The sequence below is a fragment of the Mobula hypostoma genome, chromosome 25 (assembly GCF_963921235.1).
Source record: "Mobula hypostoma chromosome 25, sMobHyp1.1, whole genome shotgun sequence".
NCBI classification, from domain to species: domain Eukaryota; kingdom Metazoa; phylum Chordata; class Chondrichthyes; order Myliobatiformes; family Myliobatidae; genus Mobula; species Mobula hypostoma.
In genome coordinates, this window is record NC_086121.1 from 5,445,373 (window position 1) to 5,589,551 (window position 144,179).

Genomic DNA, 144,179 nt, shown 5'->3' on the forward strand with positions numbered 1-144,179 from the left:
AAAATGTATGTAGGAGGAAGCATTGGAAAGGAAGAAAGTATAGTACTTAGGAAATTTCTAACTTGTAGATATCTAAAAAAATGTATTCTTGATAAGTTATATTTATTAGATAATTGTTCAAAAGACATAAGGGAACCATCTAAAAATAAATCCAAAAACCGTGAAATACCCTTAGTCTTCCAAATTTGAAAAGCACGATCCGTAAAAGAGGGAGGAAAAAATATGTTACCTAAAATAGGAATCGCTAACCCAAATTGATTAAGATCAAAAAATTTTCTGAATTGAAACCAAATACGTAAGGTATATTTAACTATCGGGTTAGACACCTGTTTAAGGCGTTTCAAATCAAAAGGAAGAGAGGAACCTAAAATAGAGCCAAGTGTAAAACCCTGAACAGATTGTAATTCCAATGCTACCCATTTAGGAATGGATAGTATATCCTGGTCAAGTAACCAGAATTTCATATGTCGAATATTAATTGCCCAATAATAAAATCTAAAGTTAGGTAATGCTAAGCCTCCATCTCTCTTAGCTTTCTGTAAATGTATTTTACCCAGTCACGGGTTTTTATTCTGCCAAATAAATGAAGAAATTTTAGAGTCAACTTTGTCAAAAAAAGATTTTGGAACAAAGATTGGTAATGCCTGAAATATATATAAAAATTTTGGCAAAAAAAACATCTTAACTGCATTAATACAACCAATCAAAGTTAAATATAAAGGAAACCATTTAGATGAAAGTTGAATAATATAGTCTGTTAATGGTAAAAAGTTAGTCTTAAATAAATCTTTGTATTTACAAGTAATTTTAATCCCAAGATATGAAAAATAATTATTAATCAATTTAAATGGAAATTTATAATATAAGGGAAGTTGTTTATTAATCGGAAAGAGTTCACTCTCACTAAGATTTAATTTATAACCTGAAAAAAGACCAAATTGTGCTAATAGCTCTAAAACAGCCGGGATGGATTTTTGAGGATTAGAAATATATAAAAGTAAATCATCAGCATAGAGTGATAATTTATGGGACTTTAAGCCCCGAGTTATCCCAGTAATATTTGGAGATTCTCAAATGGCAATTGCAAGAGGTTCTAATACAATATCAAATAATAAGGGACTAAGAGGACAACCTTGTCGAGTACCTCGAAAAAGAGGGAAAAAAGGTGAACTTAAAGAGTTAGTACGGACCGAGGCCACAGGAGAATGATATAACAGTTTAATCCAGGATATAAATTTCGAGCTAAAATTAAACATTTCAAGCACCTTAAATAAATAAGGCCATTCTACTCTATCGAAAGCTTTCTCAGCATCTAAAGAGATAACACACTCAGGAACATTTTGTGAGGGAGTATAAACGATATTTAACAGTGTGCGAATATTATAAAAAGAGTAACGACCTTTAATAAAACCCGTTTGGTCTTCCGAAATAATAGAAGGAAGTACTTTTTCTAATCTATTTGCTAATAACTTAGAAAAAACTTTAGAATCAACATTTAATAAAGATATTGGTCTATAAGATGCACATTGAGCAGGATCTTTATCCTTCTTTAATATTAGAGAAATTGACGCTCTATTGAAAGATTCAGGAAGTTTACCAAGTTTCAATGAAGCCTCAAAAACCCTACAGAGCCAAGGGATTAATGAAGGAGCAAAACATTTATAAAATTCTACGGTAAACCCATCAGGGCCAAGTTTCATTATTACCAAACATTCAATTGCTTTTAGGTAATTTAATGCTTTAATTATTGTTTTTTAAATATGTTAATAATTTGGAAATAGCTCGATGGTGTGATTAATTTTATTTATTTATTTTTAATTATTTAGACATACAGCATGGAAACAGGCCCCCCCCCCCCCGCCGACCCAACGAGCTCATGGCTCCCAGTCATACTTACTTGTGACCAATTAATCTCCTGATCTGTACAACTTTGGAATATGGGAGGAAATGAGAGCGCCCACGGTCATGGGGAGAACGTGCAAACTCCTTATAGACAGCAGCGGGAATTGAGCCTGGGTCGCTGGCACTGAACCAGCAACCTTCAGGTCTCCCGACCATTTATTTTTAATGACACTGTGCCAGGTGAGTGATTCTAGATGACATACAACACACCAGTGGCATAGGGAAAAAGCATTTTGCTGATGGAGTACCAATGAAACGGGCTGCTTTATACAGGAAAAAAGACTTTGGTTTACATTCCATCCCGACAGATGGTGGTGTATTGGGCAGAGTCCACTATTCTCAAAAATGCAAGTTATTCTGCAGATGCTGAAAATCCAAAGATTTGGAGAGGAATAAGCAGTCGCCGTATCGGGCCGAGACCCTTCATCAGATCGTGAAACATCGAATGTACATTCACTTACATAGCTGTTACTAACCTACTGGGCTCCTCTGGCATTTCGTGTGTAGGTCCAGTGCCCTCTGCAGCTTCTTATTTCCCTGCACGTCCAGGTTGCCTTACCAGGCCGTGATGCAACCAGCCAGGACACTTCCAACACATATAAACTGTTTGTGGAACTCAGCAGGTCAGGCAGCGTCTATGGAGGGGAATAAGCAGTCAGTGTTTCATGCCCAGACTCTTCCAATTAGCGGTGCTGTAGAGGGTTACACTAACCGCTAAGCTGCCATTCCACCCGGTACGGAGGAGGCCTTTCCGCCCACTGAGCCTATCCAACCACTCGCTAAGATCACAGGACAGAGAAGCAGAATTAGTCCATTTTGGCTCTGCCATTCTGCTCTCAACCCCCAATCTCCTGCCTTCTCTCCATCTTCATGCCCTGACGAATTGAGAATCTGTCAGCTTCTTCCTCAAATATGCCCAGTGACTTGCCCTCCAGAGAGCAGCCTGTGGCAAAAAAAAATACACAAATTCACCATCCGCTGGCTAAAGGAATTCTTCCTCATCTCCATTCTAAATGGACACCCCTCTATGTCCTCTGGTTCGAGGGTGATCTGAACCTTTCTACCACATAGTACCACCCCTCCAACCCTTTAAAATCAAAACGACACTAATCCAAGTGCTTTATACACTGTATTGTAATCATTACCACTGTAATGAAACTACACCCTTGGTATATCCTCCCTAGAACGTAGAAGACTGGGAGGAGATTGGATAGAGATATACAAAAATCATGATAAGTATAAGCAGGCTTTTTCCACTGAGGTTACATGGGACTACAACTATAGGTCGTGGGCTAAGGGTGAAAGGTGAAAAGTTTAAGGGGAATGAGGGGAAACTTCTTCACTCAAAGGGTGGGCAAAGTGTGGAACGAGCTGCTAGCACAAGTCATGCATGCGAACTTGATTTCAATGTTTCAGAAAAGTTTGGATAGGTGCGTGGATGGTAGGGGTATGGAGGGCGATGGTTCCGGTGCAGGCTGATGGGAGTAGCTATTTTAACAGGTTTCAGCATAGATTTGATGCGCAGAAGGGCCTGTTTCTGTGCTGTACTTCTATATGACTCTATGATTCTAGTATCCATACAGTATGTAATCTGAAAAAAACATGTTTTAGCAGGTTCTGAAGTTGTAAAGATGCATTAAATGCCAATCACTTTTTCTACTTCTTTGTCTGAGAAATAAAAATTCCATCCACCCAAAATCCGAAAGCTGCAAATTCTGGCCATATAACAAGATACGAAATGAAGCTCGTCACGGCGTCTTTAGGTGAGTTAAACGTAACAAATTCTGTCAGGTTCAGTTTTGCTTTTCTAGAAGTTCACTTCAATTCTTTTCAAAATAAGTGCTGATGATTTTCTTTGGAACCTGCTGAAACTTGCTCGGAGTTGCACAAGGACAAAGACTCTGGAAAAGTTGCGTCAACCACGATAATTCTACCGTGTTGTAACCATTGATGAGTTGGGACTGTCCATAATAAAGTGACGACTGAGTGTATATTCATGCTCTTCCGCTGCTGGAGCCCATCCACTTCAAATTTCGATGTGTTGTGTGTTCAGAGATGCTCTTCTGCACACCACTGTTGTAACGTGTGGTTATTAGAGTTACTGTCACCTTCCTGTCAGCTTGAACCAGTCTGGCCATTCTCCTCTGACCTCTCTCATTAAGAAGGCTTTTTCAGCAATAGAACTGCTGCTCACTGGATGTTTTTTTTTCGTTTTCACACCATTCTCTGTAAACACTAGAGACTATAATGCGAGAAAATCCCTGAAAGTCAGCAGTTTCTGAGATACTCAAATCACCCCTTCTGGCACCAACAAACAGTTCATGGTCAAAGTCTCTCAGATCACATTTCAGTCCCATTCTAATGTTTGGTCTGAACAACAACTGAACCTCTTGACCATGTCTGCATGCTTTTATGCATTGAGTTGCTGCCACATTATCGACTAATTGCATATTTGCATTAACAAGCAGGTGTATAGATGTACCTAATATACTGACTGCCTTTGTAAGACCTCATGCGATAAAGATATTACCAACCAATCTATGACTCTCATAATCTTATAAACTTCTATCAGGTCAGACTGACTGCACTGGGAGTATTATGTGCAGTTTTGGCCCAATATCTCACAGCAGATAGGCTGGAATTGCACAGGGTCCAGAGGATATTCACAAGAATGATCCCGGGAATGAAAATGTTAATGTATGAAGAGCGTTTGATGGTTCTGGGCCTGTACTCACTGGACTTTAGAAAAATGATGGGGGATCTCACTGAAACCTATTAAGTATATTTAAAGTCCTCAATGGAGTGGTTGTGGAGTGGATGTTTTCTATCGTGGGAGAGTCTAGGACCAGAGGGCACAGCCTCAGAATACAAGGATGTCCCTTTAGGACAGAGATGATGAGCAATTTCTTTAGCCAGAGGTTGGAGAATCTGTGGAAATTTTGATACATACGACCGTGGAGCGCAAGTCATTGGATATATTTTAAGCGGAGCTTGGTAGCTTCTTGATTAGTCAGGGTATCAAGGAAGACAGGAAAATTGGGTTGAGAGGGGTAATAAGTCAGGCATGATGGAATGGTGGAGCAGGCTCAATGGGTGAATGGCCTGATTCTGCTCCGATGTCTTATAGGCTTAGGGTCTTATGTACTCCATCAGCCTCCTCCACTCCAGAGAGAACAACCCTTGCTTGTCCTACCTCTCCTTATACTCGTACACACTAATGCAGGTTGCATCCTAGTGAACCTCTTATGCACCCCCTCCGAAGCTTCATCACCATTCCTTATAGCTCGTGCACTCTAAAATCCCGTCAGCATCCTGGTGACCTCTTCTGCACTCCATTCCGAAGATTTAGCAGTTGGACCAAGAACTTAATTCATACTAACCTGTTTTGGAGGGTCTCCCCATTATAGGAAGTATGTAGAAACTTTGCAGAGGATGCAAACTTTGGCGAGGAAGTTCACCAGGATGCTGTATGTTGAAGAAAGGATAATTTTCCCAGGGTCAAAATGTCTAATACTAGAGAGGCTGGAAAACAAGTTGGCATGGCCTGGAGGGACTAAAAGGCATAATTCTGTACTGCAGTGCTCTATAACTATATGTTGTTGTTTGTTTTTTTAGAGAGATACAGCACGGCAACAGGCTCTTCCAGCCCATGATGGTGGGCATCTTTAGAGATGAATGTTAGTTTCCTGAGGCAGGGCTTCCTGTCAGTACTACTGATGGTGGAGAGGAATGTGTCTATGATATATAGAGCTGGTTGGGGGATATTTAGAAATATCATTATAGTTTTCTTTTAGTTTTTTTCTATTTAGAGATACAACACAATACCAGGCCTTTCTAGCCCAACGAGCCCGTGCCACCCAGTTCACCCATGTGACCAATTAACCGACTGACCTGTACATTTTTGGACTGCGGGAGGAAGCCAGAGCACCCAGAGGAAACTCATGGGGAGAACATACAAGCTCCTTACAGACAGTGATGGGATTGATCCCAGATTGCTGGCACGTTTATCTATCTATTTACCTATCTACCTATTTATTTATTAGGATTCAGCCCAGAACTGGCCCTTTGAGACAAGCTGCCCAGCAATCCTCCAATTTAATGCGAGCCTAATCACAGGATAATTTACAGGGACCAATTAGCCCACCGACTGGTAAGTCTTTTACCTGAACCATTAGACCTTGCCGCTCCTAACACTTTGTTAAACACTTTACCAAAGTTAGGTGATCCCGTTTAATGGAGGTTTCTAGAATTCAAACTAATATAGAAATCGGTGAGAGCATAAAATCTTTCTGAAAAGTAATAGATTTCCTTTTCCCACAGCCAGGTTTGCTTGTGAAAGCAGACAGGCCTGATCTGTGAAGCAGGATGTTGTAAATGTCACTGAGTCATCTCTGCGAGTTTAAGGTTTGCTTCAAAGAACAGGTGATGGACTAGGTGTGACTCAGCCCTCCGTTCCATCATTGGCAAGGCATGGATCAGGAGAATGGTGGGAACATTCTCCGACCAACCTGAAGAGTGCAGCTGCCAAGATCAAAGTCCAAAGTAAAAAACTCGGAAGTTCAAAGTTGAAAGTAAATTCATTACCTAAGTACAGTATGTATATGCCGCCAAATACCACCCTGACATTCACTTTCTCACGGGCATTCACAGTAGATGAAAAAAGTGTAACAGAATCACTGAAACAAGGACTGGCAAGCAATAATAAATCCTTTTATCTCCCAACCTACCTTGTCTGGGGCCCTCACACTTGTCTATCTGAACTGCATTTTGTGGCTGAAAAACTACCCTCTGCATGAGAGTCATACAGCACCACAGCACAGATACAGGCCCTTCAGCCCATGTAGTCCTTGCTGACATCTGAGCCTGTACTCACTGCAGTTTAGAAGAATGAGAGGGGATCTCATTGAAACCTACCAAATACTGAAGGGCCTAGAAAGAGCCCATGTGCAATACCGTGTATCTGTGAAAGCCGATTCAGATTGGGGGACCACTTTGTCGAGCACCTTCAGGATCTCCCTGTGGCCACACATTTCAATTTGACTTTCCATTCCCCTTGCAACATGTTGGTCCCTGGCCACCTCTACTGTCACAATGAAGCCACTCTCAGGCTGAAGCAGCAACACATATTCCATTTGGGAACCTCCAACCTGATGGCATAAACATCGATTTCTCCAAGTTCCGGTAATTTCTCTCCCTTCCCCTCCTGCTCTCTTTCTCCTCTCCCCATTCTGGCTCCCTTCTCATCCCTTCTCTCCCCCTCACCTGCTCATCACCTCCCTCTGCTGCCCCTCCTCGTTCCCCTTCTCCCATGCTCCACTCTCCTCTCCTATCAGATTCTTTCTTCTTCAGCCTTTTACCTCTTCCACCAATCACCTCCCACCTTCTTAATTACTGAGTTCTTCCAACATGCCAGATGCCTTTTTTTACCACCAGGTCTGCCCCGGAACGGGTTGTAGTCAGAGAAATCTGGACGCCCTTATACAGGAAGGACCGGAAGTTAGGATGCAGCTACGGGATGTAATGAGCAAGGCCTGAAGCAAGGTGACACTTTATATTATTTATTTATTTGGAGATACAATGTGGAACAAGCCCTTCTGGCCCAGAGAACCACACTGCCCACCTACTTAACCCTAGCCTAATCACAGGACCATTTACAATGACCGCTTAGACCACTAACGGGTACGTCTTAGAACTGTGGGCGAAAACCCACGTGCTCACGGGAAAGATGGACAAGCTTTCGTACAGAGGACACCGGAATTAAACTCCAAACTCTGACGCCCCGAGCTGTAATAGCGTCACGCTAACCACCACGTTACCATGGTGCCTGGAATCCAAGTGTTTGTGGGCTCTCTCCAGCACTTCCTGGTACTGTTTTGGTTGCTGATGCAAACCAAGCATCTCACTGTGTGTTTTCATGTACATGTGACAAATATAAGATCATCTTTATTCATTCTCCAGTCTCATGAATTTCCTTGTTTACAAATATGAACTTGCTGCGAACATCCGATTAGTTGGTTGACGGGAATGTATTATGTAATGATCTGGTCCTGACGGAATTAAAATGACTCTTCAATGAACCTCGTGGGGAATTAAGATGTTGCACAATCCCAGAAAGGTGGCACATGACATGTTTCCTGATCCTGGCTGTGCAATGCCAGTGGTGATGACATCCAAACCCTTGCCCTGGTATTATTGGCCTCTAAACCTCTGCCTCTATCCAAATACAGTTTTCCATTTATCTCATACCAAGGTTCAAAGTTCTCTTTTTAATCGAAGTATCTAAACCATGCACAAAGTTGAGATTAATTTTCTTGCAGGCATCCACAGCAAAATAAAATAATACACTAGAATCCATGAAAAACCACATATGGCAAAGACTGACGAACATTCAATGTGCAAATGAGGACGAACTGTGCAAATAATTAAAAGAATAAATGAATAACACTGCGAATATAAGCTGCAGAATCCCTCAAAGTGAGTCCACCAGCCCTTCAACGTTGCTTTCTCGCACAGGAACCCATCCATTTCCCTTTCGATCGTCCTGTGGTGACCACTCCCACATTCATACTGAATCCTGAGTACAGGAATTTCTTCCTGTTCTCCAGTTGGATTTAGTTAGTAACTATTTGTAATAAACTATTCACAAAAGGTCAGGCAGCATCTATGGAGAGGATGGGAGGGAGGAAAGGGGTCTGATTTTGATGTTGTTCTGCCAAGCGTTGAGGGCGTGCTATGTTGGCACTGGAATGTGTGGCTTCTTCTCCCTTCCTTTACTGTCCCGAAGAAGGGTCTTGGCCCGAAATGTCGACTGTTTATTCATTTCCAGCGATGCTGCCTGACCTGCATAGCTCCCCCAGCATTTTGTTTGCGGCTTTGGTTTTCCAGCATCTGCAGGATCTCGTGTGCACAGAATGCAGAATATCGTGTTATGGTGGCAGTTACAGTGCAGGTAGACAGTTAAGCTGCAGGGCCATGGTGAGGTAGACTGGGGGATCAAGAGTTCATCTTTAATGTCCAAGCATTCTGATCGGTAGTTTTGTACCAGCAGAGTAGAAACCGTCTTCGAGCCTGGCGCTGTGTGCTGGTGCACTCTATCCGGCCCTGACATTTCGTCACACTGACTCAGTTTGGGCCATTTGTTACCGAAGTCAGATTGGACCCGTCCGGCAGACAGTACCAACGGTAGCCCGACCTCAAGCCTGTGCCTTCATCACCCTTGATGGTACTGCTGCTCACCGCACAAACGGTGACTGATGAACCAAGAGCCCTTAGCGCTTGTTTCCATTGCTTATGCTTATATGATGTGATGCGCCTGTGATGCTGCTTGCAAGTAAGTTATTCATCGCACCTGTGGATACATGGACTTCTGCAGATGACAATAAGCTCAACTTTGACCATATCTCTCTAACTCTTTCTTATCCATGTTTCCATCCAAATGTCTGCTAAACTTTGCAATTGTACTTACTGCCCGTTATACCGCTGGCGTTTAGGGCAGCAATCAAGGTCCTCAAACTCTGGCGGTGGTCAGGGCTTCCTTCATCCTCTCAGTTTTCACTACCGTCAGTCATGCAAATCCTGGGCAGAGGCTCAGGAATACCTTCACACTCAGGTGTAGAAGGATTCTTCATTGCTGTTTGACCAGTTAGGGTTGTTAGCCCTGAGCTGAACTCCCAAACCTGGAGAACCGGTGGACCACTCTTAGTCTGGCCTCTTCCCTTTAACCTGTTTGACACTGGTGACCCGACCAAGAACCAAAGCATAAAGTCCTGACTCCAGCCAGCATAGCTCTCTAGGTCACTGAGGAATGCGAGCTTCCAAACCACAACACGGTTATGGTCCTCTTGGAGGTTTGCGATTGTACCCGCCTCCATCACTTCCTCTGGCAGTTCGTCCCATATGCCAACCACCCTCTGTGGAAAAAGCTGCTCATCACGTCTCCTTTAAATCTTTCCCATCTTAAATCTGTGCCCTACAACTCCCCTAGGCTGGGAAAAAGACTAATTATCGACACTATTTACACCACTCATAATTTTATAATTAAGTCACACCTCAGGCACCTACATTGTGACAGAAACAGTCCAAGCCTATTCAATCTTTCCTTAAGTTCTCCAAATGTGTGAATATTTCAGCACCCTCTCCAGTTTAATCATACCATTACAACAGAACTGCACACAACCCTCCAATTGCAGCCTAACCAACTATTTGGGCAGCTGCAACAATTTCCTGGCCAATGACGGCAAGCAAGCCACATGCCTTCTTCACCATGCTGTTTACCTGTGCTAACACTTCCAGAGAATTACGTAAACATATACGTGTAGTGATTTCTCATCCAAGAATCCTCAGTTTTTCAGGGACAGTGTGAACAGTGGAATGAGTGTTTTATACAGAACAGTCCTGGATGGTTCTAGTCGTCACCTTACGTTCAGAAAATTACTGATGTTAACAGTGGTGGTTTATGTAAGTGGTGTCAGTATACTTAGTGGGAGATTGATTGAGGAAAAGGGAACTAATAGATTTAGATGGAGAAAGATAGCAGGGGGCTCAGTTGGAACTGAACAGTTGGCATTACCTGATTGGGTTGAATGTCCTGGTCTAACGAGGGAGAATCTTTGGCATGTTGACCTTCATAAATCACAGCACTGAGTACGGGAAGTGGGATCACACACAAGATGCTGGAGGAACACAGCAGGTCAGGTAGCATCCGTGAAGGAGAATAAGCAGTTGACACTTCAGGTCGAGACCCTTCATCAGGACCAGAAAGGAAGGGGGGGGGGGTGAAGATGAAGAATTTGGAAGGGGATGGGTAAAGCGGTAAAGGGCTGAAGAAAGAGAAATCTGACAAGAGAGGACAGTGCTCCATGGGAGAAAGGGAAGGAGGAAGGCCACCAGAGGGAGGTGATGGTCAGGTGAGAAGAGAAGGGGTAAGGGGGAGCCAGAATGAGGAACGGAACACACACAAAATGCTGGAGGAACTCAGTGGCTCAGACAGGATTTATGGAAACGAATAAGCAAGTAGCATTTCAGGCCGAGATCCCTCTTTGGGACTGGAAAGGAAGGGGGAAGAAGCCCGATGAAGGAGGTGTGGGAGGGGAGGGCATAGATGTTATGAGGTGATAGGGGAAAGTTGGAATCCAATAGGAGAGGTCAGTGGAGCATGGACAAAAGGAGAGGAGGGGGACTGGGGGGGGTGAGACCGTGATGGGTAGGTGAGAAGAGAAGGGGGAGGGGAGAGAAATCACTGGAAGCTGGTGAAATCGATGTTCATGCCATTGGGTTGGAAGCTACCCAGGTGGACTGAGGTGTTGCTTCTCCACCTTGAGTGTGGCCTCATTGTGGCAGTAGCATGGATAGACATGTCAGAATGCGAATCGGAAGCAGAATTGAAATGGGCCGTCATCGGGAGGTTCTGCCTTTTGTGACGGAAGGAGTTGGGATGTTATGTTGAAGTCCTATAAAACGTTGGTGAGGCCAAATTTGGAGTATTGCGTGCAGTTCTGGTCACCTATCTACTGGAAAGATATCAATATGCTTGAAAGAGTACAAAGAAAATTTGCAAGGATTTGCCGGGACTGAAGCACCTGGAGTTACAGATAAAGGTCGAATAGGTTCGGACTTCATTCCCTGGAGTGTCGGAGATTGAGGGGAGATTTGATAGAGGTGTACAAAATTATGAGGGTTTAAAATAGGAGGAATGCTAGAGGTCATAAGTTAAGGGTGAAAGGTGAGATGTTTAATGGGAAATCACTCAGTGATAAGAGCGTGGAACAAGCTGCCCGCAGAATTGGTAGATGAGAGTTTGGTTATAACATTGAAGATAAGTTTGGATACGTAGGTGCAAGAGAGAAGTATGGAGGGCTATGATCCGTGTGTAGGTAGATGGCACCAGACAAGAGACCAGGCTGGCATGGACTAGATGGGCCAAAGGGCCTGTTTCTGTGCTGTAGTGCTCTATGACTATGTCAGAAGTGAAGGAACATTCAAAGGTTCCCCAAGTTGAATAATCACATCCACTTCTGTGTTCACCTCCTGGGTCAAGGAGAAGAGTGGCCTGTATTTAGATGGGCAATCTCAAACTGTGGTGTTGAACCTAACCATCTATCAAAGAGCAGTTAGATTTTTCCTTGCTGATTTCCACCAATACACAGCACAGTGGTGCAGTTAGTAAATCCACTCCCTCAAAGGCCCAATGACAAGAGTTCGGTCCCGACCTCTGGTGCTGTCTGTGTGAAGCCCGACCTCCAGTGCTGCCCAATTGGTGATTGTTGGCGCTGTATAGCATCACGGTAACCACAACGCTACCATACCACCAACAGGAGTGAATGTGAGCACCTCCTTTGGCAGGGACCTCGCAAGGACGCTGCATCCTTGCCGACTACATTGTTGGTGCAGCGCCATCCGTTGATACACAAGCCAGGCCAGCACGATATGCAGAGCAAGCTGTTGCCCGTGTCGCAGGCTCCCCCCTCTCCACACGGCTGATGACCCCAGAGGACCAGCAAAGACCAAGACTGTTTGGCAGCCGAACAGTTGCCAGTCAGCGTTGAACTCAACATAGGACTGCCTTAGGGACTCCAGCTCCGAATTTTCCCTCGGGGTTTACACCCGAATCCTTCCCCACAAGTGGGTACAAGGCAGCAGAGGTCTGAGAGCAGTTTTCCTTCTCCGAGATGAGCTGCCAACCAAGGCCGACAAGTCCCACCTCCCACCGCGACTGGTTTTAAGGTGCCAGCGACCCACCTTTACTCCTTCTCCTGTCAGCAGAAACAGTTCCACCGGGCTTTGTGGCTGAGGCACACGTGAGGTCAGGACCTGGACTTGTCGTCAGAGGCTGTTTGAACTCATGGCTTTAGGAGGACTTAATAGGCAGTGGGAGCATATCCCTACTATCCCCACCTCTCTCCTGTCTATGACAACCTTAAGGAACCACAAAAATAAACAAAAATGGGATTAATATCAGATTGGTGTGAGTTTTAATGGTCGGCAGAGAGGCCTAAGGCACCTCTGTCTATCTCTATCTCCTCATGACTCTAATGCATTTTCATTTCAGTGGACGTCTGGAATCTTTTCATAGACAAATGAACCAACTCCAACGGTCATAGAAAAGGACATTTATTTCACTTGACAGCTTGTATTGCTATTTCTTTTAGTGCAAAGGTAATGAAAACATTTCACATAACATAAATTACCCATAAATAAGCAACAATTTCACATGTGTTAACAGTAAATTAAAATAGACCCGTGGTATTTCACCAGCCTGTTCAAACATCTCATTTTCTTTGTAGCTGCACACGTGGAAGCTAAGTCATTGCACCGAGGTTAAGGAGGAGCAAAATCTAACAGAGAAAGAAAACGACAACAGAGGTGATCAGCTGCACGAGGAGTAAACTTACAAAAGGTTTGTAGGGTGGGGAGCCCATTCTGACAACTGACCATCTTTCTGAGATGGTTTGAGGTGGATCAGACCAACCTAGAAGAGGCTTACAAGAATTATCCCGGAATGAAAGGGTTAACGTATGAGAAACGCACTCACTGTAGAATGGGGGTGGGGGGGGGGGTTGGTCGGAATCTCATTGCAACCTATCAAATATTGAAAGACCCGGATAGAGTGGACGTAGAGAGGATATCTCCTATAGTGGGGGAGTCTAGGATTAGAGGGCACAGCCTCAGAATAGAGGGATGTCCATCTAGAATAGAGGTGAGGAGGAATTTCTTTAGCCAGAGGCTAGTGAATCTGTGAAATTCATTGCCACGGACAGCCGTGGAGGCCAAGTCATTGGGTATATTTAATGAGGAAGTTGATAGGTTCCTGATTCGTAAGGGTGTCAAAGGTTACAGGGAGAAAGCAGGATATTGAGGTGAAAAGAGAAAATAAGTCAACTATGATGGAATAGTGGAGCATATTTGATGGGCTGAATGGTCTGTGCTCCGATGTCTTGTGGTCTTGTTTCTTCCCTCTGACCTCACACAGAATTACTCTCTCTCTAGGTCACCAACTCAATTCTGACAAATGGTTTTTGATCCAAACTCTTTTTCTCTTTCCACAGATGCTGCCTTACCTAATGAGTCTTTCCAGCATTTTGTTTTTATTTTGGGTTTCTGGCAGCTAGTTATTTTCATTTGCACTCGAGTCACAATTAATCGGATTCCTTCTTTATGTAAATGGTTGTTCTTGGTAACGGGATGAAAATGGATCTGCTGTGTCAGAGAGTGAAAGGAAGAGTTGGATATAGCACCATCACATATAGCTTAGCCTAAATATTCTGCCCTTTAGCAGAATTCTACTGATGTACTGTGGACAGCATTCTAACTGGTTTCATCTCCGGCTAGTATGGAGGGGACACTGCACAAGATCGGAAAAAGCTGTAGAAAGTTGTAAACTGCCAGCTCCAATATGGAAACTAGCCTCCCCAGCATCGAGGACATCTTCAAAAGGCGATACCTCAAAATGGTGACATCCATCATTAAAGGCCCCCATCATGCAGATATGCCCTCTTCTCATTGCTAGCATCAAGGAGGTGTTATAGGAGCCTGAAGACAGAGACAGAGACACACACACACACGCACACACATACACACACACACCCCCACACACACACACACCCACACCCACACACACGCACACACACACACACACACACACACACTTTAGGAACAGCTTCTTCCCCTCCACCATTAGATTTCTGATTGGACAATGAACTCATGTACACTACGTCAATTTTTTTTCTAGTTCTCTCTTTCTTTTGCTCTCTTTTTGCACTACTTGTTTAATTTATATATATTACTTATTATAATTTACAGTTTTTATGATTGTGCAATGGAAAGTACAGCTGCTGCAAAACAACAAATTCCACGACATGTGCCAGTGATATGAAACTGATTCTGATTCCCACACTTGCATCATCAGATCTTATCACCTCCACACATTCACTGACAAAAACGTGCAGATTGAAACGTTGGACCAGGATGAAGCCATTTCGCTCCTTTGGACGTCTGCCATCAATAGATCATGACTAATATGACTCCTTGTATGTTTGACATTTTCCTCTACTGATCGATACTTTACATTGCTTTTGGTTAACTTACCCCACATTTAAAATTAAAACGACCGGAAAGTGATGACTCTTTGCTCCAAGGGGAATCATCAGATATTCCGTCTGGACTACGATAGCTGAAACTTCTCTTTTTGCACTGCTAAATTGAATTTTTTAAAAATGCAGAGCATTCCATGCACCCACCATTTTGTGTTTAAAAAACCTGCCTCTGACACCACCCCCAGTAGTTTCCTCCAAACACTTTGAAATTATACCCTCTCATATTGGCCATTTCTGCCCAGGGAAATGCCCACACAGTAACTGAAACTTTGGATGAGCAGAACCACACAAGGTAAGGGAAGGTTAAACACCAGAGATTCTACAGATGCTGGAAATCCAGAACATCACACACAACATGCTGGAGGAACTCAGCGGGTCAGGCAGCATTTATGTAAATGCATTAACAGTAGACTTTTCATGTCAAAACTCATCAGGACTGAAAAGCAAAGGTGGAAGATGCCAAGATAAGAAGGTGAGAGGAGGGGAAGGAGGGCAAACTATAAGGAGATAGGTGAAGCCAGCTGGGTTGGGGAGGGGGAATGAAGTAAGAAGCTGAGAGGTGATAGGTGGAAAAGGTAAAAGGGCTGGAGGAGGAATCTGATAGGAGGAGGAGTGGACCATAGGTAAGGAGGAGGAGATCCAGAGAGGGGTGATAGGCAGGTCAGGAAAAGAGGGAAGAGGCCAGAGAGAGGAATTGAAGAAGAGGGAAGGGTCTGGGAGGAAAGAAATTACCAAATGTTGGAGAAATAGATGCTGCCTGACCCTCTGTGTATCTTCCACATTCACAATTTTGTTTAGTTTAGATTGCAGCATCACTGTATACCTTTACCACAAGAGATTCTGCAGATGCTGGAAATCCAGAGCAATACACACAACATGCTGGAGGGACTCAGCAGGTCAGGCAGCATCTCTGGAGGGAAATAAACAGTTGACACTTTAGGCTGAGACACGACGAAGTGTCTCGTCCTGAAAAGTCAACAGTAAAACTTCAGACTGAAACGTCGACTGTACCTCTTCCTAGAGATACTGCCTGGCCTGCTGCGTTCACCAGCAACTTTGATGTCTTTTGGTTGAGTAAAACTTCAGATTCAGTTTAGCTCAGATCGCCGCATCACAGTATACCTTTGTGAAAAACATGGTTTTGCTGTTAAGGGCTTTAGTTGTGATTTTTAAAAGATTATTTTATTTAGAGCAGAGGTTCCCACCCTGGGGTTCACAGACCCCTCGGTTAATGAGAAAGGGTCTATGACATGAAAAAGGTGGGGAACCCCTAATTCAGAGATACAGCGCCTTTTGAGTCCCACTGCCCAGCAACCTACCTATTTAACACTAGACAATTTACAATGACCAATTAACCTACTAACCAGTACGTCTTTGGAATGTGGGAGGAAACCCACGCACCCACAGAAAGGACGTACAAATTTCTCACAGCATGCGTTAGAGAGGAACTCCAAACTCCGACGCCCCAAAGCTGCAATAGTGTCGCACTAACGGCTGCTCCACTGTGGCACCCTATAAAATGGAAATACAGGTCTGGTTAAGCACACACTATCCAGGACAGGGGTTCCCAGCCTGGGGTCCATGGTGCCCGTGCTTAATGGTATTGGTCCACGGCATAAAAAGGGTTCAGAACCCCCGATCCAGGAGCTGTAAGAGCGGGTGACAATGACCTACAGAGAGGGGCAGCATTGCAACCATGTTGGAGAACCCTATTACAATTCACCTTGTGGGGAGGTGGATTAGAGGAGGATCAACTTTAAGCAAAACTGTTACCATAACACCGGTTAATCTTCCACATCTTTTCTGCATCTCCCGGGAGAAATGAAGATAAAATGTTCAGTAGATGATGCCCAATCCTTGCTTTCTCAATAAGGTTCACAATCAACTATTTCCTCTGCTTTTCTATTTCTTTGCACTGTACCGCTGCCACAAAACTAACCACGTCATATAAGACTAATAATAAACTTGACTCTGATTTGTCTGTTACTAATGACGTGGAGACCAGAGGACGACAGTAAGTTAAAATAAACTTAAGTTTGCAAAAGGTGAAGGCAAATGAACAGAAGCCTACGTACCTCCCATTTAAAAAGATTCAGTACTGTGCAGAAGTCTTATGCAGATACGTATAGCTAGGGTGCTGAAGACTTTTGCACGGTACTGTAGTAATTTTATGTATTGCACTGTACAACTACCACAAAAAAAACATGACATATGTGAGTGATGATAAACCTGATTCTGATATGGGTCTCTGTTGTGGACCGAGAGTGGGAAAGGGGAATCATGGATGGGAAAAGGGGAAGGGAGAGGGGAGGGAGTGGGAAGCACCAGAGAGACATTCTGTAATGATCAATAAACTAATTGTTTGGAATCAAATGACCTCACCTGGGGTCTCAGGACTGGGTGTGTCTGTACCCGCGCTGCACCTCCCCACCCCTGCCACTCCCCCACACCTCTGCCATGGCGCGCCTTCCTCACCATTCCCAACATCCTTTGCTCCCACCAGACTTTCAAACTCGCTCTCCACTCCACGTTGACAAACACAGCACTGTGCAAAACCCTTTGGCATCCGAGAGAGAGATATATACCTAAGACTTTTGCACAGTACTGAATACATTAAGTAGACTTCTTGCCCCTAGCAAGCATTAACTTAGTGAGTCATGAGGGAACCCACTGGTGGTGGTCAGTACCAAATATACAGCTTATTTCTGCATTCTGTTAGATGCCTGAACCCAGAGGATGTGGAATATTACTGTCCATTCACCTGCATCTTTTTGTGTCCAATGTTCTGTATTCTGGTTATGGTCATTACCAAGGAGCTGATATGTGAAGTAATATGCTACATAGTTTTGAAAATAACTTAGCAACTTTGAGGAAGTCGTTGTAAAGGAGGTGTTTGGTGATCACCACTGCGCTCAGTAACCACATTTCTTGTCACTCGTGTGGGCTATCGGTGATTTTTCTTTGACATTAAATAAACGTGCAACATGCCAAGAAGAAACCAACCTCAGATGGAATAGGGCTCAGAAAACAACAGAGCCTGTGTTTGCTTAGTACTGTGGGTTTCTCAAATAGAGCCACTTGGGCGTTGGCCTAACTTCCAGAGACATTGTCGGCAATCGTGTCGGTTCTCAACCTCTTCAGCTGATGTCAGGGTTGGATTAATTCCAAACCCCAATTAAAGTCTGGAGGTTCCAGAACTGACCCCAGTCGCCTGGAGTAAAGCCAGTTCACAATGTACAATCGGATCGTGGCTGTAGTGTCTTCACTCCATCTTATGCTACAACAGTGGCGAGGTGGGGGCCTCCCTTCTGATGCTCGGGATGTCGTCTTGTTGATGCTGATGGTACCCCAAAAAAAAAAATTCTGCAGCAGAGCCAGCCCCTAGGGAAAGTCACGTGGCGGCGGCTGGCTCCTTCGAGGAGAACTGTGTGTTCGTACTGAGGTAATGCCCGGCCTCTGGCTCGAGCGTTAGAGGCTGGTGGAAGAAACTGAGAGGGTGGGCGAAGACGGAGGGGGGAAGTTGAGCAGTTCGAGCACGGCAACACCCACGCTGCTCCGCCGGGTGAACATGCAGGAGGCCGCCACCCACTTGTTGGTGCGAGGGTTGTACTTCTCAATGGAGTTAAGGCTTGAGCTGCCATCATTCCCTCCAACTGCATAAAGCCACCCGTCCATCGCCACGAGGTCGTGCGTGCTCCTGGAAAGGGCAAAGGTTAAAGTGTGACATCATTACAGACACATGCACTTCTGTCAGCACGGTAGACTAGACTGGAATCACCTTAGAATATAGAACGCTACAGCACAGTACAGACCCATCAAGTACCATCAGCATTTGTGCCACTCTTTTTACCCACTGGGACGGAACACAGTGGACTGCACCCCGATTCCTGTGATCACGCATCTGACTTTCTATTCTGCCAGGATACAGAGGCTTCACTGAATGTACAGCAACTTCTTTAAAGTTACACAAACCACAACAGCCTGATTACCTTGCTCAGAGGTTGCCAATGTTTGGGATCTTCCTACATTCCCATCAACTCTTCCCCCACACATCCCAATACCAGCACCGATTTCAACTTCACGGTTTATTTTATTTAGAGATACAGGCCCTTCCGGCCCAACAAGGCCACACTGCCCCATTACACCCACGAGACCAATTAACCTATCAGACCGTACGTCTTTGGACTGTGGGAGGAAACTGGAGAATGTACAAACTCCTTACAGGCAGCGGTGGAGTTGACCCTGGGTTGCCGTCATTACGCTAACCGCTACACTGCTGCACAAAAGGGGGACCGCCAACCCTCTACTGTCAGGCTCCTGACCCAGAGGGGATCAATTCACTCATTCCAACACTGAAATGTTCACACAACCTATGGACTCTTTGTCTCGTGTTCTCGATATCTATTGCTTGTTTTTTTTTATTATTAGTATTCTTTTGTTTGTTTTCTTTTTCTATTTGTACAATTTATTATCTTTTGCGTGGGCACGTGGCCAAGTGGTTAAGGCATTGGACTAGCTACCTGAAGGTCGTGACTTCGAGTCCCAGCCGAGGGAACGTGTTGTGTCCTTCAGCAAGGCACTTAATCACACATTGCTCTGCGACGACACTGGTGCCAAGCTGTATGGGTCCTAATGCCCTTCCCTTGGACAACATCAATGTCGTGGAGAGGGGAGACTTGCAGCATGGGCAACTGCTGGTCTTCTATACAAACTTGCCCAGGCCTGCACCCTGGAGAGTGAAGACTTTCCAGGCGCAGATCCATGGTCTTGCAAGACTAACGGATGCCCACAGGAAAATGAATCTCAGGGGTTGCATACAGAGACATATTTGTACTTTGGTGATAAATTTACTTTGAAGTTTACAGCGGCCAATTAATCTCCCGACCCAGAAGTTTAGAGGTGTGGATTCAAAGAATCCAGGGAAAACCCAAGGCATGAGGCGGGGTGATGTTTAACTCCACACAGAGAGCACCAGAGGTCAGGGTTACTGGAACTATGAGAGAGCAGCTCTGTTATCTGTGCCACTGGAATGCCCGGGAACTCACTCTGTGGCAGCTGTGGGAATGGATCTGCATTCCTGCCCCGCCCATCGCCACCATCTTGCTCAACCACTCGTCTGGCTCACAGCCCAGCAGCATTCCTCCACTGCTGGCCTGGTGCTCTGAACCACACTCACATTCCTCACACAAACGAGTGGGCTGGAATGAGCTGGCACTGCAACAGCTCTACATACCAGCGCGCGGGCTGGGGATCTGTCGACTCTTTCCCTCCAGAAGACCAAAAGACATAGGGGCAGGATGAGGCCATTCAGCCCATCGAGTCTGCCTGGCCTGATTCTGAGCTGTGGCATTACAGCCGATAACTAGTCTCTCTCAACTGAGCGACACAAGGGTGCTTTACGTGAAGCGTCAGTGACCGCAGTGGAGCAGAAAGTTCATGGCCAGAATTTCACCTGGGGGAGAGGGAATGGAAAACACTGAACAGGGTCTGGTCTCCGTTGACATGCCATACGAGAGAGAGGGAGAGGGAGGGAGAGAGGGAGCATGCCTTTGGTAGCTTTGGGCCTGTACTCAGTTGAATCCAGAAGAACGAGGGGGAATTTCATTGTAACCTATCAAATACTGAAAGGCCTAAATAGAGTGGATGTGGAGTGGCTGCTTCCAGTAGTGGGAGAGTCTAGGACCAGAGGACACAGCCTCAGAATAGAGGGACATCTACTTAGAACAGAGATAAGGAGGAATTTCTTTAGCCGGAGAGTGGTGAATCTATGGAATTCATTGCCACAGATGGCTGTGGAGGCCAAGTCATTGGGTACATTTAGAGTGGAGGTCGACAGGTTCTTGATTAGTTAAGGGCATCAGAGGTTACAGGGAGAAGGCAGGAGAATGGGTTTGAGAAGGATAATAAATCAGACGTGGTGGAATGGTAAAGCAGACTCGATGGGCCGAATGGTATAATTCTCCCCCCATGCCTTATGATTGTAGAAAATGACAAGTTTAGTTGAGTACTAGGGATGAATTTTGCACATTGGTTTTTTGCCAGTCTTTATCTATTGTTTTTCATAAATTCTATTGAATTTCTTTATTTTCCTATAAATGCCTGAAAAGAAAATGAATCTCAAACTAATAAAGGGTGACATATATGTACTTTGATAGTATTCGACAATAACGAAACTTGTCATTTTCCACAATCATAAGACCATAAGGTGTAGGAGTAGAATCAGGCCAATCAGCCCATTAGGAAGTCTCCACCATTTGATCACGGCTGTTTTATTATCCCTCTCACCCCCATTCTCCTGCCTTCTCCCAATACCTTTGATGCCCTGACTAATCAAGAACATATTTGATAATAAGCTTTGAAGCAGCAGAGATCATTTCTGGGCAGGAAAAGGTTAATGTAAAACAGTCAGCCACTAGTGTGCCATTATTCACCCTGTGTCATTAAAAGACCGTGAGATTTATTGATTTCTCTCAACACTTGAGACAGGGAAGAGTCTGGTGTTTCTTTCTACTTTTTGTGATCACGTGATCTATTCTGCCCCAGGACATTTCTAGCTTGACAACACTGTTCTATTTTTGCCAGGCCTGTTTCCATTTCACAGGCCAGGAGCTGAGGGGAAGGATTGCTCATGCTGTCTGCACAGAGGCCCCAGATCAGGAGAGCGAGAGCTGCGAGTGTCAGGCCTGGGCTGTGGACAAAGTGCACACGCCTAACGCAAGTCACCGAGACAAAGGTCAGCTTGAACAGTGCTGGCTATGACACCACCTCTTTGGTCAAGAAAACACAACAACGTCTTCACCTCCTGAAGAGATTGAGGCTGCCCCCCTCCCCATTCTAACCAACTTTTACAGGAGCACTGTCGAGGGTGTCCCAACCAGCTGCAGCAACATCTGGTACGGGAATTGTGAGGCATCTGACTGTAAATCCCTACAAAGCATTGCGAGGACTGCTGAGAGGATAATCGGAGTCTCTCGTCCACCCATCAGGAGATATTTATCAGGAGTGCTGTGTACACAGAGCCCTTAGCATTGTCAATGATCCCTCCCATCCATCCAACAATCTCTTTGATCCCCTACCACTTGGCAGGAGATAACATAGCATTAGGACAAGAACTGTTTGGATGGGAAACAGCTTCTTCCCCCAGGCTGTGAGACTATCGAACTCCCTGTCACCACCCAGGACTCATCACACATGAATCGCCGGTAGCGTTATACTGCTTACTTTGTACCCTGTGCTGCAAATGCAGCCTATTATTCATGAATTTATGAGTGGTAATATTACTTTGTGTTATGAGTGACATACGTACTGTGTTGAGCACCTTGATCCAGCCAAATGTCATTTCATTTGGCGTTGTGCATGTGTACCGTTGAATGACAATAAACTGAACTTGAACCTGAACCCGGTAGTTTGGAGCTTTCCGCCTTTCACAACGGAGGATGTTGTGGATTTCGAAGAATGTGCAGTCAAACAGAGGTCAAAGGCATCCTGAAGGTCAACTATCATTGTATCTGCCTGTCTGCTCCACCGCTGTGTAGCGGTGGCCCTCCAAAGAGAGGGTGTGGAGGTACGATATTTTTGACCGCACAGCTGTATCCCTGAGACAGCAACTGCGGTGTTACCAACCCCCAGAAACTTCACCTGTTTTAATATTTTCCATTACAGTCCAACTCAAATAATCTGGCATTAATTGGGACATTAGTGGTGCTGGCCTAGCAATTTTTCTCAATTACTGGAAATGACTCCCACACATTTTTACTCAGACCAGATGCAAGGGTCTCAACCCGAAACTCGAATGCTTATTCCCCTCCGAAGATGCACCCTGACCCATTGAGTTCCTCCAGCACTGTGCGAGCTGCTTATGTACTAATTTCACCTTCTCAACATTACAAAGCAGTGCAGTAAATATTCCAGCAAACCAGCTGAGTTAAAGGGGAAAGGGAAATATGCCCAAGATCTAAACCCCTGCTCCAGCCACACACCTCCCGCATTAGAAAATAGAACATAGAACAGTACAGCACGGGAAGAGGCTCTTCAGACCACAATGTGTGTGGAAAACAATGTCCAAATTAAACCAGACTTCATCTGCCTGCACACAATCCATCGCCCTCCATTCCCTGCACATTCATGTGTCTAACAAACAGCCTCTTACACATTGCTCACACATCAGCTTCCAGCACCATCTCCGGCAGGACGTTCCAGGCACCTACCGCTTCCTCTGCAAAAAAAAAATCTGCCCCGCACACCACTCCTCATACAAAGATAGGTGGAGGGGGAGGTAGTGTTGAGGAAGCAGGGAGTCTGCAGAAGGACTTGGACAGACTGGGCAACTGGGGAAAGAAGTGATAGATGGAATATAGGGCAGGGAAGCGTATGGTCATGCACTTTTGTAGAAGGATTAAAGGGGTTGACTATTTTCTAAGCAGGGAGAAAATACAAAAATCAAAGGTGCAAAGGGGCTTGGGGGTCCACGTGAAGGATTCCCGAAAGGTAACCTGCAAGTTGAGTCGCTGGTAAAAAGATGGCGAATGCAGTGTTGGCATTCATTTTGAGAGAACTAGAATATATGAGCAAAGATGGGATGCTGAGGCTTTATAAGGCATTGGTCAGACCGCACTTGGAGTATTGTGAGCACTTTTGAGCCCCTTATCCAAGAAAAGATGAGTAGGCATTGGGGAGAGTTCGGGGGAGGTTCATGAGAACGATCCTGAGAAGGAAAGGATTAACGTACGAGGAGCATTTGATGGCTCTGGGCCCGTACTCGCCGGAGTTTAGAAGATTGATGTGGCGGCCTCATGGAAACCTATTGGATATTGGAAGGGCAAGAGTGAATGTGAAGAGGATGTTTCTTAATGTGGGTGAGTCTAGGACCAGAAATGAGAAGAAATTTCTTTAGCCGGGGGGGGGGGGGTGAATCTTGGCCTCTACAGTGGTCTGTGGGAATTATGTGCCACGGATTACTGTGGAGGCCAAGTCATTGAGTGTATTTAAAGCAGAGGTTACACACATAAAAGTTGCTGGTGAACGCAGCAGGCCAGGCAGCATCTCTAGGAAGAGGAACAGTCGACGTTTTGGGCCGAGACCCTTCATCAGGACTAAAAGCAGAGGTTGATAGGTTCTTGGTTAGTCAGGGTATCCAACGTTATGGGGAGAGGGCAGGAGAGTGGGATTGAGAGGGATAATAAATCAGCCATGATCGAATGGTGGAGCAGATTTGATGGGCCAAGAGGCCTAATTCTGCTCCTACGTATTATGGTCTTAAACCTTCTCCCTCTCACTTTGAATGCATGCCTCCTCCTACTTGAAGCTTCTACCCCTGGATAAAAAATAAGCCGGACTGTCTGTCCCATCTATGCCGCCTATCATTTTAGAAACTTCCGTCAGGTCTCCCTCAGCCTCTGATACGCCAGAGAAAACAACCCTAGTTTGTCCAACCCCTCCTCTAATCCAGGCAGCTTCCTGGTGAACCTCTTCTGGACTGCAGTGTTGGGAAACACCTGGGGTCACGTTTCTGACACATGGTCACCCCACTGTCCATGGCCAGATGGAGAATTCCCAAACAATCAGATATTAGAGACACACTCATTTGAGAATGTTCTAATTCATCTTTAGTTATATTTATTTACTTCTCCGTGGATTGTCACCTTGTCGTGGTGGAGAAGCTTGTGTGGTCCTGTGATCCCGAGAGCAATGCCGTCTGGAGCTATGCTCCTGGTAGGGTCACCCATGGCGGTAAAGTCAAGGGTGAGGTCCCTGACAAAGAACAACCCAACCAAGACCTCAACGGTGGAACAGGCGGATGAAGTTACTTAGAACCCAACGGCTGTGAAGGCCGATGAAGGCTGCAACAACTCCATCAGCTCCAATCGTCGTGGTTTCCATGCCATTGGAATCAGTTGGTCGATTTGTGAAGTATCGTGTGCTTCTTGGAGTGCAACATCAAGTACACGTTAAACAAATACACACACAGGTGTCTTCACTCCGTGGGCCACTTCCTCAGAATGAAGACCATCATCCTCGACCTCGAGGGACAGCCACGACGACCATATTTATTCACTAAAAGATTTTAATGAACTGATTAGATAGGCATAAAGGTCGACGTGGGTGAGGTGGGCCTTAGCATTCATTTCAAGAGGACAAGACACAGAAGCCATGATGGGATGCTGTGGCTTTGTAAGGCATCGGTCAGGCCACCTTTGGAATATTGTAAGCATATTTGGGCCCCATATCTAAGGAAGGAGAGGGTCCAGAGGACATTCGCACGAATGATCCTGGAATGAAAGTTTTATTGTATTAGAAATGTTGGATGTTTCTAGGCCTGTACTTGATGGGGTTCAGAAGGGTGAGGAGAGATCGCATTGAAACCTAACAAATACTGAGAGGGCTGGATAGAATGGATAAAGTGAGTATGTTTCTGTTAGTAAGAGAGTCTAGAATATCAACCCACACTCAACCTATCCAGGCAAATCGCCTCTACACCTTCACTAAAACTTCCACATCAATTGGCCCAAAGTATTGCACTGACCTTTCAACCTACTTCACAATCAATCTAACCCTTGCCTCCTATACATCCCATACTCCACCATTTTTCTTACATCATGTGCCTATCTGGGAGTTATCTTAAATGTTCCTCAATGCGTCAACTCTAGCATCACCCCCCAAAATTATTGCAATGTCGATAAACACAAGCGGTTCTGGAGATGCTGGAAATCCAGAGTAACACATGCAAAATGCTGGAGGAATTCAGCAGGTCAGGTAGCACTTGATGATTTGGGCCAAAATCCTTCATTAGGACTGGAGAGGAAGGGGGCCATATCCAAAAAAAGAAGATGGATGGAGGGGGAGGAGAGGAGTAGGTGATAGGTGAGACCAGGTGAGAGGGAAGGAGGGTTGAAAGTTTGGGGGGGGGAGAGAAGAAATGAGAAGCTGGGCGGAGATAGGTGGAAGAGATACAGGGGAGAAGAAGGAATCTGATAGGAGAGGATGTGGACAATGGGAGAAAGGGAAGGAGGAGGGGCACCAGAGGGAGGTGATGGGCAGGTGAGGAGATGAGGTGGGAGGAGAGCCAGAATTGGGAATGTGCAGAGAGAGAAGAGAGCGGAGTGTGAAGTTACTGGAAGTTAGAGAAACTGATGTTTATGCCACCAGGTTGGAGTCTACCCAGGCAGAATATGAGCTGTTGCTCCTCCAACCTAAGCTATTCTCATCTTGGTAGTACAGGAGGTCATGGAATACCAATAAATACACTTTGTTAAGCTTGCACCTACCGTCTGATGTTCATAGGCGCCACGCTCTCCCACGTGTTGGTTTTTGGGTTGTATCTCTCCACAGAGTTAAGGCAGCTGGTCCCATCATTGCCACCGGCGACGTACAGCATCCCCTCCAGCACCGCCACACCGGCACTGCTCCGGCGGCTCAGCATGTTGGCGATGGTGGTCCAGGTGTTGGTCTACACAGAGAAACAGTGAACGGTTGATGCCAGTGATGAACCTTGGAGGACAACAGGTCAAAGTTCGAAGTATTTATTATCAAAGTATGCATACCACGTACAACCTCCAGATTCATCTTCTTGCAGGCGTCCACAAAACAAAGAAACGCAATAGAATCGATAAGAGCTGAATTAGGCCATTCAGCCCATCAAGTCTGCACTGCCATTTCATCATGGCTGATTATTATCCCTGTCAAAACCATTCTTCTGCCTTCTCCCTGTAACCTTTGTTGCCCTGACTAACCAAGGATCTATCAACCTCTGCTTTAAACATACTCAATAAATTGGCCTCCATAGACAATGCTGGAAATCCTGAGCAACGCACACAAAATGCTGGAGGAGATCAGCAGGTCAGGTAGGATGTTTCAGGCTGTGACCTTCCCTCAGGAGTGGAAAGGAAGGGGGAAGAAGGTGGGGAGTGGGGAAGGTGTACAAGAACCCCATGAAAACCCCACACAACAAAGATTGACACATGTCAAATGTGCAAAGAACAAATCATGCAAAGAATAAAAAAGTGAATGAACAATACACAGAACATGAACTGCAGAGTCCCTGGACCAGGTCCCGGCTGCAGTCAGACAGCATCCGTGGGGAGAGAACCAGCATTAACGTTTCAGGTGAGGGGCCCTTCAGCGCAATGGGAAACAACATTCCGCACTCAGTTTCCTGTGTTCTACCTCGACATAGCCGTGCACAGAATGAACTTTCATGCAAAACGAACGCTTTGCGCCGTATCCACCTATCACCACCCAGCTTCTCACTTCAGATTAGATTGGCTTTATTTGTCACATCTACATCGAAATATACAGTCAAATGTGTCGTTTGCATCGCAGGATGCAACACAGGAGGGAGGAGAGAGAGCAGAGCGCCACGCGTGCGCAGCCCTCCGGTGAAAAATGATATTGTATCCGTTAAATAGGGGCCGTGGACAATTCTGATTTGATGGAGACGGACGTGAAAGCACAGAGGAACATCTGGAGAAATTTCTGAAATGCTCGTTCGCTGCTGTCGTTACTGCGTGGTCGGGAATCTTCCGGAGGGAAGGCCTCAAAATCCCCGGCTTTGCCTGCTGTTGGCGACCGAGATTGAGGTCGAATCACTCGGACAGAAAAGGCGCTCAGTACTTGGTGTCGGAGAGCTGATTCGGAGGCTCAAAGTTTTTGGATGACTCAAGAGTCGGACTGTGGGTTGGGCATGGCAGGGAGAGTTTTTCTTCCTTCTCCCATCTGCGTGAGATGTGGGACACTTGAGAGACTGAACTTTTTACTGTGCTCAGGGACTTCTTCATCAAGTTATGGTATTGTTGCACTGTTGTAACTATATGTTATAATTGTGTGGTTTTTGTTAGTTTTTTAGTCTTGGTCTGTCCTGTGTTTCTGTCATATCACACAGGAGGAAATAATGTATCATTTCTTAATGCATGCATTACTAAATGACATTAAAAGAGGACTGTGTGTCTTCATCAGCTAAAAATTGGATTCTTGGCCTCACAATCTACCTCATTATGATCTTGCACCTTGATATCAACCTGCACCACACTTTCTCGGTAACTGTTACGCTTTATTCTGCATTCTGTTATTACTTTCCCTTGTTCTACCTTAAGGCACTGTGTGATGATCTGATCTGTATGAACAGTATGCAAGACAAGTTTTTCTCTGTATCTCAATACATATGACAAAAAAAACCAATTCCAATCCAGTTCCAGGTAACACCACAACTGTGGAATGGGGAAAAAGAGGGTGATCACCAGAAACTATTAAATTTAATATTATGTCCCAAGGTCTAAAACATGCTCAGACAGGATCGGAAAAAGTAGTAAACTCAGCCAGCTCCATCATGGGCACCAGCCTCCCAGCACTCAATACACCTTCAAAAGGCGGCATCCATCATTAAGGACCCCCATCACCCAGGACATGTCCTCTTCTTGTTACTAGCATCAGGGAGGAGGTACAGGAGCCTGAAGACACACACTCAACTTTTCTGGAATAGTTTCTCCCTCCCCACCCTTCAGACTTCCAAATGGACAGTGAACCCATGAACCCCACCTCCAGTTATCCCCCCTCTTTTTGCACTACTTGTTTAATTTAATTTTTGAAAAATAAGTACTTCTTATTGTAATTTTGGATGGTGGGGAGGGGATATGTCTCTACCAATGGAGGTGTAAGGTGTTTCTTCCCTCCACTAGCCTGCAGGTCACCCTTGGGCAAGGTGCAGCACCTGCTTAGCCCCCCGATCGGGGTCAAGTGAAGCCATGGAGGCAAGTGGTGGATGGTCGTATGAGCAGCCAGTGCGTATCACAAGTCCTGGTTACGCGACCACTGACGCCAGGCAGACAATCTCTGAAGAGTATTGATAATGGCTGGGGTCACCCGTCTTGTAAAGACACTGCCCGGAAGAAGGCAATGGTAAACAGCTTCTGTAGAAAGATTTGCCAAGAACAATCATGGTCATGGAAAGACAGAGATCACCCACATCATATGACACATCACATAACGAACTAATGAACAAACTTACTGTAATTTATAGTTCTTATTACTGTGTATTGCAACGTACTGCTGCCACAAGACAACAGACCTTACGACATATGCCAGTGATATTAAACCTAATTCTGATTAAGAAATGAGGTGCTAGACTGCTGGGTAGTCTTCCTTTACCTTTCCCCTCCACCCCCTCCAACAGATGTGGCTGAATCAGTTTGTATTTCTGGACTTCTTTGTCCATTTGTGGGTTTTCAATGTAGATCCTCGTTCTCGTTCATTTTCCGCTCTTGTAACACTTAATAAAACAATCCTAAGAAATAAGTTTTATGCCTCATTCTTGACTCCTGAAAAACGTTTGGCTCTCTCATACATCAGGATCCAACACCATTCTCCCCCTCTTCCTGTCTTGGTCAAGAGGTCAACAAAAGGGGAGAACAGATGCACAAACCAAAGCAACTCACAGATGTTGTCACTATAGAGGTACTTAGCTTGAAATCACTTCTCTTCCCATCCCCATGGATGCTGCCCGGCTTGCTGAATAACCCAGATCAGATAATGGAATTTAATGCAGACAAGTGTTAAGTTTTGCATTTTGGGAGGACAGACGGGGGTAGGACTTTCACAGTAAACAGGAGGGCATTGAGAAGTGCAGTAGAACAGAGGGATCTGGAAACACAGGTCCATAAATCCTTGAAAGTAGCGTCACAGGCAGATAGGGTCATAAAGAGAGCTATTGGCAGATTGTCCTCCATACATCAAAGCATTAGACTTGAGTTGGGATGTTATGTTGAAGGTGCATGAAACATTGATGAGGCCTCATATGGCTCATTGTGTGTACTTCTGGTCACCTACCTACAGGAAAAAGATCAATAAGATTGAAAGCGTGTAATGAAAATTTGCCAGGAACATGAGGATCGGAGTCATAGGGATCGGTTAAATGGCTTAGGACTTTATTCCTGAGAGCATAGGACAATGAGACAATATTTGATAAAGGGATACAAAATTATGAGGAGTATAGATAAGGTAAATGCCAGCAGGCTTTTTTCACCGAGGTTACGTGAAGCTACAACTATAGGTCATAGAGGGTGAAAGTTGAGATATTTAAAAGGAACCAGAGAGGGAACTTCTTCATTTAGTGGGTGGTGAGAGCGTGGAATGAGCTGGATGAGGGTTCAATTGCAACATTTAATAGAAGTTTGGATGGGTACATAGATGAGAAGGGTATGAAGGACTAGGTTATGGTCCAGGTTCAACTCAGTGGGACTAGTCAGAATAAAAGCTTGGCGTGGACCTGCTGTGGTGCTCTCTGGTCCTCTGACAAAGGCATGTATTTTTGGATGCCTTGCGGGTTTTATTGATTTTCTTTATTCAGAGATACGGCACGGAAACAGGCCCTTCTGGCCCGATGAGCTACGCACCTATTTAACCATAGACTAATTGCAGGACAATGTACAATGACCAATTAACCAGTACTAAGCAGACTGTGGGAAGAAACCTGTGCAATTCATGGCGAGAAAGTACAAGTTCCTTACAGACAGTGCCAGAATTGAACTCTGAAACACCCCAAGCTGTAACAGCATCACGCTAACTGCTTCGTGACCGTGCCTGCCTGTTGTTCACTGCTGGGCACAGCACAGGAACAGGCCCTTCAGCCCACAGTGTGAATGCTGACCGCCTGCCCGTGGTCTCTCCCTCCCTCTCTCACCATAAATGCTACTTACCTGTGGATCATACTTTTCCACCGTTGCCAAGTGTGAGGAGCTGTCGTAACCACCCACGGCGTAGAGGTTCCCATCTGGAAGGACAGCACAATCAATATGATGAGACAAGAGATTCTGCAGATGTTGGAAATTCAGAGCAGAACAGAAAAAATAAGATGCTCAAGGTTGGGCGGCGTCTATGGAAACGTCTTCAGCCGAGACCCTTCACTAGGATGTAGGATTGCTTTAAATTTAGTCACCCTGAAAACTGACACATTCCATACCGAGGAGTAACCGGGGGAGACAAGAGATCGCAGATGCTGGGATCTGGAATGAAACACAAGATGCCAGTGGAACACAGTCGGACCAGACGCCCAGCATCGGCAGGATCTCTGAGTCCTCAAACAATAGTTCAAGCCTAACAGGGGGAGTGGAGGAGGGGGGAGGAGAGGAGGGAGGAGGAGGGAGAGTGGAGGGGGAAGGGGAAGAGGAAGAGAGGAACAGGGAGGAGGGGGAAGGGGAGGAGGGGAGGAGAAGGAGAGGGGGAGGGGGAGGGGTGGAAGGGAAGGGGAGAGGTAGGGAAGGAGCGGGATGAGGGGGAGGAGCCAGGTGAGGGGGGAGTAGAGGAAGATCCCACCTAATGTTGCAATTCTGACGTATCGTCTCCTGGTGTTCATTGCGGCCACAGACGACCAGGATCCTGTGAGTGGGTCAAACCTCTCTGCGCTGTTGATACAAGAACAGGAGGAGGCATGTGTTATTACCAGCTATCAACATTACTCTGCTATGCTCCTGAAGACGTACACGCACTTTCTTAGGTACATCTGTACTCCTGCTTGTTAATACAAATATCTAAACAGCCAATCATGTGGCAGCAACTTAATGCAGTAAAGCATGCAGACATGGTCAAGAGGTTCAGTTGTTGTTCAGACCAAACATCAGAATGGGGAAGAAATGTGGCCTAAGTGACTTTGATTGTGGAATGATTGTTGGTGCCCTGATGGGGTGGTTTGAGTAGCTCAGAAACTGATGACCTCCTGGGATTTTCCTGCATGTTAGAGTTTACAGAAGACTGTGTGAAAAGCAAAAAAGGCCCAGTGAATGGCAGTTCTGTGGGTGAAAATGCCTTCTTAATGAGAGAGGTCAGAGGAGAATGGCCAGACTAGTTCCAGCTGACGGAGGCGACAGTAACATAAATAACCACACGTTACAACGGCAGTGTGCAGAAGAGCATCTCTGAATCCACATCGAACCTTGAAGTGGATAGACTACAGCAGCAGAAAACCACATACACACACTCACTGCTCACTTTATTAGGTACAGGAGGTGGCCCATAAAGTGGCCACAGAGTGTGTGTTTCAGGGAGTGAAGGTGGAAACACAGGAGTCTGACATTAAACACCATCGGGAGGCAGGGATTCCCAACCTCTTTTATGTTGTAGGCCCTAAGCATTAACCAAGGGGTCTGTCGACCCAGGTTGGGAACCCTGAACAGGTTCCTAAATTGCCTGAGGAGTTCCTTCTCCCTAAGAGCGTGGTGTAGACGGTTGAGCCCCTGCCTCACAATGTCAGAGGCCCATCTTCAGTCCTGACCTCCAATGCTGCCTGTGTGGCGTTTGCATGCTCCCCTTGTTAGCGTATGGGTGTGCTGCTTTCCTCCCACATCTCAACAACATGTTTTGGCAGGGTAATTGCCCACTGTAAATTGAGTATACGGTCTGGGAAGAGGTGATGGGAATGCGGGCAGAATAAAACAGGACTGGCGTCAATGGATGTTTGATAATTCCTGTGCATTCACAGTGCTGGAGGACCTGCGTCCTAGTGGTATCTCTAACCATTCCACACAGAATCTGCCACAGGGGTGTTGTCGCAGGACAGCAGCATCCGTCATCAAGGACCCACATCATCTAAACCATGTTCTCTTCTCACTGCTGCCATTGGGAAGGAGGTACAGGAACCTCAGAATTCACACTACCAGGTTCAGGAACTGTTATTACCTCTCAGCCCTCAGGCTCTTGATCCGAAGGGGATAACTTCACTCAACTTAACTAACTGTTCTGACAACCTATGGAGCATTTACAAGGACTCTTCATTTCACTGTCTTAATATTTATTGCTTTATTTCTTATTTTTTCTTTTTGTACTTGCACAGATTATTGTACTTCGTACATTGGTTGCTTGTCCGCCTTGTGTATGTTTTTTCATTGATTCAATTCTGTTTCTTGGATTTACTGTGAATGCCTACAAGAAAATGAACCTCGGAGTTGTATATGGTGACATAAATGTACTTGGTGATGATAAATTTACTTTGAGTTTTGGTAGTTAGCGCCTACAGACGTACTGCGGAGACCATACTGACTGGTTGCATCACCGTCTGGCATGGAGGGGCCATCGCTGCAGAAATTTGTAAACGCTACCAGCTCCATCACGGGCACTGGCCTCCGCAGCAACAAGGGCATCTTCAAAAGGCGATGCCTCAGAAAGGCTACATCCATCCTTAAGAACCCCCATCAACCACCCCACTTCTCTGTGTGTCTGTATTTTTTTTTAGATTATGAAGACACGCAGTCCTCTTTTATTGTCATTTAGTAATGCATGCATTAAGAAATTATACATTATTTCCTCCGGTGTGATATCACAGGAACACAGGACAAACCAAGACTGAAAAAACTAACAAAACCACATAATTATAACATATAATTACAACAGTGCAACAATACCATAACTTGAGGAAAAAGTCCATGAGCACAGTAAAAAGTTCAAAGTCTCTCAAATGTCCCACATCTCACGCAGACGGGAGAAGGAAGAAAAACTCTCCCAGCCATGCCCGACCACAGTCCGAATCTGAGTCATCCGAAAACTTCGAGCCTCCGATCAGCTCTCCGACACGGAGTATCGAGCACCATCTCTGTCCGAACGATTCGACCTCAATCTCGGTCACCAACAGCAGGCAAAGCCGGGGATTTTGAGGCCTTTCCTCCGGAAGATTCCCGACCACGCAGTAACGACAGCAGCGAACTGGCGTTTCAGAAATTTCTCCAGATGTTCCTCTGTGCTTTCATGTCCATCTCCATCAAATCAGAATTGTCCACGGCCCCTATTTAACGGATACGATATCATTTTTCACCGGACGGGCTGCGCACGCGTGGCGTGCTGCTCTCTCTCTCCTCCTTATTTATTTATATATCAATTAAATAAATTTATTAGAGACGCTTGCTTGTTACTGCAATTCTCTAATCAGCCAATAATGTGGCAGCAAAGCACTGTACAAAATATGCAGACATTACACACAATGTGCTGGAGGAACTCAGCAGGTTAGGCAACGGGCAAAGGCATCTACGGATGGGAATAAACAAGCAATGTTTCGGGCCAAGACCCCTCATCAGGAGCAGTCAAAGGTCAGTTGTATATACATATTATCATTTATGGTATATTTTACAACATATCAGTGATAATAAACCTAATTCTAATTCTGGATGTAAAAAAAAAATCAGAAAATGTACAACTCTTACGTAAAAATTACAACAAGGCTCTTGCAAATACCTGTTTAAACACGACGCACCATCGTAGCCGCCCACAGCATAGAGCAAGCCGTGCAGTACCGCCACACCAAGACAGCTCCGCCTGGTCCCCATGGCTACCTCTGGCTGCCAGGAATTGGTGACGGGATCATAGGATTCAACAGTCGACAGGTCGGAAGTGCCGTCGTACCTGGGTGAAGAGAGGTCAGCGAAGGGAATCTGTCAAAACTGCACGGGAGTTAGAGCCCTTTACGCTGGCACCCTGCTCATCAGGCAGAATGCAGCCTGTTCACGATGGTTTCCCTGTGCCTTTACAAGGCACTGGCCAGACCACACTTGGCAGTATTGAGAGCAGATTTAGGCCTCCTATCTAAGAAAGCATGTATTGGCATTGGAGGAGGTTCACGAGAATGAACCCAGAAATGAAAGGGTTAACATATGAGGAGTGTTTAAAGGCTGTGGGCCAGTACTCACTGGAGTTTTGAAGAATGGCGGGGGGGATCTCATTGAGACCTATCAAATAATGAAAGGCCTCGATAAAGTGGACATGGAGATGATATTTCCAATAGTGGGGGACTCTTGGACAAGAGGACACAGGCTCAGTATAGACGGACGTCACTTCTGAAGAAAGGTGAGGAAGACTTTCTTTAGCCAGAGGGCGGAATTCATTGCAACAGACAGCTGTGGAGGACAAGTCATTGGTTATATTTAAAGCGGAGTTGATAGGTTCTTGATTACTAAGAACGTCAAAGATTAGATAGATAGATAGATAGATATACTTTATTGATCCCGAGAGAAATTGGGTTTCGTTACAGCTGCACCAACCAAGAATAGAGCATAAATATAGCAATACAAAAACCACAAACAATCAAACAACATTATGAAAACTATGCCAGATGGAAATAAGTCCAGGACCAGCCTATTGGCTCAGGGTGTCTGACCCTCCACGGGGGGAGAAGGCAGGAAATTGGAGTCAAAAGGGATAACAAACCAGCCATGATGGAATGATGGAGCAGACCTCATGGGCCAAATGGCCTTATTCTGCTCTAGTGTCTAATGGTCTTACGATCTTATGGGTAATGGAAGAGGGTTGATAATTTGCCCTGGGAGTCATTCCTCCCTGCAGAGCATGGTGGCAGAGAGGTGCAGCTGGTAGGACCAGAGACCTGGGTTTGATCCTCACCTCTGGCGCTATTTGTGTGGAGTTTTTAAGTCCTGCTTTACAGTTTACACATACGATAACAAATTGAATTAAACAGTAACAAGTTCTGTATATTTCTTCACCAATGAATTTTGTAGTGAGAGTACCAGACTCTACCCAATACATCACGGCATATCCCTTCCCACCATCGCTGGTATCTGCAGGAAGCTATGCCTCAGGAAGGCAACATCCCTGTCAACTAGGCCATGACAGTAGTAGTATTCTAAAGACAGGATGACACAACCGTGGCTGACAAGGGAAGTCAAAGATAGCATAAAAGCTCAAGAGAGGGCATATACTGTAATACGGCAAGAATTAGTGGGAAGGTAGAGGATTGGGAAGCTTTTAAAAACCAACAGACGACAACTTTAAAAAAACATAAAGCGAGAAAAGATGACATACGAAGGTAAGATAGCCAATAATATACAAGAAGATACAAAAAGTTTTTTTCAAATACATAAAGAGTAAAAGAGAGACAAGAGTGGACCACTGGAAAATTACATTGCAGAGACAGTAAAAGGGGACAAAGAAATGGCTGAGAAACTGAATAAGCATTTTGCTTCACTTTTCACTGTGGAAAACACTAAAGAAATGCTAGAAATGTGAGTATCGGGGGACAGAAGGTAGATAAGTCACCTGGACCAGATGGACTACACCCCAGATTCTGAAAAAGGTAGCTGAAGAGGTTGTGGAGGCATTAGTAATGATTTTTCAAGAATCACTCGATTATGGTATGGTTTCTGAGGACTGGGAAATTGCAAACATCACTCCACTTTTTATGAAGGGAAGAAAGCAGAAGAAAGTAAATTATAGCCCAGTTAGCCTATTATTAAGGATTAGCTGGTCAGTGGTGTAGTGGCATCCGCACCAGACTTCGAGGCGAGTGGTCCTGGGTTCAAATCCGGCCGGCTCCTTGTACGTTTTCCATCCGTGCTGGGTTGAGTGTCAAGCTAGCAACTCAGTCGCATTTAAAAAAAACACAATTGCTCAAGAAACAGCAATTGCTGCCCAATATGCCACGTGGTGTGGAAAGGAACAACATTATTAAGGTTGTGTTTCAGGATACTTGGAGGCACGTGATAAAATAGGCCAAAGGGGAAATCTTACCTGACAAATATGTTGGAACTCTTTGAGAATATAACAGGCAGGATAGACAAAGGAGAGTCAGTGGATGTTGTTTATTTGGATTTTCAGAGGACCTTTGACAAGGAGCCACACAAGAGGCTGTTTAACAGGATAAGAGCCCATGGTATTACCTGAAAGGTATTAGCATAGAGAGAAGATTGGCTGACTGGCAGGAGGTAAACAGTGGGAATAAAAGGAGCATTGTCTGGTTGGCTGCCAGTGGCTGGTGGTGTTCCACGGGAGTCAGTGTTGGGACTGATTCTTTACATGTTATAAAGTATGTCAATTATTTGGATGATGGAATTGATAGTTTTGTACCCACGTTTGTGGACAATATGAAGGCAGGTGAAGAAGCAGCTAGCACTGAGGAAGCAGGGTGTCTGCAGAAGGACTTGACAGATTGGGGGAATGGGCACGAAAGCAGCAGATGGAATATAATGTAGGGAAGGGCATGGTCATGCACTTTGGTAGAAGGAATAAGGTGTAGACTATTATGCAAATGAGGAGAAAATTCAAAATTCAGAGGTGAAGATGGGACTTGGGAGCCCTCATGCAGGATTTCCTAAAGGTTAACTTGCAGGCTGAGTCAGTGATAAGGATGGCAAATGCAATGTTATCATTTATTTCAAGAAGACTAGAATACAAAATCAAGGATGTTATGCTGAGGCTTTACAAGTCATTGGTCATACTTCATTTAGAATACTGTAAGCAGATTTGGGTGCTTTATCAAAGAAAAGACATGCAGTAATTGGAGAGGGTCCAGAGGAGATTCACGACAATAATCCTGGGAGTGAAAGGATTAAAATACGAGGATCATTTAATGGCTCTGGGCCTGTATTCTCTGGAGTTTAGAAGAATAAAGGAGGATCTCAATGAAACCTATTGAATATTGGAAGGCCTAGATAGAGTGGAAGTGAAGACGATGTTTCCTATAGTGGGGAACAGAGGGCACAGCCTCAGAATTGAGGGACATCCATTTAGAACAGAGATGAGGAAAAATTCCTTTACCAAGAGGTTGGTGAATCTGCGGAATTCATTACCACAGGTGGTTGTGCAGGCCAAGTCATTGGGTGTTTTTAAGGTGGAGATTGATAGATTCTTGATTAATCAGGGCATCAAAGATTAAGGGGAGAAGGCAGGAGAATGGGTTTGAGAAGGATTATGCATCAGCCATAATGGAATGGTTGAGCAGATTCAATGCGCCAACTGGCCTAATTCTGCTCCTATATCTTAATGTCTAAGCTGACAGGAAAGTGGCAGTAACTCCAATAACCACTTGTTACAAAAGCAGTGTGCAGAAGAGCATCTCTGAACGCACAACACATTGAATCTTGAAGTGGATGAGCTATGGCAGCAGAAGACCACAGCAGGTTCCACTCCTGTACCTAATAAGGTGGCAACTGAGTATGTTTTAAATGTATTCACAGGCTCTGTCCTCATCACCCACTGAGGAAGAGTTATAATGACTCATCACCCTGAAAGAGAAAAAAACTTACTTATCTCTGTCTTGAATGGGCAACCACTTAAAACAGTGACCACTGTTCTGGATTCTCACACAAGAGGGAACCAGCCTGTCCAGGAACCCAGGCCCTGGGCTGCGTCCACACCCTGCAAGCTGTTTCTGTGATTCCTTACCCCCCTACTGCGTACAGTCCGTTGCCGATCGCAGCCACACCAACCCGTGCTCGTCGCGTTGACATCGAGGCCACCATGTGCCACCGGTCTGTCCTGGTGTCGTACGCTTCACAGTCTCCATGGATGGCAAACAGGCTGCCGCCACCTGCAAACAGAGACAACGCTCCTATAGTTAACAAGATCCCCACTTGCCCCCAGTGTCCAACACCGCTCCAGTGACAAGAGGTGTGGTGCCAATAGGTGTCAGTCAGTTGTGCAGCAGAGAAACAGGTCCTCCAACCCATCCAATCTGGCCAAGGCACCTTCCTGGGGTAGTCCCATTTTGGTGCCACTGTAGTGTAGCCGTTAGCATGACATTACTACATCTCGGGGCATCAGAGTTCGGAATTCAATTCCGACAACTCCTGTAAGCAAGTTTGTATTTTCCTTCCTGAAGATTTCCTCTGAGTGCTCTGGTTTCCTCCCACTGTCCAATGATGTACCGGTTAGTAGGTTGATTGGTCATTGTAAATTGCCCCATGATTAGGCTAAGTTGCTGGCGGGTCAGGTTGCTGGTTGGTGTGGCTTGAAGGGACGGAGGGACTGTTCCGTGCTTTATCTCTAAATAAAATAATAAATAAACATCTCTCCATTTATATATCGTCCAAATCCCTTTTAAATGTAACTGTGCCTGCCTCCTTAGGTTGTTAATGCAATGGTGCATTTCACAGTATTTTTTGATGGAAGTATTCGCCACCATCATGGTTTCCCGGACCCTAACACTCACCCGATATACATGTCAAATATAAATCTGAAACTGGATCAGCCTCAGCATCTGGTAGCTCATTCCAAACTCCCACCACTTCCCACTGTTTGAGAAACCTTTCCCTCGGGCCCCCTTTAAATTTTTCTCTTCTCACTTTCAGCATTTGCCTTCTAATTTTAGATTCCCTATACTTGGAAAAAAGGTTGTGTTTATTCACCATGTCTAACACCCCTCATGGTTTTATAAAACTCTCTATGGTGTCAATGTCCTTTGCTCCGGGGAAGACAGTCCCATCCTATCCAGCCTCTCCTTCTAACAGAAGCCCTCCAGTCCCAGCAGCATCCTTGTGAATCTTTTCTACACCCTCCAGCTTAATTCATACAGAGTTATGCAGTAATGCAGTAGGGAAAGAGGCCCTTTGGCCCATCTGGTCAATGCTGATCAGGATGCCCATCTAAGCTGGTCCCATTTGCCCACATTTGGCCCAAACCTTTCCTATCCATGTACCTGTCCAAGTACCTTTTAAATGTTTTTGTAGCTGCCTCAATTATTTTCTCTGGCAGCTTATTCCATACACACACCACCCTCCATGTGCAGAAGTTACCTCTAGATCCCTTTTAAATTTTTCCCCTTTCACCTTCAACCTATGACCTCTAGTTGCTGATTCCCCAAAAGACCCGGTGGGGGTCGGGGTGGTGACACGGTAATGTAGTGTTTAGTGCATCGCTTTACAACACCAGCCAGCGATCAACGATCGGGGTTCAATTCCCACCCGGATTTCCTCCAGGTGCTCTGGTTTCCTCCCACTTTTTAAAGGCATACAGCATAAAGCAAGAGGAAGACAAAGACAAATGATGATGGAGACAGCAGCCGGAGAACTGGAAATGAATACCAATGAATTGATCCACTTGACCCGAAACAGGAGTGTGTGGGCCATGGCAGTCAAAGCTCAAACTGGGCATGGCACCTGATGATGATGATGATGATGATGATGGGTAGGGGTTAGAGAGTTGTGGGCATGCTATGTTGGTGCCAGAAGCATGTTGACTCTTGCGGGCTGCCCCCAGCACAATCCTTGCTGATTTGATTTGATTTGACTTAATGGGAAACAACACATTCCGCTGTATGTTTCAGTGTACATGTGACGCTAATCTTTTAGGACTGTGCATTTTCACTCACTTCCTGAAGAAGGGTCTCAGCCTGAAATGTCATCTGTTTATTCAGTTCCGTAGATGCTGCCTGACCATCTGGGTTTCTCCAGCATTTTGTCTGTGTTGCTTTGCATTTCCAGCACCTGCAGAATTTCTCATGTTGATCATTATTTCATACATCTCTATAAGACACGCCCTCATTCCCCTACACTCCACTACCCAACATCTCCTGATAACTCAGGACCTTGAATCCTGACAACATTCTTATAAATGGTCTTTACCTCCTCTGGAACGGTACACAGTACTCCAAAGCTGGCAAGTAGGCCAGTAACACACACAAAATGCTGGAGGAACTCAGCAGGTCAGGCAGCATCTATGGAGAGGAATAAACAGTCGAAGTTTCAGGCCGAGACCTTTCATCAGGACAAGTAGACCTGTAGGTGGATTGGCCAAGGAGCAACCAATTACGGTGATTTGAAAGATATTGGGGGGTGGGGCTTAAGGTCCCACGGACACTGTGGATAGGCTTTTTCCATTGAGAGTGGGGGAGATTCAAACAAGAGGACATGAGATGAGAGTTAAAGGGCAAAAGTTTAAGGGTAACATGAAGGGGAACTTTACTCAGAGAGTGGTAGCTGTGTGGAACAAACTTCCAGCAGAAGTGGTTGAGGCAGGTTCGATGTCATCGTTTAAAGTTAAATTGGATAGATATATGGACAGGAGAGGAATGGAGGGTTATGGGCTGAGTGCAGGTCGGTGGGACTAGGTGAGAGTAAGAATTCGTCATGGACTAGAAGGGCCGAGATGGCCTGTTTCCGTGCTGTAATTGTTATATGGTTATTATTGCTGAAACAGTGTGTGTGGGTTATTGCAAGATTGTCGTAGTCTCATTCTATCCAGCAGTACTGATAGGCAGAAAGAAGAAAGTAATTTGTTTTTAAAATATATTATTTTTCAGGGTCAAATACTACTGACCAGTGCAACATCTATTAATACTTTAAACTTTATTGTCGCCAAACAATTGATACTAGAACGTGTCATCTCATTGTCCTCTTTTATTCTTTATTTTTTTTATATTAACTTGTTAGTTTTTTTTCTTTTTGTATTTGCACAATTTGTTGTCTTTTGCACATTGGTTGTTTGTCCATCCTGTTGTGTGCAGGTATCCCATTATTTCTATTGTGTGTCATTGTATTTTCTGTGACTGCCCACAAGAAAATGAGTCTCAGGATGGTATGTGGTGACATACATGCATTTTGATGATAAATTTACTTTGAACTGTCTCTCACTGCCCTCGAGGTTTTGGTTAGGACTCCTGCGCTTGAACCACCATGGCCCTTACCTCAGCTGCTACAGTCCAACTGAGCGGACTTGGAGTTTACAGAAATCTCATTGATGTGTCTGGAGTCACGTATAAGTCGTGGCCAAGTAAGGACTGCAGATCTCTTCCACTGAACTTTGACAAAGTCCCACGTGACTTCCCTCCGTAGGGAGGTGAGTAACTGGGGGCGGCGGGGGGGGGGGGACTGAAGATAACAGATAGAAGAATCTGAGGGAGAATGAGAAAGAAAAATGATATTTCACTTGTTGAGTGGTGGGAGAGGGTGAGACTCTGAAAGAGTGGATGAAAGGTAAACTCTTTAAAAAGTCCTCAAGGAGCTCTTAAAGAACCCTGACTCTTTGGGCTGTGGAACTGGGCAGAAGAAACAACTAAAACCCCTTTGTAGCCAGCATAGATGGGCAGAATGGCATTCTTCTGCACCACAACTTTCCTGGCTAGTTACCACTAGAAGGGCTGCACACAGAAATGGGAGGCCTTTTCCTTACTGGGACGCATAGACTGCATTATATTCCCCGGCATCTCCACACACGGCACCTTGAACTTTAAGGGCTGCACCGGCAGCCTCGTGGTTAGGCAAAGAGATACCCAGTCTGGGGTCCGCAGACCCCTCGGTTATGGTTAGGGGTCCATGGCATAAAAAAGGGCTGGAGCCCCTGGGTTGATGGAATGCTTTACAGTGCCAGCAGTTGGGGTTCAATTCCTGCCACTGTTTGGACATTCCCCTTGTTTCCGGGTGCTTTGGTGTCCTCCCGCATTCCAAAGATGTACAGGCTAGTAGGTTAATTGGTCCAGATTCCAAACACCTATGGGTCGGGGTTAGTGAGTTGTAGTCATTCTATGTTGGCACTGGAAGCGCGGCAATATTTACGGGCTGCCCCCAGCACATCCTCGGGCCGCGTTGGTCATTGATGCAACTGACGCCTTTCACCTTATGTTGCAACGTACATGTGACAAATAAAGCTGAAATGTATCCTGAAATCTTTAAATATTTGAATCCTGGGATATTCAGATGTGTTGCCAAGAAGATTCTGGAACAACAGTTTCTCCACTAGCCAATGACAACAGAACCTGCGGATGAAACATTGGTGAAACAACAGCCTTTCCTCCAATTGCTACGTCATTTAAATTATTTCTGGGATAAGTAGAGGTGGGGATGACTAAGGTGAGATGAAATGTTCTTCACACAAAGTCTGTGAGTCTTTGCATTTCACTGTATGTTTCAACGTGCACTCAGAGGCCACTTTATTAGGTACATCTGCACACCTGCTCATTAATGCAGATATCTAAACAGTCAATCGTGTGGCAACAACTCAATGCATAAAAGCATACAGACATCGTCAAGAGGTTCAGTTGTTGTTCAGACCAAACATCAGAATGGGGGTGAAATGTGATCTAAGCAACTTTGACCATGTAACAATTGTTGGTGCCAGACGGGTGGTTTGAGCATCTCAAAACCTGCCGATCTCCTGGGATTTTCATGTACAACAGTCTCTGGAGTTTACAGAGAATGGTGCGAAAACCAAAAAAAACAGCCAGTTCTGTGGGTGAAAATACTTTATGAGACAGGTCAGAGGAGAATGGCCAAACTGGATCAAGCTGAGAGGAAGGTGACAGTAACTCAAATAACCACATATTACAAAAGTGGTGTGCATTACAACTGTGTTGGTGCGTGGCCAAGTGATTAAGGCGTTCGTCTAGTGATCTGAAGGTCGTTAGTTCGAGCCTTGGCTGAGGTAGCATGTGCATCCTTGAGCAAGGCACTTAACCACACATTGCTCTGTGACTATGGGTCCTAATGCCCTTCCCTTGGACAACATCGGTGGCATGGAGAGGGGAGACTAGCAGCATGGGCAACTGCTGGTCTTCCATACAACCTTGCCCAGGCCTGCACCCTGGAAACCTTCCAAGGTAAAAATCCATGGTCTCACGAGACTAACGGTGCCTATAAGTGCAGAAGAGTATCTCTGACTGCACAACACGTTGAATCTTGAAGTGGATGGGCTACAGCAGCAGAAGACCATGAACATGCATTTTATTAGATACAGGAGGTAGCTGATAAAGTGGCTCCTGATATGTGTATATGTGACAAATAAAACTTCTCTCTTTCTTTCTTTGTCTCAGGCATGGTAGGCCGAAGGGCTTGTTCCTGCACTGTACTGTTTCATGTTCTGCTCAGGGGAATTGGCACAAGGTTCTGTGGTTTAGAAGCAGAAAGGCAGCTCGACGAACATCATTTAGACACAAATCTAAATCTGGGTACATGAGGTCATTCAACACACATAAAAATTCCTGGTGAACTCAGCAGGCCAGGCAGCATCTATAGGAAGAGGTACAGTCGACATTTCGAGCTGAGGGTAAGACTTACTATCTCTTCTTTCAGTTAGTCCTGACGAGGAGTCTCGGCCCGAAACGTCGACTGTACCTCTTCCTAGAGATGCTGACTGGCCTGCTGCGTTCACCAGCAACTTTTATGTGTGTTGCTTGAATTTCCAGCATCTGCAGAATTCCTCGTGTTTACATGAGGTCATTCAATCAGCAGATCATAAACACAAGCGATTCTGCAGATGCTGGAAATCTGGGGCAACGCACACAAAATGCTGGAGGAACTCAGCAGGTCAGACAGCATCTATGCAGAGGTATACACAGTCGGCGTTTCAGGCTGAGACCCTTCATCAGGACTGGAAAGGACGGAAGTAGCCAGAATAAAAAGATGGGGGGGAGGGGAAGGAGGACCAGCTAGAAGGTGATAGGAGAAGGTGCGTGGGTGGGGGGAGGAGGATGAAGTAAGAAGCTGGGAGGTGACGTGTGGAAAAGAAGAAGGAATCTGACAGGAGAGGAGATGGGATCACAGTAGAAAGGGAAGGAGATGAGCAGGTGAGGTAAGAGGCCAGAGTTGTGAAATGAAGAAGATGGAAGTGGGGGGGATGGGGGGCAGGTGCGGAAGTGACCAGAAGTTGGAGAAATCGATGTTCATGCCATCAGGTTGGAGGCTACCTAGATGGAATAGGAGGTGTTGCTCCTCCAATGTGAGAGTGGCCTCATCACAACAGAAGAGGAGGCCACTCTCAGGTTTAATCAGCAGCTCTGTTTTTTAAAAAGCTGCTGGGAACCAGTCCCATAAAAGAGGGTTGTTACACCTCCTATTTCTGCCGCTCTGCAGACTGACAGCTAATTAATCTCTCCATTTCATCTCTTCCTCCCGTTGGCCGATTCACGTGAGTCACAATTATCCTTGCTTGCACGCTGCAGTAACTGTGAGCAGGCAGAGTGTTCACTTGCCCATGACATGTTCCCAACAGATACTGTGGCATCTGCAGGTACTTGTCTGAAGAGTAACCAGTTCCTCCATCTGGGAGCACCCATCACACTGTGTGCAGACAACAATAATGCACAAAGAGGAGAGGAAGCTGTTATAGCACGCTGTTTGCTCCTGTAGGGTTCTCAGTTATATTAGCCGGACTGTTAACTGTTAATCATTTATTACCAAAATAGCTTCTCACACTGTTAACTGCTGAGCAAGGGGTTCTCTGTAACAGCAATGTTTGGGTTATACTATGTGATAATGGAAATTGTATTCATTTGCTAGCTAATGGAAGTCATGTTATGTTATCTTGTATATGTGTGCTGAGTTGAGGAGCGTGGGCTTTTTCGGGAAGCGAGCAGAGAGGACGGATGTGCGGGAAATGTACAGCGGTTCCAGGGTGGCGGATACCGGACCTCGGGGGTTCGGATGGTGGTCGGAGTCTCGGAAGGACGTCGTGGATGGAATCGGAGGTGTGAGCTCCAACGTATTAAAATCTTATGTGCACAAGACTGATAAGATATTTATGTGGCGCCTTTTCTTTTAGTTGTTGTTACTAACCCATCACCAAAATTTGCTATAAAGTATAATTCTTCACTCGCACTTGGTATATTGTTTGATATTTGTGTCGTGGCTGATCATTGGGTGCCTCACACCATATCCGCACCAAAGCTTTTGCACTGTTTGGCAGGGTCGATGGCCATTCACCCTAGGCAAAGGGAGTCAGTTGGGGCAAAGGCCGTTACATTGTGGGGGCTCGTCCGGGATTTGAATTCTGTCCGATATGGGATAAGTCGCCCGGTTTAAATTAGAAGGGATGGACGCGGATAAGATTGAACTTTGGTGTGAGATCAAGGATCCCTGGTTACTCATGCCTGCGTGTTAAGTGGGGTGGATATATGTACCCCGGACGATGTGTTAATTCAATGTTTGAGTACGGTCAGAGCTATCAGTAAGGTTGAGGTTGCAAGCAGAAAGATTGGTAAAACAGGGGACTCAGCCTTTGTGCTGATACAGACTGGTGCTGACGTCAAGGAATTGGGACTGCCCCAGTCTATCGGTGACGTAGGTGAGGCGGGGCCATGGGGCGTACACGCTGTCACGGAGGAAGGGTCTGAAGATACACCACAGGAGCTGCCCGAAGCTGGGGGTGGGGATTTTAGAGAGCGGGTCCAATCGTTTTTGAGGGATGAAGGAAGGGAATGGTCAGATTTGGAGAATGTAATTAGTTCTCATTCCCTATGGAAGGGGGAGGGCTCTGAGTTGGCCTCAGCCATTAACTCTTTGGTGAACAGGGCGCTGGGTCCGCGACAGAAGTTAAGAATTTTTTGGGGAGGACCCCCATCCCCGATGGGGAAGAAGATTATGAGTCCTGGGTAGAACATACCTCTCAGTTGCTAGGTGAGTGGCAGTGTTCTGAGGAGGAGAAGGGGCAAAGATTGGGGGACAGTTTGAGAGGGGCGGCAGCTGAGGTGGTAAAAGGGGTGAGAGTTAACCAGCCCTTGGCTTCTTGGAAGGAGTGTCTAGTCGCCCTAGAGGAGGCGTCTGGGCTGATGGGAAGCACGGTGGAGCTTTTTGGGGGGGGGGTTCAGAATCTGCGTCAGGAGGAAGGGGAAAAGCTTTCTGAGTATCTTCTCCGACTAGAGCGTAGGCTAAATTGCTTGAGGCGCCGGGGGTCATTTCAGGGAATGAGGTACATTGGATAAGGATAGACCAGGTAGTCAGGGGCGCTCAGAGACACGATGCGATCGCTACGAGCCTCCGGCAGTCCATAGAATGTGACCCCCCCCCGTCTTCTTTCAGTTGCTCAGAGAGGTCAGGGAGGAGGAAGATGAATTGGAAGTGGAAGAAGGCTCCGTTAACAAGGTACAGTCCTCGGTAGTAGCTCCTTGTGGTGAAATGACCGGGATCAGCTCCACGCGGGAGACACAAAAGGGGGTCGCGGCAAGTGGGACCCCTCCGCAGGAGGGGACTAGCGGAGAAGGCCGCTCTCTGAAGGGACGGACGGCACTAAGGCCAGGCAGAGGCCGGGGTCCCGCAAGGTGAGGTGTGTGCTATAACTGCGGAGAAGAGGGGCACTTCAGGCGGAAATGTGAACAGCAGAGAGCCCCTCGGAGGGAGAGACCCCGGGTGTCCCAGCGGTGGGGGGGGGGGGTCAGGAAACTTAGAAGAGACTCAGTAAGGGAACGGACTGGAGTCTCTGGGAAAATACATTCCCAACAATGTCCCATGGGTCTATCGAAGGGAAGAGATCCTATCCCAGAAGGATTGGTGGGGCCCCGATCCAGCGTGTTGATACAGATAGAGGGGATAGATGTAAAAGCCATACTCGACATGGGGTCGCAGGTCACATTACTGTACCGGTCGTTCTACAATCAGTATCTGGCGCATCTACCCGACACCTTTCAGTGCACTGGAGATTTGGGGCATCAGTGATGGTGATTACCCGTACGATGGCTATTTGTCTGTGAAACTGGAGTTTCTGGAAGCTGAGGTGGGGGTGTCTGAGGCTCATGAGGCCCTGGTACTGGTGTGCCCCGACCCCGGTGAGACTGGGGGTGTGTCCATTGTGGTGGGGACCAACACCCCTGTTGTGCGGGGACTCCTGGGAGCCTGTAAGGAGAAGGCGGGTGAAGACTTTCTGGAGACCCTGTCAGTGCACCCAGTGTTCCGAGCTGCTTTTGAGGAAGAATGGGGTCGCCCTGGGCTGGACGCGGCGTGTGAACGAGGCACTGTGTGGTGTGCCCAGTCGAAACCCAGGGTGGTACGGCCGGGTGAGGTAGCAAGAGTGATGGGGATCCCTAGATTCCCGGAGTGCTTGAGGGTGAATCCCTTCTAATGGACACCCCGGAAGATCTCGAGGGGGAGTCGAGATTCCCTGCTGGGGTGCTGGTGAGGCCCGAGTTGCAGAAGCCCTCAGGCTAGTGGTGATCGTCAGGAACACTACTGCACGGGAGGTCACCTGTAAGTGAGGAATGTCTCTGGCTCATTTGTTCCCAGTGACGGTGATGCACAGCGCCCCCATGAGGCCAGTTGGGGGAGAGCTGTCGGGAAAAAAGGCCTAAGTTGACCGCTGAAGCTTTTAAATTTGGGGCATCACCTGTGCTGGAGGGTTGGAAGCGGAGGCTGCTGGAGAAGATGCTGACGATGACAGATGTTTCTTCCCCTGACAAGATTGATGCGGGTTGTTCCAGGAGCACTCGCCACACCATATGGGTGACTGAGGATACTCCATTTAGGGAATGATCACGGCGCCTGGCCCCTGCAGGTGTGGAAGACGTGCAGCAGCATTTGTGTAAGTTGAAGGAGGCTGGGATCATCACGGAGTCCCAAAGCCCTTATGCATCTCCTATCGTAGTGGCCCGGAAGCAAAATGGGAAGGTTCGTATGTGTGTGGACTATAGAACACTGAACAGGCGCACGGTCCCTCGGGTTGAAGACGCGCTGGCCTGTCTGAGTGGGGCAAAGCGATTTAGGGTATTAGATTTGAGGTGTGGGTATTACCAGATCCCAATGAGTGAGGCCGATAAGGAGAAGACAGCCTTCATTTGCCCTTTGGGATTTTACCAGTTCGAACGGATGCCCCAGGGCATATCGGGGGCCCCTGCCACCTTCCAGAGGGTCATGGAGAAGACAGTGGGGGATAGGAACCTGCTTTAAGTGCTAGTATATTTGGATGACCTCATAGTATTTGGATCCACCTTGGAAGAACACGAAACAAAGCTAATGACGGTGCTCAACTGACTGAAGCAGGAAGGGTTAAAACGTTCCCTGGACAAGTGCCAGTTCTGCCAGACGTCTGTTAGCTCTGTTGGACACATTGTCTCGCGGAATGGTGTGGTGACCAACCCAGCTAAGATCGAAGCAGTGACCACCTGGCCGAGGCCCCAGACCGTGAGTGCTCTGCACTCATTCCTGGGGTTCTGTGGATACTATCGGAGATTCGTGAAAGGCTACGCCAAGGTGAGTCATCCCCTGAACCAGCTTCTTTGTGGCTACCCTCCCCGGGACAGAGGGAGAAAGGGAGGAAAAGACAGGAGGTGGGAGAATATTTGAACCCATCAGAGCCCTTCGGACAGAGATGGGATGACAAATGTGAAGCAGCTTTCCAGTCACTGAAGGAGATGCTGACTCAGGGGCCGGTGCTGGCTTTTGCAGACCCCCGATTGCCCTATGTGCTGACACCAGTCATGAGGGGTTAGGGGCCGTTTTATATCAGGATCAGGACGCTGGGCTGAGGTCTGCAGTGTTTGTCAGCCGGAGTTTGTCGCCTTCAGAGAGAAACTATCCCACTCTCAAGTTGGGGTTCCTGGTGTTAAAATGGGCGGTGGTGGATAAGCTGACTATCTCTACGGTGCTAAGTTTGAGGTGCGGACAGACAACAACCTGCTCACTTACGTCCTGACCTCGGCGAAACGGGATGCCACAGGCCATTGGTGGCTGACAGCTTTGTCTGTATATGATTTCAGCCTGAAGTGCCGGCCGGGGAGCCGGAATGTCGATGCAGATGCTCTGTCCCGATGGGGAAATGAGGAGCTGGGGAAGGACGAGGAGTGGGAGAGTGTTCCTGCATCCGGGGTGAAGGCGATGTGCCAGTTTGCTATCACTGTGCAGGCTGAGGAGAAGGAGAGGCCCGATCGAGCAGTGGACTCATTGGGGGCATCCAATGACGCTCTGCCCCTAGTGTACTGGGACATGACTGCTCTGAAGACCACACAGCTGTCGGGGTTAAGCCCTGGGGAAGTGGCCGCTGCTCAGCGAGATGACCCGGACATAGGCCCGGTCTGGCACGCCGTGGAAGAGGGGGATGTGACACGGACGGAGACGGCTAAGCACGGTTCAGTGTCCCTGTCACTGAGAGAATGGCGTCGGTTAAGGTTGAAGAACCAAATGTTGTACCGGGTAACGTTACGCCCGAACCAACCTCGGTGTTGGCAGCTGGTCCTGCCGGAGAAGTATCGGAAGCTTGTGTTGAAGTCCCTCCATGATGACTCTGGACATTTGGGGGTGGAAAAGACCTATGGGTTGCTCAAGGATCGGTTTTACTGGCCCCGCATGAGGACGGAGGTTGAAGAGTACTGCAAGTCCTGCATTCGTTGCATACGGCGAAAGACGTTGCCCGGGCAGGCTGCCCCTTTGTCCCACTTGCAGAGTGCCGGGCCTTGGGACCTGGTGTGTATGAATTTCCTGGCCATAGAACCTGATGCCAGGAACAAGGCGAATGTCTTGGTCATTACCCACCACTACACCAGGTATGCTCAAGCTTTTCCTACCAAGGATCAGAGGGCGACTACAGTGGTGAAAGTGCTATGGGAGAAGTATTTTGTGCACTATGGCCTTCCTCAGTGGATACATAGTGACCAGGGACGGGACTTTGAGAGTAAGCTCATGTATGAGTTGCTGGGCATGCTGGGGGTTGAGAAATTGAGGACCACACCCTATCATCCACAAGGCGATCCCCAGCCGGAAAGGTTCTATCAGACACTGCTAGACATGCTGGGGACTCTGGAAATCAGCAAAAAGAATCGTTGGAGTCGACATATTGGGCATCTGGTTCACTGTTACAACTGTACACGCAACAAAGCTACTGGTTACTCGCCCTATTATCTTATGTTTGGGCATGAGGCAAGGTTGCCCATTGACCTCTGTTTCGGGACTGATGCAGGTGAGGTGTCACCGAAGCCTTACTTGAAGTATGTGTCTGATATGAGGAAAGAACTGAAAAGAGCTTACAAGTTGGCCGGGGAGGCAGCCGCCCGGCAGAATCGGGGAAATAAGAGGAGGTATGACCAGAAAGTAAAGTTCCCTCAACTCCTACCGGGAGACTGAGTCCTCATCAGGAATCTGGGATTACCGGGAAAACACGAACTGGCTGATCGCTGGGCAGCCACGCCCTATGTGGTGGAGAGTCAGATGCCAAACCTACCGGTTTTCCAGGTGTGGCTCGAGGATAGAAAAGGGCCTGTCAGGATTCTTCATCGGAATCACCTGTTGCCCCTGGGGCAAGATGTACAGGTAGAGCGGGAGCCTGAGCAGGCGACTGCACTCAGTACCAGGACTCTGCATCCCCACAGGGTGGAAGACGTGCCTAACCCGGGAGAGACGGGCCCGAGCCGAGCCCCTGTAAGGGACACTGATTCAGAGGATGATGACTGGGATGGTTGGTACATTCTGCCATTCGCTGATGCTCCTGTGACGAAAGGAGAGACTCCTGGCCTTTCCCCCACTGGGTTAGACGGGGTAAGAGGGGCTAGTGAGGGGCAGTCCATGGTACCGCAGGGCACTGAAGGAGAGGATGTAGGGCCTGAACCAGAGATAGAGGGTTCCGAGGTGCAGAGAGGCTTGGGTGACCGCTCAGGGGAGGGTTCGCCTCGTAGTTTCAAAGGGTCCCCTGTAGTGTCCGAAGCGGAAGAGTTAGACGAGGGGGTACGTGCGGAGAGGACGGACCTGCGGGGAACGGACAGCGGTTCCAGGGCGGCAGATACCGAACCTCGGGGGTTCGGATGGTGGCCGGAGTCTCGGAAGGATGTTGTGGATGGAATCAGAGGCGTGAGCTCCAACGTATTAAAATCTTAAGACCGATAAGTTACTTAAGTGGCGCCTTTTCTTTTAGTTGTTGCTACTAACCCATCACCAAAATTTGCTATAAAGTATAATTCTTTACTCGCACTTGGTATATTGTTTGGTATTTGTGTCGTGGCTGATCATTAGGCGCCTCACACCGTATCCGCACCAAAGCATTTGCACTGTCGACGGCCATTCACCCTAGGCGACAGGAGTCAGTTGGGGCAAAGGCCGTTACACTTCTGACCAGCAGAGAGCACCTAGTACATGACAACCAATCTGGAAACCTGCCTCACCTAGTGCCATTAACCTCTCCCTGACCTCAGGCAACCTTACTTTGCAGCAGTTAGAACTTGGCAGGTTCACCTTAATTAATTCCACTTCACCTTGGCCTTGAGAGGCCTCTGTTGGTCAGGGTTGATGATGGATGTTGTGTCCTAGCTTTTTACGTATACGCAAGCTGGGGCAGTATGACATTGAGAGCAAGCTGTTGCCCATGCAGCAGGTTTCCCCTCTCCACACACCTCACGAATCCAAAGGAACGGCAGAGAACAAGAGTTTGGCACCGGCAGCAGCACAGGGATGTCCGTCAGCATTGAACTCAACGTAGAACTCGACTGCCTCAGGGACTCAGCTCCAGATTTTTCCTCTCGGGGTTTACTCCCAAAGCCTTCCTCATGAGTGGGTATAGTCACAAGGCAGTGGAGGTTTGAGATCAGAGCTTTCCTTCTCCTAGATGAGCCGCCGACCACAGTTGACAAGCCCTCTCTGTCCGAATCACCTTGACTACTATTTGGTATAGAGTTCCTGATTTACAATTTACAAGATTCAGATTCATTTATTTATCACGTGTACATGATCGCATGGTGAAGTGCGTCGTTTCCTTTAAAAACCAACACGACCCAAGGTTGTGCTGGGGGCAGCCTGCAAGTGGCATCACACATTCTAGCCCCAACATGGAACACAATAAGCAACAGGACAACAGCAAAACAAACTCTTTTAAACACACACACACTCTCCTCCTACTCCAAGGACATGCCCCCACTCTCCATTCTCCAGGCTTCTGTCATTGGGCTTTGACTTCCAGACTTCAGATTCATTTATTTATCATATGTACAGTATCTGCAAATCTCAGCGTGCCTAAGACTTTTGCACAGTACTGTAGTAATTTTATGTATTGCACTGTACTACTGCCAAATATAAAAAGCAAATTTCATGACGTGTGTGAGTGATGAAAAACATGATTCTGATATGGGTCTGTATTGTGGACTGAGAGCAGGAAGGGGACAGGGAGAGGAGAATCATGGTTGGGAAAAGGGGATGGGAGAGGGGAAGGAGTGGGAAGCACCAGAGAGACATTCAGTAATGATCAATAAACCAGTTGTTTGGACTAGAATGACCTCGCATGTTGTCTCAGGTCTGGGTGTGTCTGCAATCTGCCATTGGCACTCCTCCTCTGGCACCTGTCCCACAACCCTCCCACGATGCCCTACCCTCACCATTCTCAGCAGCATTTGCTCCTGCCAGATTCACAAACTCTCTCTCCTCTCTACAACTCATAGTTATATATCTGTGCCTGAGAACAGACAGTGAAGTGTGTCAGTTGTGTTAACAAGCATCACAACCCAAGGATGAGCTGGGGGCGGCCCACGAGTGTCGCCACACATTCTGGCACCAACATAGCATGCCCACAATGCTTTGGAGAACAACACTGTTAAGGACAGTCTCCGCCGAGGTGCGCATTCAAATGACACTGCTACTATCCAGTGCGTCCTTATTAGGGCGACATGATAGCACAGTGGGCAGCATTGACTATATGTAATAGCATTATGCTAACTGCTACGTTCCCCTGCTGCCCCTGTCTAGATACCACTATTGGCAAGAAGCAGTTACTGAATTCACATAGAACCCAGAGCCAAACAGGATATCAGTAGAAGTAAATTAGATAAATCTGTGGGTGGCAACGCGAGCATCGTGATTAGCACCAGGCGTTACAGGGTTCGATTCCTGGGGCTGTCTTTAAGGAGTTTGTATGTTCTTTCCCTGACCACGAGGGCTCCCCCCACAATCTAAAGACATGCAGATTCGGGTTGGTGTGTTGTGGGCACGTTACGTTGGTGCTGGAAGGGTGGCTACACTTGTGGGATGCTCAGCACAATCCTCGCCGATTTGATGCATGTTACTGTATGTTTCAACGTAAATGTGACAAGTGAAGCTGTAAAGTTACAAATAAACTTGATTAAAGAGTTAGAACTTCGGAGAGGTGTACCTACCGACTGCAAAAAGGACAGGGCTAGCACCTTCACAGTGTCGAGGTCTGGTTCTGGCGTTGCTGAGGACTCCACGTTGCTCGGGCATGAGGTGATACTTCAGAGCCTCGATGAGGAGGTCTTTGCACTCGGAGTGGTGCCTGACCAACAGTTCCGTGTCGACGTTACTCATCAGGAAGTCCCGCGTCAACAGAGGCAGGCGCACGCACTTCATCAGCTGTGGGCGTTCACAGAGGCTTAGTCAGTTTCGTAAGACCGTAAGATGAAGGAGTAGAATTCAGCCATTTGACCCATCAGGTCTTCTCCACTCTTCCATCATGGCTCACTCATTATCTCTCCCAAACCTATTCTACTTTCTCCCCATGATCTTTGATGTCCTGCCTAACCAAGGACCTATCAATCACAGCTTTAAATATACCCAATGACGTGGCCTCCGGAGCCATCTATGGCAAAGAATCCCACAGATTCATCACCCTCTGGCTAAAGAAATTGCTCCTCATCGCTTTTCAAAATGGACGCCCCTCTATTCTGAGGCTGTGCCCTCTGGTCACTAATGGAACCATTCTCTCCATGTCCACTCTATCTAGCCCTTTGAATATTCAGTAAGTGAGACAACAGATGACACACTTGTTGGCAGGGACAATCATTTGATTTGGTTCCTTACTCGAGGGACATGCTGGCGTCTGCTATCCACATCATGTTTGACCCAGCTCAGCACGGCCCTATAGACCTCTTCTTCTGAAGGGACATTCAGGTTGTCACTGGAGATAAGATCAAGCACCTGCAAAACAAGGAAAAATTATTCCGTTACAGCACAGAAAGATCCCTTATATGACATTGCAACTGTGTGGCTTAAACCTTCTCGTCTGTCCTCCCCGTCTCAAAACTCAAAGTAAATTTATAATCAAAACTACTAATATGTCACTATACACAACCCTGAGATTCATTTTCTTGAATCAATGAAAAACCACACCAACTCAGGAGGTCCACCAGACTGCAGAAGACAAGAAACTGTGCAAATACAAAACGAAAGAAACAATAATAAAAATAAATAAATAAGTAATATCCCATCCAAAACTGAGAAGTTGCTTTGAGACTGGAAAAATTGTAAGCAAATACGGATAATTTTTTTGCTTCCAACTATGTTAACTTATGAGATGTGGACTTTACGGGCAATGCCATCATTTACCGCCCATCCTATCATCACCGATAACCGGGCTCAGAACATCTACTGCTCAAACATACTTTATTTTACTTGTGCACAAGAAAAGCAGCCCTGTCACCACTCTCTTCTGAAATCTATACAGAAGTTGATTTTTATATAGAATTTACTAGCAATTATGGATGTTGAGCATTTGGTAAGCTATGTTTGAATTCCTTACTTGCAAGAACATTCACCATTCACAATACCAGTGTTAAAAGTCAATAGAAGCTACAGTGCCTAGAAAAAGTATTCACCCCTCACCCAGAAGTTTTCATGTTTTACTGTTTTACATTGAATCACAGTGGATTTAATTTGGCTTTTATTTTGACACTGATCAACAGAAAAGACTCTTTCTTGTCAAAGTGAAAACAGATCCCTACAAAGTGTTTGTAGAGTGTTCAGTATTTGGTCGAGTGAAATTATCCTCTCTGATTGAGGGGTCATAACTGTTCCTGAACCTCGTGGTGTGGGTCAGGAGTCATATGGGCCCAGTGAGGTTGGTTTTACAGACTTTCTTTCTTGAGAGACATATGAGGGTTTTTACAACAATCCAACTTCATGTCACCATGGGGTAAAACACTGGGGACAATCTAAAAAAAAATTACATTAAAAGATAACTTCAAACCACAGAGAGAATGCAGGTACACTTTCCAAACTTTGGTTCCAACCCTGTGTTCACAAGCTTGTCTGGTCACTTGAACTCTTGTGTCTGGTCCCTGTGTCAATGAGTCACAAAACCCCAACCCTACCTTTTGTCGTGTAACCCCAATCCTTCTGTGCAAGTCCTTGTATTTAGGAATATTCAAAGATTTAAAGTACATTTACAGAATAGAACTCTGAGATTCATCCTCCCACAGGCAGCCATGAAACAAAGAAATACCATGGAACCTGTTCAAGTAAACATCAGACCCTCAACGTGCGAAAAAAAGAACAAATTGTGCAAACAGCAAATAGTGAGCGAGCATTGCATAGAATGTCAAACATCAAACCAGTGATATTCAGTTTAGTTCAGTTCAGTGCCGTGCCGTGCTGCTAGCCAGTGCAGGCTGCAGGGTCATTCCTCGCCGAGGCATCCCAGTCGCAATTGATCATCCCAAACAATCGACTCAAAAACAGCAAAAACAATTTGTCCCCTATCCCTAACCTCTGTGTCTGAGTTCTTCCAGCCTCACTCTAAATCTTCTATTCAAAATTCAAAGTACATTTATTATCAAAGTATGTATACATTATACAACCCTGAGATTTTCTTCTTGCAGACAGCCACAAAACCAAGAAACACCTTTGATGTCATTTAAATAAAACCCCCACACAAGTCCATCAAACGTGTAAAAAAAAGAACAAATCATGTAAACAGCAAAAAAGCAAACAAATAGCACACAGAACATTAACCATCAAACTGCAGAATCCCCAAAAGTGACTCCACAGCCATGAGCTGCCGAGGTGAGTGAAGACGGTCCAGGAGCCAATGATTTGGTGGCCGTAGCCGCCATCAGTCAGTTCAGCGCTGTGTCAATGGCTGCAGGCTACAGCTGCAGATCCAGTTCCATGCTGTAGTGCCTGAAAATAGTAAAGCACACTCTGCACTGAGGACGTTAAACGTCAAACTGCAGCCCAAAGTAAGTCCACAGCCGTGAGCCGCCGAGACAATTAAACCTTGTAGTGTGGGACCCAAGACTCCTGCATCTTCCTCTGGCAACCGCAAGAGGGAGACTGGTCAACCACAGGCAGACAGCACTGAACAACTCTTCGTTTTCCCCTCTCGTCCTCGTCGATCTTAATCTTGCTCACCACATTAATCAGCGTGGAGTAATGGAACCGACCACGGGTTCGTATTCTACCACTCTCCCAGGAGATCGCTGAAGTGCCAGGTCGTTCAGTTGGCCCAAAAATACATTCATAAAAGGGGAATTACAGCCTGCATCGATCGCAGTGCAGAATAAGTATATTTAGAAGAAGAAGAATATCCAGTTTGTTTGTAAACTGTCTGCAGGATGTCACCACCGGTCCTTGGCACCATCTTGCTGGAACCCTGTTGGTCAGCATTAGACCCATTTGATCAGCTGACCCATATGCATAAATTCTTCTGTCCTAATGTTAGTGCTTCACCTTTATGTTAGTGCTCGTGTCCTATCCTAACAGTCCTAATCCTAACCTTTGTGCCTGAGATCTTGTCCTTTAGTGCTAACATATTCTGGACGCAGTGTGAAGTCGAGATGGTGCTAAAGGTGATCTCTTTGCTTGCATCTTCGGAAAGAGCTCGATTTCTATCTTTGATCTCTCTTTCTTTCCCTTTTCGAGATTATTTTGAAGACCCTGACCTGGAGTTACACTCTGACTTCAGCTCTTTGCGGGAATGGGACCCGTTCTCAGGGCTTCACGGCCAGCCGCTTTTTGATATCCCAAGGACACAGACTGGAAGGTGAGCACGCCCTCAGGGTTCTGGGTTTGCATGACCCTGGAGACGTGCTGATTCTAGACCGTTGCCCCTGACTGAAGCATCGCGGGAGAACACGGAACATTGGGAGGAGCGGCTTAGCTGCCATGGTTGTGTGTCTGGAGACCTGCGCCTTTCTAGTGCCGACTTTCTGGGCGCAGAGCTCGGAAAACACGAAGCAACAGGTTTTGTTGCACGCTCGGTGGAAGGTACTGATGCTTTTTTTGCTAGTGGGAGTGGGGGGGGTCAATACCTTACTGCTGCTTGTGCGTGGGGGGGGGAACACTTCCTTTTCCCTTATTAGGGAGAGACAGGGCCTGTGGCATGTCAAATTACCGGGTGAACGAGTAGTTTTTGGAGCACTGCAAGTCTGTGACTTTATTGATGCTTGCTGCAAGCTTGAGTGCTCGGAGGATACTGATGCTTTTTGTTGGTGGAGGGTGGGGGTTATCTTGGCTGCCGTTTGTGCGTGGGAGGAGGGATCTGCGGACACCTTTGGGGTTTTTATGTTTTAACCCCACCAGCACTTCTACTTTTGTGGATGTTTGTGAAGAAAAATATACATTTCTCTTGACATTAAATGTACCTATTGAACCTATTGAAACCTTACTGTGTCACATCCTTCTGTTGTCTGCTCTCACGTTTTGACCTTCAGTTTTTCCTCCTAATCCCTGTCCCTTTGTCCTCGCGTTAACCCTTGTGTGTGTCCTATGCTCATATTGCTTACCCAGACACTTGTTTCTGTGTCTCACAGACACATCCTTACCCTGAGCTCAATCCTTGTTTGTGTCCCATCCCCATATCCTCACCCTGACCGATCCGAGCATGTGTGTGTGTGTGTGTGTACATGTGCGCACGCACGTACAATCCTCCTAAGCTCACCCTGACCCTAACCTTTGTTCCTGTGTCTTACCTCAATCCTTGTGTGCGTCCTATCCTTGTGTCATTACTGTAACCCTAACTGACAGTCACAGCCTTACCCTGACCCTAACCCTGAGAGAAGCCAAGATACTTGAGAATTGAATATAGATCGCAAGAAATGCAAGTGCGGTTGGGCCAGGTTAATGAAGGTGTGGGCCAAATCAAAGTCACACTAATTCTCAAGATCAATAAACACAAGAGGGATAGTATTCCCACTGCCTATATATTAACACCCAAACCCTCATTCCTGAGTGTTTATGCAAAGTACACTTACATCAAAGTAAGCATGCGGTTTACAACCTTGAGCTCCGTCTTCCTACAGACAGCCTCAAAACAAAGAAACCCCGTGGAATCTGCTCAAAGAAAACATCAAACACCCAATGGGGAAAAAAAGACCAAATCACGCAAACAGCAAAAACCAAACAAAGAACACATATAATACAAAACATCAAACCATGGAGTCCTTGAAACAGTCCAGGACTGTTCAGTTCAGTTCAATCCATTGCTGAGTCGGTCATTGACTGCAGGACGCAGAGCCAGCCAGCCCCAATCAAAATTGCACAAAACAGCGATTAATAAAAGGGAGTAACTGGAAACACAAACCTGTTTCAGTGGTAACAGCATAAATTCCTCAGTCTTGGAAACCTCCACAAAGTGCTGGAGCACGTACTTGTGTGCAGATTTCAGCAGGTCACTGCAGGAGTGAGTGTCCGCGAATCCCCGGATCCCTAAGCAATTGGACGGATCGAGCTGGCTCAGCAGGAATTTGCAGCAGGCGTCCCGGACTCCGTTCAGCTGCAGCAGGCTTGCCGCAGGGAGCAGGGTCTAGAGGGGCGGTGAATCACATCATCTGAGGTTTACAAATACAACCCGATCTTACACTTCTAAAGCATCTTATGTCAGAATGCTGTTCATTGACTTTAGTTCGGCATTCAATACTGTGATCCCCTCTAAGCTGATCGCCAAACTTCGCCAGCTTGGTATCAGCTCATCCCTCTGCAATTGGACCTTGGACTTTCTGACTAACACATCCCAATCAGTTAAGTTAGACAACCTCTCCTCCTCCACTCTCACCCTGAACACCAGTGTGCCTCAAGGCTGTGTGCTGAGCCCTCTTCTGTACTCCCTTTTCACCTATGACTGCGTTCTTGTACATGGTTTTAACTCCATAATCAAGTTCGCAGATGACACCACGGTGGTTGGCCTGATCAGAGGGGATGACGAGACAGCCTACAGGGACGAGGTCCAGCACCTGGCTGTGTGGTGTGCCGATAACAACCTGGTCATTAACACCCAGAAGACCAAGGAGATCATTGTGGACTTCAGGCATGCTAGGAGCCACACTCATGTCCCCATCTACATCAACGGAGCTGTAGTGGAAGGTGTATCATGCTTTAAGTTCCTTGGTGTCCATATTTCCGAGGATCTCACCTGGTCCCTGAACTCCTCCATCCTGATCAAAAAGGTGCAATAGCGCCTTTATTTCCTGCGGAGCATCAAGAAAGCTCACCTCTGTCCCAGGATACTGACGGACTTTTACCACTGTACCATTGAGAGCATACTCACCAACTACATCTCAGTGTGGTATGGCAATTGTCCCATATCAGACTGTAAAGAACTCCAGCGTGTGGTGAAAACTGCCCAGCGAATTATCGGCACCCAATTGCCCACCATTGAGAACATCTACCATAAACGCTGCCTGGGCAGGGCGAAAAGCATTATCAAGGATGCATCTCACCCTAACCATGGACTTTTTACTCTCCTCCCATCCGGTAGGCGCTACAGGAGCCTCCGCTCCCGCACCAGCAGGCACAGGAAGAGCTTCTTCCCTGAGGCTGTGACCCTGCTGAACCTCACATCACAGCGCTAAGCAGTATTGCATCTGTATTGTACTGTCTCAGTACTTTTATATTTGTGTGCTGTAGCACTTACTTTTTATTCACAGTTATTTTGTCAATAACACTATTCTTTGCATTTCTGGTCGGATGCTAACTGCATTTCATTGGCTTTGTATCTGTACTCGGCACAATGACAATAAAGTTGAATCTAATCTAATCTAATAAGTTGTTCGGCACAACTTTGTGGGCCGAAGGGCCTCTATTGTGCTGAAGGTTTTCTATGTTCTATATTTCTAATCTAATCTAATCTTTTAAAGCAATTGTTAGATTCAGGTTTATTTATCATATGTACATCAAAACTTACAGTGAAATGTGTCATTTCCATTAACAACCAGCACACCAGAGAAGGCTCTGGGGGCAGCCCGCAAGTGTTGCCACCCATTCCCGTATCAATAATGCTCAGCAGAATATCATAGAACACACCAAGCAACAAAAGAACAATGGTGAAACAAGTCCTGATCCTCGTTCCCACCATACTTACTGCCTGTTCCGACGCTACCATTTAGGGCAGCAACCCCCATCTCTGGTGATGTTCAGAGCTTCCTTCATCATGTCAGTAGCTTCTTCCTAGTTTTCACTACTGTCAGTCACGCAAGTTCTGGGTGGAGACTCAGGAATACCGTCACACTCAGATTCTTCATTGCTGTTTCCATAACAGTTTTGTTTGACAAGTCGGGTTGTTAGTCCTGAACTGAACCCCTAAACCTGGAGGACCGGTGGACCACTCTTAGTCTGGCCTCTTCCCTTTGACCTGTTTGGTATGCGTGACCCTACCAAGAACTAAAGCACAAGGCCCTGACTCCAGCCAACATGGCTCTCCGAACCACAAGGTTGTGGTCCTCTTGGAGGGTCCCACACAGTACTCCACCCCAGGAGAGACGTTTTACAATGTCAGTGATAAGGGATCAATTCCCGTAATTGTCTAATGGGTCTGTGCGTTCTCCCTCCCCATGACCATATGGGATTCCTCTGGGTGCTCCAGTTCCCTCCCACATTCCAAAGACATTTGGGTTGGCAGACCAGACGTGATGGGCTGAATGGCCTAATTCTGCTCCTATGTCTTGTCGTCTTATTGGTTATAAGTTGTGGGTTTGCTATGCTGGCACCAGAACCATGTCAACACTTGTGGGCTGCCCCCAGCACATCTCAGACTGTGTTGGTTGTTGACGCGATGGCACATTGTCGCTGTACGTTTCGATGTTTCAATGTACATGTGCTATAAAAAAAACTTAACAACAAGTGAAACATACAACTTTTGAAGGGATTTAAAGGCGGCACAGGAAACGCAAAAAACTCATGGGAGAAGCCAAGTGACCTACCTGCACGTTACCCTCTCCCACCACAATCTCGGCAGTGTAGGCGTACTGTATGAGCTGCTCTAAGGCTTGAGGGTCAATGTCATGTAACGTCACGTGCGTTTGGCGACTTTCACTCATCTCGTCTGCAAACAGACCCAACAGAAAGCAGGAGACAGCGGATGACATCAGAGGTAGACCATGAGATATAGGGCAGAACAGTAGCGTAGTGGGCAGCGTAATGCTTTACAGTACTAGCGGCCCGGGTTCAATTCCTGCCGCTGTCTGTAAGAAGTTTGCACGCTCTCCCCGTAACCACATGGGTTTCCTCCACGTGCTCCGGTTTCCTCCCACGTTCCAAAGACGTACCAGTTTGTCGGTTACTTGGCCACTTCCAGCTTAATGATGTGATGCTGAGGCTTTATAAGGCATCGGTCAGACTACACTTGGAGTATCGTGAGAGTTTTAGGCCCTTTATTTAAGTAAGGATGCTCTGGCATTGGAGAAGGTCCAGAGGTGGTACATTGGAATTATTCCAGGAACAAAAAGGTTTTGATGTCTCTGGGCCTGTACTCACTGGAATTGAGAAGAATGAGGGGGAGATCTCATTGAAACCCATCGAATAACAAAAGGCCTAGATAGAGTGGACTTGGAGAGGTTGTTCCTTCAGTGGGTGAGTCTAGGACCACAGGGCACAGATTCAGGATAGAAGGATGTCCCTTTAGAACAGAGATTAGGAGGAATTTCTTTAGCCAGAAGGTGGTGAATCTGTGGAATTCATTACTACAGCTGGCTGTGAGGCCAAGTCTTTGAGTATATTAAAGCAGAGGTTGATAGATTCTTGATTATGAAGGGCATCAGAGGTGATGGGGAGAAGGAAGGAGAATGGGGTTGAGAAGAACAATAAATCAATGAATGGCAGGGTAGAATCAATGGGACGAATGGACTAATTCTGCTCCTATGTCTTATAGTCTTCATTACATCCTTGCTATCCCATATGACCAGAGCTGCACACAACACTGTGTGCATACACTATATTGTACACAGTATTTCTAAGTGCAGCCTCACCAACATCATTTATAGCTGTACCACAATTTCCAACTCTTGTACTCAGTGGCATGACCAATGAAGGCAAATGTCTTCTTCACCATCCTGTCTTCCTGTCTCTTCACTTTCAGTAACCACAGCACCGTGCAAAAGTCTTGCGCACATACCATATATACAGCTAGGGAGCCTGAGGCTCTAGTGTAGTATCTTACACATTGCACTGTACTACTGCTGCAAAAAAAAGATCATGACATATGTGAGTGACGATAAACCTGATTCTGATATGGGTCTCTATTGTGGACTGAAAATGGGAAGTGGGCAGGGAGAGGGGGAATCATGGTTGGGAAAAGGGGAAGGGAGAGGGAAACACCAGAGAGACATTCTGTAATGATCAAAAGACCAATTGTTTAGAATCAAATGACCTTGCCTGGTGTCTCAGGGCTGGGTGTGTCTGAACCCGCACCACCTCTCTCCCCTTTCATCCTTCTCCACTACCTGTCCCACACCCCTCCCACGGTGCTCCGCCCTCGCCATTCCCAACATCCTTTGCTCCCGCCAGATTTATAAACTTGCTCGCCGCTCCACACTAACAAATACAGTGTGCAAAAGTCAGGTACCCTAACTATATATACACATGCCTAAGACCTTTGGTTGGCACGTGGCCAAGTGGTTAAGGCGTCGGTCTAGTGATCTGAAGGTCGCTAGTTCGAGCCTCAGCTGAGGCAGCGTGTTGTGTCCTTGAGCAAGGCACTTAACCCCACATTGCTCTGCGATGACACCAGTGCCAAGCTGTATCGGCCCTAGTGCCCTTCCCTTGGACAACATCGGTGGCATGGAGAGGGGAGACTTGCAGCATGGGAATTGCCGGTCTTCCATACAACATTGCCCAGGCCTGCGCCCTGGAAACCTTTCAAGGCACAAATCCACGGTCTCACGAGACTAACGGTTGCCTGTAAGATCTTTGCACTGTACTGTATATACCTGTACTCCCAGGTGCTTGTGTTTTGCATCACCTTCCAGAGCCCCACCATTCCCTGTACTAGTCTTGACCTGGTTTAACTCAAAGTGTAAAACCTTCACTTGTCTTTATAAATTCCATTTGTCACTCTCTGGCCTATTGACTGTTGGATTAGACTGTTTAATTGTCATTTTCTTTGCAGCTTAACAATTAATTACCTGCTTGTATTTTATAGTACTACTTATATACACATAACTGTTTAGTATGTTTCCTAGTTGTCACAGTTTGTAAACAGTGTGTCCTCAAGTGGTTATATTTGTATGATATTAGAAGCATCTCTTGGTATTGCATTATTTAAATAGGGGTTATCTGATTGGTTGACACTTATCTGCAAATTTGAATGGAATGTTTATCTGTAGGGATATAAAAAGAGCTGATCGTACGACCACACCTCATTTTGCTTCTTCTATCCCTTCTGATGCTGTCCATTTTCAATTTTCTTTGTTGTATTAACGCTTAACAAAACGATCGTGAAGCCTCTCTTCTGACTTCAGAAAAAAACCTGGATTTAAAAACATCAGAATCCAACATTCCCAAGCTGGCCCAGATCCTCTTGTAAACTCTGATAAGTCTCTAATAGATGGGCTGATTGGCCTGTTTTCATGCTGTGTGACTCTTCAATAACCAGCAAGCACAGAGACACCAATACATGCTAAGGCTTGGAACTATATAGGACACAGTAACCCACTCAATGGGCAGATCACCTACAACAGTATATTTTGTATTGTTTACTTCCTTTGCACATTGGTTGTTTGTCAATCTTTGTTATGTATAGTTTTTCATTGATTCTATTATGTTTCTTTGTTTTCACAAAATCACAAGACAAAGGAGCAGAAGTAGGCCATTCGGCCCATCGAGTCTGCTCCGCAGCTCCCCCATGAGCTAAACTATTCACCCATCTAGTTCCAATTTCCGGCTTTTTCCCCATATCCCTTGATACCCTGACTAATTAGGTACCTATCAATCTCCTCCTTAAACACCCTCCATGATCGGGCCTCCACAGCTGTATGTGGCAACGAATTCCACAAATCCACGACCCTCTGGCTAAAAAAATTCTCCTCATCTCTGTTTTAAGTGGGTACCCTCTAATTCTAAGACTGTGGCCTCTTGTCCTGGACTCACCCACCAAGGGAAAAAACCTTTCCACATCTACTCTGTCCAACCCTTTCAACATTCGAAATGTTTCTATGAGATCCCCTCTCATTCTTCTATACTCTAATGAATACAGTTCAACAGCCGACAAATGCTCCTCATATGTTAGCCCCTGCATTCCAGGAATCATCCTCGTAAATCTTCTCTGAACTCTCTCCAACACCAGAACATCCCTTCTAAGATAGGGGGCCTAAAACTGCACACAGTATTCCAAATGAGGTCTCACCAGTGCCCCATAGAGCCTCATCAACACCTCCTTACTCTTGTACACTATTCCTCTTGAAATGAATGCTAACATAGCATTCGCTTTCCTTACTGCCAATCCAACCTGGTGGTTAACCTTTAGGGTATCCTGCATGAGGACCCCCAAATCCCCTTGCACTTCCAATTTTTGAATTTTATCCCCATCTAAATAATAATCTGTCCCATTATTTCTTCTTCCAAAATGTACAACTGTACATTTCTCAACATTGTATTTCATCTGCCATTTCTTTGCCCACTCTCCTAAACTGACCAAGTCTCTCTGCAACCTTTCCGTTTCTTCAACACTTCCTGCTCCTCCACCTATCTTGGTGTCATCCGCAAACTTAGCCACAGAACCATTTAATCCATAATCTAAATCATCGATATGCATTGTAAAAAGAAGCGGCCCCAACACCGACCCCTGCGGAACACCACCAGTAACCAGCAACCAATCAGAATAGGATCCCTTTATTCCCATTTGTACATTCTCCTCATGACTGGGTGGGTTTCCGCCAGGTGCTCAGATTTCCCCCGTGTATAAGAACGTGTGGGTTAGTAGGTTAGTTAATCACGTGGCTGTGATTGGTTGGTGTGGGCTCATTGGGCCGGAAAGACCGGTTACTGTGCTGTATCGCTAAATAAAAATAAATAAATGAAATAGAACCATTCTCTGCCACATTCTCAGGGGAATTAAGGATGAGCAATTAAATAGTAATCCACAAAAAATGCTAGAGGAACTCAACAGTCAGGCAGTAACTATGGAAATGAATAAACAGTTGTTTCAGGCCGAGACCTTTCATCAGTACTGTGGATTCAGCCAGTCCTGATGAAGGGTTATGGCTCGAAACATCGACTGTTTATCCATTTCCACAGATGCCACCTGACTGCTGAGTTCCTCCAGCACTCTGTGTGTGTTGCTCTGGATTTCCAGCATCTGTAGAATCTCTGATGTTTATTCAAGATTCAAATTCATTTAATGACATTTCCGGTACACAAGTGTAAAGGAGAACAAAATAATTGTCACTCTGGATACAAAGCAGCACAAAAATAATAAGATAAAGAACACAATATTAAAAAATACAATAAATATAATTACATAAATACACAAATATTTGTATATCTGTGCACTTGTAATGCCACTGTGACACTCTAATTTCTTTTGGGATCAATAAAGTATCTATCTATCATACACTGTACACAGATCGTATGTCCATAAAGTGACGCTTGGCACAGGAGTGTCTGTAGGTAAGGTGACTTTGACAGGAAATGATAAAGTAGTGGTGGTTGGGGGTGTGGAGGGCTGAGTTAACCGGTGGAGGTGTTGCTTGGGGTAAGTAACTGTTATGGGCTCTCCTGGTCCTGGTAATAGATGCTACGTAGCATGAGAAGTTGTGTTAGATGTGCACTTCAATGCTTAATTGAAGTCAATTAAATGCCTTGCGACACCCACGATCACCCCCCCCACCCCAAATGAAGGGACTTACTTGTAAACATGGCATGGAAGTACGGGCTGCAGGAGGCGAGCACCAGTTTGTGTGCCTTGATTTCCTTGTTCCCCACATGCAGCACGATGTCGCAGAGCAGCCCCCGCTGCCGCATCCTGTTCATGGAGACGAAGGCATCGTGGTAGTGCCGTTTGGAATTGTGGGAGATGCTGTGTCCGTCACGGTTCAGTAACTGCATTCCGCCTTCCATCCTGGGAATCCGCTCCTTTCCCCCCTTCACTCGATGGCTCTGCTCTTTCCCACTGCCAACGAGAAGCAAGGTTTAAGCAAATCAAACTGAAAGGAACTGGAATTAGAGCTAGTTTACTACTGCATGGGTGGCGGGGTGGAGCTATGTCTCTACCAAAGGAGGTGTAGGGCACTCCTTCCCTCCAAAGCAACATACACAAATCGCTGGAGGAACTCAGAAGGTCGGGCAGCATCCACGGAGATTAATAAACCGTTGACGTTTCGGGCCAAGTCTTTTCTTCAGGACTGGAAAGGAAGGGGGAAGATGCCAGAATAAAGAGGTGGGGAGGGGAAGGAGGATAGCTACAAGGTGAGTGGTGAATTCAGGCAGGTGGTAAAGGTAAAGGGCCGGAGAGGAAGGGACATGATAGGAGAGGAGAGTGGACCATAGGAGAAAGGGAGGCAACAGCCGGGTGAGAAGAGGTAAGAGGCCAGATTGGGGAATAGAAGAGAAGGGGAGGGAATTTTAATGGAGCGGAGGTGCTCGACAAAGCAGTTCCCAATTTATGACAGGTCCCTCCACTAGCCTGCAGATCACCCTTGGGTAAGGCACAGCACCTGCTCAGATCCACCCACTGATGCCAGGCAGACAATCTCTGAAGAGTATTGATAATGTCTGGGGTCACCTGTCTTGTAAAGACACTGCCCAAAAGAAGGCAATGGCAAACCACTTCGGAGGAAAATTTGCCAAAATCTATTATGATCATAAGACCATCTCTGCCCACGTCTTACGACAGGGCAGAGAACGATGGTGATTATTACTGTCACATGCACCGAGATACCGTGAAAATCTTGTCTTACACACTGTCCATACAGATCAAATCATTCTGCAGTGCATTGAGGTAGAAAAATGTAAAACAATAACAATGCAGAATGAAGTGTAACAGCTACAAAGAAAAATCAAAACTAAATTTATTATCAAGGCAAGTAGACTCAGTGGCTGCTTTATTATGTACCTGCTCGTTAATGTAAATATCTGATCAGCCAATCGTGTGGCAGCAACTCAATCGATAAAAGCATGCAAACAGGGTCAAGAGGTTCAGTTATTGTTCAGAACAATCATCAGAATGGGGAAAAAATGTGATCTAAGTGACTTTGACTGTGGAATGACTTGGTGCCAGACAGGGTGGTTTGAGTATCCCAGAAACTAATGATCTCCTGGAATTTTCACACACTACAGACCCCAGAGTTTGCAGAGAATGGCGTGAAAAACAAAACCATCCAGTGAGCAGCCATTCTGTGGGTGAAAAAGCCTTGTTAATGAGAGAGGTCAGAGGAGAATGGCCAGACTGTTTCAAGCTGACAGTAGCTCAAATAACCACACGTTACAACAGCGATGTACAGAAGAGCATCTCTGAATGCACAACACGCGGATGGGCTACAGCAGCAGAAGATCACACCAGGTTCCACCCCTGTACCAAATGAAGTGGACACAGAGTATTTCTTGTTGTAATTTGTTTATTGCACTATACTGCTGCCAGAGAAGACCACTACATAGGTCAATGATATTAAACCTATTCTGATTCTGATACCTTTGGAATATATGACATATTCATGCAACTAAGAAAACGAATTCAGAATCTGTTATCCAATATTTGCATTTAATATTTGGAAGCTACTTGCCCTTTAAATTGCACCCATTGCAATAAAGAGTCTGTAATTCTACTCCAGTGACGCAGGTAATAATTGTTTTCTATACAACTACAAGGGTATCTATTCTCCACACACCTGATATATCATCAGAGGTTTCTGTTCCAGTCTGCCATTTCAAGGAAGTTGTCTCCTTCACTGTAACACACACGACGTGCTGGAGGAACTCAATAGACAATAGACAATAGGTGCAGGAGCAGGCCATTCGGCCCTTCGAGCCAGCACTGCCATTCACTGTGATCATGGCTGATCATCCACAATCAGTATCCAGTTCCTGCCTTATCCCCTTAACCTTTGATTCCGCTATCTTTAAGAGCTCTACCCATCTCTTTCTTGAAAGCATCCAGAGACTTGGCCTCCACAGCCTTCTGGGGCAGAGCATTCCATATATCCACCACCCCCTGGGTGAAAAACTCAGCGGGTCAGGCAGCATCCTGATGAAATGTTTCGGCACAAAGCGTCGACAGTTTATTCATTTCCATAGACCTGCTGAATTTCTCCAGCATTTTGTGTGTGCATCTCCAAGATTTCCAGCACCTGCAGAATCTCCTGTGTTTATGATGTGCAGGAATCAGGGTGTTTCAAGGTTATTTCTCAGAAAAAAGCGTTCTCTTATGTTTTATTCAAAATAAATTCTACAGCATTATGTGTCCTTGTGTGTTTTTTCCAACTGGAAGGATCTCCTGTCTCACTGGTTGCGTCGTGATGCTGACTACACCATTTACGTTCCCTTCTGGACACCCCAAAGTGCATTAAACCAGTGAAATACTTTTCTTAAGACTTACAGGGTATAACATTACAGTACAGGCCCTTCAGCCCACGATGTTGTGCTGATCCCAGAACCAACTCTAAGATCAATCTAACCCTTCTTTCTCACATAGCTCTCCATATTTCAATCGTCCGTGAGCCTAACTAAGAGACACTTAAGTGTCCAGAATCATAATCAAAATCAAGTTTATTTTCATTGACATATGTCATAAAATTTGTTGTTTTGCAGCAGCAGTGTAGTGCAATATTTTATATAATTCAATTAAATAAATAGTGCAAAAAGAAAGCAAGATTGGTCCTGTCCTCTTTTGGAAAAATATTGGAAAGATATTTTTGATATTATTTCAATAGTTCTGATTTAAAGCCCCATCCTATTACAGCAATTTTTGGATTGCCAATGGTAGAACATAGATTTTTGTCTTCTTCAGCCTGTCGGATGATAGCATTTGTTACTTTAATGAATAGAAGATCTATTTTGTTGAACTGGAAGGAAACCAATCTTCCTACTACATTTCAATGGTTTTCTCAAACTACATTAAGTTTAAATTTAGAAAAAATTAGAAGTGATATTTTTGATCCTTCAGTTAAATTTGAAGAAACTTGGAAACCTTTTATGCAACATTTTCATATGACGTAATTTGACCTTTCTGAATCTTTTTTTTAACTTAAATTATTTGAATAGAGGAGCGGAGTTGACGACATTACTGAATGTGTCTGATTCAAGATATTGGTTTAGCCCTGTTTTGCTCTGTTTCTTTTTGGGGTTTTTTTTCTTTTTCTTTTGGGGGTTTTTCTTTGTTGATATATATTTTTTTTCTTTTTATTTCTTTTTTTATGACTAATTTCATTATGAGTTTGTTAGTCTATTATACCTATGTTACTTAAAATCCTTTTGAATATGCTTATTAAGATTATTCCAATCTCTTTGTATCAACTTTGTTATTAAGTTTATAATTTTGAAAATTAATAAGAAGATCTAAAAAGAAAGAAAAGAAAGAAAGCAAGAATAGTGAGGTAGTGTTCATGGATTCAGAAATCTGAAGCAAAGGGGAAGAAGCTGTTCCTAAAACATCGAGTGCGTGCCTTCAGGCTCCTGTACTTCCACTCTGATGAGAAGAGAACATGTCCTGGGTGGTGGGGTTTCTTAATGAAGGATGCCATCATTTCAAGGCATCACATTTTGAAGATATTCTTGATGGTGAGAAGCCTAGTGCCCATGATGGAACTGGCTGGCAGAGTCCACAACCATCTGCAAATGTTTCTAATTCTCTGCATTTGCTCTTCCGTACCACAATGTGATGCAAGCAGTCAGAATGCTCTCCATGGTACATCTGTGTGGAGTCTTTGATTTCATTGTATCTGCCTCTACTACTACCCCGGCAGACCATTCAACTCTGTGTAACACAGAGCATTTTACTCTCTGCATAAAAACGCCTTCCTCTGACATCTCCTTAAACATTCCTTCAATCACCATAAAATGATGCCCCCTCGTATTAGCCATTTCCATCCTGTCGCAGGGCGTCTACTCGATCTATGCCTCTTATCATCATCTTGTATACCTCTATGAAGTCACTTCTCATCCTCCTTCACTCCAAAGAGAAAAGACCTAGCTCACTCAACATGTCTTCATAAGATATGCTTTCAAGAAGTCGGACATTTGATACATCCTTTAAATTTGAAGAAATCTGGCGACCTTTTATTCAATATTTTCATATGATTTGATTTATTGATTTTTATACTGACTCTCTTCCAGTTATTTTTCCGAAGTTTTGGATTTGATCAGAAAGTCTTTCTTTTCTTGGTTTTACTCTCAGGATGGACTGCCCAGTCCTTTTTTTTTCTTCTTTTTTGTTTTTGTTTGCATAGAATAGTAGGGTTTTTTTTAAAACATAAAAATGTTCAAGAAGTCTTTTTTCCCTTCATGAATGGATAAGAGGAGAATTAATTATCTTTTTCCTTATTATACATTCTATATCAGATTAATACTATGCATGATTTTAATAATGTTTATTTCACCGTCTTTATGTATTGTTATTGATATATATATATTTGAGACAATTCTCCTCTTGTTTGTATATATACTCTTTTTAAATCAATAAAAAAAACTATTTGCTTTAATATTTTCAACCTCCTTGTTGAGGGTTAAGAGTTTCCAGCTGAATTTGAATCTCAGGGTTGAATATGATGACATACATGTACTTCGATAATAAAATTTAATTTGAACTTCCAAAAAAAAGACATGCTCTCCAATTCAGACAGCTACCCAGCATGGTAGCGTAGCGTTTAGCAGAGCGGGTTCAATTCCCGCTGCTGTCAGTAAGGAGTTCATACGTTCTCCTCAAGATTGTGTGGGTTTCCTCCCAAATTCGAAAGACGTACCGGTCGGTGGGTTAATTGGTCATGATTAGGCTAGGATTAAATTGGGGGTTGCTGGGCAACGCAGCTCGAAGGGCCAAAAGGGCCAACTCCGAGCTGTATATCAATTTTTAAAAATCTCCTCTGCACCCTCTCTAAAGCTTCCATGTCCTGCCTATAGTGAGGCAACCAGAACTGAATACAATACTCCGCGTATGGTCTAACCAGGGTTTTATAATGGCAAGATACTCTTCCCCGACGATTTCTCAGGAGCCCGTTTGTATGTTTTCTCTGTGACCGCGTAGGTTTCCTCCCACATTCCAATAAATGCAGGTTAGCGAGTTGTGGGCAGGCTGTGCTGGCGTCTAAAGCACAGTGACATGAGCGGGCTGCTTGGTTTATCCCTGGGCAGTGTTGGTCACTGACGCAAATGGCACTGCTTGTTCCAATGCACGTGTGACAAATAAAGCTGCTCTTTAAAATCTTTAAAGTGAGGCGAGCAGGAGCAGGCCCAAAGCTCCAGCTGCCGCTTGATCACGTCAACATGTGGTCCTTGTTTTTGTATCCCTCCCTTCTATTTATTAATGTCAGGACCCATTAAGCCTTTTGAACATAAAGGTGGTTTAATAATCTAATCTCTATGGGTAGCGTAAAGGGTGGCACTATAGCTGACACATTACAGCACCGGCAATAGGAGTTCAATTTCCACTGCTGACTGTATCTGGAGGAACGTCGTTTCATTTGGAGGCAAACAGACAGTACCTCCTGTTTCAAATAAAGTGGCCTCTGAGAGTGTACGTTCATGGTCTTCTGCTGCTGTAGACCACCTACGCATTCAGAGATGTGCTTCTGTACACCACTGCTGTAATTGGTGGTTATTTGAGTTACTGTCACCTTCCTGTCAGCTTGAACCAGACTGGCCATTCTCCTCTGACCTCTCTCCCATTAACAAGGCATTTCGCCCACAGAACATCCACTCACTGCATTTTTATTTTGTATTTCACACCGTTTTCTATAAACTCTACAGATTATCGTGCGTGAAAATCCCAGGTGATTCGAAGTATCTGAGATACACAAAGCACTGCATCTGGCACCACAATCGTTCCACAGTCAGTCATTTAGACACACACACAATGCTGGAGGAACTCAGCAGATCAGCAGCAGGTATGGAAATGAACTGTGAAGGTGTGGAAATCGGGACTGTGAAGGGTCTCAGCTGAACAGTTGACTGTTTATTCCTCTCCTGACCTACTCAGCTTCTCCGGCACCTCGTTCTGGATCTCCAGCATCTGCAGAATCCCTTATGTTCGGGATAAGTGAAGCGAGGTGAGGGGGGAGGTGAGTGTGTGAGGGAGGGGGGGATGAATTGAGAAGCTTGGAGATGATAGGTGGAAAAGGTAAAGGGCGGAAAAAAGAATCTGATTGGAGCAAGCATGTGTGAATGCATGGTCAAAGAGTCAGAGGGCAGCAGAGGTCACAGACAGGGAGCAGCGAGAGACGGTTTCACTGACCTCCCGTGAAAGAGATTTAAACTTCTTCAGAGTAGCTGTACGTCAGAGACTTCACAGTGGAGAAAATCATGAACATGAGAGATTCTATAAATGCCAGAAATCCACAACCACAGCCTGCGGTTGGGGAGGAGGTACAGAAGCCCGATTTTCCCAACCATAATTCCACTCTCCCTGCTCCCTTCCCACAATCAAGACCCATGTCAGAATCAGGTTTATCATCACTCACATATGTCATGAAGTTTGTTTTTGCGGCAACAGTACAGTGCAATACATAAAATTACCACAGTACTGTGTAACAGTCTTAGGCTCCCTAGTTATGTATATGGGCCTAACACTTTTGCACCGTAATGTACTTTCCTGCGAGAACCATCAGGTTCTTGAACCAACCTGAATAACTCAAACCCTACGTCAGCAACAGCACACTATGGACCACCTCCTGCACTACCATGGACTTGTCTTCAATAATACTGGGGGTCCTCTATTGTTTCCAGTGCTCCTGGTGCGGCCCCCTCTACATTGGTGAGACCCAGCAATTGGGGGACCTCTTCGTCGAACACCTTCATTCTGGATCTCCCAGCGGCTACCCATTTCATTTCAACTTCTCATTCTACCATGTCGGTCCATGGTGGGTGGATGGTGGACGAGGCCCAGCTCGGGTTGGAGGAGCAACACCTCGTATCCATCTGGGTAGCCTCCAACCTGATGGCATGGACATTGATTTCTCTAACTCCCAATAATCTCCACCCACTCCTCCTCCTTCTCCCTTTTTCCATTCCCCTATTCAAGTTCCTCACTCACCCTTTCTCCTCTTCTCACCTGCCCGTCAACTCCCTCTGATTCCACTCTTCCTTCCCTTTCCTCCATCATCCACTCTCCTCTCCTAGCAACGCACACAAAATGCTGGAGGAATTCAGCAGGCCAGGCAGCGTCTATGGAAAAGAGTATTGTTGATGTTCTGGGCCGAAACACTTCGGCAAGACTGTCCTCTCCTATCAGATTCCTTCTTCTTCACCCTTTTGCCTCTTCACCTATCACCTCCGAGCTGCTTACTTCATTTCCCCACCCACCTTCCCCTTCACCTGGTCTTCTCTATCACCTGTCAGCTCGTACTCCTTCCACAACCCCACCTTCTTATTCTGGCTTCTTCTCGCTTCCTTTCCAGTCCTGTTTACTCCCTTCCATGGATGTTGCCTGACTTGCTGAGATCCTCCAGCACTGTGTGTATGTTTCTCAGGATTTCCAGCATCTTCAGAATCTCTTGTGTTTATGCAGAGCCATCCTAACTGAGATTATCCACCTCTACACCGGGGAAAGTTGTCGATGATATTCCGTAAAGTAACAACCTTCTGACCACTGAACTTAAAATAATTCTTAAAAGTGATAATAATAACTTATTTATAAAGCACTTTTCGTACAATGTAGTTCAAAGTGCTTTACAAAGTGCAAATGTGAAAATAAAAGACAAAAAGATGTTGGTTAAAAGGGCCGAGATGGCCTGTTTCCATGCTGTAAATGTTATATGGTTATATAGGAATGGAGGGTTATGGGCTGAGTGCAGGTTGGTGGGACTAGGTGAGAGTAAGAGTTCGGCACGGACTAGAAGGACCGAGATGGCCTGTTTCCGTGCTGTAATTGTTATATGGTTATATAGTTAAAAGCAAAGTTAAATAAATAGGTTTTGAGCTGCCGTTTAAAGATGTCAACTGGGTCTGCATCCCTTATAGTTTTAGATAATGATTTCCATAATTTAGGAACATAGTTCAAAAAAGCTGTCCTGCCAATTATCTTCAGAGAGAGATTGTTTACATTTAAGGCACCAACCTTAGAGTTCAGGGAGGATTATGAAACAAAAGTAATTCTATGATGTACTCCGGTCCCAGACCATTGAGAGCTTTAATAACAAGTGAGAGTACTTTAAAAACAATTTTAAAAGATACAGGAAGCCAATGCAGAGTAGCTAGTATGGGAGTGATATGTTCCTTCATCCTGGTTTTAGTTAAAATTCTAGCTGCGGCATTCTGAATGAGTTAAAGTTTGTCAACAGACTGCTTGGAAAGCTGATACAAAGTTTACTTGATTTCACTTTATTTACACCCAAGTTGGTGTGGTCTTTCATTGAATCTGTTATAGTTATTATTAAGACGATAAGATATAGGAGCAAAATTAGGCCATTTGGCCCATTGAGTCTATTCCGCCATTTCATCATGACTGATCCATTTTCCCTCTCAGCCCCAATCTCAAGAATCTATCAACCTCTGCCTTAAATATACAGAGGACACAGTGGACACAGCCTCAGAATAGAGGGGCATCCTTTCAGAACAGAGATGAGGAAGAAAGAGAGTGGTGAATCTGTGGAATTCTTTGCCACAGGCAGCTGTGGAGGCCAAGTCTTTCTGTATATTTAAGGCAGAGGTTGATAGATTCTTGATTGGTCTGTACATGAAAGGCTATCGGGGTAAGGCAGGAGATTGGGGCTGAGAGGAAAATTGGATCAGCCAAATGGCCTAATTCTGATGCTATATCTTATGGTCTTAAAACTGCTCACAATGCTCCAAGTGCAGACTGACTTGTAGCTTTATAAAGGTTCAGCATTACATCCTTGCTTTTATATTCTATTCCTCTCAAAACGAATGCTAACATTGCATTTGCTTTCCTCAGCACTGTCTCAAACTGCAAGTTAACCTTTAGGGAATCCGGCAGGAGGACTCCCAAGACCCTTTGCACCTCAGATTTGTGAATTTGCTCCCTGTTTAGAAAACAGTCTACTCCCATATGAACAGCATACAAGACAACCTTTTCACTTTATCTCGGTTAACGTGACAATAATAAACCAATAAAACAACAGGAATTCTGCAGATGCTGGAAATTCAAGCAACATACATCAAAGTTGCTGGTGAACGCAGCAGGCCAAGCAGCATCTATAGGAAGAGGCGCAGTCGACGTTTCAGGCCGAGACCCTTCGTCAGGACTATAAACCAATGTTAGTTCCTTAAGGTTGTTATAGTTAGTGGGGGGTAAGGGGGGGGCAGCTGTAGTATTGGGAATAAGCTCCCACTACCCATTAAATGGTCCCAATGGCATGTATCTCAAATAGCCCCTGACAACCAAGTCCAGCTCCTGGCCTTCACATGTGGCTTAGCAACTAAGCCCAGCAGAACTGTTTCTACTGATGGGAGAAGAGGCAAAGGCAGGTTACTGATACCGTAAAAGCATATGAGCATATGGGGCTCATCAGCTGTGGTTAGCGGCACATCTAGAAGGAAAACTCTGATCCCAAACCTCTACCCACTCACGGGGACGGCTTCAGGAGTAAACCCCGAGGAAAAATCCGGAGCTGGAATACCTAAGGCAGTCCTACATTGAGATCAACGCTGACTGGTAACTCCTGCGATGTTGCCGGTGCCAAACTGTTTTAGTTTCTGCTGTTCTTTTGGATTCATCAGATGTGTTGACAGGGGAAGTTGCTGCAATGGGCAACGGCTTGCTCTCTATATTGTACTGCCCTGCCTTGTGTATCACATAGACAGTTGGGGCACATCGTCCCTGATTGACTCCACCCAATGGAGGGTGTAAAAAAAAACACATCAACATCAGTTTTCACTAACGCCTCACCTCGATCCAAACCACCCATTCAACCTCCTGATCAAGCAATGCAGTGTTTAGTTGGGAGATGCTGCCATCTTTATGATGAGACGTTAACTTGAGGCCATCTTTGGAAGAATTTAAAATACCTTTTGCATCATATTTCAAGGGGAGGGGAGATACACTGGCTCAACACGTCAGGTATGAACGTACAGCATTACAGTCAAGACCCTTCAGCCCACAATGTTGTGTCAACCCCTTAACCTTCTCTCCTACATAGCCCTCTATTTTTCCTATCATCCAAGTGTCTACCTAGGAGTTTCTTAAATCCCCCTAATGTATCTGCCTCCCCAGTGGCGCGATCCACGCACCCACCACTCTCTGCATAAAGAACCCACCTCTGACATACCCTTTATACTTTCCTCCAATCACCTGAAAAATACGTCCCCCTTGATTTAGCCATTTCTGCCCTGGGACTAAGTCTCTGGCTACCCACTCGATCAATGCCTCTTCTCATCTTGTACATCTCCATCCAGATGATGTGATGGAGATACATCTCTACCAAAGGAGGTGTAAGGCACTCCTTCCCTCCACTAGCCTGCAGGTCACCCTTGGGCAAGGTGTAGCACCTGCTTAGCTCCCCCCCTCCCCGCCCGATCATGGTCAAATGAAGCCATGGGAGCAGGAGGTGGATGCTCATACAAGCAGCCGGTGCTGATCACAAGTCTTGGTTATGTGACCACTGACGCCAGGCAGACAATCTCTGAAGAGTATTGATAATGGCTGGGGTCACCTGTCTTGTAGAGACTCTGCTCAGAAGGCAGCAATAGCAAATCATTTCTGTAGAGAAATTTGCCAAGAATAATCATGGTCACGGGACCACAATCACCTACGACATATGACATAAGACCATAAGACATAGGAGCAGAGACAGGCCATTCAGCCCATCGAGTCTGCTCTGCCATTCCACCATGGCCGATCCCAGATCCCACTCAACCCCATACACCCGCCTTCTCGCTATATCCTTTGATGCCCTGACCGAGCAGGAAGCAATCAACTTCTACCTTAAATATACCCACGGACTTGTCCTCAACCACAGTCTGTGACAGAGCATTCCACAGATTCACTACTCTCTGGCTAAAAAAATTCCTCCTTACCTCTCACAAACAAGAGAACATTTGCAGATGCTGGAAATCCAGAGAACACACACAAAATGCTGGAGGAGCTCAGCAGGCCAGGCAGCATCTACAGAAAAAAGCACAGTCAACGTTTCGGGCTGAAACCCTTCGGCAGGACTGAAGAAAGAAAAGCTGAGGAGTAGATTTAAAAGGTGGGAGTAGGGGAGAGAGAAACACAAGGTGATAGGTGAAAGTGGGAGGGGGGCAATGAAGTGAAGAGCTGAGAAGTGGATTGGTGAAAGAGATACAGGGCTGGAGAAGGGGGAGCCTGACAGAAGAGCACCAAAGGCCATGGAAGAAATAAAACGGGAAGGAGCACCAGAGGGAGGCGATGGGTGGGCAAGGAGGTAAGGTGAGAGAGGGAAAAGAGGATGGGGAATGGTGAAGGAGAGGGGGGGCATTACCGGAAGTTTGAGAAATCGGTGTTCATGATGAACATCGTTTGCTCTGTCTGCATTTATACCCAATCCTCGGCTTCTCCTTCCTTACATTCATGTTACACCCACCATCTACTTGCAAACCTGCTGGCTCATCCTCAGCTCTATCATACTGGTTCCCATCTCCCTACCACGTTAGTTTAAACCTCTCCCACCAGCCCTTGCAAACATGCCTGCGAGAATATTGGTGCCCCTCAGATTCAAGTGCAACCCATCCCTATTGTACAGGTCCCTCTTGCCCCAGAAGAGGTCCCAATGATCCAGGAATCTGAATCCCTGGCCCCTGCTCCAATTCTTCAGCCACACATTTATCGGCCCCCTCATTCTATTCCTATCCTCACTGTCGCGTGGCACAGTCCTGAGATTACTACTCTTGAGGTCCTGCTTCTCAGCTTCCTTCCTAACTCTCCATATTGTTTTTTTCAGGACCTCCTCCCTTTTCCTATCTATGTCTTTGAACCAATATGCACCACGACTTCTGGCTGCTCACCCTCCCTTTTCAGGATATCATGAATGCGTTTAGAGAGATCATGGACCCTGGCACCTGGGAGGCAAACTACCCACCTGTGTTTCCTTTTCATGTCCACAGATTCGCCTATCTGTCCCCCTGACTATAGAGTCCCTGTTACTGCTGCCATCCTCTTCCTTTCCCTACCCTTCTGAGCCACAGGGCCAGACTCAGTGCCAGAGGCACGGCCACTGTTGCTTCCCCCAGGTAGGTTGTACCCCCCCCAACAGTACACAAAATGGAGTACTTATTGTTGAGGGTGACAGCCACAGGGGTGCTCTCCACTATCCGATGTTCTCCCTTCCCTCTCCTAAGAGTCACTTATTTATCTGTCTCCTGCACTAGGGTGACCCCCTCCCTATAGCTCCTGTCTATCACTGCCTCACTTTCCCTGGCAAGCCAAAGGTCATCGAGCTGCAGCTCCAGTTCCCTAACACGGTCTCCAAGGAGCTGCATCGCAATGCACCTGGTGCAGATGCAGATGCAGATGCAGCCATCGGAGAGGCCAATGCAACATGTGCCTTCTTAACTACCCCATCAACTTGCTGGGCGACTTCATGTTATGCAAATGTCAGACAATCGGGAAAACTTGTGGGTTTCGAGAGGCCTGAAAAAGACTTGATGACATGCCACAGTTATGTGGACATTAGATAACTGTCTCCTCACAAAACCTTACACCTCGGTATGGGATGAATGGCAAAAAAAGGAACCTGCCACCTTTGCCTAGTTTGGCCAACACGATTCCCATGCTGTCAAAACGGCTTTTTGTACTCCCTGAACAAGTAGAATGTACGACCGTAGGCTCGTAACATTGAACCCAGAAGGTGGTTCCAGTCAACCAATTCAAATGAGTTATTTAGTGCAGGTAGGTCAGTGTTTGAGGACCAGAAAATTCTAGTCAGCCACTGTTTCACTAAGAAATGCACTCAGTGAAATGCAAAGGGGATGGTGGGAAGGCTGGAGTCACGTCCATCAAGGGCTTTAGCCCCCCCCAGCATCAAGGACATTTTCAAATGACGATGCCTCCAAAGATGACATCCATCACTAGCGACCCCACTCCCCGGGACATGGCCTCTTCTCATCGCTACCGTCAAGGAGGAGGTACAGGAGCACCAAGACACACACTCAACGTTTTAGAGACAGATTCTTCCCGCCCGCCATCAGTTTTATGAATAGACAATGAACCCATGAACATTACCTCAGTATTTTTGCTCTCTTTTTGCTCTACATATTATATATGTATGCAAATATACATGTGTGATTGTATATTCTATGTATCGCACTGTTCTGCCACCACAAAGCAACACATTTCACAACATATGTCAGTGATTATAAACCTGATTCTGAATATGACAGTCACCCAATACATCCAATTAAAATTGTCCATTGAAAACCCATGTCTTCTTGACCGGATTATTCTGCAGCACCTTATCAGAAAGAAACTTTGAACAGTTGTTTTAAATGTTTTCCCCCTGTATTTTGCTGTAGGGTGTACTAACCTGATGCAATGTCATGATGGTCTCTTTTGTCTTGTTTCTATACTTATTATTTTCTGTAATTCAATTCACAGTCCACATTACACTCTGCTATTGGGGATTTTTGTTTCTGCACAAAAACCACCCCAGAGCTGCTCTCCAACACTCCTACAGTAACACAATTCCTGAAAAAGATTATCAAGCATCCTGCTGAACTTTTCTCACTGTGTCAAATGTGGAAACAAAAACTCGCCGAGTTTAAATTAATTTTGTTCATTCTTTCTTACTTCTGTTTCTCCTGCAGGTTCAGGATGGCCAAGGCAGTATATTCCAAAATCCCTCTGCTTGGGAATTCACAATGCCTGTGAATTCAGGATGACTGACATTAACTTGTCTGCTACTGTTCACTTGCTGAGGAATAAAAGGGTGTGTGTGTGTGTATGTGTGTGTATATCTGTGTCTATGTATATCTGTGTTTATGTATATCACTGTGCATGCCTCTGTGTGTCTGTCACTGGGTATGTAAATGTGTGTGTATATATATGTATGTGTGTGAGTGTGTGTGATCTGTGGGTCCCATGCTGTGTGTGTGTATATATATATATATATATATATATATATATATATAGACAGAGAGACAGAAATCAGCCCATTCTCTAACCAGGCCCAGTGACTCAGATTTTTCCTCCTTGTTCATAGAAAGCCAACATAATTGGAAGGAAGCAGTCAATCTCTCTTCACGAACCAGCTGCTGAATTCGAAAGGGTTATTTCTCAGCCAAGGGGCGGGGGGTTGGAATACATTCATTAAATGACCGTGTGCTTGTATGTGTGATGCCTTAATTGTGACCAGTTCTCTGCATACTTTGAGGAGCCATCGTGTCAAATTTTAAAAATCTCCCTTTGATTGGTGAACAATACACGTCTGTGGCTGGACCTGTGCAATGTGGAAGAACACACATAACACACAAATACCACACATGGGCTAGTCGGAGCTTTGTCTAATTTCTGCGGGTGCTTTACAGTCGAGAGGCAAACACAATTACTTTCATCATTCAACCTCAGTTAGAATTCGATTGATTTATATTCTAAACGCGTATTCTTGTATGCAGCTTATAAACGAAGACTTTTTACAATTTAATGTTAATCTATACATTCACAAAAATTCAAACATTGAAGAGGAATTATAGATGTTACTCACAGACCAGCTACCAAAGAATCATTCACAATGTATCCACTTATCACACCTAAGGCCCGTCCTCCTTGATGGTGATTGGTGCGGTGACGTCAATCAAGGACTCACTACGATAGCGATTGGCCATCCGCTCTGTCCATCACCAATACGCGTCATCGTCTTAAAAGAAAATGCATCTTGCTTAGATAAGCTTGCAACAAACAATGCCCCACATAATATTTCCTTTATCGTTTAGATATTTCATTGCGGCATCCAAGGACGAAGAAAGGTCTCAATAAAAATATAAGACTTGTTAGCAAACCTTATTTTATTGAAACAATAACCCCAAAAGATGCTTATAACAGGAGCATTTTGTCATCGAGAATTATCTCCTGACCGGTAAGTAAACCCAATAACCCTCAAAAAATCATTCAACACGAATGTGATTGCATATTAAATTTAATTTTTCTACATTTGAACAACTTCCTCCTATAGAAGTTTTTTTTCCCAATCATCCCATCCTGAGTGGGGGAGACGGGAACAAACTTCGACATGTTGGCCCTGTCGACTGGGTTGAATCAACGCCTAATAATAACTTATTTTCATACAAATGATGTAGTTCAAAGTGCTTTACATTGGGATACAGTGTAAACATGAAAACAAAAGGCAAGAAGATGTTAGTTGAGCGCAAGTTAAATACATCGGGGTTGAGCTGGCGCTTAAAAAGCCTAAGGGGGAGGGGAAGTGCTTGAAAACATGAAACAGGTTTTTGATTTCAGCAAGTCAAGACGACGGTGGGTTGGAGCTGCCCGCTTTAACCCACGTTCCACCCCACTGAAACACAAGCTCCCATACCCGCAACACTTACATTCACACGGTCACCTCTCGGGAACAGTTACCAGGATTGCAGAAAACAAAGAATACGACATCCATCCGATTATGAGAGACTCGGTCCCTCCCTCCTCTCGGAGTCCAAGTACAGTCTGAGCATATTTGATGTTGCCATAACAAGAGTTGGACAATCGACCCAGGGATCAATCAAGCCAACAACCACCCGGGATGCCCTTACCTCACCGCGGCCATCCAAATTAAGAGCAGCGGCCGAAGTTTCCGCTTCCCTTCCTCCAGCGGTTCGAGACTCGGCTCGGGGGTTGGGGTGAGCGAGGGCTGGAGTCTGTCTCGAAAATAACACAATGCCACGGTACAGTGAGAATTCCTCCGCCCGCTCTACAACGCGGAGACCAACACAATGCCATTTTGATTTAAGGGAGCAGGAATACTGAGCGGTGCTCTCACATCAGACATTCGCTCTCGGTCACTACAAAGACGCACATGCACTTTTCTGTCAAGAAAAATGTCCTTTCCAGTGATTGGATATCCCCAGAGCAGGTAAGAGTCAGGTTAGGAAATAAAGTAGATGGATAATTGGATTTCACCTCGTCCCATTATTTGACATCAAGAATTATCCACCTTAATACCTAGTACACAGAACGTGGCATAACAGATCCGGTAATGTGGATACTCACATGATAGACATGTGTTGTATCTGTACACACGTACGCCAGATTGCACTGGAAAAAGTTCAAAGTAAAAGTACTTTTATATGTATACTGTCCTAAGATTCTTTTTCTGGCAGGCATTTACAGGCAAATAAAGTATAGGATAGAATTTATGAAAAATTATAAGTAACGAAGACTGGAAAACAACCTATGCACAAAAGAGGACAAAATGTGCGATAAAGATAAATAAATTATAAATAATATTGAGAACATGAGTTGCAGAGTTTGGACAATTAATCCATGAACACTGCCACACTACTTTTTAAAAAATTTTATTTTTGCACCACTTGTTTAATTGAACTATCTAATGTATATACTGTAATTCACAGTTTTCTATTATTGTGTACTACATTGTACTGCTGCCACAAAGTTCACATATTTCATGACATCTGCCAGTGATATTAAACCTGATTCTGATTCTCATATTGAAACTTTATGGATTGGTTCCCATACTGCAACCTCTCCTATGGCTCCTCCATTTCCATACCTACTTGGTCCAGATGCTGAGCGTTGTCCTGAATAGCAGCGAGGACTCTGTTAGTGCAGTAAGGAAAACTTCTTGACTGTCTTTGACAGCCAGCAAAGCTGGGGCTGGAGCTTGGCCAGCTGTCAAAGCTGAGAGCAATTTTTGATAGTGCTATAAATGTTTGAAGTTTATTACAACTGCACATCCTTCCTGTAGTGAGGTGACCAGAACTGAGCACAGTACTCCAAGTGGGGTCTGACCAGGGTCCTACAAAGCTGTAACATTACCTCTCGGCTCTTAAACTCAATCCCACGATTGATGAAGGCCAATGCACCGTATGCCTTCTTAACCACAGAGTCAGCCTGCGTAGCAGCTTTGAGTGTCCTATGGACTCAGACCCCAAGATCACCCTGATCCTCCACACTGCCAAAAGTCTTACCATTAATGCTATATTTTGCCATCATATTTGACCTACCAAAATGAACCACTTCACACTTATCTGAGTTGAACTCCATCTGCCACTTCTCAGCCCAGTTTTGCATCCTATCGATGTTCCGCTGTAACCTCTGACAGCCCTCCACAACGCCCCCAACCTTTGTGTCATCAGCAAACTTACTAACCCATCCCTCCACTTCCTCATCCAAGTCATTTATAAAAATCACAAACAGAAGGGGTCCCAGAACAGATCCCTGAGGCACACCACTGGTCACCGACCTCCATGCAGAATATGATCCGTCTACAACCACTCTTTGCCTTCTGTGGGCAAGCCAGTTCTGGATCCACAAAACAAGGTGCCCTTGGATCCCATGCCTCCTTACTTTCTCAATCAGCCTTGCATGGGGTACCTCATCAAATGCCTTGCTAAAATCCATATACACTACATCTACTGCTCTTCCTTCATCAATGTGTTTAGTCACATCCTCAAAAAATTCAATCAGGCTCGTAAGCCACAACCTGCCTTTGACAAAGCTATGCTGACTAGTCCTAATCAAATTATGCCTCTCCAAATGTTCATAAATCCTGCTTCTCAGGATCTTCTCCGACAACTTACCAACCACTGAAGTAAGACTCACTGGTCTATAATTTCCTGGGCTACCTCTACTCCCTTTCTTGAATAATGGAACAACATCTGCAACCCTCCAATCCTCCGGAGTCTGTCCCGTCCCCATTGATGATGCAAAGATCATCGCCAGAGGCTCAGCAATCTCATCCCTCGCTTCCCAGAGTATCCTGGGTTATATCTCGTCCGGTCCCAGTGACTTAGTCAACTTGATGCTTTCCAAGAGCTCCAGCACATCCTCTTTTTTAATATCTATATGCTCAAGCTTTTCAGTCCGCTGTAAGTCATCCCTACAATCGCCAAGGTCCTTTTCCATAGTGAATGCCGAAGCAAAGTATTCATTAAATACCTCCGCTATCTCCTCCGGTTCCATACACACTTTTCCATTGTCACACTTGATTGGTCCTATTCTCTCACGTCTTATCCTCTTGCTCTTCACATACTTGTAGAATGCCTTGGGGTTTTCCTTAATCCTGCTCACCAAGGCCTTCTCATGGCCCCTTCTGGCTCTCCTAATTTCATTCTTAACTCCTTCCTGCTAGCCATATAATTTTCCAGATCGCTATCAATACCTAGTTTTCTGAATCTTTCGTAAGCTTCCTGACCACATTCTATAGAGGATGTATCGAGAGCACCCTGAGCAGCTGCATCACTGCCTGGTTCGGGAATTGCACTGTCTCGGATCGCAAGACCCTGCAGCGGATAGTGAGGTCAGCTGAGAAGATGATCGGGGTCTCTCTTCCCGCCATTCTAGACATTTACACCACACGCTGCACCCGTAAAGCCAACAGCATTGTGAAGGACCCCACACAACCCCCCATACAACCCCCATACATCCTGCCATGTGGCAAAAGGTACCGAAGCACTCGGGCTCTCACGACCAGATTGTGCAACGGTTTCTTCCTTCAAGCCATCAGACTCCTCACTACCCAGAGTCTAGACTGACATCATTTATTATTATATTGTAATTTGTCCTCTACTGTGCCTATTGTCTTGTTTATTATTTATTGTACTGCCCTGCACTGTTTTGTGCACTTTATGTAGTCCTGTGTAGGTCTGTAGTCCAATGTAGTTTTTGTGTTGTTTTATGTAGTCTAGTGTAGCCTTGTGTTGTCTCACTTAGTCTATTGTAGTTTTGTGTTGTTTCATGTAGCACCATGGTCCTGGAGGAACGTTGTTTCGTTTTTACTGTGTACTGTACCAGCAGCTTATGGCTAAAATGACAATAAAAAGCGACTTGACTTGACTTTTCTTCTTGACTAGATTTTCAGCAGCCTTTGTACACCACAGTTCCTGTACCATCCTTTCCCTGTCTCATTGGAACATACCTATGCAGAACGCCACACAAATATTCCCTGAACATTTGCCACATTTCTGCTGTACATTTCCCGAGAACATCGGTTCCCAATTTATACTTCCAAGTTCCTGCCTGATAGCTTCATATTTCCCCTTACTCCAATTAAACACTTTCCTAACTTGTCTGTTCCTATCCCTCTCCAATGCTATGGTAAAGGAGATAGAATTGTGATCACTATCTTTAACATGCTCTCCCACTGGGAGATCTGACACCTGACCAGGTTCATTTCCCAATTCCAAATCAAGTACAGCCGCTCCTCTTGTAGGCTTATCTACATATTGTGTCAGGAAACCTGACTAAACACACCTAACAAACTCCACCCCATCGAAACCCCTTGCTGTAGGAAGATGCCAATCTATATTTGGGAAATTAAAATCTCCCACCACAACAACCCTGTTATTATTTTTCCTTTCCAGAATCAGTCTCCCTATCTGCTCCACGATGTCCGTGTTAATATTGGGTGGTCTATAAAAAACACCCAGTAGAGTTATTGACCCCTTCCTGTTCCTAACTTCCACCCACAGAGACTCTGTAGACAATCCCTCCATGACTTCCTCCTTTTCTGCAGCCATGACACTATCTTTGATCAACAGTGCCATGCCCCCACCTCTTTTGCCTCCCTCCTTGTCCTTTCTGAAACATCTAAAGCCTGGCACTCTAAGTAACTATTCCTGCTCCTGAGCCATCCAAGTTTCTGTAATGACCACAGCATCATACCTCCAAGTACTGTCCACACTCCAAGCTCATCCGCTTTGTTCATGATGCTTCTTGCATTAAAATAGACACATCTCAAACCATCAGTCAGAGCGCATCCCTTCTCTATCACCTACCTATTGTCCCTCTCACACTGTCTCCAAGCTTTCTCTATTTGTGAGCCGACCACCCCTTCCTCTGTCTCTTCAGTTCAGTTCCCATCCCCCAGCAATTCTAGTTTAAACTCTCCCCAGTAGCCTTAGCAAACATCCCTGCCAGGATATTGGTTTCCCTCGGATTCAAGTGTAACCCGTCCTTTTTGTACAGGTCACACCTGCCTCAAAAGAGGTCCCAATGATCCAGAAATTTGAATCCCTGCCCCCTGCTCCAAACCCTCAGCCACACATTTATCCTCCACCTCACTCTATTCCTATACTCACTGTCTCATGGCACAGGCAGTAATCCCGAGATGACTACCTTTGAGGTCCTGCTTCTCAATTTCCTTCTTAACTCCCTGTAGTCTGTTTTCAGGACTTCCTCCTTTTTCCTACCTCCGTTGTTGGTACCAATATGTACCACGACCTCTGGCTGTTCACATTCCCACTTCAGGATGTCGTGGACACGATCAGAAACATCCCGGACCCTGGCACCTGGGAGGCAAACTACCACCCATGTTTCTTTCCTGCATCCACAGAATCGCCTATTTGACCTCCTATCTATAGAGTCCCCTATCACTACTGCCTTTCTCTTCCTTTCCCTACTCACAGGGCCAGACTCTGTGCCACAGATGCGGCCACTGTTGCTTCCCCCAGGTAGGTCACCCACCCCCCCCAGCAGTACTCAAACAGGAGTACTTGTTGTTAAAGGGGACAGCCACAGGGGTACTCTCTAGTATCTGACTCTTGCCCTTCCCTCTCCTGACTGCTACCCACTTATCTGTCTCCGAGGCCCCGGTGTGACTACTTGCCTACAGCTCCTCTCTGTCACCTCCTCACTCTCTCTGACCAGACGAAGGTCATCGAGCTGCACCTCCAGTTCCCTAAGCCAGTCCCTAAGGAGCTGCAGCTCAACGCACCTGGCACAGATGTGGCCATCCAGGAGGCTGGGAGTCTCCCGGACTTCCCACATCTGACACCCAGTACAGAACGCCGGCCTCCTATTCCTATACTTCCTATTCCTCACAAGTAGCTGGCCTCACCTCGACCCGTTATCACCGAAGCCCTGTTGAACCAAAGCCCTCCTACTCTGTCTCCCTCTACTCTGGTGCCCGCTCTATAAAGCTGTCTTCTTTTAAATCCTTCCCACCGTTCAAACTCGCTGATGTCCAAGCACTTGCACAGTCGTGTCTCCATCAAACCGCTGAGGAAAAATCTCTGAGTGTGTGCCTCCAGGCTTGTGTATCTCCTGACAATGAAAAGAGGCATGTCCTGGTTGATGTGGTCCTTAATGATGGATGCCACTTTTTTGAGGTATCGTTCCTTGAAGATGTCCTGGATACTATGGAGGCTAGTTTACTACTCTCTGCAGCTTACTTCGATCCTGTGCAGTAGCCACCCGTTTCCCCCACCACACCACAGAGTGATGCAACCAGTTAGAATATCCTCCATGGTACATCTGTAGAAATTTGTGAGCGTCTTTAGTGACAGACCAAATCTCCTCAAACTCCTCATGAAATATAGCCGCAATTGTGCCTTTGGAGTTGCATCAATACTCTGGGTCCAGGGGAAATCCTCAGAGATACATTGACACCCAGGAACTTGAAATTGCTCAATCCGCTTCTGATCCCTCTATGAGGACTGGTGTGCCTTCCCCGCCTTACCCTTTCTGAAGTCCACAAACAGTTCTTTGGTCTCACTAACGCCGACTGCAAGGTTTTTGCTGCGACTCCTCTCAACTGAATGGCATATCTCGCTCCTGTACACCCTCTCATCACCATCTGAGATTCTGCCAACAATCAGCAAATTTATAGATGGCATTTGAGCTGTGCCTAGCCACACAGTCACGGATGTAGAGAGATTGGAGCAGTGGACTAAGCACATATCCCTGTGGTGTGCCAGTGTTGATCATATCCCTGTGGTGTGCCAGTGTTGATCATATCCCTGTGGTGTGCCAGTGTTGATTGTCAACGAGGTGGAGATGTTATTACCAAACCTCGCAGATTGTGGTCTTTGGGTTCGGAAGTAGAGGATCCAGTTGCAGAGGGGAGTACAGAAGCCCAGGTTCTGGAGCTTTTCGATCAGACCTATAGGAATGATGGTGTTAAACGTTGAGCTGTGGTCAATAAACAGCATAGACATGCACAATATACTGTAGATATGCACAGTCAAAGCTGGACACATTTATCAACATTTCCCCTGTGAATTGAGCATGCAAGTCCATAAATCTGGCATAATAGTTGTATGCATCTACACCCATCATCACCCAGGACATGCCCTCTTCTCATTGCTACCATCAGGAAGGAGGTACAGGAGCCTGAAGGCACACACTCAGCAATTCAGGAACAGCTTCTTCCCCTCTGCCATCCGATTCCTAAATGGACATTGAAACCATAAACACTACCTCACTACTTTTTTATCTTCTGTTTTTGCACTACTTATTTTAATTTACATATTAAAATTGCCCACGTAACATGCATGGATATTATTGATAGTCATAATATGACTAAATCTGTATTTCTGTGTTTGTTACATGCATATATTATTAATGTATGTACATAATTTCCATGTATATATTGTCTGTGTATGCATAATATATCATGCACATACATTATATGCATGTATTTTATGCAGATATGGCTACATAAATATGATCCTATATTCAGATTTGGAATCAGTTTAATTTATTTATCACATGTACATGGAAACATACAGTGAAAGGCGTTGCTTGCGTTAACAACCAGCACAACCCAAGGCTGTGCTGGGGGCAGCCCGCAAGTGTCACCACTCATTCTGGCAACAACGTAGCATGTCCACAAGGCTCACAGAACAACACAAACAACAACAACAACAAAACAAGCCCCTTTCCTCGCTCCTCCCCACTCACACTGACTTTGACTTTGTATGCTCAGTATAATATTTACTGTGTGTTGGCGCATGACCAAGTGGTTAAGGCGTCGGTCTAGTGATCCGAAGGTCACTAGTTCGAGCCTCAGCTGAGGCAGCGTGTTGTGTCCCTGAGCAAGGCACTTAACCACATATTGCTCCGCAACGACACCGGTGCCAAGCTGTATCGGCCCTTGCCCTTCCCTTGGACAACATCGGTGGCATGGAGAGGGGAGACTTGCAGCATGGGCAACTGCTGGTCTTCCACACAACCTTGACCAGGCCTGCGCCCTGGAAACCTTCCAAGGCGCAAATCCATGGTCTCATAAGACTAACAGATGCCTATATATAAATATTTACAGAACAGAAAGAAATACCGATACGAGCATTGCATGTTATTCATCGATTTGTTTAATGTCTATTAATGCACAATGTACATTATGCATTTTCCCAAATATGACCTCACAATATCAACACTGAACTGATTCCACAAAGGTTCAAGATTTAAAGGTTCATTTATTATCAAAGTATGCAACCTGAAATTCTTCTCTGGGTGGCCATGAAACCAGGAAAGAAAAGAAAGGCAGCACATTCATCAAACCCCAAAATCCCCCTCCCTGCAGAAAAAATGAACAAAAACCGAACAAGCAAATCAACTCCCAAATGCCTCCTCTCTGCATAAAAATGCAAGAAAGATGGGGTAAGAAACACCGAGTATAAAAAGACTATATGACTGTTAAAAAGTCTATAGTCCAAGTCCATACCCAAAACACAGAAAATCTGAGGAGCACTCTGCAGACCTTTCCCTCTTGTTAAACATTGATGAAGTTTAACAATGGTTTGCAACCCCTTCACAGGCTTCCCGCCATGAAGTTCGTGCACGCTGTTACTGCCTCCCTGAATCCCTCAGAGACTGCAGAGCGCCAAAGTACCTAAACAATCTCTGAGCTTCCACATCCACCTCGATGTTTCAATTTCCCTCATCGTTTATCGGCGAACAATGGAAGATTTAATCAGCAAGCTGACGTCAAACATCGGCTTGCAGCCTGCCCACCATGAGGTTCCCGCACGCTGTCTCTGCCTCTCGGAGACTGCAGTGCGCTGGAGCACCCAAACGATCTCCAAACAGCAAATCACAGGCTCCAGCAGTTCCAGAATCACACTCTAGACAAAAAAGCAAATGTAATAGACATAAAAGAAGTGAAATATATGGTTTCATGATCTATCCAGGAGATGTCAACCGAAGGATCGTTGTACATTGGTGCCATCTTGGGCTCATTTTCAAGCACCCTACAACTCGTGCCCTCTGTTTTATTTGTTTAATTAATTAAATATTTATTTATTTATTTTTGCTCTTGCATAATTTGGCTTCTTTTGCACATTGGTTGTTTGTTCGCAACTATTGCATTTCTCTGTTCTACTGTGAGTGCCTGCAAGAAACACTGTCACAGGAAAGCAGCGTCCGTCATCAGAGACACCACGCGACCCCCCCCCCACCCCCAGCGCCCAGGACACGCTCTCTTCTCATTGCTGCCATCGGGAAGGAGGTGCAGGAGCCTCAGGACCCATGAAACCAGGTTCAAGAACAGTTTTGGAATTTGTTGCCACGGGCGGCAGTGGAGGTCAAGTCACTGGGTGTATTTAAGGCAGAGATTGATAGGTATCTGAGTAGCCAGGGCATCAAAGGTTATAGTGAGAAGGCGGGGGAGTGGGACTAAATGGAAGAATGGATCAGCTCATGATAAAATGGCGGAGCAGACTCAACGGGCCAAATGGCCGACTTCTGCTCCTTTGTCTTATGGTCTATGGTCTTATTGCCCCTCAACCGTCAGGCTCTTGAACAGAAGTAGATAATTTCACTCAACTTCACTTGCCCCAATCATTAAAATGTTCCCACAACATCACTTGCACTTTCAAGGGCTCTTCATCTCATGTTCTGGATACTTATTGCTCATTTCATAATTACTATTTCTTTCTTTTTGTATTTATGCAGCTTGTTGACTTTTACACACTGGTTGAAAAAGTTGATGGGGTCTTTCATGATTCTATGATAGTTATTATTATATTATGGATTTTCTTTATTTTATACTTTATTGTCGCCAAACAATTGATACTAGAACGTACAATCATCACAGCGATATTTGATTCTGCGCTTCCCGCTCCCTGGATTACAAATTGATAGTGAATATTAAAAATTTAAATTATAAATCATAAATAGAAAATAGAAAAATGGTAAGTAAGGTAGTGCAAAAAAACCGAGAGGCAGGTCCGGATATTTGGAAGGTACGGCCCAGATCCGGGTCAGGATCTGTTCAGCAGTCTTATCACAGTTGGAAAGAAGCTATTCCCAAATCGGGCCGTACGAGTCTTCAAGCTCCTGATCCTTCTCCCGGAGGGAAGAGGGACGAAAAGTGTGTTGGCTGGGTGGGTCGTGTCCTTGATTATCTTGGCAGCAGTATTTATTCAGTATGCCTACAAGAAAATGAATCTCAGGGTTGTATATGGTGACATATATGTACTTTGATAATAAATTTACTTTGATATTTGTATTTGTGCACATGTCTATTAGATGTATCTAAAATACGCATATGTGTGTATCTGCTCACCGAACCTGCAATATCTAGCAGTTAAGTGCTGTCCTTTTTACCTACCACAGGAGTTCCCTGGTGTCATTTACATTCCAGCTCAGGCCAATGTCAAGCAGGCTTTAGAAGATCTGAGCAATGGGATCAACGTGCACGAAACAGCGCACCCTAATGCCTTCACCATTGTTTTGGGGGATTTTAACCAGGCCAGTCTGAAAAAAAATCTCTAAACAACTACCATCAACAAATCACTTGCAATACCAGAGGAAACAACACGCTGGACCATTGCTACACCACCATCTAGAATGCCTACCATGCTATTCCACACCCTCACTTCAGGAAGTCTGATCACCTGGCTGTACTTCTACATCTCGAGTATAGGTAGGCAGAGACTGGAGACTGCAGCACCAGTAGTGAGGACCAAGAAGGTTTGGACAAGGGAATCACAGGAGCGCCTACAGGACTGCTTTGAATCGGTGGACTGGACTGTATTCAGGGATTCATCTTTGAATCTGGATGAGTATGCTGCAGTTGTTACCGACTTCATTAAAACCTTTGTGGATGAGTGTGTGCCTACAAAGACTTACTGTACATTTCCAAACCAAAAGCTGTGGGTGAACCAAGAGGTACGTCGTCTGCTGAAGGCTAGATCTGTGGCATTCAAGTCAGGCAACCCAGGCCTGTACCAGAAAACCAGGTATGATTTGCGGAGGGCTATTTCAAGGATGAAGGGACAATTTCGAACGAGGTTGGAGGCAATATCAGATGCACAGCAATTCTGGCAGGGACTGCAAGACATTACCTCCCACAAAACAAAACCCAATCGCATGAAAGTCAATAATGCTTCACTACCAGATGAACTCAATGCCTTCTATGCACACTTTGAAAGGGAGAACACAACTACAGCTGTGAAGATCCCTGCTGCACCTGATGACTCTGTGATCTCTGTCTCAAAGGCCGATGTTAGAGTGTCTTTAAAGAGAGTGAAACCTCACAAGGCAGAAGGTCTCGATGGAGTACCTGGTAAGGCTTTGAAAACCTGTGCCAACCAACTACCGGGAGTATTTAAGGACATTTTCAACCTCTCACTACTACTGGCGGAAGTTCCCACTTGCTTCAAAAAGGTAACAATTATACCAGTGCCTCACAAGAATAATGTGAGCTGCCTTAATGACTATTGCCCGGGAGCACTCACATCGACAGTGATGAAGTTCTTTGAGAGGTTGGTCACGACTAGACTGAACTGCCTCAGCAAGGACCTGGACCAACTGCAATTTGCCTATTGCCACAACAGGTCAACGGCAGACGCAATCTCAATGGCTCTGCACACGGCTTTAGACCACCTGGACAACACAAACACCTACGTCAGGATGCTGTTCATCGACTATAGCTCAGCATTTAATGCCATCATTCCCACAATCCTGATTGAGAAGTTGCAGAACCTGGGCCTCTGTACCTCCCTCTGCAATTGGATCCTCGACTTGCTAACTGGAAGACCACAATCTGTGTGGATTGGTGATAACATCTCCTCCTCGCTGACGATAAACACTGGAGCACCTCATGGGTGTGTGCTTAGCCCACTGCTCTACTCTCTCTATACATAGTCATAGTCATAGTCATACTTTATTGATCCCGAGGGAAATTGGGTTTCGTTACAGTTGCACCAACCAAGAATAGAGTATAGATATAGCAAAATAAAACTATAAATAATTAAATAATAATATGTAAACTATGCCAGGAAATAAGTCCAGGACCAGCCTATTGGCTCAGGGTGTCTGACCCTCCAAGGGAGGAGTTGTAAAGTTTGATGGCCACAGGCAGGAATGACTTCCTATGACGCTCTGTGCTGCATCTCGGAGGAATGAGTCTCTGGCTGAATGTACTCCTGTGCCCAACCAGTACATTATGTAGTGGATGGGAGACATTGTCCAAGATGGCATGCAACTTGGACAGCATCCTCTTTTCAGACACCACTGTGAGAGAGTCCAGTTCCATCCCCACAACATCACTGGCCTTACGAATGAGTTTGTTGATTCTGTTGGTGTCTGCTACCCTCAGCCTGCTGCCCCAGCACACAACAGCAAACATGATAGCACTGGCCACCACTACACCCATGACTGTGTGGCTAAGCTTAGCTCAAATACCATCTATAAATTTAGATTATAAATCTGGATTATGTATTGCATTGAACTGCTGCTGCTAGGTTAACAAATGTCTCGTCACAGCCGGTGACAGTCAACCTGACTCCGATACTGTGCGGACACCCCCAGACTACCTTAAGCGGCCCCAGGATGAACAGCGATCGGGGTCAGCCCAGGGGAGTGACGTAAGGGGGGGCGGGTGTAACAGGGAGAGACAATGTGTGGAACGGGGGGGGGAGAGGAAAGTGAAATGAGAACAAAAAGTAAAAACAAAGAAACAGAGAGCCACACAGAGCAGTGCCTATATGTCAGGTGGTTAATAGATAGGATACTGTCTGATTGCTCCTGACTCTGCCCAGTCTCCCCCTCTCCCCGCCTGTCCATCTCCTCTGTCCCCCCCTTTCCCCGGTTCCCGGGCCCATCCCGGCGGTAGGGGGCGGGGCCAGGCCTGGTTACACTGTATCCGCACGGTAGCAGCATGGCGCCGGGGAGTAAGCGGTGAGTGTGGATGCCGGAGACCGGACCCTCTCCCCTGGGGAAACGTCGTCCCCCCCGCTGGGTGGGTGACTCCCCGGCCTCGTCTCTCTCAGGCCGCGCTGCTCGCTGTGGGAGAGGGGGGTTTGCGGGAGCAGCGTGGTTGCTGGGACCCGGAGGTTCGGAGGTCCCGGGATTGGGAGGCGAGTCTCGGGGGGAATTCCGAGACCGGGAGGCCAGTGGAACTTGAGGCGGAGGGAGCGTCCTCGGGGTGGGGAAGGGGGGCGTCCCGGAACTGGGTGTCGGGGTGGGGAAGGGGGGCGTCCCGGAACTGGGTGTCGGGGTGGGGAAGGGGGGCGTCCCGGAACTGGGTGTCGGGGTGGGGGAAGGGAGGCGTCCCGGAACTGGGTGTCGGGGTGGAGAAGGGGGGCGTCCCGGAACTGGGTGTCGGGGTGGGGAAGGGGGGCGTCCCGGAACTGGGTGTCGGGGTGGGGAGGGGGGCGTCCCGGAACTGGGTGTCGGGGTGGGGAGGGGGGCGTCCCGGAACTGGGTGTCGGGGTGGGGAAGGGGGGCGTCCCGGAACTGGGTGTCGGGGTGGGGAAGGGGGGCGTCCCGGAACTGGGTGTCGGGGTGGGGAGGGGGGCGTCCCGGGACTGGGTGTCGGGGTGGGGAGAGCGTCCCGGGACTGGGTGTCGGGGTGGGGAGAGCGACCCGTGACTGGGTGTCGGTAGGGACTCGGGACACGTTGTTTTTGTTGGACATTATCATCTAGCGTGTGTTGTGTGTTACATACACACATGTACACGTGTACCTGCACATATTGACACTTCCTCATATCTCTTACCGGGCTCGGTGTCTCTTTCTCTCCTTTCCCGTCACACACGATGTATGTATTATGCGTGGTGCTATGTACGTTCCAATGAAGATGAGGTGATAAATCTGATTGCTTCATTGAAGAGTGGAAGCAGTATTGTTGCATTGAATTTCTAGCACGGGCTTCCTGGGCCGAGTGGCCTGTTTAGGACAGTTTCGGGAGAATCAGAGCTTCTGGGTTCTACTCCATGGTTGGTGCAGTTATCTCTGAGTGTCTCCCTCTCTCCAGTGGCTGATTTCAGCCCTAGGCCATGCGAGTGAAGCCTGTTTGAAGGCTCCATTCCAGTGACCCATTGGCTCAGTGTGAGGCAAATGTAAAAGGTTCCTGGTGTTATTATTTGTGTCAACGACCAACACAGTCTGAGGATGTTCTGGGGGCATCTCCCAAGTGTCACCAACATAGTTTGCCCACACAACTCTCTAACCCTAACCCGTACGTCAATGGACTGTGGGGGGAAACCCGTGCGGTCACCGCGAAAACGTACAAGGATGGCGGCAGGAATTGAACCCCCATTGCTAGTGCAGTAAAGCGTTGTCCTAACCACTACGCCACTGTGCCAATTTACTGAAGAACATCAGTGGTTAAAACAAGCTGATAATTTCGTGCACGTAGTGAATAGTTGCTCTTGAATTGTTGTTACTTGGCATAATGGTTACTAAATGTCTGTCCACAAATAGTCAGCGCAGAAACAGGCCCTCCTGACCGTAGAGTCCGTTTCAGCTATCGAGTCCCCATTTACACGAATCCGTAATGAATCCTGTTTCATACTCTCACCCTCCCATCTACTATCCTTGGATTCTACACTCATCTCCACATGTGGGGCAATTTTCAGGCAGCAGTTTACCCAGAATCAGGTTTAATATCACTGATATATGCTGTGTTGCAGCACCAGTACGGTGTGATACATTATTTATTAGTGATACAGTGTGGAGTTGGCCCTACAAGGCACACCACTACAGCAGCTGCACAATTTCAACTTAACCCTAACCTTATCACGGGACAATTTACGATGACTGGTTAACCTACCCGGTACGTCTTTGGACTGGGGGAGAAACCGGAGCGCCAGAGGAAACCCACGCCTTCCATGAGGAGAACGTACAGAGTGTCCTTGTAGAATGGTGCCAGAATTGAAATCCACGCTCCAGAAAGCCCTGAGTGTCATGCTAGCCGCTATGTTACCGTGGTAACCAAAGTTATGTCTGTTGAATGATAACACTATGTTCAAAATAGAGAGCAAAAATAGTGAGTTACAGGTTTCCCCCACCATCCGAAGGTAGAGCGTTCCTATGAAACGGTTCGTAAGCCGAAATGTCATAAAGCGAAGAAGCAATTACCATTTATTTATATGGGAAAATTTTGTGAGTGTTTGCAGACCCAAAAATAACCTACCAAATCATGCCAAATAACACATAAAACCTAAAATAACAGTAATATATAGTAAAAGCAGGAATGATATGATAAATACACAGCCTATATAAAGTAGAAATACTTTTCCACAATCATTGCCGGCACAGATCTCCGTAGCGAAAATCTCACGCAAGCGCCGTCGGCAGAAAATCTCACGCAAGCGCTGTTGGCAAAAACACGCGCAAGCGCTCTCCAGTAATCTTTAAACTATGAAGCTGCCAAATCATACCAAATGATACGTAAAAATACACAGCCGATATAAAGTAGAAATAATGTATGTACAGTGTAGTATCACTTACCGGAATCGGGACAGCGCCGAGCACACTGATGATGGTGTGTTAGACTGAGTCGTCGCAGGCTGGGTGGTGCAGTGGCCCCCACCCTCCGGGCCACCATCCGATACATTGCCGCGAAGCACACCGGGGTCCAGCGGTAGCCGGGACGCACCCAGCACGTCTAAGAAAAAACCCGAAATAAACATGCTAATTAATTAGGTGCTGCCGGACACATAATTGTCGGCCCAGATCAGTGCCGATTGCTTCGCCTTTGATCTGGGCCAACATTTACGTGTGGGGCGGCATCTAATTAATAAGCTTGTTTATTTCGGCTTTTTCCTTAAAGACGTGCTGTGTGTTTCCCGGCTACTGCTGCATTCTCCGCGAATTGGTACAGTATCTGTCCGCGGCCTGTGTGTTGGGGTAGTGGGACACTGGGATGTCATGTCCTCTTCTGTTTCCATTAGAGCAGGCAGCTCATCTTCTCCTATGACTGCCTGCCTCGATGTCGAAGATCAAGGTTCGTCGTCTGCTGTGGTTGATGTGGAAGGCTTGCTTGACTGCTGAGCCTCGCGCATTTTTCTATCATACAGTTCTTTGTAAGGACTCAAAGAATCTTGCAAATATCCCCTAAACCTACGTACCCTTTCAAAATTAAAGTCGTACTTTATCATTACTCATTCGGTTTCAATTGTTATCCTTTCTTCTTCCAATTTCATCAGCTCTTCATCTATCAGTTCTTGGTCATGAGATGCCAAAGCCTCTTCAACATCATCTTCGTCAGCTTCCCAAGCCAAACTCACTTTGTCCTTGCTTCGTTCACCACGATCGAAACGCTTAATTATGTCTAGTTTTACGCTAAGTGTAACACCCTTACGAGCTCTTTCAGGCTTTTCTGACACCATAGAACTCATCTTGCAAACGGCTGCTCACAGGCTTGTGTTAATGCAATGCCGGCGAGAATGCCGTTCCGAATCCGGGGAGAGCGGCTGCTCGGGACGCGCGCTGATTTTTTTTCGTGCGCTGAATTTTTTATTGCGCGCCAAATTTTTTTCGTAACAGTGAAAACACCTTTTGAAGGCGAAAACAGGGTACTAATGTAGGTCTTTCGTAACAGTGAGGTTTCGTAAAGCGAACATTCGAAAAGCGGGGGACACCTGTAGTGTTCATGGGTTTGTTGTTCAGTCAGAGATCTGATGGCAGATGGGAAGAAGCTGTTCCTGAATTGTTGAGTGTGTTTCTTCAGGCTCCTGTATCTCCTCCCTGATGGTAGCAATGAGAAGAGGGCATGCCCTGGGTTATGGGGAGGTCCTTAATCAGTGCCGGACTTCGGGACGAAAGGTCCCGAGTTCGAATCCAGCTGGCTCCCCTGCACACTTGCCATCCACGCTGGGTTACAAGCTGGTGATCTCTTTGGAAACTCACCCGGCAGAAGGCAATGGCAAACCACTGCTGTAACTTGCCTCGTACGCGGTTCCCCACTACGTCAGAGAGGCGTGGAGGGAAATCGTCCGCTAACCGGAGAAACTCCGGATGTGACGTACCTTTCCTTTCCTAATGACGGATGCCGCCTTTTTGAGGCATTGCCTTTTGAAGGCGTCTTCGATGGTGGGGAGGGTTGTGTCCGTGATGGAGCTGGCTGAGTTTACAACTCTGTGCAGGACATGTTGGGGATGTGGCGGGATTGGTAGAGTGGACAGCCAACGTCTTTCTCCCAGGGCTGCAGTGCCCAGTAGCTGAGGACGTTGTTTAAAGTCAGTGAAGGGAAGTTTAGAGGGATGTCAGAGGTAGGTTTTGTTCACATAGTGAGTAGGGGGTGCCTGGAATCCACTGTAGGTGGTAGTGGTAGGGACACCACTGTAGGGGCATTTAAGAGGCTCTTAGATGGGCACATGGATGAAAGAGAAATGGAGAACTTTTAGGAAGGAAGGATTCAATTGTTCTTCAAGTAGGTTCACCACCCACAGCTCCAATCTGCTAATTAAATTTGCTGACGACACTACACTGGTTGGCCTAATCTCAAGTAATAATGAGGCAGACTATAGAGAAGAGGTCATTACCCTGACACAGTGGTGTCAAGAAAACAACCACTCCCTCAATGTCTCAAAAACAAAGGAGCTGGTTGTGGACTACAGGAGGAATGGAGACAGGCTAGTCCCGACTGACATCAATAGATCTGGGGTTGAGAGGGTGAACAGCTTAAAGGTTCTCGGCAGAAACATCGCCAAGGATCTCACATGGTCTCTACATACCAGCTGTGTGGTGAAAAAGGCACAACAGCGCCTCTGTCACCTCAGACGGTTGGGGAAGTTTGGGATGGGCCCCCAAATCCCATGAACTTTCTACAGGGGCACAACTGAGAGCATCCTGACTGGCTGCATCACTGCCTGGTATGGGAACTGTACTTCCCTCAATCGCAGGACTCTGCAGAGAGTGGTGCGGACAGCCCAGCGCATCTGTAGATGTGAACTTCCCACTATTAATGGAGGATTATGGGCTTTGTAAGAGGGAAGAGTTGGATTAATCGGAGTAGGATTATAAAGGTCAGCACGATATTGTGGGCCAAGGGGCCTGATCTGTGCTGTACTGTTGTATGGTCCCATGGGTGGGTGGGGGGGAGTTCATGTAGTCATGGAGAACATGCAAACTCCACACAGTACCTGCGGTCAGGATCGAGTCTGGGTCCATGATGCTGTGAGCAGATCTCTGTGCTGTGCCCACAGAGATCCACAGAGCCCTACAGCACAGAAACAGATCTTTGTGTCCATGCCGAACTGTTATTCTGCCTTGTCTCATTGATCAGCACCTGAACCATACCCCTCCCATCCATGTATTTATCCAAACTTCACTTTAGTGTTACAATTGAACCTGTATCCACCACTTCCACTGGTAACTCGTTACACACTCGCAACACCCTCTGAGTCAAAAAAATTCTCCTCCTCATGTTACTCTTAAATATTTCACCTTTCACCTTTAACCTATGACCTGTAGTTCTTGTCTCCTCCAACCTGAAGGGGAAAGAAACCTGCTTTCATTGACCCCCTCTGTACTCCTCATAATTTTGTATACCTCCATCTAATTTCTTCTACGCTCCAGGGAGTAAAGTCCTAACCTACTCAGCCTCTCATTGCTTTTCTGTGGTCGGTCTTTTCCAGGAAGCTTGCTTCGCTGAGTGTCGATGAGTTCCTCAGCTCTGCCTTCGATTCGGCTGGAGAAAGCGACTCGGATGCTGAGGACTTGGGAGCTGGGAATGGGAAGCCGGGCAGCGGCCCGAAGGTGAAGGCTGGAAAGGGCAAGAAAACCCCACAACCGAAAGCAGAGGAAGGAGAAGAAAGGTGAGACCTGCTGGTGACATTGTATTTATTTATTGAGCTACAGCATGGAACAGGCCCTTTGGCCCTTTGAGCTGTGCTGCCCAGCAATCCCCCAATTTAATCCTAGGCCAATCATGGGACAAATTACAATGACCAATTAACCTATCAACCGGTACGTCTTTGGACTGTGGGAGGAAACCAATGTGGTCATGGGGAAAACGTACGAACACCTTACAAGCAGCAGTGGGAATTGAACCCTGGTTGCCTCTAATGTAAAGTGTTGTGCTGACCACTACATTACCGTGTAGCCCCGACTATGCTACCACGCCACCCCTTGGGTAGTAATGGTGGGGTACTTACCTTAATGAGCAGGGTGAAGAAGTCGGCCAGTGAACTCTTAATAAATGTGCACCACTTCTGTAGCTCAAACCTGTTTCACAGCTCTCAGATTGAGATTCATTTATTTAATCACGTGTACATCAATACATACAGTGAAATGTGTTGTTTGCATTATCAATCAGTACGACCCGCAAGTGTCACCCCGCATACTGGGCACCAGCGTAGCATGCCCATGATGCTCGGCAGAACAACACGAGCAACAACAGCAAAACAGGCCTTTTCCTCCATCCCTCCCACCTAGCAACCCACATTTCCCAGCCTGGACTAGCAGATATGAACCATTGCCGACATGAACCATTGTTACTCCTGCACTTGCACTGGCAGCTCGTTCTTCTACACTCTTGTGACCCTCTCAGTGAAGAAAATTATTTATTGAGATACAGCGCAGAATTGACCTTTCCAGCCCTTCGAACTGCACCACCCAGTAATGGCCCTATTTAGTCCGAGCCTAATCATGGGACATTTACAGTGACCAATTAATACGTCTTTGGACTGTGGGAGGAAACCAGAGCACCCAGGGGAAACCCTCTTGGTCATGGGGAGGACATACAAACTCCTTACCGGCAGTGGTGGGAACTGAACCTGGGTCACCGGTACTGTAAAGTGTTGTGCTGACCGCTACGATACCGTGCCGTCCCATTAGCAACTTTACAAAGTATGTTCATTACCAGGTAATGTTGTGCCTGTGATAAGTTCAAAGTGATGGCTCGTAAGTACAACCTCTTAAATGTAATCAATCTAAGGGAATGGGGGGTGCAGGAATTCACATTAAAAGGGTTGCTGGGCATGGGTGAGAGAGCACAGGTCAGGGTATTTTTAGCTTTCTTAAGGGGTACAGGGGTTTTTTATAGGATATGACGGATAAGCAGGAATAGGGTGCCAGGATGGCCAAAGATGGGAGGTTAAAGTGTAGGTTAAGGGGTGTGTGTGTGTGTGTGTGTGTGTGTGTGTGTGTGTGTGTGTGTGTGTGAGAGAGAAAGAAAGATAGATTGGGTGAAGGAATTTAGAATGTAAGTCTATTGCACACTCCGGAGCAGAAGGTGGCGGTAATGCACCATTAAGCTGGGTGCTAACCACCGTAAAACAAGACGGAGAAGAAGAAGCTTTTTTTACAAGTGTGTGGAATTTCTGTTTAGAGTCAGAATCATATAACATGGAAACTGGCCTTTTGGCCCATGTAGACCATCATAAGCAAGTCCCATTTTCCCCCATACGGCACGGGAACAGGCCCTTCAGCCCATCTAGCCTATGCCAACTAATGTACCATACTAAGCTAGTCATAATTACCTGTATATGGCCCACATCCCTCTAAATCATTCCAATCCATGTACCTGTCCAAATTTATTTATATATTTTCATTTAGTGATACAGCACAGAACAGACTCTTCCAGCCCCTTGAGCTGCACCGCCCAGTAACCCACCTGTTTAAGCCAAACCACTGGACAATTTACAATGACTAATTAACCCGCTAACCAGTATGTCTTCGGACTGTGGGCAGAAAACAGAGCACCCAAAGGGAGCCCGTGCAGTCACAGGAAGGAATGTGCAAATTTGCTTGCGGAGGACGCTGGAACTGAACTCTGATTTCCGATGTCCGGCTGAAATAGTGTCGCGCTAACTGCTATACTACCGTGGCGCCCCAACCGTTAAATTTTAAACATTGTTACTGTTTCAAAAATAAAAGGGAGTTTTATTTCTCCCCCTTCAGCAGCAGAGGGAAGCCAAAGGGAGCAGCCCAGGAGCACAAGGAGCAACTCTCACGGCTCAAGGAGAGGGATCCCGAATTCTTCAAGTTCCTGGAGGAGAATGACCAGAAGCTGTTGAACTTCGATGATAGCGACAGTTCGGATGACGACGAGAGCCAGCTGCATACTTTGCCGGAGGAGCTGGAGGTCAGTTCCTTGGGTTTCGTTGTAATGCCCAGATCTCTGGGAAAGAGTGGGATCAACTGTGCCCACTCCTTCAAAGCAGCCATGATTAAACTAGAGCAGTTGTTCAATTAGACTGGAATATAGAATGAACATAGGACCAGAGGGCACAGCCTCAGGATACAAGGACGTCCCTTCAGAACAGAGATGAGGAGGAATTTCTGTAGCCAGTGGGTGGTGAATCTGTGGAATCCATTGCTACAGACGGCCGTGGAGGACAAGTCACCGGGTGCACTTAAGGCTGCAGTTGAAAGGGACCTTGATTAGAAAGGGTTGGGAAAATGAGAAGGGAGGGAGCGGGAAGCACTAGAGAGACAATTTAATGATCAATAAACCAATTGTTTGGAATCAAATGACCTTGCCCTGGTGTCTCAGGGCTGGGTGTGTCTGCACTGTGCCATCCCCCACCCCTGGCACAGATGGCACACCTCTGCCGCCTGTCCCACACCCCTCTCGCGGCACTCCAGCCTTGCTATTCCTGATATCCTTCGCTGCTGCAAGATTTTCAAACTCAACTCTCCACTACACAGTGACAAATACAGAACTGTGCAAAAGTCTTCGGAACTTTTATATATATATATATATATATATATATATATATATATATATAGCCTAAGACGTTTGCACAGGACTGTCACCTCACTACAAGAAGGATGTGGATACTGCAGACAGAGTGCAGAGGAGATTTACAAGGATGTTGCCTGGATTGGGGAGCATGCCTTATGAGAATAGGTTGAGTGAACTCGGCCTTTTCTCCTTGGAGTGACGGAGGATGAGAGGTGACCTTATAGAGGTGTATAAGATGATGAGAGACATTGATCATGTGAATAGCAAGAGGTTTTTCTCCCCAGGGCTGAAATGAGGGGGCATAGTTTTACAGTACTTGGAAGTAGGTACAGAGGGATGTCAGAGGTAAGTTTTTCTACACAGAGTGGTGAGTGCGTGGAATGCACTGCCTGTGACTGTGGTAGAGGTGGCTACATTAGGGTCTTTTAAGAGACTCCTAGATAGGTACATGGAGTTTAGGAAAATAGAGGGCTTTGCAGTAGGGAAATTCTAGGTAGTTTCTAGAGTAGGTCACATGGTTGGCACAACATTGTGGGCCGAAGGGCTTGTAATATGTTGTAGATTTCTATGTTCTATATTCTGTGAAGGAGGCCTTGGTCAGAAAACTGAAAAACAGGACCTCCTGGTTAGTAATGTCAGGATTGTTGCCTGTGCCACGCTCCAGTGAGGGTAAGAATAGGATCTGACTTCTCCCCTTCTTTTCCAGTCCTGTTGAAGTGTCTCGGCCCGAAATGCCGACTGTTTATTCTTTTTCCATGAATGCTGCCGGACCTGCTGAGTTCCTCCAGCATTTTTTGTCTGTTGCTTTGGATTTCCAGCTTCGTGTAAGAATAGGATGATTCGGCAGATGAATGTGTGGAGCATGGTTTCAGATTTCTGGATCACTGGTATCTCTCCGGGAAAGGTATGACCTGTACAAAATGGACAGGTTACACCTGAACTTGAGGGGGCAGATTGGGTAGAGTTGTGTAAGGGGTTTCTTCTTTTACAAACGTTTGTATGTTACTGCGTATGTTAATTAAAATGGTCTCTTTGTTATTTTAAATGCTGATAGTCTCTAGCTAGCACTTTGTTTGGGTTATAACAGAGTAAATGAAACAGTGGGTGTCCATGTTATTCTTTCTTGGGGTGATATGCTGTCTCATATAGCTGGGAACCAGGGAGTTTTGACGGGGAATTGGAGGAGAGACCGTGAGGACAACGGACGTGTGGGAAAGCTCAGTTTGATCACTTTGGGTGGTCCTGAGTTGCGAGTCGAAAAGGTCAGAGTGGTCCCGAAGAGGTCCCTGAGCTCCAGCGTGTGCACAAAGAAATTGAACTTTGATAAGTCTGGCGCCTTTTCCATTCCTTTTTTGTATTGAACTTCTATTAATCTCATCGACTTAGTAATATCTATAAAGTGTAATTGGTAAAACATACAGTGTGTGCTGGCTGATGATTGATGTTTGAAGCTGAATCAGGTAGCATTTGTACAGCAACCGACATAACCGGGAGACAAGGTGAGCGGCGGACGGTGTTTCCCCGAGATAAATACCAGCCAATATAGCTGAGCATTACAGATGTTTGGGAGGGTTTAAACTAATTTGGCAGGGGGATAGGAACCAGAGTGATAGAGCCAAAGTTGGGCAGTTGGTTTACAAACGGGCAGTGTGTGCTGAGACTGCTGGCAAGGAGAGGCTGATGATAGGGCAAACTTACAGTCAATGGGACAAGTTGTAAAAGGGGACAAATTCAAAACGAGTAATGAATACTGGACTGAAGGTGTTATATTTGAATGCACTCAATATATGGAATAAGGTAGATGAACTTGTAGCACAGTTGCAGATTGGCATGTATGAAGTTGTGGGTGTCACTAAATCATGGCTGAAAGAAGATTATAGGTGGGAGTTTAATATCCAAGGATGCACCTTGTATCGAAAGGACAGGCAGGTAGGCAGAGGGAGTGGTGAGGCTCTGTTGGTAAAAAGTGAAATCAAATCATTAGAAAGAGGTGACATAGGACCGGAAGGTGTAGAATCATTGTGGATTGAGCTAAGAAACTTCAAAGGGGAAAAGACCCTGATGGGAGTTGTATACAAACCCCCAAGCAGTAGTAAGGATATGGTCTACAGATCACACTGGGAGATAGAAAATACATGTCAAAAGGGCAATGTTACAGTAGTCATGGAGGATTTCAATATGCAGGTAGATTGGGAAAATCAGGTTACTGCTGGATTCCAAAAGTGAGAGAGCATCATATGGTTGAGCCCACTAGGGGATTGGCTATTCTGGATTGAGTATTGTGCAATGGACCGGAATGGATTCGAGAGTTTAAGGTAAAGGAACCCTTCGGGATCAGTGATCATAATATGATAGAATTCACCCTGCAATTTGAAAAGGAGAAGCTAAAGTAAGATGTACAGTGCGTATAAAAAGTATTCTTTCTCTCCCCCCACCCCCCGGCAGTTTTCAAGTTTTATTGTTTGACAACATTGAATCATAATGGATTTGATTTGGCTTTGAAGTGAGTGCAACTGTTGTTGCCAGGGAGAAGGTGCTTGGGAAGCTGAAATGTCTGAAGGTAGATAAGTCAGCTGGACTATACTCCAGGGTTCTGAAAGACGAAAGTTTGTGGAGGCATTAGGAATGGTCTTTGAAAAATCAGTTGATTCTGGCATGGTTTTGGAGGACTGGAAAATTGCAAATGTCACTCCACTCTTCAAGAAGGGAGAGAGGCAGAAGAAAGGAAATTATAGGCCAGTTAGTCTGACCTCTTAGGAGGATATCAGTGCCAACTTACAAGTATGTAGTTTTGGGGTACTTGGAGGTGCATGGTAAAATAGGCCGCAATCAGCATGGTTTTCTCAAGGGGAAGTCTTGCCTGACAAATCTGTTGGAATTCTTTGAAGAAATAACAAACAGGATGGACAAAAGAGAATTGGTGTATGTTGTGTACTTGGATTTTCAGAAGGCCTTTGACAAGGTGCCACAAATAAGACTGCTTAACAAGTTAAGAGCAGGAAATATTCTAGCATAGGTAAGAGCATTGGCTCATTAGCAGGAGGCAAAGAGTGGGAATAAAGGGAGCCTTTCCTGATTAGCTACCGATGACGTGGTGTTTAAGGGGAATCTTCTGCCCTACCATGTCACCTGCAGTGAGATGGATCACTCACAGGGAGTGTGTTTATTGTGGGGCCACAAGGGGAATCTACAAGTCAAACATAAATAACTGTTTAAAAATCTTTCCTTTGCAGGAAGCAAGTGATGAAGAGGAGGAGGAGGAAGAGAAAGAACCAGCCCCAAAGAGCAATAAAACCAGAGACTTAAAACCAGTCACCATCCGAATGGTTGAAACCTGGAGAGAGGCAGCAGAGGTGAGTTATGTTTGCACTAATAAAATTCCTGTGAGTTTTTGCTCTGTTAGTCTCTTCTGTTTAATACACATCTCTCTGTTTCATTCAGGTTTATATGTGGTTCTGAATATAGTACTGTGCAAAAGGCTTAGGTGGGAAGGGGACCAGGAAAGGGGAATCATGCTTGGGAAAAGGGGGAGGGAGCAGGAAGCACCAGAGAGACATTCTGCGATGATCAATAAACCAATTGTTTGGAACCAACTGAGCTTGTGTCCTCTTGTCCTTGACTCCCCCTCTATAGGAAGCGTCCTCTCTGTGTCTACTCTCTCTAGGCCTTTCAATATTCAATGGGTTTCAAAGAGATCTGCAGTCATTCTTCTGAAATCCAGTGAGTACAGGCCCAGAGCCATCAAACGCTCATACATTAACCCTTTCATTCCTGGGATCATTCTCGTGAACCTCCTCTGAATCCTCTCCTATGCCAGCAACTCCTTACCTAGATAAGGGCCCAAAGTTACTCGCAATACTCCAACCGTGGTCTTATCAAAGCCTTATAAAGCCTCAACATCACATCCTTGTACATATATAAGTGCACACATACACAAAGACACTGTTACATTAAATGACAACAATAATCCGTCATGAAACTAATTGCTGCCTTTTCATGGATGTTGGATGTGAGGTCTATCATTGCATCCTCATACAGCCATCAAACACTCCTCATACTGTTCTCCGTACTGCTGAACAACTACTGCACCCTCTCCAAAGACTGCACATTGTTCCTATGGTGCAGTAAACAGAACTGCACACTCTACTCCAAATGTTGCCAAACCAAAGTGTTACACAACTGCAAGGTTACTTGCCAACTTTTATCCATCACGATGCCTCGCTTTTAAGAGGCTTTGTTAACCAGCTAAATTTAAAGATACCTACCCATGTCATTGCCAATTGACTGGACTCTGCCAACTCACGCTTCTTCCTCAATCACGTTTTCTTTACTTGTGCCTCAGGAGAACAAACTTGGCCCCTCTTCTGAAGTTTGAACAAAGAACTTCCTTTTTTTAATAGAGAAATTGGGCTCCACGGTGAAGTAACGATTGGCACAATGCCGTTGCCCCTTGGGGTGTTGGAGTTCGGAGTTTAAATTCCGATGTCATCTGTAAGCAGTTTGTATGCTCTCCCTGTGGAATGCATGGGATTTCTCCGGGTGCTCCAGTTTCCTCCCACAATCCAAACTGGTCACTGTAAACTGTCCTGTGACTAGGCTAGGATTAAACAGAGCCACAGCCACAGCTGAGTTCCCATGCTGGTGACAGACAATGCTGCTCAGTGCTGTAGCTGCTCCTGTAAGTGACAGGTGGTCTTGCATCCAACAAAGTTCATAGCTTACTTCCAATTACTAAAACTGCACCTAATCTCTCCCACCGCAGGACAAGTTAACGCTAAAGCTGTTCCATGAAATAGTGATGGCATTTAGAGCGGCAGTCTCAACAACCAAAGGGGAAAATGACAGTGGCCAACATGGGAAGTACAAAGTAGAAGACAGTTCTGGTAAGTGAATGGAGAAATAAAATCCAACAAGATGAATATATGTGAAACTGTGCATATGGACTCAATGCCACTACATTAGGTACAGCTGTACACCTGTCATTAATGCAAATATCTAATTAGCCAATCATGTGGCAGCTACTCAATGCATAAAAGCATGCAGACATGGTCAAGAGATTCATTTGTTGATACCATACATCAGAATGGGGGAGAAATGTGATCTAAGACTTTCACCATTGTTGGTGCCAGACGGTGTGGTTTGAGTGTCTGAGAAACTACTGATCTCCGGGGAATTTCACACACAAGAGTCTCTGGAGTTTACAAAGTATGGTGTGAAAAACAAAACATCCAGTGAGTGGCAATTCTGTGGGCGAAAATGCCTTGTTAGAGGAGAATGGCCAGACTGGTTCAAGCTGACAGGAAGGTGACAGTAACTCAAATAACCACACGTTACAACAGTGGTGTGCAGAAGAGCATCTCTGAGTGCACAACACATCGAACCTTGAAGTGGATGGGCTACAGCAGCAGAAGACCACGAACATACACTCAGTGGCCACTTTATTAGGTTCAGGACGCATTACGCTTTGAATTGCTGCCACAGGATTGGCTGATCAGATATTTACATTAATGAGTAGGTATACCTAATAAAGTGGCCACTGAGTGTAGATGGGTACATGGTGGTTAGCTTGGAGATGTGGGGCCAATGGGTTGTTTCTGTGTTGTATAATTTAAAGACATTAATGAACAAGATGATTTTTATTAGTATCCAGTAGCTTCATGATCAGTTACAAATGCCACATTTTTACTGCCGATTTACTTAATTAACTGAATTTAAATTCTCCACCTACACTGAATGTTTCTCGTTTTTTTACACCATTCTATGTAAACTCTATAGAGGCTGTAGGCATGAAAATCCCAGGAGATCAGCAGTTTCTGAGATACTCAAACCACCCCATCTGGCACCAACAATCATTTCACAATCAAGTTCACTTAGATCGCATTTCTTCCCCCATTCTTGTGTTTTGTCTAAACAATAACTGAGCCTCTTGACCACGTCTGCATGCTTTTATGCATTGAGTTGTTGCCACAAGATTGGCTGATTAGATATTTGCATTAACAAGCAGATATACAGGTGTACCTAAAAAGTAGCCACAGAGTTTAAGGTACTGATCATTTTTTGAACTACCCAATAGACTTGCTTTGATACTGTTGTGAATTTGTTTCTAGCCTTGAGGCAATCCTTCGAAGTTTATCCAAAATCAAAGTAAATTGATTGTCAAATTGTGTTTATGTCATCACGTACTACTGAGATTTATTTTCCAGCAGACAATTACAGGAAAATTAAAAGAAAGCAAAATAATTTATGAAAAGCTCTGCGTCAATAAAGATGGACAAATTGCCAATATGCAAAAGAAAACAAATTGTGCAAATAATTCAGAATGTGAGCTGTAGAGTCATTGAGAGTGTTCATAGGTTGTGGAGTCAGTTCAGTGTTGAGGCAAGCGAAGTTATCCTTGCTGATGGTTGTAGGGTAATTAGTATTCCTGAACCTGATAGTGTGGGTCCTGAGGCTCCAGTACCTGCTGCCCTATTCCCAAACAAACGAGACGACACTAGTTTTATATGGCAATCTTTTGTGGCAGCTGAGTATTAATGCGTTTCTAAGTTGGTAAAGCAGGAGCAAGTAGAACGAGTTAACATAATCAATGACGTCTACTCTTTCATTCAACACCACCTGATCTGACTTTGATCTCTTATTATATCTCAGACAAAGGTGACCTGCAGAGCTTAATTTAAATCGATTAATATTGATAATTCACTGTTTCTTTGGAAACAAAGAACATGATTTAAATGCATTCGGCAGTGTTTGTGCGTTTCTTGTATAATTCTTGAAATTAATTTAACTCTGGTTTCTCCCGAGTGCTCCCACCATCCAAACACATAACGGTTGGTTAATTACTTACCTTGGCCCTTGTCTCCTAAGTAGAGCAGAGGCCATCGCTGACCTCCTGTCTTCGCCATCTCCTGAAGTTGATAGTGTAGTTGGAGTTCATCAATGGTTCTGCAATCCACTCTTCAGAGGATTGGCTTATACAGCTTCACCAGAGCCCTATAGGCCCACCTTGCCCACTTCCAAGTCTCACGACGAAGGCGTAGGGTTGGACTTTGAGTGCCGCATCTCCACATCGCCACCCCACAATGTTCTGTACTTCATAATGTTGTCCTCTTGTTTGACGGAACAGACCATGCCCTTCCCTTCTTAATTAACTTGCCTTTAGTTGATGTGACTCAAATACATATAATTTTAAACAACAACAAAACAACAGCAGAATAAGCCCCCCACCACCCACCCACCCACTCACTCACACACACAGATAAGTCCTAAACCCCAGGACAGGTCTCTTCTACATCTCCAGCCACCAGTGGACTTGCAGATGTCAGGCCTCTGACTTCCTCAGTGGACTTGCAGGCTCACAGGCCCAGGCTTCAGCCACTAGACCCCACAAACTGTGCAGTTGCCCCACCATATTCTGCCAAACTAGTGTCCAAAATGTTTTTGGGGCAGGGTTAGTCATTTTGGAGGATGAAGCAGGAGACTGTCAGTAGGGTCAGTCACTTGAATAAAGTTCCTTTCCAGTAATCTGCATCATCCTGTCTGCCCCCATTCACTGTTAATTTAAATATTCATTCGTTTTATTTAGAGCGAAATAGGCCCTACCTGCCCAACAAGCCAAACAGCTCAGCAACCCCCCCCCCCCCATATAACCCTAACCCAATCACAGGACAATTTGCAATGACCAATTAAAGTATTAACCAGTATGTCTTTGGACTGGGAGAGGAAACCAGAGCACCTCGAGGAAACCCACGCAGGCACGGGGAGAATGTACAAACTCCTTACAGATGGCGCCAGAACTGAACTCGGAAATGAACCAAGCTGTAATAGAATCACACTAACTGCTACGTTACCATGACACCGTGATTCCAGATTTTGTGCAAGGTCCTTTATAATACATTTCATCTTGCTTTAACGTAAATTGACAGCCACTGGACCTGACCCCTGAACACAAGCAGAATATTAAATTTGAGAATATATACAGTACCTTGAAAATGTATGCAGCCCCCAACCCTTCGCTCACATAAATGAGTATTACAACCATGGATTTTCATCGGTTTATATGAGCATTTTTATTTGTGACTCACGTGCTCCTTTCCCCCCTCCCCCCACAGTAAAGCCCAAAAAACAGGGAAAACTGCAAGCATGAGAAACTGAAAATTCAAAAGCTGAGATGTCAGCAGTTCAAAAGTATTCATTCCCCTTTGTTCAGCATCTAGTTGAACCATCGCTCATAGCTATCACAGTCAGTAGTCTTTTGGATAAGTCTCCATTAGCTTTGCACAACGTGATGGAGCAAATTTGTCCTATTCCTTGCAGAGTTGCTCAAGCTGTGCCAGGTTAGTTGGGGAGCAGCAGTGGACAGCAATCTTGAGGTCTTGCCAGAGATGTTCAATCGGGTTAAGATCAAGCCACTCAATGAGATCAGTTTTCTTCATGTGAAGCCACTTCCTGGTTGCTTTGGGTCATTATCCTGCTGAAAGATCAACTTCTTCCCCAGTTTAAGCTTTCTGGCAGAGGCTAGCAGGTTTTTATCCAGCATCTCTCTTAATTTAGCAGTGTTCACCTTCCCATCCATCCTGACCAGATTTCTCGTGTCTGCTGCTGAAAACCATCCTCGTATGATGTTACCTCCACCATACTTTACAGTAGGGATGATGTTACCTGGCTGATGGGCAGTTGTAGATTAACACCACATGTATTGCTTACTGTTGAGGCCAAAACCTTTACTTTAGTTTCATCTGACCTCACGACCTTCTTCCACACCGTCACAATATCTTCTAAGTGGTGCTTTGCAAAGTCTTTACTGGCACGGATATGTTTTATTTTGTCAGGGCTTCCTCCTTGCCACTTTTACATAAATACCCATTGTGTACCAGGCCTTAGATATTGTGGAGCCATGAACTTCATCTCCAGTAGCAGCCACTGACTTCTGGAGCGCACTCAAAGTGACTTTTGGCATCACAGTATCCTCTTTTACAAGTGCCATTCTTCTCCAGCGACTGAGTTAATAGGGGTGGGCTACCTAGGCAGTGTGGCTGTGGTTTCATATTTATTCCGCTTTTTCCACGATGGACTGCACTGAGTTCCGAGGCATCTTCAAAACATCATGTACCCTTCCCCAGATTTTTACGTCTCTATTATCACTTCCCTGACTTGTCTTGAATGCGCTTCTGTCTACATTTTGGTTTGGTCGGTTGAAAGTCGACCATGCTGTTGGACCTCACAGAGAGGGGAGGTATTTATTCAGCTGATCCTCCAATTTTCTGCATGAACAAACAGGGCGAGTTGGTATGGTAAGATACAGTATTGCCCCTGAAGAGAGTTGGTGTAATTACAAATGGGATGAATACTGTTTCAGTTTCACAAGTTTGGTTTTCAAATTTTAGTAAACTGTTGACGGATTTTTGGAATTTTTTCTTATTTGATGATGCACAGTGTTATGTAGATGAACTCAAAAAAGCCTACTTCATTATATTTTAAGTTCAGAAAATGAAACAGTAAAATGTGAAAATAGTTGTGAGGGCTGAATAGTTTTTCAAGGCACTGTATATTTAATTTCACTCTTTGTGATCATTATAAAGTATTAATATGTACTTATGCCAGGAATATTAATATTCCACCAACATTCTTGTCGTCAGAATCAGGTTTAATATCACTGACATATGTCATGAAATTTGTTGTCTTGTGGCAGCAGTACAGTGCAATGCAGAATATTTTAAACTATACTGTGCGTTATAATAAGAAAATATGTATTAAAAAAATGAACAAATTGTGCAAAAATAGAGTTTAAAATAAAAAGTACTGAGGTAGTGTGATCAGTATCCATTCAGAGATCTGGTGGGGGGAGAAAGAGGCTGTTCCTAAAACATTAAGAGTGTGTCTCCAGGCTCCTGTACCTTCTCTTTGAGCAGAGGGCATGGCCTGGGTGGTGGGGTCCTTAATGGAACACCACCTTTTGAAGCATCGCCTTTTGAAGATGTCCTTAATGCTGGGGAGGCCAGTGCCGGTGATGGAGCTGGCTGAATTTGCAACTTTCTGCAGCTTTTTCTGATCCCGTGCAGTGGCCCCTCCAGACCAGATGGTGATGCAGCCAGTTAGAATGTTCTTCATGGTACATCTGTCAAAATTTGCTCGAGTCTTTGGTCTCCTCAAACTCTTGCACATGCAACTTTGACATTTCATTGAGGTCAAATATGGCTTGTTCACATTCTCATGTTATCGTTGACATTGTCCACAACTCTCTGTCAATTGATTCGGGAATGATTTGTAGCATTCCTGCTTATACTGCAAGGGATCTAATAGCTAATGTTACAGTCATATGTCTGAGATACAAGGATTATCAAGAGAAATGGCTAGAATATTTCTCTGCCAAGTTCCATAGTATTAGTTCCATAGAAAATTGCTACAATTTAAAATTTTCAAAAGAGAAAGGCTTTCTTTCCCTACATGTTTAGGATTAATTTGAGCTTTTTTTTTTGCCTTAAAACATACTTCTGTTTCAGACAATAGGAGCAGAATTAGGCCATTCAGCCCATTGTGTCTGCTCTGCCATTACACCATGGCTGATTTATTTATCCTCTCAACCCCATTCTCCTGCCTTCTCCCCATAACCTTTGGCACATTTTTTTTAGATTATGAAGACACGCAGTCCTCTTTTATTGTCATTTAGAAATGCATGCATTAAGAAATGATACAATATTTCCTCCGGTGTGATATCACAAAACACAGGACAGACCAAAACTGACAAAACCACATCATTATAACATATAATTACAACAGTGCAACGATACCATAACTTGATGAAGAAGTCCATGAGCACAGTAAAAGTTCAAAGTCTCTCAAATGTCCCACATCTCACGTAGACGGGAGAAGGAAGAAAAACTCTCCCGCCATGCTGACCACAGTCCGACTCTGAGTCATCGGAAAACTTCGAGCTCTGATCAGCTCTCTGACACCGAGTGCTGAGCGCCATCTCTATCCGAACGATTCGACCTCCATCTTGGTCGCCAACAGCAGGCAAAGCCGGGGATTTTGAGGCCTTCCCTCCGAAAGATTTCCAACTGCGCAGTAACAACAGCAGCAAACGAGTGTTTCAGAAATTTTTCCAGATGTTCCTCTGTGCTTTCACGTCCATCTCCATCAAATCAGAATTGTCCACGGCCCCTATTTATCGGATACGATATCATTTTTCACCGGAGGGCTGCGCAGTGCGCTGCTCTCTCTCCTCTCGCCGATTACACCCTTGGATTACAAACCAAGAACATATCAACCTCCACTTTAAATATACCTAGTGACTTGGCCTCCACATCCCTGTGTGGCAGTGAATTCCACAGAATCACCACCCTCTGGCTAAAGAAATTCCTCTTCATCTGTGTTCTAAAGGACATCCTTCTATTCTGAGGCTGTGCCCTGTGGTCCCAGGGTCTCCCACTAGTGGAAACATCCGCTCCATGTCCACTCTATCTAGTCCTTTCTATGTTCGCTAGATGACATAAGAGACGATAGAATTAATGGTGGGGATAATCATCTGGTTTGGCTCCTCACTTGATGTAAGGATGGTGTCTACTATCTATGTCATGTTTGACCCAGCCCAGCATGGCCCTGTAGACCTTTTCTTCTAATGGAACATTCAGGTTGTTATTGGAGATGAGATCAAGCATATCCACTCTATCTAGGCCTTTCAGTATTTGATAGGGTTCAGTGAGATCCTCTCGTTCTTCTAAACTCCAGTGAGTACAGGCCCAGACCCATCGTACGTTAACCCTGTCATTCCTGGGATCTTTCTCATGAACCTCTTCTGGACCTTCTCCAATGCCAGCAGGGAAGGCTGGTACAGGGTTCTGAGTTGGATGATCAGCCATGATCATACTGAATGGCGGTGCAGGCTCGAAGGGCCTAATGGCCTACTCCTGCAGCTATTTTCTATGTTTCTATGTCTCTGGAAAAGTTACAAGCTTCAGTAGCTGAAATGGGAGAGATTGTGCATGCAACTGTTGCCCGGGTGATTCACCAGTTGCAGCTTTATGGGAGAGTGGCAAACTGTTGGGGGGGGGGGAAAACTCCCATGAAATCTTGGCTAGAGTTTGCCAGAATGTATGTGGGAGACTCTGCAGTCAGCTGGAGGAGGTTTGATGGTCTGATGAAACCAAAATTGAGTTTTTTGGCCATCTGATTGAACACCATTTTTGGTGTAAGCCAAATACTGCACATCCCTACTGTGAAGCATGGTGGTGGCTGCATCATGCTGTGGGGATGCTTCACTGCAGCAGGCCCTGGAAGGCTTGTGAAGGTAGAGGGTAAAATGAACGCAGCAAAATACAGGGAAATCCTGATGTAGTCTGCAAGAGAACTGCACCTTGGGAGAAGGTTTGTTTTCCAGCAAGACATTGACCCCAAGCATAAAGCCAGAGCTACACAGAAATGGCTTAAACACAACAAAGTTAATGTCCTGGGTTGGCCAAGTCAGAGTCCAGACCTCAATCCAATTGAGAATTTATGACTGGACTTGAAAAGGGCTGTTCACTCACAATCTCCATGCAATCTGACAGAGTTTGAGCAGTTTTGTAAAGAAGAATGGGGAAAAATTGCAGTGTCCAGATGTGCAAAGCTGATAGAGACCTATCCACACAGACTCAAGGCTGTAATTCCTGTCAAAGGTGCATCTACTAAATACTGACTTTAAGGGGGTAAATAATGTAATCAATTAATTTGTGTTTAGTAATTGTAATAAATTTAGACTAATTTGTAGAAGTTTTATTCCAGTTTGACTTGGAGTCTTTTCTGCTGATCAGTGTCAAAAAAGCCAAATTAAATCCACTGTGATGAAATGTTGCAAAACAATAAAACATGAAAACTTCTGGGGCGGTGGGGGGGAAACAAGGGAGTCCTGACGAAGGGTCTCAGCTCTTTTCTATAGATGCTGCCAGGCCTGCTGAGTTCCTCCAGCATTTCATGTGTGTGTTGCTTGGATTTCCAGCATCTGCAGCTTTTCTCTTGTTTGTGAAGGGGGGGCAGTGTGGGCAAATACTTTTTATGTGCACTGTACATCAAAATGTGCAGCGCAGTACGAATATGAGCTGGGGGGGCAGCCCGCAACTGTTGTTATGCTTCTGGCCCCAGTGTTGCATGCCCACAATTTATTAACCCGAACCCGTTTGTCTTTGGAATGTGGGAGGAATCTGGAGCACCTGGAGGAAACTTGCACGGTCACGATGAGAGCGTACAAACTGCTTACAGACAATGGCGGGAATTGACCTCGAGTTGCTGGTACTATAACGTGTTACGCTAACTGCCAAGCTACCATGTCACGGTAATGACTAATCATCCATTATGTGTTCTTTTTTTTTTACAGTCTTTAACGCGCTCGTGTCGTTCTGTATCCACGACCTTCTCTCTGCCATACAGAAACTCCTTCAATTAAAACCAGACGATAAAAAGAAGTAAGTTGTTGAAATTCCATATCCAATTTTTAGACACCGTTCTGTGTTATTTATTCTGCAGTTTATTTATTACTCGCTGGAGGTTAGAAGAACAGTGGGGGTGGGGTGGAATCTCATTGAGACCTATCGAATATTGAAAGGCTGGTATAGAGTGGGCTTGGAGAAGATGTTGTCAATAGTGGGGGAGTCTAGCACCAGAGGGCACAGGCTCAGAATATTACTCTCACTTCAGATCTCTCCATTGTTTATGTGGGGTCTGTACCATCTGAAACCATAGGAAATAAATCACAACACTTTTGTACGTGGATAGGATACGTTTAGAGTGACTTGGCCGAATGCAACAAGTCTGAGAATAGAGGGACGCCGCTTTACAATAGAGCTGAGGAGGAAGATTTTTTTCCCTGAAGGTGGTGAATTTGTGAAATTCGTTGCCACTGGCCGCTGTGGAGGCCAAGTCATTGAGTATATTTAATGCGTAGGTTGATTAATAAGGGTGTTGTAAGTGTGTCAAAGATTAAGGCTTTTGGGGAAAAGGCAGGTAGGTGGAGCTCAGTTTACGGACAGATCAGCCACGATACTATTGAATGGCGGGGCAGGCTTGATGGGCCGGATGGCCTACTCCTGCTCCTATTTCTTATGTTCTTATTACAAGAGAATAAAGTTGGGAAGGATAATAAATCAGCCCTGATAGAGTGGAAGAGCAAATTCGATGGGCCCATTGCCATAATTCTGTTCCTATGTCTGATGGTCTCCAACCTGATGGCGTCAGTGCCAATTTCCCTGACTGCTCCCCCATCTTCCACTCCTGCCTCCGGTTGTTTATTTCCCCATTCATCTGGCACCCCGTCCTTTCCCCCTTCCTCACCCTCATGACCTTCCCCTCCCCTTTATTCCGTGGTCTGCTGTCCTCCCCTTGACGTGGGTTTCCACTGTGTCTGGAAACTTGCATCAAGGAACATAGGAGGTGTATCCGTTTGGGTTACCCAGAGGAATCGATGATAGTAGAAAATTGCATTCACAATGGCCATGGGATTGACTTTGACGGTGCAAAACTACCGTGCCGCACCAGTGGCTTTTGGGACTGCCTGGTGAAGGAAGCCATTGAAATAACACTAGAGAATAAGAATTTTTACAAGTAAGTAAGAAAGAACTGGAATTCCATTATAAACAAGGTGGGACAGTGGAAACCAAATTGGTTGAGGACTAACCAATCAGGAGGGACGGACGACAGGGGTATAAATACCACCGGACTAGACATGATGAAGATGGCAAAGTTTGTCATCGAAGCGTTGGTTAAAATCAGTTCCTCGACCCAGCTGGAAGCCCGAGAAGAGTTTATTCGCCAAATACGCTGGGAAAACACTAGATCTTTTTTCTAATGAGTTTGTGCGTTCTCCCCGTAACTGTGTAGGTTTCCTCTGCTTGCTCTGGTTTCCTCCCACAGTCCAAAGATGTACCAGTTGGTAGGCTAATTGGTCATTGTAAACTGTCCCGTTAGGATAGGGTTAAATCAGGGTGGGGTGGGGGATGCTGGGTGACATGGTTTGAAGGGCTGAAAGGGCTTATTTCATGCTGCATCTCAATAAATAATAAAATTAAGAGTGTTATTAAAGTAAAAATGGGTCTATCTATCAATTGCAAAAAGGCAGAATGTATGGTGATATCCAAAAAGAAGGAGAATCCTATCTGCAGGCTGAGAATAAACGGGGAAGACATAAAACAAGTACAGAACTTTTGCTACTTAGGAAGCTGGGTGACATCAGATGTCAGGTGCGACACGGACATCAAAAGAAGAATAGGGATGGCAAAAGACACCTTTACGAGAATGAAGAGTATACTGACCAATACTAAACTAGGCATGACAACCCGCCTCAGAGCACCGAAATGTTATGTTTATCCAGTTATGTTATATGGATCAGAATGTCGGACAATATCTAGTAACATGAGGAAACGAATTGTAGCAGCAGAAATGTGGTTTTTGAGGAGGATGCAAAGAATATCATGGATGAAACAAATATCTAACGAGGATGTCATGAACAGAGCAAACACAAAAAGAGAAATAAAGTATAAGATCATGAAAAGGCAATGTGACTTCATTGGACGTGTGATTAGGAAAGAGGAGTTAGAATGCACGGTTAATTATGGGAAAGATTGAAGGGAAGAAAGCAAGAGGAAGACAAAGACAAATGATGATGGAGACAGCAGCCGAAGAACTGGAAATGAATACCAATGAATTGATCCACTTGACCCGAAACAGGAGTGTGTGGGCCATGGCAGTCAAAGCTCAAACTGGGCATGGCACCTGATGATGATGATGATGATGAGTTGAGAGTTAAAGGGCAAAAGTTTAGGGGTAGCATGAGGGGGAACTTCTTTACTCAGAGAGTGGTATCTGTGTGGAATGAGCTTCCAGCAGAAGTGGTTAAGGCAGGTTCGATGTTGTCATTTAAAGTTAAATTGGATAGCTATATGGACAGGAAAGGAATGGAGGGTTATGGGCTGCTGGGACTAGGTGAGAGTAAGAGTTCGGCACGGACTAGAAGGGCCGAGATGGCCTGTTCCTGTGCTGTGATTGTTATATGATTATTACAGTATCAGCGACCCAGGTTCAATTCCCACCACTAGCTGTAAGTAGTTTTTATGTTCTCCCGTGACTGCATAGGTTTCCTCCAGGGACTTCAGTTTCCTCCCACATTCTGAAGACGTAGGGGTCAGTAGGATAATTCATCGCAAGGGTGTAATTGGGTGGCGCGGGTTCCTTGGAGCCTGCTACTGTGCTGCATCTCTAAATAAAATAAATAAAACAAAATACAGCCGCTGCCTGACCTGCCGAGTTCCTCCAGCGTTTTGTGTGTGTCGCTCTGGATTTCCAGCACTTGCAGAATCTCTTGTGTCTCACGTGGTGCCTTTACAGCTGTGCGATGCCTGGTGTGTTGGTGTCAAATGTCCGTGCTTGTGTCTCCCAGGTCACAGCTCCCTTCCAGCAGCTTCCAGTGGCCCAAGGTCCGCCAGGATGTCAATGTTTATTTGGTCGGCGTTGTCCAAGTAAGATCTAAAATTAAATCTGGGGTTTAATATTTTTTAATTGTATTAAACAAATCTGGTTTTATTTGAATATAATGTTTAGTCAGGATTCGTGGTGTAGAGATTATTTTGTGAAGTCTGATTGACGGATTTGTAGCCGTTATCGCGATGCTATTCCTGCTTGGGGGGGTTGGAGTTCGGAGTTAAGTTCCAGTGCCGTCTGTCAGAGTTTGTCATATGTGTGGGTTTGTTTCATAGACCTGAACATACTTTATTGATCCCGAGGGAAATTGGGTTTCGTTACAGCTGCACCAACCAAGAATAGAGCATAAATATAGCAATACAAAACCACAAACAATCAAACAACAATATTCAAACTATGCCAGATGGAAATAAGTCCAGGACCAACCCATTGGCTCAGGATGTCTGACCCTCCACGGGAGGAGCTGCAAAGTTCGACGTCCACAGCCAGGAACAACCTCCCGTGACGCCCAGTATTGTATCTCAGTGGAATATGGTCATAGTACAACAGTAAAAAGTTCAATATCTGGGCTACAAATACGTTCCTTGATTGTAATATGACCAGGATTGCACCATCTGTTATTAACCTGAACAGTAAGCCCCCCCTCCTTTACTCTTACTGCTCTCAGTGCACTTCTGGTCAGCTCGAACGGTCTGGAAGCCCTCCATGGAAACGTTTGGGTCGGGTATGTCCATGTGCAGCCACGTTTCAGTAAAACACATAACACTGCTCTCCCGAAATGTTCTCTGACTCCTGGCTAGCGCCGTCAACTCGTTCGGGTGCTCCGATTTCCTCCCACAATCAAAAGACTTGCGGGTTAGAAGGCTAATTGGTTGTGTGATTAGGCTGGGGTGAAATAGAAGTTTTACGGGGCTGCGAGGCTCAGAGGGCAGTAAGGGCCTATCCCACACTGGATCTCTAAAACAGGGGTTCCCAAACTGGGGTCCACGGACCCCTCGGTTAACGGTAGGGAACCAAGGCATAAAAGAGGTGTGAGAAACAAAAAGAAAACGTCTAGTGAGTGGCTGTTCCGTGGACAAAAACAGCTTGTTAATGAGAGAGGACAGAGGAGAATAGCCAGACTGACAGGAAGATGACAGTAACTCAAACAACCATGCGTGCAGAAAAGCATCTCTGAACACACGACCCATCGAACCTTGATGTGGATGGACTACAGCAGAACATGAACGTACTGTACGTATACTCAATGGCCTCTTTATTAGGTACCTATGACGTGGGTGATCCTAGTCCTTCCATGACCATGATTGTTCTTGGCAAATTTTTCTACAGAAGTGGTTTGATGTTGCCTTTTTCTGGGCAGTGTCGTTACAAGACGGGTGACCCCAGCCATTATCAATACTCTCCAGAGATTGCCTGGCGTCAGTGGTCACGTGACCTGAACTAGTGATATGCGCCAACTGCTCATACGACCATCCACCACCTGCTCCCATGGCTTCACATGACCAATGTTTCCCTTACTTTGTGCACAAAAATCTTGTGCAATTTTTGCCCAATGACCACTTATGCACACTAAATAATTTTTTCAATAAAAACAGTATAAATAAGCCAGTTCTAAAATCTGCAGACAAATCATGGGAAACTCCACGATGTTAAAACCATCCGCATCAGGAACTAGAAAAGGAAATGTGATTGTGTACGATCGTGAAATATACTAAATATGCCAGCGAGGTAGAAGGTGACAACCTTTTGTGCGCAATTTAAATTCCTTTGTATGCTAGTAGCAAAAGATGTGCGCGTGCGCAACCCTCAGCGAGAACTTAGCACGTGACGCTGGTCAGGGGGCTAAGCAAGGGCTACACCTTGCCCAAGGGTGGCTTGTAGGCTAGTGGAGGGAAGGAGTGCCTTGCATCTCCTTTGGTAGAGACGTGTCTCCACGCCACCACCCAACCACTGAGTGTGTGTAGTGAAATTTGTTTTTTGGCAGCAGTGTAGTGCAAATCATAAACATTACTCAAAGTTACAATGGATAAGTACTGCAAAATAGTAAGATATAAGAATTATCTACATTACAATAACTAACACAGATTCATCACGATACTGTTCATGATTTCATGGACGGTTCAGTATTATGAAGATAGTGGGAAAGAATGTTGAGTGTACATTATTAGACTCCTGTACTCCTCTCTGGTAGAAATAAGAAGAGGGTATGTCCTGGATGGTGAGGGTCCTTAACTCCTGTAACTCCTTCTGATTTGTGCCCCTCAGAATAAGTGACACATCCTGTTGGTCTGGCACTCCATGTTGAATGAGTTTCTCCGTGCTCTCACGCCGGCTTCCGTCCGGGCGGTTTGTTTTTCTCTCTGATTGTGTGGAGCTTTTCAATCACTAAAGTTGAAATCTAGTACGTAAAAAAAAAAGAGGTGAAGCAAAAGCAGTTTTCCTTTCTTTCCAGCTGCTCTCAGGTTTGTCAGAAGTCTCAGTGGTCAGTGCTGTCCTCCGTCATACACTTCACCTGGTTCCATACTACCTCTGCTTTCCAAAGCACTCCCGTGTCCTTCTCAAGGTAAGTGCTACTCGTTCCCATCTGGTGTTTTGGATCCCTTCACAAGTACCTGGCTCAGGTTTTCAATTTTGTGAAGTCCCCTTCTCGCAGTATCACCCCAGACAACCTCTTCCCTTGATCTGAGGAGCCTGAAAGCTTCTCCCAAGTAAGTCACAGTAATGTAGTGGTTAGCACAACACTATTACAGCTTGGGGACAATCTGGATTTTGGAGTTCACTTCCAGTGCCACCTGTAAGAAGTTTGTACTTCCTTCCTGGTGAGGCCGCACCTGGAGTACTGTGTGCAGTTCTGGTCTCCATACTTGAGGAAGGATATACTGGATTTGGAGGCAGTGCAGAGGAGGTTCACCAGGTTGATCCCAAGGATGAAGGGGTTAACCTATGAGGAGAGATTGAGCCACCTGGGACTATAGTCTCTGGAGTTCAGAAGAATGAGAGGGGAATCTTATAGAAACATACAAAATTTTGAAAGGGATAGATAAGATAGAAGTAGGAAAGTTGTTTCCATTGGTAGGTGAGACACTAGGGGACATTGCCTCAAGATTCAGGGGAGAAGATTTAGGATGGAGATGAGGAGAAACTGTTTTTTCCAGAGAGGTGGATCTGCAGAATTCTCTGCCTAGGGAAGCAGTTGAGGCTTCTTCACTAAATAAGATACAGTTAGATAGGTTTTTACATAGTAAGGGAATTAAGCGTTATGGGGTAGATGGAGCTGAGTTTACGGACAGATCAGCCATGATCTTACTGAATGGCGGGGCAGGCTTGATGGGCCAGAGGGCTCCTATTTCTTATGTTCTTAAGTTCCTGTGAGCGTGCGGGTTTCTTCCAGGTGCTCCGGTTTCCTCCACAGTCCAGTCGTACTGGTTAGTTGGTCACTGTAAATTGTCCTGTGTAATTAGGGCTAGGATTAAATCGGTGGATTGCTGGTGGTGCAACTGTTTGGACCAGAGGGGCCTATTTCACGCATTTGTTTATTTGCTAAATAAACAAATAAATTAATTAATAAAAATAAAGTGACAGATCACCCATCCTTTTTCATTAAATCAAAGTTCAAAGTAAATTTATCATCCAAGTTCATATATGTCACCATTCATTTTCTTGCAGGCATACTCAATAAATCCACAGAGTAATAACCATAACAGAATCAGTAAGAGACCGCCCCAACTTGGACATTCAACCAGTGTGTAAAAGGCAGCAAACTGCAAATATAAAATGAGAGTAATAATAAATAAAGAAGCAATGAATACGAGAACATGAGAGAGAGAGAGAGAGTTCTAGAAAGTGAGTCCATTGGTTGTGGGAACATTTCAATGATGGGGCAAGTGAAGTTATCCCCTTTGGTTCAAGAGCCTGATGGTTGAGGGGTAATAACTGTTCCTGAACCTGCTGGTGTGGGTCCTGAGGCTCCTGTACCTTTTTTCCTGATGGCAGCAGTGAGAAGAGAGCATGGCCTGGGTGGTGGGGGGTCCCTGATGATGGATGCTGATCTCCTGCGACAGCATTTCATTTAGCTGTGTTCAGTGGCGGAGAGGGCTTTTTCATTAAAATGTCCTTTAATGTCCCTGATGAATTATCCTGTACATTGGGCTAATTAAATGCAAATCAAGTCACCACTTTGCAATAAATCTGCATTCTGTCTGCACGATTGACCAGCTTCTGATCTCCCATCACTTTAATTCTCCGTCCTGTACCTGGGTGGTGCGGTCGCTTGGCGCTATCACAGTGCCAATAATCAGGCTTTAATTTCTACCGCTGTCCGCAAGGAGTTTGTGACTCTCCCTGTGACGCACGAGTTTCCTCCGGGTGCTCCCATTCCCTCCTACATTCCAAAGGCATCCATACAGGTTAGTAGTTTAGTTGGTCACATGGGTGTAATTGGGTGGCAGGCGCTCATTGGGCCTGAAGGGCCTGTTACCGTGCTGTATCTCAAAATAAAAAAGAAATAAAATCTCTCAGTTCCGGTTATATTGGGCCTGCTATTCGCTGAAATGATACCAGAGGGAGCTCGGATCAGAGCCTTTACCCCATGGGCGGCTCCCAGTAAGCACAGTGCACACCAGAGTTGGACGTGGGTGTGGCATTGGGTTGTGGGAGGGGTTGGGATCTATGTGGAGGTCTAACTCAAAAAAATGTAATTGTGCATAATTTTAAGGTGATGGGAGGAAAATATAGGGGGTGTAACAGGTTTAAGGACATAGGCTCTCAGATAGGCACGTGGATCGAAGAAAACTGGAGGGCTACGTAGGAGGGAAGGGTTAGATTGATCTTCGAGTAGTTTAAAAGGCCGGCACAACATCGTAGGCCAAAGGGTTTGTACTTTGCTATACTGTTCTATGTTAGGCACATGGCTGAAAGAAAAATGGAAGGCTTTGTGGGAGGAAAGGGTTAAATTGATCTTGGAGTAGGTTAAAAGGGCCTGTACTGTGCTGTAATGTTCTGTGTCCAGTGAATATTAGCTACAATAGGATTATAGAGCACTACAGCACATAAACAGGCCCTTCAACCCATCTAGTGCATGCCGTACTGTTGTTTCATCTGGACCCATTGATCTGTGCGTGGTCCACAGCCCCCAATATTCCTCCCATCCATGTACCTATCTAAGTTTCTCTTAGGTGCTGAAATCGAACTCGATATCAGAATAAGCATCACTCTAACGCTGCTCCTGTTCTCTCCTTTCTGATCCGTCTACGTTTTTTCCCCACTAGGAGGTGGTAAAGCTGTGGAGTACTGGCGAAGAGACAGTGCGAGTGTTGGCCTTTCTCATCCTCAACAAAATGTGCAGGCAAAAGCAGGACGTGTATCTCAATGTGGTGCTGAAGGTAACAGGAGTGTCACGCACGTCGGTGCCAAAGCATGGCTGCTCCTTGCAAATCCACTCATTTCTGCTATGCTATTGCTAATGATTGCATGTTGCTCATATATAGAACATGGAACAACATTGTGCTGTACTCTTCTGCGTAGGAACATCATGCAAAGAAAGCTTTTCCAACCTTTTCTTGTAGCTAATACTCTCTAATCCAGACGAACCTCTTCTGTACCCGCTCCAAAGCTTCCCTATCCTTCCTGTAATGGGGTGACCATCACCGCACACAATGCACCAAGAGTGGCTGAACCAAAGTTTTACAAAATTTTGCAGGGGTGTCCAGGGAGGGGTTGTACCGCTGGTGAAGGGGCTCAGCTCTCACTTGTGGCTACAAGTAGCTTTTTGCATGTGACATCAGCTACGCTGCTTTGACAGGTGGGCTAAACGAGGTGAGGGTAGCCAGCGGGCCTCATACCCCGGTGAGATGAGGACATGTCTGTCTTAGCATGCATAGTCAACTCGACAGACTGGGTAGAAGAGATCTGTAGTGAGATCCAACGGCCAGGAAGATGGTACTACAATGCTTTGTGCAGAGCGGAGAGCATGACAAGGCACAGAAGTCATGGTCATCCACTGCAACTGAGGAAGATCCCAATTAATGACGTTGGCTCGTGTTACTGGACCCGGACTTCAAAGGTCGCGAGAGTGGACCTGCCCCATTGCAACGGCTTTTCCACTTATAAAAGTTTGGCACAGGCTTTCTTGTCGTCGTTAGATACAATGGCCCACCACCAGGATGACCTAATGACTTCAATATTCAATGACCCTGCTAATGAAAGCAAGTGTGTCAAATGCCTACTTGAGTGCCCATGTTTAGGGAGCTCTGAGCTTACACCCCAAGATTCTTCCATGTGTGAGTAGTCCAAAAGGTCCTGCCATTTACTGTATACCTTTCCTTGATATACCTCACACTTGTCCGGATATATGGCAAATAAAGTTGATCTGATCAAACTCTATCTGCCATTTATTTAGAGAATAATCTTATTAACAACATCAGGGACCCCTCCTCACCACACGGGCCTTGCTCTCTTCTCACTGCTGCCATTAGGAAGAAGGTACAAGAGACTCAGGACTCCCCACCGCCTGGTTCAGGATCAGTTACTACCCGTCAACCATCAGACACTTCATTCACAGAATAACTTCATTCAACTTTGCTTGAAATGTTCCCACAATCTATGGACTCACTCTCGAGGACTCTTCATCTCACATGCTTGCTATTTATTGTGTACTTATTTATTATTATTATTATTACTTTTTGTATTTGAATAGTTGTCTTTTACACACTGCTGGTGTGGTCTTTCATTGATTCTGTTATGATTATTCTATGGATTTATTGAGAATGCCTGCAAGAAAATGAATCTGAGTTGTATTTGGCAACATATAAATGTACTTTGATGATAAATTTGAGTGAAAAAGCTCAGGTGATCTGCTATTTTTATTTTATTTATTAATTTTTGTTTAGAGAGACCGTGCTGAACAGACCCTTCCATCCCACTGAGCCACACTGCCCATAGTAAAGTAAAGGCATCCATTAGTCTTGCGAGACCATGGATCTGCTCCTGGAAAGTCTTCACTCTCTAGGGCGCAGGCCTGGGCAAGGTTGTATGGAAGACCAGCAGTTGCCCATGCTGCAAGTCTCCCCTCTCCACGACACCGATGTTGTCCAAGGGAAGGGCATTAGGACCCATACAGCTTGGCACTAGTGTCGTCGCAGAGCAATGTGTGATTAAGTGCCTTGCTCGAACTCACGACCCCCAGGTCGCTAGTCCAATGCCTTAACCACTTGGCCACGTGCCCACACCATCTATCTAACGTTAGTCTAATCACAAGACAATTTACAATGACCAGTTAACCTGCTAACCGGTATGTCTGTTTGGACTGTGGGAGGAAACTGGAGCACCTGGAGGAAACCCACACATTTACAGGAAGAGCGTACAAACTCCTTACAGACAGCAGCAGGAATTGAACTCAGAACTCTAATAGCATTGTGCTAATCACCACGCTACTGTGGTGCCCCATTTCTCCACCCGTATCTCCAAACTGATACGTGTCCTTTGACAGCCGCCTTCGCCATCCACATTTCTCAACCGATCTTTGTTCTCTTGTCCTCGTTGTCTCCTTTCACTTGTCCAGATCTACAGTGAATGACATTGATCCTTGATCAAGCTCCATCTGACATTTCTCCATCCACATCTCCCCAACCGATCCATATCCTTTCAGTGTAGTGGCCAGAAGTCCAGGAAAGAGTGAGATCATAGTCCCCACTTCTTCAAACCAGCCATATTTGAATTGGGGCAGTTATTCAGAACATAGAACGTGGGTAGCACCAGAGGGCACAGCCTCAGGGTACAAAGATGTCCCTTTAGAACAGTGATAAAGAGGAATAGATATGGAGAGGATGTTTCCAATAGCAGGAGAGTCGATGACCAGAGGGCATAGCCTCAGAATATAAAGACATGCCTTTAAAACAGAGACGAGGAGGAATTTCTTTAGTGGTGAGCCTGTGGAATTCATTGCCACAGACGGTTGTGTAGGCCAAGGCATTGGGTATATTTAAATTGATAGGTTTGACAGGTTCTTGATTAGTAAGGTTATGAGGAAAAGGCAGGAGACTGGGGGTTGAAAGAGATAATAAATCAGTCATGATGGAACTGACTCGATGGGCCAAGTGGCCTAATTCTGTTTATATGTTTTATGTTCTTTTGCATATCTCTACTAGTTTTTGTACTCTTGCCCTCTTTGTCTCCCTCCAGCAAATGTATGTGGCTTATGTGAAGAACTGCAAGTTTACTTCACCAAATGTGCTTCCCATGATCAACTTCATGCAGCGCAGTTTGACAGAGATGTATGCGCTGGATCACCACGCTACCTATCAACACGCTTTCATTTACATCCGGCAGCTTGCTATCCACCTCCGAAATGCCATGACAATGAAGAAAAAGGTAAACCATTTTTGTTTTAGTTTATTTATGTAATGAATGTTTTCTCATTAAAATTCAGTCCTCCTTGTCTACTGACAGCTAGTGGCAGAATCTGGTACTTTGGCAGAACCTGAAAGATTGGATAAGGCAAGGATTCTGCAGATGCTGGAAATTCAGATTATCACACACAAGTTGCAGGAGGAACTCATTGGGACAGGCAGCATCTATGGAGATGAATAAACAGTTGGCGTTTTGGGCTGAGACCCTTCATCAGGACTGGAAAGGATATATGTAACTGTGGTAGTCTTGATCTCACTGGCAATATCCTCAATTCCTTCCTTCCTTCTTCAGCCCTTTACCTTTTCCATCTAACCCCTCCCACATTCTTACTTCATCCCCACCCCCACTCACCAACCTTCCCCCCCCACCTGTTCTCACCTATCACCTGCCTGTTTGACCTCCTCACCCTCCCCCCCACCTTATTCTGACGTCTGCCCCCTTCCTTTCCAGTCCGATGAAAGGTCTCATCCTGAAAAGTTGACTGTTTATTCCTCTGCGTAGATGCTGCCTGACCTGCTAAGTTCCTCCAGCAATTTTGTGTGTGATTTGATAAGGTAAGGCGTGGGTGGCAAACCTTTTTCAGGGAATTTGCCCAAATTGATCATAATCTTTAAAAAAAAAAATTATCTTGTGTGCCATGATAATTTTGAGCAGAGATTATCACTGATTAATGAATTAGTAACAATAACTATGGGGTTTATTTAAGGGAAAGGGATATCCTGTTGCTCATGTAATATAGACAGATTGAAATAAATGAAGCATTTTAGAAAAGCTGTTGAAAAATGTATTAATATTAATCTCTTAAAGAGACAATTGAAAATAACATCTAGTAATTTCTAAGTAGTATTGTAATTGTAACAGTTTACTATCCAGTGAGCAATGTGCATATCAGGTCCGCAAGGTATTCAAAGCATATTATCCAATATCATGTGTTCTCACTGGCACCAAGCCAGTGTGGGACGTATCCTGTGAAAACATATCACTGTTCTTCGGTTGTTAAAAAAGACGTTTGCTGCTTCATTTGGCAGTAAAGATAATCATTATAAATCTTGTTATTATGCCATTTAAAGATTCGAGGGATGGCACTGAAAGGTCCATGCCAGCAAACTTTTGCATGTGCCATCTTGGGCACATGTGCCACAGGTTCACCACCCCTGGCCAATAAGGCAATGTTTGCTGTTCATTGCAATTGCAGGGAGATTGTGCAAACTCCACACAGATAACCTGGTGTGCATGCCGTGTCGGTGCCGGAATGTGTGGCGACAATTGCAGGCTGCCTCCAAAGCATCCTTGGGTTGTGTTTGTTGTTAATACGCGTGACTCATTTCTCTGTATGTTGTGATAAATATGATTATATAAATGAATCTGAATCAGAGTCAGGATTTAATCCAGGTCCCTGTCATGTTGTGGCAGTGGCTCTACTTTTCCATACTATTATACTGTCTCTAAGTGTTCCATCAACAAGAGATTCTGCAGATGCTGGAAATCCAGAGCAACACACACACACACACACACACACACACACACACGCACATACGCACACGCACACATACGCACACACACACACACGCACACGCACGCACGCACACACATACGCACACGCACACATACGCACACATACACACACGCACACGCACACATACGCACACATATACACACACACACACACACAGCAGGTTAGGCAGCATCTATGGAATGATGTTATTGAAAAACCACATTTCTAAATAGTATTATTAGAGCTGTTTCTTCTTTTTCATAAGTCCATCACTTCTGGGGAATAGACTACCAGTAGCAGCTCACTGGAGTACTCTGTCCTGGGCTGACAGAAGACCACTCAGCCCTGTGGCTTCCACTTTCACCGCACGACTTCATATGTCGCCATACCCATGGATTCACTTTCAAGGACTCTTCATCTCATGTTCTCAATATTTATTGCTTATTTATTTATGATTATTTCTTTTTTCTTTTGTATTTGCAGAGTTTGTCTTTTGCACACTGGTTGTTGCTCCGTACTGCTGTGTGTGGCTTTTCATTGATTTTCTTGGATTTACTGTGCATGCCCACAATAAAATGAACCGCAGGGTTGTATATGGTGACATACGCAGTCCTGTGCACATATACTTAGCTAGGGGTACCGCAGACTTTTACACAATATTGTACTGTATTTGTCAACGTGGAGCAGAAAGCAAGTGTGTAAATGTGGCAGGAGCTGAAGATGGTGGAATGGTGAGGGTGGAGCGCTGTGGGAGGGAAACAGTGTCGGGAGCGGGTGCAGACACACCCAGTCCTGAGATACCAGTCAAAGTCATTTGATTGCAAACAATTGGTTTATTGATCATTACAGAATATCCCTCTGGTGCTTCCCTCTCCCTTCCCTCTCCCTTCCCTCTCCCTTCCCTCTCCCTTCCCTCTCCCTTCCCTCTCCCTTCCCTCTCCCTTCCCTCTCCCTTCCCTCTCCCTTCCCTCTCCCTTCCCTCTCCCTTCCCTCTCCCTTCCCTCTCCCTTCCCTCTCCCTTCCCTCTCCCTTCCCCCTCCCTTCCCCCTCCCTTCCCCTTTTCCCAACTATGATTCCCCTCTCCCTGCCCCCTTCCCACTGTCAGTCCACAATAGAGACCCATATCAGAGTCAGGTTTATCATCACTCACATATGTCATGAAGTTTGTTTTTGTGGCAACAGTACAGTGCAATACATAAAATTACTACAGTACTGTGCAAAAATCCTTGGCACCTTAGCTACTGTGTGTGTGTGTATATGTATGCTTAATACTTTTTCCAGAGTATGTACTTTCATAAATTTACTTTGTACATCCCAGGGATGAGGTCTTTGGAGCTCTGTTGCCATTTCTGTAGCTCTGGGTTTTTATGGGATGGGTTTGCTAGTCCCCTGCCCAACTCTTCTCCTTTCGCAGCCGGGCTTGGCACTCTCTCACGGTGGTGTCTGAAAAGAGGATGCTGTCCAATGGGACAATGTCTCCCATCCACTACATAATGTACTGGTTGGGCACAGGAGTACATTCAGCCAGAGACTCATTCCACCGAGATGCAACACAGAGCGTCATAGGAAGTCATTCCTACCTGTGGCCATCAAACTTTACAACTCCTCCCGTGGAGGGTCAGACACCCTGAGCCAATAGGCTGATCCTGGACTTATTTCCTGGCATAAATTACATATTACTATTTAACTATTTATGGTTTTATTACTATTTATTATTTATGGTGCAACTGTAACGAAAACCAATTTCCCCCGGGATTAATAAAGTATGACTATGACTATCATGGCAGAGTTAGTGTAACCATTTACTATCAAAACATATTGATGCGTACATCAGGTCTGCGAGGATTTCAAATATATCATCCAATGTCAGATGCTCTCACAATCCCTTTCGTGGTGCCAAGCCTCATAGATGCTGGAAATCTTGAGGAACACACAAATTGCGGGAGAAACCCAACATGTCAGGTAGTATCTCAGCCCAAAATGTTGATGTTGCATGACCTACTGAGGTTTTGTGTGTGTTACCCTAACTGTTCGATTTGAATTGCAATAAGACTTAATTGTTTGAGATTGTTTCGCTTCTGTGCGTTTGCTTATGCTACACTGTGCTTGCTTCCCTCTGCCTGCAGGAGACGTATCAGTCTGTCTATAACTGGCAGTTCATTCATTGCTTGTTCTTGTGGTGTCGGCTGCTGAGTACGGTTTACCCCAATGAAGTTCTTCAGCCGCTCATCTATCCTCTGACGCAGGTTATCATCGGATGCATCAAGTGAGTACCAGTGAAATGTTGGCGGGTGTTTACCGTTCAGTGTGATTTCAGAATCATTTCAGTGTCGTTTCAGAATGGCAGGCGGTGACTAGTGGGGTACCGCAAGGCTCAGTGCTGGGACCCCAGTTGTTTACAATATATATTAATGACTTGGATGAGGGAATTAAATGCAGCATCTCCAAGTTTGCGGATGACACGAAGCTGGGCGGCAGTGTTAGCTGTGAGGAGGATGCTAAGAGGATGCAGGGTGACTTGGATAGGTTGGGTGAGTGGGCAAATTCATGGCAGATGCAATTTAATGTGGATAAATGTGAAGTTATCCACTTTGGTGGCAAAAATAGGGAAACAGATTATTATCTGAATGGTGGCCGATTAGGAAAAGGGGAGGTGCAACGAGACCTGGGTGTCATTATACACCAGTCATTGAAAGTGGGCATGCAGGTACAGCAGGCGGTGAAAAAGGCGAATGGTATGCTGGCATTTATAGCGAGAGGATTCGAGTACAGGAGCAGGGAGGTACTACTGCAGTTGTACAAGGCCTTGGTGAGACCACACCTGGAGTATTGTGTGCAGTTTTGGTCCCCTAATCTGAGGAAAGACATCCTTGCCATAGAGGGAGTACAAAGAAGGTTCACCAGATTGATTCCTGGGATGGCAGGACTTTCATATGAAGAAAGACTGGATGAACTGGGCTTGTACTCGTTGGAATTTAGAAGATTGAGGGGGGATCTGATTGAAACGTATAAGATCCTAAAGGGATTGGACAGGCTAGATGCAGGAAGATTGTTCCCGATGTTGGGGAAGTCCAGAACGAGGGGCCACAGTTTGAGGATAGAGAGGAAGCCTTTTAGGACCGAGATTAGGAAAAACTTCTTCACACAGAGAGTGGTGAATCTGTGGAATTCTCTGCCACAGGAAACAGTTGAGGCCAGTTCATTGGCTATATTTAAGAGGGAGTTAGATATGGCCCTTGTGGCTACGGGGATCAGGGGGTATGGAGGGAAGGCTGGGGCGGGGTTCTGAGTTGGATGATCAGCCATGATCATAATAAATGGCGGTGCAGGCTCGAAGGGCCGAATGGCCTACTCCTGCACCTATTTTCTATGTTTCTATGTTTTCTATGTGACAGGGAGGTACGAGTACGCTGGCCACCCGACCTTTTAACCCACTCAAAGGTCAATCCAACCCTTTCATTCTCATTCATTCATTCAGTGCCTTGTTATATAACGTAGGCAATCATGGTCTTTCCATGGCCACGATTGTTCTTGGCAAATATTTCTACAGAAGTGGTTTGCCATTGTCTTCTTCTGGGCAGTGTCTTTAACAAGATGGGTGACCGCAGCCATTATCAATACTCTTCAGAGATTGTCTGCCTGGTGTCAGTGGTCCCATAACCAGGACTTGTGATCTGCACCAGCTGCTCACATGACCATCCACCACCTGCTCCCATGGCTTCATGAGACCCTTACCTGGTGGGGGTAGGGGGTGGAGGTTAAGCAGGTGCTACACCTTGTCCAAGGGTGACCTGCAGGCTAGCGGAGGGAAGGAGCACCTTACACCTCCTTTGGTAGAATTGTATCTCCACCCAGTCAACCCTACAAAGCCCATAACCCTCCATTTCTCTTACAATCATGTGCCTAGCAAAGAGTCTCTTCAATGTCCCCAATGTACCTGCCTCACCCACCACTCACTGCTGTAAAATAACCTCCCTCTGATATCACCCCGAAACATTCCCCTACCACCCTTTGTATAGAACATTGAACCCTACAGCCCAGTGTGGTCCTTCAGCCCACCACGATGATGACACAGTAGCGCAGTGGTTAGCACAATGCCTTACAGTTTGTACGTTCTCCCCGTGACTGCGTGGGTTTCCTCCGAGCGCTCCGGCTTTCTCCCACGGTCCAGAGACGTACCGCTTGGTGGGGTTAATTAGTCGTTGTAAATTGTCCTGTGACTGGGCTAAGATTAAATCGGAGGTTGCCGGGTGGTGCAGCTTGAAGAGCCGGGAGGGCCGATTTCACACTGTCTCTCAGAAATAACAGTTGTGCTGATCTTTTAACCTACTCTGAGATCTAAATCTCCCTTCGCTTCCCACTTTTATTTTGTTGTGAACCTCTTGACCATGTCTACATGCTTTTATGCATTGGATTGCTGCCACAAGATTGGCTGATTAAATACTTGCATTCACAAGCAGGTGTACCTAATGAAGTGGTCACTAGGTATATGTCTCTGACTCTATCATTAACGTTACAAAACACTTCCCTGGTCCCCAGTAAAAAGTGTTCATGTTCTCCCATATGGAAGCCTTTCATGGTAATAATACTGTTAACTTCCTTCACTCTTTTTTTCATCTGTTACAGCCAGCACTGGCAAATGAAAGTGTAAAATCATTTTAAAACTTAAAATACCATGCATTCAAAAAATCTAGTTTCTGTCCCTGGTGAATGATGGTGGGTTGTGATGTATGGGAGAAAGGTACAGGAGCCTCAGGTCCCACACCACCAGGTTCAGGAACAGTTACTACCCCTCAACCATCAGGCTCCTGAACCAGCGTAGATAGCTTCTCTCACCTCACTCTGAACTGAGTCCACAACCTATAAACCCACTTTCAGGGACTCTGCAACTAGTGTTCTCAGCATTAATGAATTATTATTTTCTTTCTTTTTTTAAAAATTTGTGCAGTTTGCCTTCTTTTGGTTTTTTTTGTATTTGTCATCTTTTCCACACTGGTGGAATCTTTGTGTGCAGTTCTTATTGATCCTGTTGTGCTTCTCAGTTATATTGTGAATGCCTACAAGAAAATAAACCTCAGCACAGTATATGGTGCCATAAATGCACTTTGATAGTAAATTTACCTTGAATGTAACAAAACAGGACTAAAAGCATTGATGATGAATATAAGAATGAAAAGTTATTGAATGGTTTATTCTTGTAAATAATAATTTGCAGTGAGTGTAGTTATTTATCCCAGGGTTGGACATTTGCCAGTGTGTTTGAATGTTTCCACAGTGCCATTAATATCTTTTTTTCATGCTCTTTTGTGTCTTCCTTGTACTTGCTGGAGTTTAGAAGAATGAGGGGGGATCTCATTGAAACCTACTGAATATTGAAAGGTCTAGATACAGTGGATGTGGAGAGGATGTTTCCTATAATACATGAGAATTATTAGAGTGCACAGCCTCAGAAACGAGGGACGTCCCTTTAGAACAGAGATGAGGAGGAATTTCTTTAGCCAGAGGGTCGTGAATCTGTGGGATTCATTGCCACAGGTGGCTGTGGAGGCCAAATCGTTGGGTATATTTAAAGCAGATGTTCATGGGTTCTTGATTAGTAAGAATGTCAAAGGTTACAGAGAGAAGGTAGAAGAACGGGGTTGAGAGGGATAATAAATCAGTCACAATGGAATGACAGAGCAGACTCGATGGGTCATATAGCCCAATTCTGTTCCTGTATCGTATGGGCTTATTCCAGGAAATTGGACACAAACATACACAATTGCTGTGGGTTGCGTCCTGAAGCCCATCGTGTGGGGTGAATGATCACCCTGCTGTTAACCTCAACCTGGGCAAATCTGTACGAAGAGTCCAGATAATGGGGGCCTATGACCCATGAACAGCCCCCTAGCCCAATAAGACTAACTGCTGACCTTACAATCTACTTTGTCACGGGGAGAGCATACAAACTTCTTACAGACGGTGTTGGGAATTCCAAAGATTCGCCACTCTCTGGTTAAAGAAATTCCTCCCCATATCTGTTCCAAAGGAGCGTCTTTGTAGTCTGAGACTGTGCTGTCTGGTCCTCAGCTCCCCCACTGTTGGAAACATCCTTTCCACTCTAACCAGGCCTTGCAATATTTGATAGGTTTGAGTGGGACCCCCTCCCCATCTTCCTAAACTTCAACAAGTACAGGCCCGGAGCCATCAAATGCTCCTCGTACATTAATCCTTTCATTCCCTTTTGCACTTGTCGTGTGGATATTGGTAATTTGTCCATCTTTGTTGTGTGTGGTTTTTCATTGACTATTATATTTACTGTGAATGTTTGCAGGATGCCGAATCTCAGGGTGGTATATGGTGACATATATGTACATTGATGTTAAATTTACTGTCCTCTAGACCCTCTCCAATGCCATCACATCCTCTCTTAGATAAGTGACCCAAAACTGCTCACGGTATTCCAAGTGTGGTCTGACTTACAAATCCTCGGGATTGCATCCTCACTCTTCTACTCTAGTCCTCTCGAAATGAACGCTGACATTGTATTTGCCTTCCTTACCACTGACTCAAGCTGTAGTAAATGGTTTCAGTGCTCAGTCATTCTGGTGATGTGCCACTAGAGGGCAGTCCCTGCCTTGGTAACATGTTGCAGTCTCGCGGCTCTTCAGCCGAGGTGTACCCTGTGTCGTTGTGGAGAAATTGCAGCCAATCAGGTGTCTGACCCCAGGGGCATTCAGAGAATCCATTTCAACATGCGAAACTGAGCTCAAAAGCCAGAAAATGGATTGTGCTTCGAAACTAAAGTGATCTCCAGCAACCAGCGACTGAGGCTAGACGGGTCTGATGGCTTCGTCCTGGTGCCTGCTGTTGTCTGTGGGAATCACAGTGCATAAGTTAAAAATGGCAGATGGAATTTAATGCAGACAAATGTGAGGTGTTACACTTTGAAAGAACAAATCACTGTAAACAGTAGAACACTGGGATCTGGGGATATTTAGATCCATAATTCCCATTCCTTGCAAGTGGCAGCACAGGCAGACAGGGTCATAAAGAAATTTTGGGTCTTAATTAGAACAGACATTAATTCCATCACTGATGCTACTGTTTATAAAGAGCCAGGTTAGTAAGTGCAATGTAAAACCACCAGGGGTCAAAGTTCATCTCTAGGTGTGGACTGTGGTCCTTTGATCATTGTTGGTTAATTTTATGAAGTGTTTGGGCTGGAGCAGTGTCCTTGCAGGCATGTCTCAAGCCGGTTTCACTAGGCCAATAATTTCACGTTTTTAAAATAATTATTTATTGAGATACAGCACGGAGAAGGCCATTCCAGCCCTTCGAGCCACACAGCCCAGCAATGCCTCAATCTAACCGCAGCCTAATCACAGGACAATTTACAATGACCAATTAACCTACCAACCAGTATGTCTTCGGACTGTGGGAGGAAACCCACGCAGTCACAGGGAGAATGTACAGTGTTGTGCAAACTACTAAGCTACTGTGTCACCCCACGTTCAATTGTCAAGTTCAACCATTGTTCAAAATTCAAGATCAATCGTCATTCAATCAGACATGTAACAGCTGAATGAAAATGTTTCTTTCAGGCCAAGGTGTAAAACACTGTCCACATAGTCACATAGAGCACCTAGTACATCGAATTAAGATTGCACGCAAAGTTACAAAAATGAAATAATAATATTAGCGTGAGTGTCATGGCCTGTAGGTTGATGGTGCATGGGATGTTGTCCTGGAGCCACGTTTCTGCAAGAACAAGCCCGCAGCAGTTCCTCTTCTCACTGAAGTGCAGCTGCAGACGAGCACATTCCAGATTGTCTTGCCCAGAGCGAACACTGGAGGGCAGCACTGATGAGGACAACTGGCCCCCAACCCAGCACAAACTCCAACAGGCCCATCGTGGCTCTGCACCCCCTCTCTGCATCCTGCCAGTTTTACAGTCCAGGTACACCTGAGTTAGAAGATGCTAGAATGTGGAGCAACACACCATCTGAGTGGATTGAGTGGCATCTGTGGGAAGGAACTGTTGATTTTTAAGTTGAAACCTTGCATCAGGGCTGGCTGGCTTTGTTTTTTTCCCTTTAGCCTTGCTTGTTCTCGTCCCACCTCCTGGCCCCTGTCTCACACACCCCACCCTTCCTCTTCATGTTGGCCAGCTTCCCTCCCCACTCTCAGTCCCGAGACAGGCTCTCAACCCAAAACATCGACATAAACACAAGAAATTCTACAGATGCTGGAAATCCGGAGCAACACACACAAAATGCTGGAGGAGCTCAGCAGGTCAGGCAGCACATCTATGAAAATTAGTAAAGGGTAGACATTTCAGCCCAAAGCCTCTCATTAGAATTGGAAAGAGAGGAGGAAGTACCCAGAATATCTTGTATTATATTTTATTACACCTTATTCTGGCTTCTTCCCTCTCCCCTTCCAGTCCTGATGAAGGGTCTTAGCCAGAAATGTCGATTCTTCCTTTCCATAGATGCTACCCGAAATATTAACAGTTCTTTTTGGTTAATTGTTCAACTTAGTTGAAATCAGGACCTGAACTCCACAGGTCAGTGAGACCAGTGAAAGATAAACCGTGCTGGAGAGAGGACTAGTGGGTGTGTGAAGAGGGATTGAACCAAGCGAGTTGCCTTGTGATGTCTGGTGGGGGCAGTGAGTTTATTCACTGTAATCTTTCTCTCTTGTTCTGAATTCCTTCAGTAGAAGTCATGCTGGGTAATTTAATCTTGGTTCATCAAGGAATTGACTGGTGCAGTAGTTGGTGACATCTTCTTCCAAATATTGGACAGAACCTCACTCCTGTCCAGTGATCAGTCCAGACTTGAACATCTTATTCTTGCTGCAGCTATAACAGCCCCCCACCCCCCCACGGGGGGGGGGTGCACCCTTCCTTGTATATCCCTTCCCACCACTCACCTTTTCCCTCTCTCTTGCTCTGTCCTGCTCTCTCACCTTCCAACACCCATCCCCACCGCTCCTTCCCTGCTCATCCAGTTCCACTCTTGCTCATTCTCTCTCGCGCGCTCTCATCCCCCACCCCCCATCCCACCACACCGTCTTGCCCCACCCAATCTTCTCACACCCACCTCTCTTGCAAACACACATGTGTATACTCTCCCTCTCCACACATATACATTATCTTTCTCTCCTTCACTCACTCCCTCACTTCCTCCTCTCTCTCTTATTCATTCATTCTCTGTCTGTGTGTGTGTCTCTCTGTCTCTCTCTGTGTCTCTGTGTTTCTCTGTCTCTCCCTCGCTCTGTCTGTGTGTCTCTCTCTGTCTCTCTCTGTGTCTCTCTGTCTCTCTCTTTCTGTCTCTGTCTGTCTGTCTCTGTCTCTGTCTCTCTCTCTGTCTCTGTCTCTCTTGCTTTCTCTCTCCCTCGCTGTTTCTCGCTCCCACTCACACCCAGGCACACACACCGAGACACACATTTCCACGTGCACACACACCCAGACACACATTTCCACGTGCACACACACACACACACACCCAGGCACACATTTCCATGTGCACACGCACACCCAGACACACATTTCCACGTGCACACACACCCAGACACACATTTACACGTGCACACACACACACACACCGAGACACACATTTCCACGTGCACACACACACACACACCCAGGCACACATTTCCATGTGCACACGCACACCCAGACACACATTTCCACGTGCACACACACCCAGACACACATTTACACGTGCACACGCACACCCAGACACACATTTGCACGTGCACACATACCCAGATACACATTTCCATGTGCACACGCACACCCAGACACACATTTCCACGTGCACACACACACCCAGACACACATTTACACGTGCACACGCACACCCAGACACACATTTGCACGTGCACACATACCCAGATACACATTTCCATGTGCACACGCACTGTCAGCCAGCCAGCGCTCTGAATGAACGTTCAATAAGTGGACCTGAAGCAGTTCTATACACAGAAACACCTAAACCACCACAGTTACTCTGCCACTAGTGTGTAGTATTTAACAGCCGGCTGCAGCCCTGAGAGACCCAGAGGGGCCTCTGACAAAGCAAGAATCCTCCGGGTACCTTTCTGTACACAAAGACGGAGTACAGGAAAACCGTGGCGTGGATCGAGCTCCTGTGGCTGTCCCGGCCAAGCTGCGGCAACACCCCACCAGACTTCACTTGGCAGACGTGTGCCTGCTTCTTGGAATAGTCACAGCCTTGTCAGAAATGAACACAGTCGATGGCATCTTAACAACCACGAGTGTTTGGAAAGTGCCCCGTGGAGCTGGGGAAGCGTGGGTCGTGTTTTGATTTCAAACAGGATAAACTGATGGGGTTCCTTAACCAAACAGGATGGTGCACCCGCTTGCCTTGTTTGCTGAGGGAGGGCCCTGCTGAGTTTCCCTTGATGCAACCACCCACCTCCTTTCGAATTCTTGGTCTGTTCTGGGCCGTGGGGATCTCCCCACCGAAGAATGTTAGGTTCATGGTTGCGAGGGTTTTCGACTGCTTGGTTGGGGTTTCACAATCCACCTGAACTGCAGTTCTCTTTTTCTTTGCTGTGGTCATACCTTCCAGGACAGATTAGAGTCATAGAGCACGACAGCACAGAAATGCCCTTCAGCCCATCTAATCCGTGCTGAACTATTAATGTGCCTAGTCCCATTGACCCATACCTGGACCATAGCCCGCTATAATCCTCCCATCCATGTCCCTATCCAAACGACTGAAATCGAGCCTGCATCCAGCCCTTCTGCTGGCAGCTCATTCCACACTCACAACACCGTCTGAGGGAAGTTCCCCCCCCCCCCCCCATATGCCCCTTAAATATCTCAGCTTTCACCTTTTGGTATGTTGGTGGCTAGACTTTGGGCCAGGTGGAACTAAACAGAAAAATTTGTCACAGACGAGATGGGTGGCAGGGGCTGTTTCTGTGCTGTGACACTTTGATGTTGATGGGAACATGCTCATGTGTACGTTGGTTTAAAGATTAACTTCATTTGTCACACATACAGTGAAAGGTGTTTGTGTCTAATCAGATCGTAAGACCATAAGATAAAGGAGCAGGATTTGGCCATTTGGCCTGTCAAGTCTGCCCTGCCATTTCATCATGGCTGATCCAATTTTCCTCTCAGCCCCAGTCTCCTGCCTTCTCCCTGTATTTCCTAGTGCCCTGATCAATCAAGAACCTATCAACTTCTGCCTTAAATATACATAGCTTCCTGTGGAAAAGAATTCCACTAATTCACCACTTCACCACTCTCTGGCTACAGAAATTCCTCCTTATCTCTGTTCTAAAAGGACACGCCTCTTTTCTGAGGCTGTGTCCTCTGGTCTTAGACTTTTCCAGCATAGGAAACATCCTCTCCACATCGTCCACATCCACTCTATCAAGGTCTTTCACCATTTGATAGGTTTCAATGAGGTCAACCATCATTCTTCTGAATTCTAGTGAATACAGGCCCAGAGCCATCAAACACTCTTCATATGACAAGCTATTCAATCCTGGAATCATTTTTATGAACCTCCTTTGAACCCTCCCCAGTTTCAGCACATCCTTTCTAAGATAAAGGGCTCAAAACTACTCTCAATACTCCCAAGTGAGGCCTCAGCAGTGATTTATAAAGACTCTACATTAGATCCTTACTTTTATATTCTAGACCTCGTGAAATGAAAGCTAACATCGCATTTTCCTTCCTCACTGCAGATTCAACCGGTAAATTAACCTTTAGTGAATCCTACACAAGGACTCCCAAGTCCCTTTGCACCTCAGTTGTTTGTATTTTCTCTCCACTTAGAAAATGGTTAACCCTTTCATTTCTTCTACCAAAGTGTATGACCATACCCTTCCCAGCACTATTCCACCTTCCATTTCTTTGCCCATTCTCCTAATCTAAGTCCTTCTGTAGCCTCTCTACTTCCTCAAAACTACCTGCCCCTCCACCTATCTTCATATCATCTGCAAACATTGCAACAAAGCCATTAATTTCATTATCCAAATCATTGACATATAATGTAAAAATAATCATTCCCAACACAGACCCCAGTGGAACACCACTAGTCACTGGCAGCCGGCCAGAAAAGTCCTTTTATTCCCACTCTTTGCCTCCTGCCAATCAGCCACTGCTTTATCCATGCTAGAATCTTTCCTGTAATACCATGGGCTCGTAGTTTATTTACAACCTCACGTGTGGCACCTTGTCAAAGGCCTTCTGAAAATCCAAGTACACAACATCAACTGATCCTTTGTCTATTTTGCTTGTTATTTCTTCAAAGAACTCCAGCAGATTTGTCAGACAAAGGAAACCATGCTGACTATGGCCTATTTTATCACGTACCTCCAAGTACCCTGAGACCTCATCCTTAATTATCGACTCCAACATCTTCCCAACGACTGAGGTCAGTCTAACTGGCCTATAGTTTCCTTTCTTGTGCCTCTCTCCCATCTTCAAGAGGGGAGTAACATTTGCAATTTTCTAGTCTTCCGGAACCTAGTGATTCTTGAAAGATCATTGCTAATGCCTCCATGATCTCTTCAGCCACCTCTTTCAGAACTGTACACCATCTGATCCAGGTGACTTATCTACCTTCAGACCTTTCAGTTTGCCAAAAACCTTCTCTCTAGTTATAGTAACTTTACACACTTCATGACTCCTGACACCTGGAACTTCCAGCATACTACTAGTGTCTTCCACAGTAAAAACTGATGTAAAATACTTATTCAATTCATCCACTATTTTGTTGTCCCCCATTACTACCTCTCCAGCATATTTTTCCAGCAGTCTTGCATCCACTCTCGCCTCTTTTATACTTTATGCATCTGAAGAAACTTTTGGAATCCTGTTTAATATTATTGGCTAGCTTACTTTCACTTTCCATCTTCACCTTAATGACTTTTTTTGGTTGCCTCCTGTTGATTTTTAAAAGCTTCCCATTCCTCTAACTTGCCACTAATTTTAGCTCTATCATATGCCCTCTCTTTGGCTTTTATGTTGGCTTTGACTTCTCTTGTTGGCCACAGTTTTTGTCATCTTGCCTTTAGAATACTTCTTCCTCTTTGGGATGTGTACATCCTGTGCATTCCAAATTGCTTCCAGAAATTCCAGCCATTGCTTCTCTGCCATCATCCCTGCCAGTGTTGTTTTCCAGTCAATTCTGGCCAACTCCCCTCTCATGCCTCTGTAATGCCTTTACTCCACTGTAATACTGATACACCTGACTTTAGATTTTCCTTCTCAAATTTCAAGGTGAACTCAATCGTAGTATGATCAGCGAGAAGTGTGCTGAGGGTGGCCTGCAATTGTTGCCACACGTCTGACACCAGTTTAGCATGTCCATAACTTACTAACCCTAACCTGTATGTCTGTCTGTTTGGGCTGTGGGAGGAAAGTGAAGGACCTGGAGAAATCCCATGTGGTCAGGGGTAGAACATACAAACTCCTTACAGAACGAGGTGGGAATTGAACCCCAGTCTTCCAGCTGGTGCAGTAAAGCTATACACTAAACACAATGCTACCAGGCCACCCTAGGTTGGCCATCTGGCCATAAGGTACAGGAACAGAATTAGGCCATTCAGCCCATTCCATCACGGCCGATTTATGATACCTCCCAACCGCATTCCCCTGTCTTCTGTCCGTAACCATTGACGCCCTGACCTATCAACTTTTGTTAAATTTGAGGGCACCAAAAAAAAAGTAGCGTTTAGCACGATGCTGTTATACTTGGGGAATTTCAGCATTCAATTCCGATGCTGTTCGGTAAGGAATGTCCCTACGTCCTCCTTGTGGAATGTGTGGGTTTTCCCCGGATGCTCTCGTTTCCTCCCACAGTCAAGAGATGTACTGCGTAGGTTAATTGGTGTTTGTAGGTTGTCCCGTGATTAGGTTAGAGATAGACACTCTATTGATCCCAAAGGAAATTACAGTGTCACAGTAGCATTACAAGTGCACGGATATACAAATATTTGAAGAGAAGTAAGAAAGAATAAAAAATAAGTTACCTCAAACAGGAGGGAGGGTCATCACTTCCCCAGCTATAGGTTGACTCATTACAGAGCCTGATGGCCGAGGGTAAGAATGACCTCATATACCGCTCTTTGGAGCAGTGCAGATGTATTAGTCTATTACTAAAAGTGCTTCTCTGTCCAGCCAAGGTGGCATGCAGCGGGTGAGAAACATTGTCCAGAATTACCAGGATTTTCCGTAGGGTCCTTTGTTCTACCACAGACTCCGGTGTGTCCATGTTTGATCCTATAACAGTCAGCCATTCTAATGAGTTTAATAAGCTTGTTGGCATCACCCATGTTGATGCCATTGCCCCAGCACACCACCACATAGAAGACTGTACTGGCGACAACAGACTGGTAGAACGTGTGAAAGAGAGGCCTGCATACTCCAAGGGACCTCGGTCTCCTCAGGAAGTAGAGGTGTTGTACACAGCCTCTGTGTGGTGCTCCACTCGAGTCTGTCATCCAGATGTACCCCCAGGTACTTGGAGGTCCTCACCACATCCAGAATCAGAATCGGGTTTACTATCACCGGCATGTGACGTGAAATTTGTTAACTTAGCAGCAGCAGTTCAATGCAATACATAATATA

At 45.6% G+C, this 144,179-nt stretch overlaps 2 protein-coding genes across 3 annotated transcripts in view; one reads left to right on the forward strand and one right to left on the reverse strand.

Annotated features, from left to right (window-relative positions):
- Nucleotides 1-13,010: 13,010 nt before the first annotated feature.
- klhl17 (kelch-like family member 17) lies at nt 13,011-82,465 on the reverse strand. Its single transcript, XM_063032938.1, has 14 exons — nt 82,163-82,465; nt 81,121-81,273; nt 77,480-77,567; nt 66,208-66,470; nt 61,288-61,409; nt 58,674-58,895; nt 54,176-54,292; nt 53,515-53,728; nt 38,139-38,283; nt 34,200-34,367; nt 31,296-31,384; nt 30,680-30,753; nt 26,258-26,439; nt 13,011-18,690 (listed from the first exon to the last, which is right to left on the reverse strand). Exons 4-14 carry the CDS (start codon nt 66,416-66,418, stop codon nt 18,462-18,464), a joined length of 1,773 nt encoding a protein of 590 aa, XP_062889008.1. The 5' UTR covers nt 66,419-66,470; nt 77,480-77,567; nt 81,121-81,273; nt 82,163-82,465; the 3' UTR covers nt 13,011-18,461.
- Nucleotides 82,466-94,361: 11,896 nt separating this feature from the next.
- The window catches only part of noc2l (NOC2-like nucleolar associated transcriptional repressor), a 169,186-nt gene continuing 119,368 nt past the window's right edge, over nt 94,362-144,179 (forward strand). The window contains exons 1-11 of one of the 2 annotated variants that reach the window (XM_063033434.1): nt 94,362-94,493; nt 100,181-100,360; nt 102,447-102,630; nt 106,467-106,586; nt 107,996-108,116; nt 116,582-116,669; nt 119,636-119,714; nt 122,129-122,239; nt 124,944-125,057; nt 127,855-128,043; nt 131,704-131,843. In XM_063033434.1, coding sequence (XP_062889504.1) covers nt 94,474-94,493; nt 100,181-100,360; nt 102,447-102,630; nt 106,467-106,586; nt 107,996-108,116; nt 116,582-116,669; nt 119,636-119,714; nt 122,129-122,239; nt 124,944-125,057; nt 127,855-128,043; nt 131,704-131,843 — 1,346 coding nt within the window. In that variant the 5' untranslated portion in view covers nt 94,362-94,473. The remainder of the gene's footprint in view (nt 94,494-100,180; nt 100,361-102,446; nt 102,631-106,466; nt 106,587-107,995; nt 108,117-116,581; nt 116,670-119,635; nt 119,715-122,128; nt 122,240-124,943; nt 125,058-127,854; nt 128,044-131,703; nt 131,844-144,179) is intronic. The other variant, XM_063033435.1, reaches the window with a different exon arrangement.

Excerpts from the sequence above, each read along its gene's own strand:
- klhl17 (XM_063032938.1), bottom strand. The coding sequence starts at position 66,418 with ATGGAAGGCGGAATGCAGTTACTGAACCGTGACGGACACAGCATCTCC. Across the intron at positions 31,385-34,199 it reads GGTGCGTCGTGTTTAAACAG|CGCAGAGAGGTTTGACCCAC; the intron begins GTATTTGCAAGA and ends TTGTATCAACAG. Across the intron at positions 26,440-30,679 it reads TGGAAAAGTATGATCCACAG|ACCAACACCTGGACCACCAT; the intron begins GTAAGTAGCATT and ends TTCTCTGTGTAG.